At 42.9% G+C, this 144,179-nt stretch overlaps 1 protein-coding gene and 1 pseudogene across 2 annotated transcripts; both read right to left on the reverse strand.

The window, feature by feature from the left end:
• Window positions 1-7,618: 7,618 nt before the first annotated feature.
• Window positions 7,619-31,396, reverse strand: LOC136118529 (uncharacterized; annotated as a pseudogene).
• Window positions 31,397-36,230: 4,834 nt separating this feature from the next.
• Window positions 36,231-100,238, reverse strand: BLM (BLM RecQ like helicase). Of its 2 annotated transcripts, XM_065871474.1 has the most exons (21): window positions 100,141-100,238; window positions 98,252-98,952; window positions 96,211-96,373; window positions 93,044-93,165; window positions 89,557-89,689; window positions 88,212-88,915; window positions 86,244-86,435; window positions 84,716-84,834; window positions 83,654-83,767; window positions 80,917-81,015; window positions 80,559-80,707; window positions 69,459-69,565; window positions 67,640-67,800; window positions 61,066-61,261; window positions 58,728-58,918; window positions 54,327-54,474; window positions 47,409-47,608; window positions 46,780-46,972; window positions 43,518-43,640; window positions 41,183-41,384; window positions 36,231-36,441 (listed from the first exon to the last, which is right to left on the reverse strand). In XM_065871474.1, exons 1-21 carry the CDS (start codon window positions 100,236-100,238, stop codon window positions 36,264-36,266), a joined length of 4,293 nt encoding a protein of 1,430 aa, XP_065727546.1. In that variant the 3' UTR covers window positions 36,231-36,263. The 2 variants fall into 2 exon arrangements, with proteins under 2 accessions (XP_065727546.1, XP_065727547.1); XM_065871475.1 differs by lacking the exons at window positions 46,780-46,972; window positions 47,409-47,608 and having other exon boundaries at window positions 36,264-36,441.
• Window positions 100,239-144,179: the final 43,941 nt, after the last annotated feature.

A 144,179-nucleotide genomic window follows, 5' to 3' on the forward strand; every position in this document is an offset into this window, starting at 1 on the left:
TGCATCCGGAGCCTGTGCTCCGCAACGGGAGAGGCCACAACAGTGAGAGCCCCGCGTACTGCAAAAAAACCCCCAAAAAACAAACAAACAAAAAACTATACAGAAAAATACACATAAAGCAATCTTGGTCATACCTCTGCCCCTTCTGTGCAGCCCCCTTCCACACTTGAGTACCAATTTTTAAAAAATAATTAATTTATTAATTTATTTTGGCTGTGCCGGGTCTTAGTCTCAGCATGTGGGATCTTTTAGTTGTAGCATGCGGGATTTTTAGTTGCTGCATGCGGACTTCTTTGTTGCGGCATTCATGTGGGGTCTACTTACCCAACCAGGGAGGAACCCAGGCCCCCTGCACTGGGAGCGTGGAGTCTTGCCCACTGGACCACCAAGGAGGTCCCTTGAATACCAATTTTTATTAGATCTGATTTATCCTTCCAGTATTTCTTTCTGCAAACAAACAAACAAACAAAACCCCCCCAAATTATATGTACACACACATTTATCTCTCTCTATTCTTGTACTTCCCTTTTTTTAATCAAAAGGTAGCATATTACAATTTGTTTTTTTACTTAGCAGTACATTCTGGAGAAGTTTACATAATAAAAATAAACAAGGGATTAAAAGATACACGCTATTATATATAAAATAGATAACAAACAAGGACCTAATGAATAGCACAGGGAACTATACTCAATATCTTTTAATAATGTATAATGGAAAAGAATCTAAAAAAGAATATATAGGGACTTCCCTGGTAGTCCAGTGATTAAGACTCTGTGCTTCCAATGCAGGGGATGTGGGTTAGATCCCTGGTTGGGGAACTAATATCCCACATGCTGTGTGGTGCAGCCAAAAAATTTAAAAATAAATAAAAAAAATAAAAATAAAAAAGAATATATATATATGTATATATATATTGTATATATATAATTGAATCACTTTGCTATACACCTGAAACTAATACAACACTGTAAATCAACTATATTTCAATAAAAAATTTTTAAAAAGGGACAGAGAATGCAAAAATAAATAAACAAAACTACAAACCCAATACAATTCAAAGTGACAATATTAGTTTAATGGGAAGGATGATGTTGTTTGGCTGAAACCAAACTGCCACTTACAGTGATATCGGACTGACCAGTAAGAGTAGATTTCCTTTTGAGTTTGACATGCCTGTGGATGCTGCCCTGTGCTGGGGAATGACTTAGTTCTCCCACTACTTTTCTCTATTTGAATTACTGCAATACTTCTGTTTGCACAGTGGGCTGTTACATCATTCGGGCTGCACTTGGCTTCAATGCATCATTTATGCATTAAATCCACCTCTGTTCTTTTCTTGTTAGCCAGCAGCAATTAAAAAGGACTGCTTGATGCCAATGCCATCATACACACAAATGCAGACTTGGGCAGTGAAATCCTGTGTGAACAGTAGATTGTAAGGTGGTCATGCCGACAGTAATGATGATGAAAATAATCATGATGGCTAACATTTACCAAGTACTTGCTATGAGCTGGCACCGTGCTATGCTTATATATATATATATATATATATATATATATATATATATATATATATATATGTATATTTGTTTGTTTGTTTTGGCTCTGCTGGGTCTTAGTTGCAGCATGTGGACTTCTTACTTGTGGCACGCGGGCTTCTTAGTTGCGGCATGCATATGGGATCTAGTTCCCTGACCAGGGATCGAACCTGGGCTCCCTGCCTTGGGAGCTCAGAGTCTTACCCACTGGACCACCACAGAAGTCCCTGTACTAAGTGCTTTACATGCAGGATTTTATGTAATCTTCCAAACAACCCTATAAAGTAAGCACTACCCATTTTACAGACGAGAACATTTAGTCTTAGAGGGATTAAATATTAACTTGCTCAAGATCACATGTATGGGAAATGGGACAGTCAGAATTTGAACCTGTGTCAGGCTGACCCCAGTGATCACTGGAAGGGCTGGTAGCTGGGGCAGGGACCTTACTATACTCTTTGCCATCAGGTGCTGGCCATAACTGCTCACCTGGCTAGGCACTGCTGGACCGGGCCAGGCCGGATATATGGGGTCTGGGGCAGAGGGAGGAAGGGGAGTGTGTGGGTGACAGTCCCTGTGGGGGCGTGGACCCCCTGGGACCCTCTCCCTGAGTCCTGGGTGAAAGTGTGCTGAGCCTGTTATGTGACCCTGCCTCCTCTCTCTCAATATCAAAGTGAATAAACACACATACACACACACCCCAAAAATACCATTTAGACAATAATGCTCTATGTCCATGACGGGTGACTGTAACAGTGACACTTTGTCAGCTTCTGGTGAAGGACTGACAGTTCTGAATGTTCTTCTACGGTCCCTGGGCAGCTGTGCTGGGCTGGGGTTGGGCCAGGCTCAGGGTGAAAGTGTGGACTCTGTAGCCATCACCTCCCCGTGGCCTTCCACCTCCCTCAACTCCTGCCCTGCCTCACTTTCTCTCCTGGCCCCTCTCCTGGTGATGCCTGTTTGCTCATTCCCTGCCCTGGGCCTGTCCGTGTTCCCTGTTGTAGCCTCAGCCTGTAGCTCCAAGTCCAGGAGAAACAGGGCGATCAGGTAGGCCTGAAGCTGAGGCCTCAGCCCAAGCTTAGTTTGCAAGTCACAGAGCATGTCTGAGCTTACCATGCTTCCTGGGCAACAGAAGTTGCATATTAGTTCAATGACAAAGACAATGACCCAATTGAGTTCTATTGGGAGCTGGCTGCCATCCTTTTGAATGGCCCTCAAGGATCAGGACACACAGGGCCTACCGGACTGCTGGGGCTGACTCACGCTAAGGCTTGTATAACAAATGCCTTGGCCCTCAATGCCTGGGTACTCCCACTGCCTGCCAGAGACCCTCTCCTTGTGAGGGCCCCGGGAGGCATACACAGGCCCAAGGGAGCAGAGGAGGGCACACTCCATGCCCACCTTGGAGCCAGGCCTGAGAATGCAAACACCCTTCCCTTTCACACCCTACTAGGCCCCAGGAAGCCCAGCCCTTTCTGTTATGCCTCTCACCCCGCATGGTAATTTGGTTTCTCTTTTCCTAGATTAATATGGTTATAAAAACTAAGTTAGGGCTTCCTTGGTGGCGCAGTGGTTAAGAATCCGCCCGCCAAGGCAGGGGACATGGGTTCAAGCCCTGGTCCAGGAAGATCCCACATGCTGCAGAGCAAGTAAGCCCATGCGCCACAACTACTGAGCCTGCGTGCCACAGCTACTGAAGCCTGCGAGCCACAACTACTGAGCCCGCATGCCACAACTACTAAAGTCCACGCACCTAGACCCCGAGCTCTGCAACAAGAGAAGCCACCACAATGAGAAGTCCGTGCACTGAGCAAAGAGTAGCCCCCGCTCGCCGCAACTAGAGAAAGCCCACATGCAGCAACGAAGACCCAATGCAGCCAAAAATAAAATAATAAATAAATAAAAACTAAGTTAGCCTGTCCCTATGGCTCCAGGTGACATGCCAGACACTGTTAGAGCTCCAGAAATGTTGGTCCCATCATGAAGTTCCCTGTGTGGTTTTTGCTTGGCTCACCATGATTGGATTTGGGTACTCTTTTCTTTTGGGTTTGTGCTTCTACTAGAATCCTTTCCTGTTTAAACAATTTGTCTTCTTGCATTACAAAAGCTATATGTATGTAAGAACCATCCATCCCACCCTGTGCCATCCTGACCTGATCTCATCTCATCAGTTCTCCCCTGGCCCACTTGGCTGCAGCACATGGCCTCCCTGCTGTTTCTCTATCCCTCCAATTGCATTCCTACCTCAGGGCCTTTTACACTGGCGGTTCCCTGTCTGGACCTCTCTTCCTTGACACCCATGTGACCACTCATCTCTCAGGACTTTGCTCAGATGTCACCTTCACTGCCTCCAGTATGTTAAAATACAAACAGCACTCCCCACTCCCCTTCCCTTGCCTCACAGCACTTTTTGTCATTGGACACACTATATTCTCCTCATTTGTGTTTGTTGCCTTTCTTCTCCCACTAGAATGTCAGCTCTACATGAGCAGGAATTTATATCCGTTTTGCTCATTGCTGTTCCTCAATGGCTATAACAGTGCCTGGCACATAGTAGGTGCTCCATAAATATTTGTGGTGTTTTTTTTTGTTTTTATACAGCAAGTTCTTATTAGTTATCCATTTTATACATATTAGTGTATACATGTCAATCCCAATCTCCCAATTCATCACCCCACCATAAATATTTGTTGAATGAATGATTTCATTGTAGAAAATTTGAATCTACCTAAAAGCACAAAGAAGAAGTAAAAGATGCCTAGAATTTCCAAACCTTCCAACTGAGTTCCCTGTCTCTGGAGGCATTTAAGTGGAAACTGAGCATCCATTTGGTGAGGGGTTGTGGAAAGGCCGCATATAGTGGGTGGAAGTGGGATTCCTTCTCTCAGGGAAATTCTGGGGTCCCGTAGAAGGCTCCCCACTGTGTTACCCCCTAACTGGGATCGCCTCTTGGTGGGTGTAGAGCCAAAAGACCCAACCAAGTCAAAGAGGGAAGGATTTATTACTTGCAGCAAGTGGGATCTTTCCCAAAGCAGTATCTCTTCAAATAGCAAAACTGGGAAACTTCTAAGCTAAGGGGACATGCATATTCATGAAGGGGCCTGAGCAGAGGAGAATTTAGCATAGAATTGGGGCAAAGGTGGACAGAGTCCAAGCTTTAGTTGACTGAAGTCACGAGGGTCAGAAAAAGTCATCATTGTTTCTTAGGTTCTGACCAATCTGGGGGTCTCAGCATGTAGTTACCATCCTCCACCTGGGTGGGGGCCTTAGTTCCAGCAGAACTCAAAGATGTGTATCAGGTTGTGATGTATATCCCTTGAGGAGGGACTAGGACTCTGTTTTATCGCTGAACTATTGTTTCTTGACTGCTTTTCCTTTGTTCCTGCATTCCCTCACTTCCCTTAAGATCATTAATTACTGAGACCTGTTCAAGGGCAAGCACTGTGGCCAGGCTTAGATCACTAAACGGCTTAGGCCAAAAATGGCTTCTCTTATGTCAAGAAAGTCATGCCTGGTTCTTTTTCTCCAGGGAACCCGTACCCTATCTGCTTACAACTGCCCAAGTCATTCTCCGCGATTTAGAGCCACTGACCAGCATAGGGCTCTTCCTTTGGCCCTCAGCACTGGGTGAGGAGTCCTACAACCCAGGAGGCTTGGGAAACAGGGTGGAGTGGAATCATCTATCAGAGCCAAACAAGACTGTCCCAGGAGGAAATACAGCAGAGACCTGCTCAGGGTTGGGCAAACAGTGACAAAGGTGGGGTGAAGCCACTCACTGGCCAGGCTGATTCAATGAATGTCAAACCATCCCCACATCCTCAGATGTGTCCCCATCTACCTGCCACAATGTCTGGAATTCCACCACTAGATTTAAGTTTCTGCTTTTAGCATGCACTCCTAGGAGGGTCAGGTGTTCTGCCATCTCAGCCACATAAACCAGGTCTGAATTTGCATGTCAACCAAGAATGGGTCACGAGGAGGTGTAAGTTTTGGTAATGGGGGCATTTAGAAGCAGGGGCACTGCCAGGAAAGTACGCAGCCTACAAACACTGTTCTCTGTGACAGGAGTCCTCGGAATCGAAGACCTCAAAGTAGCGGTGACCTCACAGATAAACCCCAGTGCAGGCACTGGAGCTGGTTATCTGGGACAGGAAGTGGCTAAGGAAAGCATGAACCAATGCAAAATCCCCTCTCAACAGTTGCATAATTTCTCCAAGGACTCGGTCTTCCCAGAAATGAGGTTATTGGGGCAACTCACCTGTGGGGAACATTTCCCCAAATGAACTCCTTGAAGGTTCACTTGGGACAGACACTTGGGGGATGATATTATGGCAGACACATCACACATGCCGCCACTTCTTTGTCCTAGCCTGTGGCAGACATTGCTAATCCATCACCACACAGCTGTGGACTCCTTTCCACAGTGTTCCAGACAGTCACTACTAATCTATCAGAATTCACTCATGAGGTGAGACGTAAATGGCTATTGCTGGTGGAAGAGCCATTCCTGAGTGTGGGGCAAAATAAATGTGTCTACACCATCCCTACCCCTCAGGAATCATAGGGTTAGGATTCCTCAGATGAGGAGGCCGAAGCTCAGGAAGGGAGTGAGAACCGGCCAAGGTCACGCGGGGCATTCTTCGGGGAAGGAGGGTCTGGAGCTCTGGTCTTCCTACTCCTGGCCCAGAAGCCTTGGCCTGTGACTGGACAGTTGGTCTGGGAGACAGAGCACACATGTGCGTGTCCCTGTGCCCACACACCCAGAAGGAGAAGCCTTTATAGCCCCTCACGTCAACAAGCACAGGGGGTGAAGTCCCAGGGTGGTTGGGTTGACCTTACAAAATTTGGACTTTCTGGGCTCCATGAGTCAGTGGGGCAGCAGTGGGCAGATGTCGGGGAGGCCTGGTGCCTGGAACATGGTTGTGGGCCTGACATGTTTGTTTGAGCCTTAGTATCTGGCCTGTGTCCAAGGCAAAGTCCCCAGTCCTCTCAGACAGGAGCAGCCAGGCTCAGTCCAAGGGACAAGACTTGCTTTAGGCCGGTCCCCACTCTGGGCAGGTTATCTCTGCTCTCTTGGCCTCAGATGCCTGATGCATCCATAAGGAAGCTGACCTGTGGCTTAACTTGGTTGAGCCTCAGTTTCTTCATCCATTAAATGGGGATAATAATACCTCTCCTGCTGAGAGGTCACATGCATGGGATGAACTAATTCTATAAAATGTTTGGCATGAGGCCCTGCACACAACAGGTCCTCAGGGAGGGCAGCTAGGATTACCTGAAGACTTTTCCAGCTCTAAGAGCCCAGCCTGTGACCCACCCATACCTTCCTGCAGGAAACTGTCCATCTCACACTGGCTCTGTAGTCACCAGAACTCAAATACCTTGGCCAACCTTGGAGGGTGAGAAAATTGGTTTCTCCTGAATTTGGGGAAGGGCAAGAGGGATGAGGAACAGCCCAGAAGTTCCGAAACAGTAGCCCCCAGCGCCCACGTCCTGTGGCCTCCTTTGTGTGTTAGTGGGGGGAGCTATGGACAGAGGCCCCTCCCACTCATGGAGGGAATTCCCTGTGTGGCCGGGGACTTGGTGGGTAAATCAGCAAATCTCCTGCTTGGAAACACGTTCTGGAAAGGAGTGCCCACCTCTGGCTTCCTAAGGACCATTCCTGGGGACCACCGCTCTCTGTGCTCACCACATCACACGGGTGATGCTGGGGAAGGGGACATTGGTGGAACTGGGTGGGAGGAGGAAGAGTTGGCATTGACTGATCTATAGTGTTTTAAAACAAAAATCATATAGTTTTAAAATTTTAAATGGAGCTGGTAATAAGATAGTATGTAAAACGAAGCTTGTATACACACACACACACACACACACACACACACACACACACACACGGAAAAAAAAGAAGGAAATATGCCAACAGGCTGAGAATGGTTGTCCTAGGTGACCGGCTGGAGGCTGGATTTTTACTTCTTTGTGCCTTTCAAACTTTCGACAGTGAGCACGATTTGGATTTGCTTTTATCATCAGAATAGCGACAACAAAACCCACTATCTTTAAACAAAGGTACACAAAGCCTAGGGTTTGGGCTCCAGCTGTGAGCAGAGGGCCGACTTCCTGACCTGCTCCCCGAGGTGGTGACCCTCAGGCTGGGGGGGGGGGCGGGTCAACCCCCGGGAATGGTGAGGTCTGGTTCTCTGTCCCTCAGGCCTGGAGGGGGGAGGGGACACACACGTCCTCCCCAGACTGCTCCATCCCCCAGTCCTGAAGGCAGCACGTGTCCTGCCAGCCATGTTGCTGGCCCGCTGGCAGGGCTGGGCTGTGGCTTTGGCCACAGGGGGCTGCTGACTCCCTGCCTGCTGGGAACTGGGCCAGCGGACGGACGTGGTGACTGGCAGCAGTGACGTTTCCCCCACTTCCTTTCACCTGTCCTGCTGCGTCTGCTGCTGAATCAGGATCCCTTTGGGGACAGACGGTGGGATGTGGCATGACACAGCAGGATGTGGCGGGACGCTCTGGGCGGCCCTCCCGAGGGCAAGGCAGGCTTCAAAGAGAAACAAGATGCTGCGAGGAAAACCAGTGCACAAGAAGAGAAACTCTGTGTCCCCACTTGCGTGCACCTCCTGGTCCTGTGGTTGGTTTTTTGCAGTCTCTTCTTGGCCATGAGGCCTGGCAGGGTCCCAGGGGCTCTGGTCTCAGAGGGCCTCATCTGCAGTCTCTGGGCCCTCGGGGGACCCCAACATTTGCTTGTGCCTTCTTTTTTTAAAAAAATTTATTTATTTTTGGCTGCGTTGGGTCTTCTTTGCTGCACGCGGGCTTTCTCTAGTTGCAGAGCGCTTTGTTGCGATGCACAGGATTCTCATTGTGGTGGCTTTTCTTGTCGCAGAGCACAGGCTCTAGGTGCATGGGCTGCAGTAGCTGCATGTGGCTCGCGGGCTCTAGAGTGCAGGCTCGGTAGTTGTGGTGCACGGGCTTAGTTGCTCCACAGCATGTGGGATCTTCCCGGACCAGGACTACGAACCCATGTTCCCTGCGTTGGCAGGAGGATTCTTAACCACTGCACCACCAGGGAAGTCCCTTGCTTGTGCATTGACCTGAGCACTTACCCATGCGCCTTGCAGCAGCCTCTGTCTGTGCCGTGGGCTGGCCGACCTGCCCGCATTCCCCACCCTTCCTTCTTCATTGCCCCTGCGATAGAGACCAGAAGAGCCTCAGAGTTTTTCAAAGGGGGATGCTTTTGGCATTGGGGGGAACAATGCTTCTTGTAAAACTCTCCCCTGCCTTGCAGATGTCCAATCACTGTGGCAACCTGAAATGTCCCCACACATTTCCATAGGTCCCGTCGGGGTGAGAACCACTGAGCTGATGCTCCAGCCCTCACCCTCACTCAGGTGGGTGGTTCACGTGCCTCCACTCCGGACAATGAGTTCAAGGGCAGGTCTTCAGGGTGAAGAATTTTTTTGTTTGTTTGTTTTTTTAATTGAGGTAGAGTTGATTTACAATATTGTGTTAGTTTCAGGTGTACAGCAAAGTGATTCAATTATATATATATATATATTTTTCAGATTCTTTTCCACTGTAGGTTATTACAAGATACTGAATACAGTTCCCTGTGTTATATAGTAAATCCTGTTGTTTATCTATTTTATATATAGTGCTATGTATATGTTAATCCCTTACACCTAATTTATCCCTCCCCTCCCCTGAGCTTTTCTAAGAGAAGGGACAAAAATCCTCTGTCTGAGCTCCCCAACCAACACCAGCAACCATATACATCTGGGCTTTTCCAGATGAGAGGAACAGAGTCGCCATTTTGCCAAAACCACTGAACATTGGGGTCCTCAGTTACCTACAGCCAAACGCATTGCTAACTGCTACAAGTGGAGAAACAGAGGCACAGAGAGGTCAAGTCATTCACCCAGGTTCTCTTTCCTGGTGAGCAGTGGAGGCGGGATTCATACCCAGACATTCTGGGTCCAGTGGCCCCACCCTAACTACTGAGCTAGGCTGACTCTGAGCCCTGCAGAAGGCTTAGCCTAATTCCACGTGTAGATGCCTGAGTGCATCTTTCTTCCCCTGAGGAGAGGGTTCATTCCTGTCATCAGATTCTCAAAGGGTCCATAATATGAATAAGAAACCTCCTTCTTTTGTTTGTTTATTTTTGTGCCACTCATTTTCCAGGTAACAAAGGTAAACTCCAAGAAGGGAAATGACTTGCCATGTTGGGGACCAAGCTGAGATGGTAAGTGGGCCTCACCTGCAATTCTGTGCCTTTTCTATTGCCCCCCACCGCATCCATCCCTTCCTCCCAGCCCTTATGGCCCCACCTCACAAAGGCCTGGACTGGGTGCAGTAGCCTCCTCATTGGCCTCCCTGCCTCTTGTTCTCCACTTTGCACATGGCCTGAGAGGCTCCTATTCAAGGCCTGCTGTAAATCTGCCCCAACTCAGCTCTAAATACTAGCGTTTTCCTATATCTACTGTCTAAAAATGGCCACAGAAATAATTCTGGTCCCACATGGTCTTCTAAAAGCTTGCTGCTCCCTCTCCATTTCTCCTCTCCTTGAGATTGAGCAGGATTTAGTAGCTGCTTTTTTTTTTTTTTTTAAGTAAATTTATTTATTTATTTTTGGCTGTGTTGGGTCTTCGTTGCTGCGCGCGGACTTTCTCTAGTTGCGGTAAGTGGGGGCTACTCTTTGTTGCAGTGCGCTGGCTTCTCACCACGGTGGCTTTTGTTGCGGAGCACAGGCTCTAGGCACGCGGGCTTCAGTAGTTGCAGCACGTGGGCTCAGTAGTTGTGGCGCACGGGCTTAGTTGCTCCGCGGCATGTGGGATCTTCCCAGACCAGGGCTCGAACCCGTGTTCCCTGCATTGGCAGGCGGATTCTTAACCACTGCACCACCAGGGAAGTCCTAGTAGCTGCTTTGATGAAGAAAATGCAGTGGAAGTGATGCAGTGTGGCCTTCAAGGCTAGGTCACAAAAAGTGGTAAGTCTTCTGCCCCCCTCTCTCTATTTCTCCCTCTTGAACTTTGACCCCATCAGCCACGTTGTGAGGAAGCCCAGGACACACAGCAGGGCCTCATGTAGAAGTTCCAGCCAGTGCCCAGCTAAGATCTCTGCTGATCCGTCTCCAGCATCAATCACCCCATGGGAACGAAGGTGCCTTCAGGGTTGCAGCCCTTTGCTTTCAAGTCCTCCAGCTGAGGCTCCAGATGCTGTGGAGCAGACACAAGCTGGCCCCTCGGAGCCCTGTCCAAATTCTTGGCTCACAGAATCTGTGAGCCTAGTGAAAAATGTATCACTCCCTCGAATAGGAGACCACTAAGGGTTTGGACTTGGAGTTGAGGGGAGCTGTAGATGCTTCTGAACAGGGGAGCTGTGTGACTATGGTGCTGGGCTAAGAAAGCCTCTGAGGCCACGTGCAGAGTGGAGAACAAGATGCAGGGGGGCTACTGCACTGGTCCAGCCCTTTGTGAGGTGGGACCATTGGATGGGGAGGAGGGGACAGGGGGCAGAAGAGAAAGAGCTCAGAATTGCAGGTGAGGCCCACTTACCATCTCAGCTTGGTCCCCAAAGTGGCAGGCAAGTCATTTCCCTTCTTGGAGCTTACCTTTATTACTTGTAAAGTGAGTGAGACAAAAAAAAAAAAAAAAAAAGAAAGGTTTTTTTTCCTCCCATTTCTTCACATGTAAATTCTCCCCAGTGCTCAAGGCCCAGCCTGTGTCTCACCTCCCCACGGTCAGCCCCTTCAGGTGGGCTCTCTCTCCTCCCGAAGGCTCTGGTTTTGCTCCCACCTCTCATGTCTTGCCTTGAACACATGTCCTGTTTGCTGTATCTAATTGATAATTCACTTCTATTTTGCTTACTTTAATTGCCAGGCCATTTCCACTGCATGACTGTCTCTTACTTTGATGATGTTTCCTATTTCCCTCCCGGGGCACTCAGATGAGAGCTTCTGTAGAGTCTGTACTTGGGGGAGGAAAGGCTAGGTCATGGATATGCTTGCCTTCAACCTGGCAAGATACCACATCATGCCCCTGTCAAGTGGCCTTATCTGTTCCTCCACCAGCCGTGGGGGCCACATTGGGTAGCGCCAGTTTTGTTTTGTTTTAATTTTTGCCAATTTGATGGGTGAGACATAATATCTCATTGTTGTTTTAATTTACATTTCTCTGATACCAGCAAGGTAGAGCCTCTTTTCTCATATGATTATTGGCCATACATACGGGTTTCTTTTCCTAGGAGGTATTTGTTCACAACTTCTGCTGAATTTTCTGTTGGGTTGGTTGTCTTCTTGATTTGCAGAAGTCCTTTATATATTCTGGAAACCAATCTCCTGCTGGTCGTATGTATTGCAAGTATCTCCTCCCAGATTGTGGCATATCTTTCAATCTTGTTTATGGTATTTTTTGTTGAACTGAAGATCTGAATGTTAATGTCATCAAACTCATTATATTTTCCTTCACAGCTGATGCTTTTTGCACCTATGATATTCTTCCCTACCAAAAAGCACAGGGAAGCTCTCCGAGTTGCTGGTTGCATCCTATTTCTTGGCGTGGGTGCAGAGTACAAAGCTGGGTTCACTTTGTGAAATTTTATGGAGCTGCACACTTATAATGTGCACTTTTAAAATGCATATTCTAATTAACAAAAAGTTTGTTTAAAAAAGAAATCCTTCCTTACCCTGAGGTCATAAAAATATTCTCCTAGATTTTCTTCTAAATGTGTTAAAAATTTTGTTATTCACAAGTAAGCCTGGAATCCACCTGGAGTTGTGTGTGTGGTGTTAGTTGGGGATCTAATTTTACTTTTTCCATATGGATCACCACTTGTCCCAACACCATTTATAAAAGTCTGTCTTTTCCCCACTGGTTGGTGATGCCTCCCCATCATATAGCAAGTTCTCGTTTATGCACAGTTCCACCCCTGGGCCTTTCTTCTCTTCTTCTGTTCATTTTATCTCTTTATAGCCTGATGCTGAAGGTGGTCTGCTTAATTTCCTTAAAAGGTTTTTTAAAAAAATAAATTTATTTATTTATTTTTGGCTGCGTTGGGTCTTCACTGCTGCGCACAGGGCTTCTCTAATTGCAGCAAGAAGGGGCTACTCTTCTTTGTGGTGCACGGGCTTCTCACTGCAGTGGCTTCTCTTGCTGTGGAGCATGGGCTCTAGGCACGCAGGCTTCAGTAGTTGTGGCTCACAGGCTCTAGAGCGCAGGCTCAGTAGTTGTGGCGCAGGGGCTTAGTTGCTCTGCCACATGTGGGATCTTCCCGGGCCAGGGCTTGAACCCGTGTCCCCTGCATTGGCAGGCGGATTCTTAACCACTGCGCCACCAGGGAAGTCCCAAAAGTTTTAATATTTAGTAGGACACAGTGAAGGACTTGAAGACAGGAAATGGTGGAGTCAGAATGACGCTGTGTCGAGGTCACTTTGATGATTGAAGAAATGGATTTTAGAGGCCAAGGCAAAGGGTCAAGAGTCCAGCTGGTGGCTGCTGCAGTATCCAAGCCAGAGGGGAGCAGCATGGCCGAGGCGTGGGCTGATGTTGGATGTGTAATGGATGTAAAGCAGACAGGATTTGCTGATGGATCAGAAAAATTGGGGATCAAAGATGACTCCTTTTTTTTTTGGCCAAAGTAGCTGGTGGTGCCATTTGCTGAGATGGGAAGGTCTGGGGTGAAGCTGACAGGTGGGCCCTTAGAAAGTGCCTGACGAATGAATGAATGAATGAATGAGTGGGGGTTGGTGGGGGGAGTGAGCCGGCAGGGCCGCCCCACCTCCTGCAGCCCTTCCATCTGATGCCTTAGGGAGGATTAAGCACCATCCTCCTAGTTTAACACCATTAGTTGTTTCAGCATCGCTGATCGGGAGGAACATCTTCCCTGTCCGTGCGATGGCACCTCCCCACCCCCACCCTGGCTCAGAGCAGGGCCCCCAGATTCATGGTCCCAGGACACTGGCCTCCAGACTCACAGGAGGCGTGAGGCACCTGGGGAGGACTGAGCAGGCCGCTGAGGCTGCAGGACCAGCTTTGTTACTCAACTCCCTCCTCAGTAAAGGAAGTGGCCTGGGTGAGTCTCCATGTCATTTGAGGGTGGGGGGGTGGGCGGGGCCTCTGCTATCAGCCAGGGTGAAGGAAGGAGCCCCTGGCACGTGGGCATGAAGGAGGCCCTGCCACCACTGTGGAGAAGCTTATAGCCTCAGAGGCCCTGCCTGTGTGTGGGGCCTCAGACCAGGGCGGGTTTTTTTGCTCTGTTTACAGCCTGCTTCTGGCTCATCATCCCCGGCTATTATGAAAACACCTTTAGTCCATAAAACGTGGAAAATTGCGTCTGAGCACTCAAGCTGAGTCATTTTTCTGAGCAAGCCTTCAGTCGGGGCAGTGTTTTGGGTGGGGTGGGGCTCTGTGTAGGTCTGCGTTTAGCCTGTGGGCAGCCCCACGTGGCCTGGCCAGCCGGCCAGCTCGAGGCCCAGGGTGCAGGCTTCGTTCTTAAAATCAAGAACGATTTTAAGCCTCTTGTGTGTGTTGAGAGTGAAGCCCTGACACCAGGATGGCTGAAGAGCAGGGAGGGACCCCTGGGTTCTCAAGTCGCCAGATAAAAATGGGGGCGTGTTGGGCCGGGGTGGGGGGAAAGATGAGGAAGAGAAAGGGCAGAGAGTGTCTCAGCTGGGGGTGGGGAGGAAGGCCAGGCTCAGCCTGTGTCCTTCGCTGCCCGTGCACCCGGGAGCCCTTGGCTTGAGCACTGTCCATCCCACCACAACCCTGGCCAGGGGTGACCTTCACACTGGGGCCCGGCATGACTCTTGGCTGTAAGGGAAGGAGGGACAAGGGTGGGAGAGGAGAAACCAGTCTTTCTTAAGCAACTACTTCACGCCAAGCCCTTGGCTAAGCTTGTTCTTAGGGCCTCGCGCCTGGTCCAAGAATGCTGGATGCTTGCCGGCTGCAAGGCCTTGGGCCAGTGACTTCACCTCCTAAATGTTCTGTCCTCATCTGCCTCATCTTCCTCATCTGGCCTCAGGCTTGTTGTGAGGATCAAGTGAGATGATGCAAAGGCACAGTCAATAAATGGCCCTTCATGTTTTTATAAACAGTAATGATATGGTTCACATTTATTGAGTACACCCTGTACCAGGCTCTATGCTAAGTGTTTTCCTCACAGTAACTGACTTGATCCCCCCCAGCAACTCTCTGAAGTAAGTTTAGTCCCATTTTATAGCTGAAAACACTGAGGTGCAGAGACATTAACTTGTCCAAGGCCACAGGAACACTAACGCTGGAGCCAGAATTCTGACCCAGGGGATAATAATTTATGTATTATTAAATACATCAAGTCAGTTGGATTAAATTGGTGTTTCTCAATGTGAATTCTCCAGAACCTTTGCCTTTGCTCCATTTAAAAACTTTGCTTCACCATCCGATAAGCATGTACAATGCTGGAACATTGCATTCTCCTTCTGAGAGATTCATAGGTCACTCTGATATATCAAAGGCTCTCAGATGTGCTGTGATGAAAAGGGAAAAAGCAAAGAAGCTGTTTATGTTTAACTCAGCATTTCCAAGCTTGTCTGCTCTCAGAGCCTGATTTCTGAGATGCCCTTAATAAGATGAAGCTGGAGACATACACATTTTCACGAGGCACTGCTGACCTTCAACTGCTGCGTCACAGGTCTTTTACTGTCTTATGGGGGCACCCTGTGGACCACCCTGGTTTAAGGACCCTGTATTGTTCCTTTGTTCTCTCATTCATTCATTCAACAAATGTCTCTTGAGTTCTCACAGGCACAATGACAGGTAGAGAAGATGCAACTTCTATTTATTTATTTATTTTCGGCTGCACTGCGAGGCATGCAGGATCTTAGTTTCCCAACCAGGGACTGAACCCATGTCCCCTTCAGTGGAAGCACAGAGTCTTAACCACTGGACTGCCAGGGAAGTCCCAAGAAGATGCAACTTCTTTTTTAAGAATCTCATAGTCTGACGGAGGAGACAGTGTGATCAGAAGTTGGAGGGACTGGGGGGCTGAGTGGATGGCACCTACCCCGCCTGGAGCCAGGGAGGGCATCCTTGAGGAGGCGTGGCCTCAAGCAGGTCAGGTGAAGGACGTTGGGTGGTCAAGGCTGAAGGCGAGTCTTTGTACAATCTGTGGAAAAGCTCTGCAGTATCTCAACTTGCAGGACATTCCTGGGATTATCGGATTCCAGTCTATGAAGGCTATTTTACAACTCTGCAAATTGCAGGTAACTGATAGTGATTCAAACTAATTCCTGTTTACGCTGTAGATTCTGAACCAACCTGTAGAACAGACTGACTTCCCCTCCTCAGTATTGCCTCTGTGTCCACATTCATTTCAATAGTCCTGATCAATAAATGTGTCTGTTCTTCACATTCTCTTTTGAACTGATTATAATACCTCTCTTATTGATTTAGGAGTATAATACACTCTTTTTTTTTTGTGGTACGTGGGCCTCTCATTGTTGTGGCCTCTCCCGTTGCGGAGCACAGGCTCCGGACGCACAGGCTCAGCAGCCATGGCTCACGGGCCCAGCCGCTCTGCGGCATGTGGGATCTTCCTGGACCAGGGCACGAACCCGTGTCCCCTGCATCGGCAGGTGGACTCTCAACCACTGCGCCATCATGGAAGCCCATAATACACTCTTTAACACCTGTTCATTTTTATATATGTGTGACAGTCACGATTCTACCTCTTTCTAAAAGGACAGTAGCAGGAGGCTCCCCAGGCAGAGGGACACACAAGCAAAGGCCCGGAGGCTTGCCCTCAGCACCCGGCAGTGAGCAGCGGGTGGGATGACCCAGATCCTCACCAGAGCAGACGGTCAGGAGTTGCCGAAATGGGCTGGTTTTTCAGCCTCCACTTACGAAGGGTGGAGGCAGCTGGAGTAAAACGAAAACATGCTAGTTGCCAGGCATCGATGTGTATGGAAACTGGGGATTGCGCAGCTCTGTGTCACCTCCTGATTAGTGTGTCTGCAGGGGAGTTGAATGCACTTCTGCAGTGGGATCCATTGCATCTTCTGACACCGCCATTGAAGCAGTCTTTCCTCATCAGCGGTCAGGGAGCAGACAATCGGCATGGCCACTCTGTTTAATGAGCTCGCCCTGGCGCACAGACGCAGGGAAAACTTACTAAGAACAGAAGTCAGCAGGGACACCTGAAGCCTTGTGTCTGAAACCAGGCTTGTTAGAATCCCCAATCCTAGGCACCAGAGCCCTTAAGTTAATTAGCTACAAAAATTCCTGAAATGCACAAAAGAAGGTGAAAGAAACTGGACTCTCTATCTAGGAATGTCATATAATATATGTACCATTTGAAGGCAGCTGGCTTGGGCTCCTCCAGCCTCGCCCCAAGTGACCTCAGGCTCTGGGGGAAGGATTTCTTCATTTCTCTTCCTCCTCTCTTGTTAATTTGTTGCTGGTAGCTCTGGCTGAAGTGCTGATGGAACCCCCCTTTCCTGTCCTCCCCAGGGTGGGTCCTGTTTGGGGGCCCTCGGCCAGGCACGGCTTTGTCCCCATTCCCTGCCGGTGTGCCGCTGTCAGGGTGTTCAGTGGGGCACAGCACTGGGCATCTGTGATGTGCCAGGCTCTGTGCTGGGTACCCATGACCCAGACCCACTCTGCTGTCACAGGGCTCACTACCATGCTGAAGGGTCAGGGCTGTGGGCACAGGGGAGGCCCCATTGGATGCTCCTGCATCAGTGAGGGACCCCGTGTAGGCAGCTGAGGGGCCAGAGCTGGCAAAGGGGGAGGAAATGGCCATCCAGTCTCAGTACCTGCCCAGACTGGCTTCTGAGCTCACGTAGACACTCTGGACAGACTCCCAGGAATGCAGGGAATGGGGCTGAGGGACTGGGGCGATGGCTGGACCCATTTCCCTGGGACTGGGTGGTCACCGCGCCTTCCCTGAACCCCTCAGGCCTTCTGCATGGGTGGGGCCCCTACATCCCCTTCTTCCCTGGCAGGCAGCCCAGCAGGAACCTCTCTGCTCCCCAAGCTCTGCTTTCTTGTTTGAGTTGCATAACAATCTGCCCAGACCAGCTCTGTACCTTGTGCACCCAAGACTGCAGCCCAGCACTGACCTTTGGCTAAAAAACCCAACTAGCCAACCAAACAGACCTCTGGCATAGGGAAAGGCTATTGGTGGTTCTGGGCAGTCTTTCTGGGCAACTGGCTCTTGGGGACTGGCTGGACCTGGAGTGAGCTTGGGTGAGTCCCAGTGAGGGGTCCTCCTGGAAACTATGTCCTCCTGGTGAGAGGCCCAGCATCCCACCTGTGGGGCCTGCCTGGAGAATTTATCCTACACACACACACACACACACTCATGCAAAGGGATGTCATCACAAGGGTAGTCATCACAGCACTGTTGTCTTAGCAAGACTAGAAATAACCTATGTATCCAACAGTGGGGGAGGGGGATAAGGGATTCTGGGCGTCCCCTCAGTGGAGTGCTGCAAGCCCGGAAAAAGAACGAGAGTCCCTGGAGTGTGCTCACAGGGGAGGGGGCAGCTCCTCTGTGCCCATCCCTCAGAGGCTGCCATAAACCCTGCAGCCGGGGCTCCCATGTCCCTCAGAGGCCCCCTCCCCATGCAGCCTCACTCAGCGCCCTCTGCATCACACTGCTCTGTCCCTGCTGGGTACTGGGGCTGGGGCAGAAAGGTGAGCTGGAAGACCTCAGAGCCAGGTGGGCTGCCAATCCCAGCTGCGTGGCCTACAGCAACCCATTCGCTGCTTTTTTGCCTCAGTCTCCCCATCTGTAAAATGGGGATAATTTACCTACCTCGCAGGTGAGGTGAGCACCTGGTACACAGAGTAGGTGTCCGACAGAGCGGAATGTGACTTTCAAGTTCTGCCCAGTGGGAACTGTGGGCGTGCAGATCAGAGGCCAGGTGGGTTCAGGAAGGTGGGGGAGCCGTGGGCAGGGAGGAGCAGGGGCTCAGGCTGCGGCCTTGCCTGTCACACGCTCTGTGTGCGCCCACGGCAGACGAGGGGAAGAGTTCATGCCACTGTTTCCTGAGGGAGGAGAAGGCACATCAGGGGACACAAGGTGACAGCCCCAGCCCTCACCCCGCCCCCCCCAGCCCCTGCCTGTATGGAGATTCACCTGGCACTGCTGGGGTGGTGGTGACCTCAATTCACCCACGGGTGCTGGGGGCTTGCCGCAGAGCTGCGTTTGCTCAGTGAGCTCGCTACGTGAATAGAGAAAACGATTCGAGGGAACTTCTGGGGGAGCTGGTGGATACTGTGTGGGGTGATGCTTCCCAGGGTTCTAAGGGGCACAGGGTATGCTGAGCTGGAAGGCACGGGGGTCTGAGAAGGAAGTTCCCACTGGGCCTGGAGGCCGGGGACCCAGCCCTGCCCGGGGTCCTCCATGGTGTCTGAGGGTGTCCGACCCCCTGGACCCACAGACCCTCAGTGGGCTCTGTAGGTAATCTCTTTCCCCTCAGGAAAGCTGGACGTTTTTTCTCAATTAAACTCTTCATCACTTTTCTTTTGTTACTGACTTGATGATTTCCCCCTTTCACTTCCCCTCCTCCTTTAAGCTTATATCTCATTGTTATTCTTTTAATAAGCTTTAAAATAAGAAATACATGTTATCTTTTTTATATCTTTCAAGGACCCCATGAAGAAGATTTACAATGTCCTTATTAAAAAGAAACAAAAAGGGCTTCCCTGGTGGCCCAGTGGATAAGAATCTGCCTGCCAACGCAGGGGACATGGATTCAATCCCTGGCCGGGGAAGATCCCACATGCCGCGGAGCAACTAAGCCCGTGCACCACAAGTACTGAGTCTGTGCTCTAGAGCCCGTGAGCCACAACTACTGAGCCCGCATGCCTAGAGCCCGTGCTCTGCAACAAGAGAAGCCACTGCAATGAGAAGCCCATGCACCGCAACAGAGAGTAGCCCCCGCTCGCTGCAACTAGAGAAAGCCTGTGCGCAGCAACAAAGACCCAATGCAGCCAAAAATAAAACAAACAAATAAATAAATTTATAAAACAAACAAACAAAAAGGGACTTCCCTTGTGGTCCAGTGGTTAAGACCTTGCACTTCCACTGCAGGTGGTGCAGGTTCTATCCCTGGTTGGGGAACTAAGATCCCACATGCCTCCACACAGAGCGGCCAAAAAAAAAAAAACCAACCGAAAAAACAAACATACAATGTCTTTATTTTTTGGATGAGGAAATAGTCAGCGAGGACAAGGGACCTGGCTGAGATCACCCTACTGGTAAGAGGCCAAGGCCCAGTCTCACTCACATGCCTTCCTGGCTCCCCGACACCAGGCCCCGGCTGGCACTGGGCCATAGAGCTGAGCAGAGCTGGCTGGCCCACGGGGGCCGGGGCAGTTCACAGCCCACAGAAGCGGGCAGGGGCCTGACCTGTGGGTTTGGGAGGTATGTCAGGGAGGCCTCCAGAGGAGGGGGTCTTGGGATCTAGGGGTGAGGGAAGGAGGGTAGGAAGGGGATTCTGGTGGAGGAAAAAGCATGTGCAAAGGCCAGGTGGTGTGGGGAAGGCAAACTTAGGCCAGGGTGGCTAGAATGAGGGTGCAAATGGAGAAGGATGGGGTCAGGGCTGCACTCAAGAGGTGGGAGTGGGAGGTGAGGGTAGTGGAGTCAGATGGGGCTCGGTGCCCCCAAGGCTACAGGGAGGAGAACCCTGGCTGGGCACGTCCCAGATACTTACCAAGGCTGGGCCGGGCCCTCAGCTGCCTGGGTCCAGGGCCAGCTAGAATGGGCATCTTGTCTCACAGGCTTAGGATCCCAGGACAGGGACAGGAAACTCTGGCCGAGGGGCCAGGAGACAAGCTCAATGGTTCTTCCAGCCGAGACGCGCTGTAGATCCTGGAAACCAACTCCCCTCTTCAGCTCTTCCCAGGATTTAGGTGCCCAGGTCGGGATCTGCAGAGACTCTGGGTCCTCATGCTGCCTCCCTAAAAACCTTATTTACATTAAAGTGTTAATGACTCATACAGCGTAAAATATAGTGGTTCTCAACTCCGGCTATTCAGAAGAATCATCTGAGGTGTGTGTGAAGGTAATGACCATTGTTTATATCAAAATGACACATGCTCATTCTCAGACAAAACAAAACAAGCAATCTAGAAAAGTACAAAGAAGGAAGCCATAAATCCCTCCATTAGAATGCCAACTTCCTGAGCACAGGATTTTTATCTCTTCTGTTCTCTGCTGTATTCTCAGCTCCCAGAACTTTCTGGCACAGAGTAGATGCTTAATACAGCCCATCATTTACTGTTAACATTTGGTGAACGTCATATGTACACAGAGAACTTTGGAGAGACAACAAGGTACAGGTAGAAAGTAAGGTAAATAGGTGGAAATAATTTTTAAAAATGGGATTGTACCACATGTGCTATATTTTAAACTACTTAATTTTAATTGAGTTTAACAGAAAGAAAGTGAAAAAAATTGCTGAATCTTAAATAAATTTTTACTTTCCACAGAGATATTAGTTCATAATGAATGTCTCTAACAGTAAGAAAAAAATTATGAAACTCATTAAGAGATTGGAGTCTTGGGGAAAAAGAATAAACCCTTCACTTTGGGCAGGCTCAGTATTTCTTGGGATGAAAAAGATGATCACTTCCTGTATACATCCTCCCTCCTCACACGCTACAGTTCCTGATTTTGATGCTAATATTTTCACTTTGTCAAGGTTTATAACACATACTCTGTTTGGCAACTATAATTCTCCTAGTATTTCGTCTTAGTCCTGTACTTAAATAGCTTCCATTCCATTTTTTAAGCTCACTGTGCCCCTGAGTTTTGCACTCGGAGTCATTTCTTGGCTGAATCAGGAAAATCTGTGAAGGACTTTGAATGAGACCAACAACAAAAAAGACTGGTGGGTGTCCTGCATTTAGGGACTCATGCCATTCATTGTCTTTGAGCAAATCTAAGTTGTAGAAAACCTAGAGTAGGGCTTGTCCATCAGAAATGCAAATGGATTTTGTCCAGTGGAATACAACTGACTGCTGTCTGTGGCCATTCATCAGTTTTACACGTATATGTAAATTCATTTCAGTATTTCTTATCTGCCTATATATGTGTGTGTTGTTCCAATTTTCCTTTGAATCAATTGGAAAATATTACTTGTTCCCTAATTACTTAATGAGTCTAATAAAGATTTTGACATGTGTTCATTTTATATTGTCTGAGAGTCATGATTTTATCTTTGAAAAATGGACACTTTTTTTTTTTGGCTGTGCTGTGTGGCTTGCGGGATTTTAGTTCCCCAACCAGGGACTGAACCTGGGGCCATGGCAGTGAAAGTGCCGAATCCTAGCCACTGGACCGCCAGGGAACTCCCCAAAACGAACACTTTTAATGGTTACCTAGATTTCACGGCTGAGTATGTTTTTTTTTTTTTTCTTCAAAAAAAGGCTCAAGGGTGCTATTTTTCTCGACCCTTTCCATGTTGTCTACGAATCCAAACAACCTCACTGGGTGTCAAATTCTTAGTTTCCCCCTTTCCATACCACTTCGAACACTCAGCTCCCTTGTCTTCTGGTCCTGAATGTTGCTGTGGAAAAATCTGAGGCTGTCAACCAAAACAAAAAAAAAAAAACAAAAAAACCCCAACCCTCACAAGGCTACAAATAAGGAAAGAGTTTATTTGGGGTCTTAAGGATTTTAAGTCAGGAGACACAGACTTGGGTAAAACCAAAAAAGTGTTCCAGGGGAGAGGAAGAGTCAGGGGCTTGTAAAGGCAAAAGCCACGAGGCTGTACTGACGCAAGAAAGGAAATATTTGTCCTTAAGGGATTGGCTGTCATGAATTATTTGAGGGTAAGGGTCCAATAAGTATCTGGAGTTTCTGGGACATTGGACAGATGTTCTGGATGCCTGTGTTAAGATGAGAAGATTCCATCTGGGAGGAGGCGTGCTTAAGTCACACTCCCTCAGTGGCCTCCGGCTCCATTTTAGAGAGCTCCCTTAGCAATACTGACTCCATTTTTATTTTCTTTTCATGAGGCCAGACTGATTTTTCTCTCCCCTCATTGTTGACTTGGTTTTTCCTCATGGGTGCCTGAAGGGTTGTTTTCTTTATCCTTAAAGTCCAGCAACTCCACTGGATTCAGTGTGCTCCCGGTGTCGATCAGTCTGAATCCCTCTTGTACCCTTTCAATCAAAACAGTGGGTTCTCCCTTTGCTTCAGGGAGAGTTTCTGTAAACATTCTTTTGCTTTAGCTGTTGGATAATCTACTTCAGGGACTCCAAGCCCTCTGAGGTGGGAAGGTCTGTGTTCCATAATGATCATCTTCTCTTTAGTTGTTTGAATTTATGTGTCCTCTTTCTCTGAATTCACTGTGACTAGTTCAAGTTTCTCTCTGTGCCATGAATTTGCTTTTCAGACCTGGGCCCTGTGTTGTAACTCCATTTTTAGATGTGCAGTGGTCCTGCTTGGGTCCTTAGTATGTGTCCTTTCCTCTTCAAGCTCTCTTTGCATCTCCTGATGCTATATATATATATTTTAAATTAATTTATTTTTGGCTGCGTTGGGTCTTCGTTGCTGCGCGCGGGCTTTCTCTAGTTGCAGCGAGCGGGGGTTGCTCTTTGTTGTGGTACGCAGGCTTCTCTTGTTGTGGAGCACAGGTTCTAGGCACACAGGCTTCAGTAGCTGTGGCTCGCGGGCTCTAGAGTGCAGGCTCAGTAGTTGTGGCGCAAGGGCTTATCTGCTCTACGGCATGTGGGATCTTCCCGGACCAGGGCTCGAACCCGTGTCCCCTGCATTGGCAGGTGGATTCTTAACCACTACGTCACCAGGGAAGCCCCTGATGCTATTTTTTAATCATCTCTCCTCTGTGCTCTTTTTATATCCGACTCATCTTCTCATTAACTTTTCTCTCTCCTGAAGCTATTAGTTTCAGGGAAGCTGCCTTTGATCCTCAGCCCCATCCCCTCCCAGCCGTGCCCTCATAAGATTTCCTTCCCCTTCCTGGCAGTTGGCAGGGTGGCCTTGCGAGTTCTTTTCATCTTGTTCAGTTAATTTAGCAACTCCACCACTTCTCACATGGGAACCAGGCTGCCTTCCCCCAGAAGGACGGTTTCGAGAGCTGTGTTGTTTTTAGTCTGCTTTTTGGGAGCCCAAATGTGCAGGGGCTGGGGGAGACTCCCCACACCGAGGCCACCCTTGCTGGGGGCACAGGTCTTCTGTTTCCTGCCATCCCTCACATACCCTGCACCCCAGACCCCCTCTGCCCAGCCAGTCAGGCCTGTGTCCTGCTCCCATGTCCCAGGCAGCCCAGGATTCGTGAGGACGGAGGGCCCTGGAGGCCACTGCTCTGAAGATTGTCGGCTCATTCTCTTCATAACTTGTCGTTGTTGCTCACTTTGTCAGGTACTGGGGTAGGGAGAGTCTGTGTTCTCCCCTCACTCTGCCTTCTAAAGTCTGAAATCCTCTCCTAGGCAGCCTCTTAACAAATGCAAATCTCCAGGTCCTGCCCACCCAGAGGCCTAGAGGCCCAGAGACTCGGATTCTGTGGGTCTGGGTGGGACCTCTCCCTGCCCATCCCAAGTGATGTGGGTGTACAGGTCAGGGTTGAGGACTGCTGAGTCATTTACCAGGGCCATCTACATTTTTGTCAGATTAAAGGAATGTGTCTCTGATTATGTAAAATCACATGGCTAAGAACATTTCATAGTTTTGTAATGTCCTAGTGGGTGGGCATATTGGATCATTCATTCTATTGGTGAGGATTCTGAGGCCCAGAGAGGGAAGTGACTTGCCCAAGGTCACGTAGCAAGTCAGCAACAGGTTTGAAGAACTGAACAGACAGGTTTGAAGAACTGGAAATTCCAACCCCAGATATGGGGCCTCGGGATCAGGGTAGCCAACCTCAGAGAGCAGGAAGGTCTCTGCCTGTGGCATGAGCAGCTCACTTCCCATCTTGGGGCCTTGAAGAGAATATATGGTTGTGGCCCTTCCCCTGGGGAAATTCGGTCCGGAGCGTCACTGGGGACGGGGGCCAGGCCAGGAGGCACACCACCAATCCAAGCCCTCCCAGGAGGAGTGACCCCACTTCCCCTCATGCCTGCCTCACCCCATTCACCCACTGCCCCATAGCCACGCTCTCATCACCAGGCCAGGACCTGGTCAGGACCTTGGGCCAGCTGGCAGGTTGAGTTGTCCTGGTGAGGAAGCAGCATCAGAATAGGTGGGGAATCTGGGATCAAGGCTAAAGAAGGGTCGGTCAGGCCTTTCTGGGAGGGTCCCCCACCTGCCCAGGGAAGGGGCTGCAGGAGCAGTATGGGCCAGGACAGGGCAGTGCAGCTTGACCCTCCATCAAGAGGATGGGCCAGGGACTTCCCTGGAGGTCCAGTGGTTAAGACTCTGTGCTTCCACTGCAGGGGTGTGGGTTCAATCCCTGTCAGGGAAGATCCTGCATGCCGTGGGACTCGGTCAAAAAAAAAAAAAAGGATGGGCCAGGAGCCTCCGGGCAGCTGGGTCGAGCTCTCAGCGTGTCCTGGGTGTTGTCAGCCCCTGGCCTGTTCTCGTCCTGCCCCACCAGCCTGGTGACATCAGGCAGCCTGAGGAGAATCCCGGGCCCAACATCTGCCTGGTTTCAGGGCTCAGCTGCCTCAGGGACTAGCAGGACCCTCTCACAGGTTGCGGTAAGGGTGGATTCCTGTAAAGGCATGGGAAGCGCGGGCTTCCTGTAATGGAGCTGCTGAGCTCGGAATAGATCCATTCCACAGGGAAACAAGAAATACTTGATTGGAGTATTTTTGTGAGGAGATGGGGAAAAGGAATCTCATCCTTCCCCATAATAAAGCTGCAACTACTTTTCTCTCTGGGCCATTTCTGCTCTTTCCTTGCTAAATGCCCCCTCCACCTCCTCTCCCACCCCCACCTGGATTCCTCTCTGTTGTTCAATCCCAGCCCTCTGTTTGCACAGCTCTTACCAAAACAGGGGGGGCTGACAGTAGCCCCCGAGGGTGTCCCGCTGAGCGTGTGAATGAGGACCGTGGCCACGGCTTGCCCAGCGCTTGCCATGCTCTGGGAAGTCCAGGAAGCGAGCCTGTGGCAGGACCACCCTGACCCCATTAGACACAGGAGCGCCCAGGGAGGAAGTGCCAACTTGGGATTCAGACTCAGGCCACCCAGGCCCCAGCTGCTGCTGCAGCTGACCTTGAACCCATCACAACATGCACGGGCTTCTTGGCTCTACAGCAAGCCCAGGAGGAGACAGGCCAGGTATCTACCACCATCCCACCAAATCCCATTTTTCAGATGAGAAAGCGAGGCTAAGGGAAGCTAAGGGCTCACGTGGCTGATATGCCCCAGAGCCTGCACTCACCCTGTTCTGCAGCTCTTTCGACTGTTTTAGTCTGAGCTGCACCATGGGCTCTGCACACCTCTCCATGCCCGATCCTCCAGCTGTCCCGGCCACCCTGCCGAGCACACCATCTGCTTGGTCTGTGATGGGGCAGCTCCCTTCCTCTTCCCCAAGGCTTGTCTCCCCCACCAGATTGCAGGCAGCTGGTCATTATGGCGAACCGTCATCAGGCTTTTTTGCCTGGTGTTCACAATTCCTAATTTGTTCTCCCCATTTTGCAGTGTCGAGTCCTCTCCTCACTTTGGAGAAGGCTTGGCTCTCAGGTAAGGAGGTGCAGAGCTAGCTCAGTCCTGGGTCTTGGTTTCAGGGAGCCCCTGTGTGCTCCTGGGAGGAGCTGTACTGTCCAGGGAGCCTGCTGAGGCCTTCTTCAGTCTCTCTGAGGCAGGGTCTCTTAACTTTTTAGGGGTGCTGGCCTCTTTGACCATCTGAAGAAAGTCGTGGCCCTCCTCCCAGAAATCTGCACAGACATACAAAAAGAGTACATACAATTTAGAGGTTTATACACCCTCTGACATCCATCCCTGGGTCTTCCAGGGGTTCCTAGAGTCTGTATTGAGACCTCCTATGTTAGGAGGTGCTGTCTGCCAATTTCCAGAACCCAGAATCTGGTTGCTTATGATTAGATAGCTGGATGTGTCCATGCCTGAAGAAAGCTTTTTTTTTTTTTTTGCTTTTTGTAGATTCATTTACTGCTTTAAAGTTTTTAATGGTTCGGCAGTTACAGGAATTTTTTTTTAATCAGAAAGAAAAATATTTACATCTCAAATACAAAAGAAAATTTTAAATTATTCTTGGTTGATCTCTAAAACCCAACCACTTACATGCTCATGATTTTTTTTTACCAACCCACTTTATCTATTCAACATGTGCATCCTGTGTACTTACTAAACATTTACTTGCACTTGTATTTTCTGTGTCAGGTTTATTCTCTCACCCTGGAGAGAGATTTCACATGTTGCTTCCTCTTCTCAATTGCACTGTCAGGATTAAGGCTCATGGCATCAAAAGTTCCTTTGTCAATACAAATATGAAATCCAGACAGCTTCGTGAAAGGATTCAAAAAGTCTTCTTTTTTTATAACTTAAAAAAAAATTAATTAATTAATTAATTTTTGGTTGCATTGGGTCTTCATTGCTGCACGTGGGCTTTTCTCTAGTTGCGGTGAGCGGGGGCTACTCTTCACTGTGGTGTATAGGCTTCTCATTGCAGTGGCTTCTCTTGTTGTGGAGCATGGGCTCTAGGCGCACGGGCTTCAGTAGTTCTGGCACGTGGGTTCAGTAGTTGTGGCTCTCGGGCTCTAGAGCGCAGGCTCAGTAGTTGTGGCACACGGGCTTAGTTGCTCAGCAGCATGTGGGATCTTCCTGGATCAGGGCTCGAACCCGTGTCTCCTGCATTGGCAGGTAGATTCTTAACCACTGAGCCACCAGGGAAGCCCCCAAAAGTCTTCTACGTTCAACATAATGTTAGATAAACCTTCTCTCTCTATAACACTTCCAGAAAGCTGTATTGCAGAAGGAGAGTAATCCATTTCAGAAATATTAGAGAAACCAAATTTTGCCTCCTATTCTTTTAGTGATCTCAAGCCATATTCTTCAAGATCTTCATTTTCTCCCAGTTTCCCTCATTTCCTTCTCTATCAGACCAACAAGGTTAGCCAGTAAAACGCCATTCCCGTTCCAGCATCAAGCACTGATGCATCCAATGGAATCTTGTGTTTCTGCCTCCACCTTATTAGTCAAGCCATAACCAGATTTCTCCTGTATCCCCATACTCTTGGAAAGTTTGCAGCTCTCTCTCATAGACAGACAGCATCCCAATGCTCTCAGGTGCCCAGTGCAGACGGGGTGAAGTCATCCTCTCCAGGACTGCCCTCTCGGGTGGTGGCTTCTTTTTTTGAGAGAGCAATTTCAAAAAAAGGATCAGGTTGAGAATGGCTGAGCTGAGTGAGGACTACACCCAGTTTATTCGCCAGTCAATTTCTGCACATATATATGCAACAGACGACACATGGGGGGGGTCTATGCTACAATAACGAAAGTTCATGTTCAGTGAGTGCCAGGCAGTGTGCTACCTGCTGATCACGCATTATCTCATTAAACCCTCATAACAATCAATCCCACGGGGTTATGCTATTATGATCACTCTCAGGCACAGAGGAGTTAAGTAACTTACTTAAGGTCACACAATAAATGGATTCAGTTGGCCTGTGACCTCAAGCACTCTGACTCCAGAGCCATTTGATAGTCTTCCTTGCTATGAACTGGTGAAACACAGCCCGGGGGTGACTGGCCCCATCCTGTTCTGAGGTTTGGCTTTGGATGTTGTAGGGTCAGGGCAAAGGGACCAGGCTCTAAGTGGATGCTGAAATGACGGTTTTCTGGAAAGCCTCTGTAGCACACTGGTGCCCCAAGCCCCCTATCTCAAATCCCCAGTGGACTGTATCATGAAGTGGCATTTGCCTGGCTTGGCAGGGAGACAGAACTCCACTCTCCAGCAAATTTGGGAGGTCATGTGACCCCACTTGACTCCATAGGCTGGCAAGGACGGGGAAATCTCAACTTACACTCTTTCCAACGCTTTTAAGGTTTCCTTTACCTCCAGTGCTCTCTGCAAAGCGCCTGCGGGAAACAGCGTTCCTGCTTCTGCTTCCCTGTTGCCGACTCTGTTGAAGACGTACTTGGATGCTGGAGGAGCTTTTCTGTGACAACAGACCCCTTCCTGCAAATAGCTCTCACCAAGCAAGGCTGTTCCACCTGCACATTCCTAAACACCCTCTGGAGGCTTCCAGCCCACCCTAAAGGCTCGGCTGACATTGCGGGAAACCAAGGATGAAAGAGGTTGCCTTGCCCAAGGCCCAAAGTTAAGTTCCCAGCAGCTAAGGTTTGTATTCACGCTGAGGGCTGACCCCTGGTGCCCTTTCCTCTGCCCTAGGCAGGTCTCAAAATGTGGGCCCTGGGACTTCCCTGGTGGCGCATTGGTTAAGAATCAGCCTGCCAATGCAGGGAACACGGGTTTGATCCCTGGTCCGGGAAAATCCCACATGCCAAGGAGCAACTAAGCCCGTGCGCCACAACTACTGAGCCTGCGCTCTAGAGCCCTCAAGCCACAACTACTGAGCCCACGTGCCACAACTACTGAAGCCCACGTGCTTAGAGCCCGTGCTCCGCAACAAGAGAAGCCACTGCAATGAGAAGCCCGCACACGGCAAGAAGACCAGCCCCCGCTCGCTGCAACTAGAAAAAGCCCACGCGTAGCAACAAAGACCCAAAGCAGTCAAAAAGAAAAAAAAAGTGTGCCCGGGGTGGCTGGTGGCCTCAGCATCACCAGGGAGCATGTTAGAAATGCAGACCCTTAGGCCCCAGCCCAGATCTTCTGATCCAGAAACTGTTTTACCCAGCCCTCCAGAGATGCTGAACCTTTGAGAACCACTGACCTAGGCTTCTGCCTTCTCAGCTGGGATGAAGCTCTGCACAGGTAGCGATGATTAGTTTGAATTCCAAGTCCTCCATGCATTCTGGTCTTCCCCACACGTGAGTGGACTTCAGAAAATCACTAAATGGGGAAATCGGCCAGCTTTCTGAGAATGAGCAAGACACTAATAATCAAAAGCATCAATGCACACATACAAAAGGAAATCTAAGTGAATACTGAGGCCAACTGGAAGGCAACTTTCACTTGTCTTGGTGAAGCCAACAGAAGCAGTAAGGGGGGAGCCTCCCCACAGGCCTGGCAGTACCAAGTGGGCAGCGGGATTTTAAGATCCAGTGGGCCCCAGGCCCCCGTCCCCAGCCTCCTATCTCATCCTCTCATGGGGAGGGCCGTCTAGGCAGGTGCCTTCATAGCGGCCCCTTCACCCATTCATCCAACACGTTATTAGGCGCCTGCTGTGTGCTAGGTCCTTCCAGCCAGAACCCAGGTCTGGGGCAAAGTGCAGACCTCAGCTAAGGACTGTGGAGGGAGTGGCAGGACTTGTAGGGTGGGGGTCCTTGCAGGCCACCTGGGGCCTCCTTCTCCTTTCCCCCGTGCAGCACCCTCTCCTTGAGCTGGAGCTCCTGCTGTGCTCCCCATTGGCACCTAGGCAGGTGACCCATCACAGGGCACTCGTCCCCTGGAAGTGAGAAGGGTGGCCAGGTGGGGAAGTGTTGCCTTCTGCTCAGGAATGGGCAGGGTGGCCCCAGTGGCGATGGCCAGACCCTGGGGTCCCCAGCCTAGAGGCCACAGGGCCACTCCAGCCTCAGCACCCTGTGCAAGTTCAACTCCACTGACGCCTGCTGGCCTCGTTTGGTCCTGGCCCTGGGCTGGCCCTGGGCTGGCCCTGGGAGGGGGTGCTTGCTCCAGGCCCACAGCCTATTCCTAGTCCACTGGGGGCTCTGACCCCACAGCCCTTCTGGAGCAAAGCTAAACCCCAAGGTGGCCGAGTGGCTCTCCCTTGCTTTATTCTGATTATAAAAATGATAAGAGTTTTTTGTAAAAAGTCAAGCAATTCAGAAAAGTAAAAATCATCTCAATTCTACTACTGTTAATATTTTGGTGAGCAACCCTCTCTGTCTAAACACACACACACACACACACACACAGGTAAAGTGACAAAATCTTTACTAGCCATGTTGTTCTGTAGCCTTTTAAAAAAAATGAGCTGAGCTGTCATTTAAGAGACATACAATGCCGAGTGCTGTGCCTTATGGCATGGCCCTTCCTGCAGCCCACAAGGGACCTGGGGTCCCAGGCTGGGCAGCAGGGTGGCATGGATTTACAGCAAAGGGGTAGGACTCTGTTCGGCTTCTCAAAAACATGCTGTGGATGACTTTCTAGGTCAATAAGCAGAGCATTCATCACATGCTCTTAAATATAAAAAATAAATTAGCACAGAATTGGCATTTTTTTGTGGGGTGTTGGTGTGGTCTTTGCAGATTTACTTGCCAAGCTCGGAGGAGGCAACGTGGGCTGGACAGAACCCTCACGCGCACACGCATGCATACCCCACACATCGCAAGAGATCCTGGGCCCCAGGGGGGCTGCACTGGGGCCTGGACCAGGGGCTCCCAAATTGACCCCTCCGGCAACAAAGCGTCCTCCTACCTGGAAAGGGCCAGGACTGTCGGTCTGCCTGATGTGGGATCGCTGTCTCTCGGAGATGTCTTCAAAGCATGTCAACAGCCCCTGTCCCTGCCCCATGTCCCCTCCTTGGCCAGTGGGATCTGTCGACTCCTGTCACCTTGCTACCCTGAGAGCTGCTACTTCTCTTGCTGGATGAGCAAGAGCCTCCTGCCTGTCTGCTGGCATCCGGCCTCACTCACTCACTCCAATCCTTTTCTGACTCTGGGGTCAGAGTAATTTTTCGAAGGCAAATTGGATCACGTCTCTCTGGCTTCAGAGCCTTCCCTGGGGACAGGTCCCACTCCTCAGCCAGGACCATCTGGGATGGCTTTTCCACCTCCCGCAGCCCGTCCTTAACCCTGGGGAGGTCCCCTCTCAGGCCAAGCTCCATCACACCTCCAGCCTTTACCCCTGCGGTTCCCTGGGGTGTCCTTCTCGTGTTCTGAATTCCTACTCATTCTCCAAGGCTCAAACTTCATTTCCTGTGCCCTCTGGACTGGATTAGGTCTCCCCTGGGGGCTCCCGCAGCACCCCCACACCCCAATGCTGCTTCTCCTCTCCTTCCCCCGGGGTGAGCGATCGCTGTTTCCCTCCCTGACTGTGACCTCGCCGAGTGCCAGGGCCATGCCTGGGTCTCTGTGTTTGGCCCAGCAAACATTTGTGGGACATCTGACCAGAGGTGCTGGCAACCAGCTCGGGCGGCAGGGCCAGCGGCTACGTTTACCGTGCAGATGAGAAGTTGAGGCTCAGAAAGGCCACAGAGCTTGCAAAGGTCACCCAGCGAGTGCGAAGGAAGCAGGACCGCTGGGCTGGGAACCGGGACCAGGCGGTGACAAGTGGATGGCGGTCTCCCGTGGTGGGGCACGTGTGGCCTGCACGTGGTAGGCTCGTGGGGCTGGCGTGGGAGGCCTGCTCTCGCAGTAACTGTCAAACCACGGCCACCGCAGAGGTTGATGCTTCCGTCTTGAGGTTAGCAGGGATCCCTGCTCCCCAGGTCACGAGAGGCTTGGGGGCCCCTTGCTGGGGAGGAAGCTCCAGGGTGCTAGCCGTGAGAGGGACTCTGGCCGCAGGTCTCGTTTCTCAAACACGCCTCCTTCCAGGCTGGGGTTTCAGACCTGTCCCGAGAGCAGTGAAGGTCACCGGGTCTGGATGTCCAGTCACCTGCCCTGTGGAGGGGGACGCAAGGACCTGTGTGCTCTGTTCCCACACAGAGCTGGGCAGGGGCCGAGGCCCGACCTCTGTGGGAGCTTAAGGCTCCTGGCAGAGGCTGAATACGTGGGACCAGGACAGGCCGTGTGTGTGGGACCCACAGGGATAGACAGAGGCCCCCTGAGTAGGCTGAGGGGCCATCCAGGCTACTGATGCTCACCAAACTCTCTGTGGGATGCTGGAACCACGCAGTCAAGCTGTGATGACACCAAAACCCCATCCCCCACACCTGCAGGCAGTAGGGACACGGCCTCAGGCCCTCCTCCCTGGTTGGGAAATGCCTCCCTTCCTCAGAACCACTTGGTTGTGTGGACTCAAGTTCAGGCATCCGGCTAGCCTCTTGTCCTGTCCTCTGTCCTCTGCCCCGCAACCAGAACAGGGGCCCAGCAGCCCACTCTAACCTCTATGGGATTCGGTTTCCTTCTTCCTTCTTCTCTTGCCAACATGGAACATGGGTCTGGCTGAGGAAAGCCGGTCTGGGGGTGGGGAGAACAGGAGAGTGAGTGTTTTTTAAAAGGCAGGAGCTTTCTAAAGGCCAAGGGTACTTGTCTTAGTAGCTCTGGTGGTGTCTGGCACAACTGTGGAAATTGAGCCCTTGACTCCTAGCAAATGGGGGCTGGGCCCATGGCCTGGAGCACCTAGCAGGGGCCGGTAGAGGCTTGGGTCCCCCGAGCACGTCCCACCAGCCTGCTTCTCCAAATCCTGTTTGTGATGCCACGTGCGGGACATGATTTCTGCCTTGAGTCAGAAGTGACTGCTGGAGCCTCCTGGGGACTCCACCCTGGCCTCCACTAAAGGCCTTAGGGGCCATTGTCCCTCTGCTCAGGGGCCTCTGTCAGGATGGGGGCACAGGCTTGGGTGAGATTCACCCCTGCCACCAACCCAGGCTGCTGCTCAAAGCAGGAGAGCCAGGGTGGGGACTCTGGGAGCCTCCCAAGCACAGGGTGGGCCTTAGGGGCTCAGAGCAGCTCCAAGCTGTAGGAGGAGAAGCAGTTTCTTAAGAAGAGCAAGAGGGCCTGGACCACAGCCTCCACTTCCTCTTCTGGATAAAAAACCACAGCTGGGGCTTTGGCTGGAAAAATGGGGTTGGGAGAGGAGGTTGGATTGTTCAGGGAAAGAGCATAGACCTGGATTCCTTATAATTTATCTTCTAAACTGGAGCACTTTCAAGAATGAAAGGGAGCTGTCTTAATTATTACACCTGGGCAGCAGATGCAAACTGAGATGTATGTTACCCTAATTACCACCATTTCCTAGCTGTGTGGATTTGGGCAATTACATAACCTTTCTGAACTCTAGTTTCTGCATAAAAAAAGACTGATATGTGCCTGTTTCCCAGGGCTGGTGGAAGGATTAAAGAAGTGAATTACTGTGTGTGAAAATGCCTGAACAGCCCTCAGCATAGACCGGGCTCTCCATGTTTGCTCTCTTCCAGTGAGATAGTGGGTTCCCTGTCCCTGGAGATAAGCAAGGACTTGTCAGTTCTCTGGAGCAAGTTCTCATGGTGGGAGAGGGGCTGGGGAAGGTATGTATATAGCTGGAGAGTCAGATTCTAATCCTTCCTGTGCCCTCCAGAGGGGTGATGGTGAGGGTGGGAGAGCCCGAGCCCCCACCCTCAGGCCTACCTGTACCTGGGGAGGGTGGGCCAGTGAAGGGTCCTAGGCTGGAGCTCCTTCGTGGATTTGTCCCCACCCCTCCTCCCAGGTGGTGGTGATTTCGGCGCTCATGGAGGACCCCTACCAGCGCCCAGCCTGGATTGGCTTCGCCATGACCATCTCTGTCTTCAGCTGCCAGAGGTCCCAGTTTTGGTTCAGGGAAAGTCCGTGTGCTTCTGTCCTCCTAAGATGGCGCTGTATGGATACGGTTGCATTCTCTGGGAGCTGGAGGCTGAACTGAAGGAGGCTGCTTGCATTTTCTGTGGCTGCTCCTGGTTACTGAGAAATTGAACAGACACTGCTCCAACCCAACTTTTTTTTTTTTAATTAATTATTTTTGGCTGCACTGGGTCTTTGTTGCTGTGTGCGGGCTTTCTCTAGTTGCAGCAAGTGGGGGCTACTCTTTTGTTGCGGTGCGTGGGCTTCTCATTGTGGTAGCTTCTCTTGTTGCGGAGCACGGGCTCTAAGCACGTGGGCTCAGTAGCTGTGGCTCGCGGGCTCCAGAGCACAGGCTCAGTAGTTGTGGCGCATGGGCTTAGCTGCTCCACTGCATGTGGGATCTTCCCGGACCAGGGCTCGAACCCGTGTCCCCTGCATTGGCAGGCGGATTCTTAACCACTGTGCCACCAGGGAAGCCCCGCAACCCAACATTTTTAAAGAGGTGGGTGTGGGGCCTGCCTGACCCCGGGCTACCCTAAGGTCTCCAGGCTTCAGGTTCCTGCAGCGAGTTCCTCTTCAGTGCTTGGTGAAAGGCGTAGGTGACAGGGGTGGGGGTGGTGCTGGCCCTGCTCACAGACTCTGCGTTCCATCCTGGGGCTCCCACTGCACTGCCTTTGCCTGTCCTCCCCATTGCTCTGGGAGCCCCTGGAGGCAGAGTGGGCACTGCCGAGGGCACAGCTAGCTCCAGAGTCCGGGCAGAAGAGGGGCTCAGTAAAGGAATGAATAAACGAGTGAGGTCAGAGCCGGGAAGTGACCTGAGGTCTGTGGCATCAGCTCTGTGCAGAGGCTACCCACTCTGTCCCCAAAGCCAGAGCTGCTGAAGGTAGAAGGGTGTGACCTCCTGCCAGACACCCTCGTGCACTGCCAGCTCTCCAAGGCGACCTCAGGCCAGCGACATTATCCCAGCAGCCTCGACTACTGGCTACTTTGCCCTCCATCTCCTCTCCTCACCCCAAGAAGGTTCTTCTGGCCACTTGAGTCAGAGCTTGCCGGAAAGATGGTTCCTGAAAATGTCAGCTCTTGAAGGCATCTGGAGGTTAACAGTGCATGGCCCTCAGCAGACTCCTGTCTGGCCAGTCTCTTGCATTAAACGAGGGACCAAGGGCCCAGGTGGAGGTCGAGGAGGCAAGAGGTAGGCGTGCAGCTACAAGGGCGGCCCCTAGGGGTGGGTGCAGGGTCTGCCTCAGCACCGTCTCCAGGCCAAGGCCACAGACTTCCAGCCAACTCCGTCTTCCAACACCTTTGGCCCAGGCAATGTCTCCTCAGCTCTACCCTCTTGACGGAGGTCAAGGAGAGAAGTGGGACACCAAACAGGTGTCACCAAGGTTGCATGACAGCTAAGAAAAGATGTCTCCAAAAATGAGGGACTGGAAGTCCGAAAAGAGGTGCCAAAACACTATGAGACTTGCTGGCTCATTAGCTGATTCAGGGAGGGGTCTTGAAAAGTAAGGCTTCCCTGATGCTAAAGGACGTCACCAGCATTTAATACATTCTTAACATTTGACCCTGTTCTTGTGGACCCCAGATTCGGAATATCATCTAAGTGCTGACAATCTGCTAGGCAAGAGAATGGCAACTCATTGTTCTAATTGGTACTTTTAATGAGGGAGATGGAGCATTTTTCACATATTTGTGGGCTGTTTGCATTTCCTTTTCTGAGAACAGCCTAGTCACATCCTTTGTTCATTTTTCTACTAGGTTGTCTTTTTTTTCTTAATGATTTATAGATACTCTTTGTATATTATGGATATTAATCCTTTGCCATATATTTTTCCCCTTTTTCCTCTGTCATTTATGTTTTAATTTTGTTTACGTTGTCTTCTACAAAAAATTTTACAGTTTCATGCTGTCCCATGCAAATCTTTTTCTTTGGCTTCTGTGTTTCATGATGTTGTACTTAAAATTTCTCTCACTGAGATGATTCAGCTGCTGCTTCAGATGTTCTGAGAAACGACGGCCACAACACTTGCAGTGGCAGCAAATCATGCATGCGTTTCAAAAGAAAATGTTTATTTTAAAAATAAGAACTGTCACCCCAAGCACTTATTTAAATATTAATAGATATGGATAAAAATTACAAATGGTATTATGAAACTAACAGCTTTATATTCACAGATGGTCAGATGCTGACAAACAACAACTAAGATCTATGTACACTGAGATGAGATTTGGTTGTTATGAAAATGCATATGAAGGCTTAAGAAACGGCCTATTTACAGGCTTTGGTGGAGCCATAATCCCCAATTTTCTACTGACTCCTGATGCCGCTTGAGAGCCATGCAAAGATGAACTGGGTCCAAATATGCTGGAGGGTTTAGTTTTAGAAGGTATCCTTCTGCATGTGCTGGACCCCCTAAAATGCGACAAAGAAAAGAAAATTAAAATGTCAAATAAAACCAAAAGTGAACAGTTTTCTTTCTCTTAACCTGCATGCAGCTATATAATCCATGATTTTCCTTGGTGTTCCATGTCTCTGCATTTTCTGCCTATAATGGCCCTGGATGGGGTCAGTTTCCTTTACAATTCAAGGAGTAAATGACCGTCACCGTTTACACCAATTTGTCCTACGTTTGTCCTCCTAAAACGTCAAGGATTCTGTGACTTGAGCCCAACCCCATGTGCCTTCTCTCTACCCTTTCACAGACCCCTCCCTCTCCCACGCCTCCCTCCAGGCATCTGAGCTGAGATCCATGCTCCCATCTACTCCGACCACAGAAAGGAAGTGAGAATACCTTGTTTTAAGGCCTCAATGCCCAGACAATAGACACTGTGGAATTACTGTGCTCCCACAGTCCAGAGGAAGGGGGCTTTGTGGGTGGGTGGAGACAGAGCAGAGCAGAGCAGAGAAGAGCAGAGCGAGCCTCCTCCTGCAGAGGGGAAGGCTGCAGATGTGGTTCCCCGGGTCCGCAGCAGCGGGGGCCTGGCACATCTCTGTCAGGGCCCTGTTGCCAGGGGCTTGCTCGCTCGTCTACATTCCAAGATCTGCCTGTTCTCACCTCCCACTCACTGCCTTTAAAAAAGGGTGAGGGCTTCCCTGGTGGTGCAGTGGTTGAGTGTCCACCTGCTGATGCAGGGGACACAGGTTCGTGCCCCGGTCTGGGAAGATCCCACATGCCGCGGAGCGGCTAGGCCTGTGAGCCATGGCCGCTGAGCCTGCGCATCCGGAGCCTGTGCTCCACAACAGGAGAGGCCACAACAGTGAGAGGCCCACGTACCGCAAAAACAAAATAAAATAAAAATAAAAAATAAGAAAGGGTGAGAGGCCCCTGCCACAGCCTATTACAAAGTCCTTCCAGCACCTCACTTCCCCCACTGATCTGAAGATAACAGCTTTTTCTCTCCGCTGAAAATAAATGGTAAAAAAAAAAATCACAGGGTCAGCATGTTAGCCTTTCCCTAAACGAGTATTTCCCGCCCCATTGTAACCAGGCTGAATTCATGCCTGGTGTTAATTCCCTACCATCAGGCACACAAGTGGCCTCCGATCTGATCTCTGAATTTAGGGGCCTGGGTATGAGGGCCACCAGTCTGCTAATGACATTTTGGTGGGGCTGAGGGAAGAGTGGTTTTTTAAAAACTCTTGCTCGAGGGCAATTTTACTGCAGAACTGGCAAAGATGTGATAAACCAGCAGAGAAGCAGCCTTAAATTTCCCTATGCTGATTTCCTGCTGAGATATTAAGTCCCCAGCAAAAACCTGCTGTTTATGTTGATTTGCAGAATGAATCTGCCTTCAGCAGCCTCTATTTCACCAGAGTCATCCATTTTACTCCCACTCAGAGCTCAGAACACAACCAGTTCATTGCGTGTTCTTCTGAAGATGTGAAACTCTGAGGGTAGGGTGGGGTGTTAAGGGTTCTGGCAAAGAGCCATGTTTATTTTGTGGCTGTGTGGATCCTCAGCTAGGTGAGCAGCCTGGACACATGGGAAGCCACCTTGCAGAGTGGTTCAGTGGAAACGAGGATAACGGGGCACAGATACCAAGAGGCTGCTACAGGGTAAAGCAAAGTTACACTACTTCCTGGTTTTAGCCAGTAGGGACTAGAAAATAATCCCACCTTAAACACACGGGCTAATTAAAAACTAGCATCAAAAGCGGTACTGGGGCTTCCCTGGTGGCGCAGCGGTTGAGAGTCCACCTGCCGATGCAGGGGACACGGGTTCGTGCCCGGGTCCGGGAAGATCCCACATGCCGTGGAGCGGCTGGGCCCGTGAGCCATGGCTGCTGAGCCTGCGCGTCCGGAGCCTGTGCTCCGCAACGGGAGTAGGCCACGACAGTGAGAGGCCCGCGTACCGCAAGAAACAGAAACAGAAACAAAAACAAAAGTGGTACTGGCTTTTGGACAAATATGAGTTTTACTACTTACTAGCTTAGGTTCTAGGCCATAGGGCAAAGTGCTTCCATCTTATCAACAAAAGTTGTGAAAACAATAAGAGAGCCAATGGTTTACTCTGTTCTAACTAGCAACAATGAGGAGATCATGATGGGTTTTCAGGAATCTCCGTGGACCACGTGCAACAGTGAAAGTGCTCCAGGCAGGCCTGGGTGAGCCAGTGTCCAGTCCTACCTGTGAGACTGGTACCAGGCTGGGGACAGCTTCACGTAAACCTTCCCCAGGGGAAGCTTCAGGAAGCCTCAGCTTTCTCATGATAAATCCCAGGGAGTTGGACAGAGGCCTTTTAAGGTCTTCTACTCTGTGTGAGTGCCTGAGGAAATGAGTATTTCCCAAAATGGGGGAATAAATGAAGAAAATAAGAAAATGTCCCTACTGAAGAGCGTCTGCAGGTCACTTGCACACTAAAAACCACAAAAATTATTATTCGGCCATAAAAATGAATGAAATCTGGCCATTTGTGACAACATTGATGGACCTCGAGGGCACTATGCTAACTGAAATAAGTCAAGGACAAATACTGTATGAACTCTCTTACATGTGGAACCTAAATATATATATATACATATATATAAACCATGTTTGTAGATGCGAGAACATATTGGTGGTTGCAAGAGGTTGGAGTGGGGTGGGTGTAGAATAAATGGGTAAAGTTTTTTTTTTTATTCTTTTAAAAGTTTAAATAGGGGCTTCCCTGGTGGCACAGTGGTTGAGAATCTGCCTGCCAATGCAGGGGACGCGGGTTCGAGCCCTGGTCTGGGAAGATCCCACATGCCGCAGAGCAACTGGGCCCATGAGCCACAATTACTGAGCCTGTGCATCTGAAGCCTGTGTTCCGCAACAAGAGAGGCCGTGATAGTGAGAGGCCCGCGCACCGCAATGAAGAGTGGTCCCTGCTTGCCACAACTAGAGAAAGCCCTCGCACAGAAATGAAGACCCAACACAGCCATAAATAAATAAAATTAAAAAAAAAAAAAAAGTTTAAATGGAATTAAAATAAATAAATAAAACCCACAAAATTAAACTAATATTTACTAATGCCTTTAATTTCTGTACCCCAACAGAAGGATTAGCACATACAAGATGTCTGTTTATGGACTTAACAAGGAAATAACAATTTGGTAACATCTGCCTTCCTTTCTTTTCCCCCACTCAATTTTTGGTCTTTATTACCCAGAAGGAAAAGAGGTAGAAAAACTGAAAAAGAAAAACACAACAGGGCTTCCCAGGTGGCGCAGTGGTTGAGAGTCCGCCTGCCGATGCAGGGGACACGGGTTCGTGCCCCGGTCCGGGAAGATCCCACATGCCGTGGAGCGGCTGGGCCCGTGAGCCATGGCCGCTGAGCCTGCGCGTCCAGTGTGCTCCGCAACGGGAGAGGCCACAACAGTGATAGGTCCGCGTACCGCAAAAAAAAACCAAAAAAAACAAAAAAAACCACAACAGCTTGCACAAGTTTCCTGAGGACTTGTTCCCTTTTCCTGTAAGCATTTCTGTTACAATACATAAATGCTTAGGGCCACATTCTCCAGACTGATGGGGTGGTCACAACCCTACCAGACCTTACCTACAAGGCAAGGGCAGAGCATGTCCTTGCAGAAAACAGGAAAAAAGGGCTGTCAGAAGCAGTGTGATTATGAAGAAATAAGACGCTGCCCGGATTGTCACCAGGACCTTACAGTAGTGCTATCTTTGTTCCGCCTTGGTAAGCAGAGAGCACCCAAAGTGGATGCAACACAGCTTAGGAGCCAGGCAGATGTAGGAAAGGGAAGATGGCGGGGCTGGACTGACCTCTTGGGGTTCCTGCTGTGGCCTCTTCTCTGCTACCCTGCAAAGCTTGGGAGGCTGGCTCTCCCAGGTGTTACTGAATGGCAGGGAGTGTGCGGAGCCTCCGGGTGGAGGCCCTGCAGATTCTGCAGCAATAGAAGCGGTGTGGCAAGTATTGGCGAAAGCATAAGGGTGATGAGAAAACAAAACCCTTTGTTGGGACTTCCCTGGTGGCACAGTGGTTAAGAATCCTCCTGTCAATGCAGGGGACACAGGTTCAATCCCCGGTCCGGGAAGATCCCACATGCCGCGGAGCAACTAAGCCCATGCGCCACAACTACGGAGCCTGCGCCCTAGAGCCTATGAGCTACAACTACTGAGCCCACGTGCCACAACTACTGAAGCCCGTGTGCCTAGAGCCTGTGCTCCACAACAAGAGAAGCCACGGCAATGAGAAGCCCGTGCACTGCAACAAAGAGTAGCTCCCACTCGCCGCCAACTAGAGAAAGCCCGTGCATAGCAACGAAGACCCAACGCAGCCAAAAAAATATATATAAATAAAAAGAAACTTTAAAAAAACAAAACCCCCTCTGTTTATTCAGCTAGTATATGATTTACAGTATTATAGGTGGAAAATTCACTTAAGAGCAACTGGCAGAAAAAAAAAAGTTTTTTTCCTAAGGTAATGTCAAAATTGGAGAAGTTTTTGCAAACTAGAAAACTTTGATCATCAACCTAGGAGTAGATATCTTAAAAATCTGAAACAAATGTTTTTGTTTGGGATCAGACCTTAATCCTCACTCCACAAACGGGAGAGGCAACATTTAACAACGGCAATGGCTTACTTTAATAAATGCTTCAAAGCAAATCAGAGCAGCTGTACTTTTATATTTTTCTCCCTTCTACCCTACATTGCAGAAAAGGTGGCAGAACTTACCCTTTTGTCTTGGAACCACCGAAACCAGTTTTTCTCCTCTTAGACCTTTGGGAGGCTGGCATCCTTTTCCTCTTTCTTTCGTTTTTGGTTTTATTTGCAAAGTAGTGAGAAGATATGGGTGTTTCCTCATCCAGCTCCTCAGGGGCATTTCTTCCAGTGCCTCTGCTGCTGGAGGGGCTTCTCCGTGAGGAATCGTCCTCAGCTACAAATGGACAATGCAGACATTTACCCGTGATGCCATTCTGATCCAAGTGTGGTTACAGTCTACGCGGAGATACACAGCACAGGGGTGCAGTTCAGCCAAAGCCCAGCTGCTTTCCTGTAGCATCTTGCCATTTGGATTCAAACACCCCACAAGAACTGAGCACTTCTTTTATTTCGCAAAGCCCCAAAGTAGTCAATGGCAATTTATTTTTAAAGTAAGGGGTTCAGAGTTCATTAAGAAAACGTGTGATGCTCTTTAACTTAACCAGAGATGTCAGGTTTTATTAGCTCACATTCTGTAGCCCACGTCCCTGTTATTGTTTGGGCAATTAATCCTGTTAAGTTCTTTGAAAAGTATAAAGTGCTAAACAAAAGACAATTTTATTTATAGTTCTACACATGCTGAAAAAATAAGTCCAACATAAGGAAAACATAACTATGTCCTGCACCTCATCTTTGGGCGATAGTTACTTAGTAAATGGCTGTCAGAAAATTCTAGACCACATTTTACTCTTCTTCGCATAATAGTTGTGAACATTTCACATACTATGCAGGAAATGGGTCTGTATGAAAGCACACATTTGCAAAGAAGATGGTAATTTCCATAGGTATTTGCAACCCAAGGCACACCCAAAGCACGAAATCTCCTTCTAGGTTAACAGTGACCAGGTCTTCATTTTCTGAAGATATTTCCTGGCTGGTCTGGTTCACCCTCAGGCTACCCTACCTTACTGCATGGTAGGAAGGGCACACAGGCAGACAGTGCAGCTCGGGTGAAGTGTGCTGTCATCCCAGCTGGGGGACTTTGAGGAAATGAAAAGGCCTCACCACTTTTCCCCTCTAAAATGGGTGTTGGGGAATATCCAGCGAGGTCCAGTGGTTAGGACTGGGCTCTCTCACTGCAGTGGGCCTGGGTTCAATCCCTGGTCAGGGAACTAAGCTCCCGCAAGCCATGTGGCGTGGCCAAAAATAAATAAATTAATTAAAAAAAATAAAAATAAATAAAAAAACAAAATAAAATCAGTGTTATAAGGATTGAATGACACAGAATAGGCAAAGCTCTTGGCTCTGTCCTCCCTCAATAAGTGGGAGTGATCATGATCACACTGTGGGCTGTTTTTGCAGAGCAGCCCTACCTTACGTGGGCAAAAATCCCTATCCAAACAAGTTACTATACTAAACAAACATTAAGTTCCCACTAAGAGGTGAATGTATTTGAAGTAAGGATTTATGGAATAATTACCATACAGAGGAATTAACGAAAACCTGACTCTTCGGCGTTTTGTCAATGGATAAAACACTACCGTGGAGAGACAGAATGTGAAATGCATGCTCACTCATGTCTCATCCTGCTACTCTGAGAAGGACCCCTCCCGTGGTCCATTACAGAAACAGGGAAACATTTCACTTGGCTAGTCTGCATATGGCAATACGCTGGAGGAGGGCACCCGACTCCTGCATCTGTATCTCCCACAACGAAATTTTTCTTTGTTCTCGATTTTTCCCTGCGTCCATGCTTTCTATAGCTCAGTGTTGAGCTTCATAATTAGAGGTGCTACATGACAGGCTACCAGCAACCTTTGGGAACGTCCACTAATGATGTACTCACTCGGGCATATTCTTTCAGTGGCTAATAACAATAAGATTCTCCAGTAGTCCAATTACATGTTCATTTTCCCAAAACATTTAAACTCCACTCTTAAACTTTAGACATGATTGTCAGAAAACACTTCCCGTCCTCAGACATAGAAACTGAAAAACAAAGAGGCTATGTGTGGCTTGCCGAGGATTACAGAGTGAGATGGTGGCAGATATGTGATCTGCACCCAGGGTTCCAGATTCCTCAGGCACTTGCCTTAACAGAACAAGCAACTCCTGGGCCCAAAGGTCGTCCTCTGGGTCCTGTTAGCAAGTTCAGTAACGGGTCTCCCCTGGGGGACCTGAGCACTGGTGTCCTCTAAGAGGTGCCTGGCACACCACTGGGGTCTCCTCTGAGAACCTGGATGTTAGTGTGACAAGGTGTAGGGACCATTAACACAAGCCAGAAACCACATGATTCTAATCCAGTGAGATGCATCGTTTAACATTAAAAGAGGCTTTCAGAAAACCCATATTTGGCTGTATACTGAACCTGGTAATGTCCACTCAGAATATTTCTGTAATATTGGAATCACTTCTGCACCATATTTTTCCAGTTTGTCTTCAGTAACACCATCAATTTGAAGCAAAACCTCAGGATCAGACGATAAAGATTCTGTGCATGGGCATAAAATTAGAAATTTAAATTACCACCCAGAGAAAACCCACTGAATTTATGCTCACTCACCCATTCAGCACATGTTTGTTAAGTGCCAACTAACTGCAGAGCACCGGGTACATGGGCTGATTTTCTAAAAGGCAGTTAAATGCCGACAGAGGCAGCGCACAGGCCCAGAGGGCAGGAGCCTGTGGTCCAATCCCAGCAGCAAAGGTGCGTGGAGTCAGGGCCGAGAATGGGAGGGAGCACGGGATATGGGGGTAAGCGGAGTGGGGGTTCCTGGGCAGTGTGCCCGAGAGGTAACTGGACTTTGCTCTTGGCCCACTGTTCTCACAACCAAGACTTGTCTAGCTACAAGTATGGTGATGCTTGTTTGCAGAAAAGGCCCACATCTGTATTTCCAGCTCTGACTTCTCCCCTGCACTCCACATTTGTATACCCTACTCAGTAAGGCCTTAACTGAATTCTTACTTCCCCCCAACCCAAACCTGTTCTTCAGGTCTTTCTGCACGTGGGTGAAGCAAGTACTCTGCCTTTAACAAGTAGGCCATTAAGAGTCTTCTGCGTAGGGCTTCCCTGGTGGTGCAGTGGTTAAGAATCCGCCTGCCAATGCAGGGCACAAGGGTTCAAGCCCTGATCCAGGAAGATCCCACATGCTGCGAAGCAACTAAGCCTGTGCCTCACGACTACTGAGCTTGCGCTCTACAGCCTGTGAACCACAACTACTGAGCCCACATGCTACAACTACTGAAGCCTGTGCACCTAGAGCCCGTGCTCCTCAAGAGAAGCCACTGCAAAGAGAAGCCCACGCACAACTGAGTAGCCCCACCTCGCCACAACTAGAGAAAGCCCGTGCACAGAACAAAGACCCAACGCAGCCAAAAATAAAATAAATTTTTTTAAAAAAGAGTCTTCTGCGTAGAGAAGGCACAACAGTCTTATAGCTAGACAAGCCTGTTATTTTAAAGATCACTCTGGCTGCTGTACATGGGAAATGGATTGTAAGGGAAAGAGGGGAAACCAGAGCCTGGTGGAAGCCACCACAGGTGCGAGAGAGGACGCTGTGAACTAGCGGGTAGTAGTGAAGACAGAGAGAAGAAATAGATTCGGACATGTTTTGGAGGCTGGGTCTGTAGGATTTATTGATGCACTGGCTATGGGCAGTGAGGCAGTAATAATTCCCTTGTATCTGAGTTGAGTAAAGGGTGGATTTCAAATCCGTGATTGTAACATCATTTCTACGTTTAGAGGAAAAGAACAGACCTGTGGGACAGACCAGGAGGTTTATGGAAAGGGTTACTGGAAGATAAAGTGGGGGAGTCCCAGATCCCTGGGACTTCCCTGGTGGTCCAGTAATTAAGACCCCACGCTTCCACTGCAGGGGGTGTGGGTTCAATCCCTGGTCGGGGAACTAAGATCCTGTATGCTGTGAGGGTGCGGCCAAAAAATATAAATAAATAAAATAAAAAGAAATGCAGATTCCTGATAGAATTTGTACCTTATCTGGAGAGCTGTTGGAATTTTAGCCAAGTATTTAGAAGATTAAAATGAATATCATGTTCACATCTGGAGATAAGGAGACCAGTTAGGAAACTTCACTAATAGCCTAGGAACAAAATACTACATTTCATGGTTTCTAAGATATATTCTTTTTTTTTTGCGTTTTGGCATTCCTGAGGTCAAGAGGTGCCTTACAAGTGCTGACGACCAAATGGCAGCTGTGCTGTCACTGCCTCCACATGTGAGATCTCAGTCATAGCTATCAGTGCTGCCGGCATGCCGACAGCGCCACTGCAGTGCTGGTTCCTCACGTGTTGAATTGAACTGCACATGAAATGTGTTAGAAAAGACTAGATTGTGATTAGCACTGAGAAAATGATTGTGCATGCAGAAAAGCTCAGAAACGGAGTAATGGGGGATAAATTTGGCATTAACAAAGCAAATTGTATGTCCTGGAGGAAATGACAATTCCACAGTTTCTTGCAAGAAACAACCAAGTGCTTTACATGACCTGAAGTAGATGAAGCAGTGTTACATTTGTGTTACTGAGAGACGTGCAGCCTCCTGCGGACACTTTGTGGTATCATCAAGAAAGTGTCACCATCAAATCAGAACGGGTGACAAGGATTTTGATTAAAATTTTGGGGAACAGAGTGGAGCATGCTAAAAAGGCTGTGTCACTAACGTTCCTGATGACATGAGGGAAAACAAAGACATGGACAACTGACTCAAAAAATAATTCAGAAGAGTCAGGTTTTGAATGTGAATTTTTATAAGTACTTAAATCAATCTACTTTGATTGTATGCATTTTCCATATATGCACAGTTATATATGATAAAAATCTAAATAAAGTAAAAACAACTCTTTCAATAAAAGCACTGTGTCACAGTTTAATTAGTAGAATTTTTTCTTTCTCAATAATCCATAAAATAACCATGTGGCATTTAGAGTTGATGAAATACTGTAATGTATGTGGCAGGAGTGGGAATGGAAGAGAGAGAAGTGATGATTATAAGCTTTTATGAAGGAAGAGGGTGGAAGGAAATGTACACTAGTCAGTCAACCATGTGGCCAACTTATTTTCCAGGGACTCTACTATTAGAATTCTGGGTTGAGCTGTCTGAAGCCACGGAAATAACTCACGTCAGCAAGGATTTATCAAAAAATACTTAGACACAGCAGTGTGCTAGATCCGGATTCAGAGAAGCATAAAACAAAATCTCTTTTCAAAAGGAACTCAGCTCCGCATTGCAAAGACACGTACACACATAGTTAAACATCATAAGGCAGGCAAATAAGGCACACAAATTCATTAAGTGACATCTGGTGTTAGCGATTAGAATTATCCACATCCTAACATGCAGCATTAGACTGAAGTATAAGATTGAAATGATACCATATGTCTGAATAACAAAGTACTGTGTATATCTTTTTTTTTTTTTTACTTTTTTTTTTACTGTGTATATCTTAAAAAATATATTTTATCTCAAGAATGAGTTTAAACTGTTTTTCTGAGCTTTCAATTCAGAGATCAAAAAGACTGAGATATATTAATGCTCTTGATAAGTTCCTTAGCAAGATTAACTTTTAGCCTATTAACTTATGCCATGCAACAGAAGACTCACACACACCAACCTGCAAGCTTCTTGAGAGTGACAGTATTAAAAATATTAAAGTAATGGACACCAAAAACTTTTCCCAGAGATTTGCAGACTTCCGTAAGCTCTCCAAGACATTTCTTAACCATCTCTTCCCTCTGAGATACCTTTGTCACTAAAGCTTTTTGTTTTTTCACACTGCTGGAATTTTCCGTTTCCATAAAGTCTACCTTTATGAGAGAAAATGAGAGCACAGGAATGAGTGAATGCACATAGAGGCTTTATTTAATGCTTAATTACATTTTTGGGGGGTACTTCTGTTATGCCAAGTAGATAGTAAGTCCCTCGGGAACGGGGCTGTATATTCTCCATCTTTATATTTCCCATGCCAGCACAGACTAGCTTTCTGATAAATGTTTATTTAATGAATATACGATGATTTAATGATCTGACAACCAACCCACTCAATTCATTTTGACAGGTGTTACATTACTTGGGTTCAATTTTAAGATCTCTTTCTAAATTAAGAAGAATAGAATATGTTCATATAGGACAGTATATATAAATTCAGTATCCATAAGCTTTGGAAAAGACACTTGAGTTCACAGTAAAATAGTTCTGTCTACTCATTGTGAGATAATAAAATAAACATTTAAAATACCATACCTTTAAATGCCCATTTAGTACATGTTGGGCTTTATTTCCAGGCATCACATATGCAATTGGTTGATCATTGGCATTGATATATAAGTCTTCATCCAAAATCCTGTCAAGTATCAGCTTTTTAAAAAGTCTTTCAGCATTGTGTCTTGAATAAGTGGATCCCTTTCCAAATATTCCTGACTGAATTTTTGCACTCTTACTCCCTGGTAAGAAGGTAAGAGAAATTAGATTAGTAAATGTAGGTATACCATAACTCTAACAGAAGAGGCTAAAAAAGCCATTTATGGACAGGTCTGGGTAAATGAGATAGCTAAGCTCTTCCGCAGGAAAAACCATGGCACAAATAGACACTTGTTTCCATGAAGTAAGAATATTTGAGTAGAATGCTAAAATAATTGTATGTACTTCTCTTCATCTTTTTATAACGTGCATTGGCCAAAAACAGCAGCAAAATTAAGTTTATCATTTTAGCATGTTGCATGTACAGCTTATAAAATTATATTAGAGCAAACAAATCAAAGACAGTTCATATAAACCCTAATAGCTTCATATCACTGTTGCAGAACACTCTACAAGGCTGTATACTTCCCTCCTCCTCCCACTGACTGAGAGTCCCACCCACAGCTGGATCCTTGGTTTCACAACCACGCTGCACTAATGACTAATGTTTTCATCATAAACACAATTTAAAAAAGTTTATTACTTTTTTGGCTGCATTGGGTCTTCGTTGCTGCGTGTGGGCTTTCTCTAGTTGTAGCAAGTGGGGGCTACTCTTCCTTGTGGTGTGTAGGCTTCTCATTGCAGTGACTTTTCCTGTTGCGGAGCACAGGTTCTAGGTGCATGGGCTTCAGGAGTTGTGTGGCACGTGGGCTCAGCAGTTGTGGCTCGCGGGCTCTAGAGCACAGGCTCAGTACTTGTGGAGCACGAGCTTAGCTGCTCCGCAGCATGTGGGATCCTCCCGGACCAGGGCTCGACAAGTGTATTCTTAACCACTGTGCCACCAGGAAAGCCTCACAATTTTATTATAACAATCTACTTAAGAAGGCTTGTGACACTGATTATAATCAGAATTAACAATTACTTTGTAAAGCTTTAGCTCTATTTTAAGAGTTCCAAATAATTACATTATTGTAAATTTCAGATGGCTTCTGGTCATAGATGCTGAATGATTCAAGTTTTTCCTTCTTCAAGTGATTTGTATCCCTGAAATGTCACAGTCCTGGGGCAGGACTACTGCTCTGATAATGGGCTGGCTGATGTGGACCAACCCTAATGCTGAGAATAACTAAGAAATCTGGACGAAACATAAACAATTTTCTTTAAAAACACCTAAGAGCTAATGAGCAACTGAAGAATGTGTCAGAAAAATGTCTGACTTAGCAATGTACATGAAAGGTACAAACAGAGATGTAGATGAGGGTGTATTTAAAAGGCTATCACATCACTATTTACAATAGAACAATATGTCCTAAAATAAAACTATTTAAATATATTTCATCAATATGATAAAATATAAATTAAAAACTACTTAAGAATAAAAAAATAAGAAAATGCTTATATCTTGTTATATAAAAATGACACAAACTATACATACAATATGATAAATATGTGATTGTGGGCAAACACACATTAAAACATTAGCAGTTTTTTTTGGAGTTATTTGTATTTTTCGGTTTTCTACAATATTATAATGTAGAATGATCATGTATCATTCTTATAACAAATTATTTTATCTGCAGCCCCTTGTACCCCCAAAAGAGTCCAAACTAGGAGAAGGCAAGAATCCAGAATGGGAAGACCAGCATTAAAAGTTGCTTTGTCCTGAGAAATGTACAGATCCAGGAGACACAGCTGAGAAACTGAACAAACCATCTTCCTACTCCAATCTAGGCTACTAATTTTTTAATTGCTTTATAGATTTTTAATTAAAGTAACACATGTACATAGGAAAAAAATACAATATAGCACAGGCGGGTTTATAATTAAAAGGAACATTTCTCTGTTCCACCCTTCCCCTCCCTAGTCTCACTCTTCTCCAAGGGAATCACTTTTTTTAAAATTTTAATTTAATTTTTTTATTTTTAATTTTTTTTGGCTGCGCCTTGCAGCATGTGGGATCTTAGTTCCCTGATCTCTGGTCGAACCCGCACCCCCTGCAGTGGAAGCACAGTCTTAACCACTGGATCGCCAGGGAAGTTCCGTAAATCACTTTTTTTTTTTTTTTTTTTGCGGTACGCGTACGCGGGCCCCTCAGTGTTGTGACCTCTCCCGTTGCGGAGCACAAGCTCCGGACGCGCAGGCTCAGCGGCCATGGCTCACGGGCCCAGCCGCTCCACGGCATGTGGGATCTTCCTGGACCAGAGCACGAACCCGTGTCCTGCATCGGCAGGCGGACCCTCAACCACTGTGCCACCAGGGAGGCCTCCGGCAATCACTTTTTAAATAGCTTCTTTTCAGCTCTTCTGGTGGTTACCTCTGCATGGAACCCATACTCTTGCTGTCATGCCACTGGCCAGAATCACCACCTGACATTTATTTATTGACCCTTCACAATGAAAGATGAGGCTTTATCTCATTTATACCACCCCCTTCACTTTACCCTGCCCTGAATTTTGCTAGTTACATAATACTGGTTCATCTATGGGTTTTTGGGGTAACTTTAGAGTGTCTGACCACTCTCCCTCCCCATTATGTAGGAGGCTACCAGCACCCCAAGCTGTCCATATACTCCCCTTTTATTTTTATTTATTTATTTAAAAAAATTAACTTATTTTTGGCTGCGTTGGGTCTTCATTGCTGTGCACGGGCTTTCTCTAGGTGTGGAGAGCAGGGGCTACTCTTTGGTGCAGTGCGTGGGCTTCTCATTGCGGTGGCTTCTCTTGTTGCGGAGTGCAGGCTCTAGGCACGCAGGCTTCAGTAGCTGTGGCATGTGGGCTCAGTAATTGTGGCTTGGAGGCTCTAGAGCGCAGGCTCAGTAGTTGTGGCGCACGGGCTTAGCTGCTCCGCAGCATGTGGGATCTTCCTGGACCAGGGCTCAAACCCGTGTCCCCTGCACTGGCAGGTGGATTCTTAACCACTGTGCCACCAGGGCAGTCCCCCCTTTTATTTTTATTTATTGCACTTTTATTTTTACATCATCAAGATTAACGTCTATATCCTGCCCTGTTCTCTAACCATGTTTTTAAGTCTATACATTGATTCTATTGCAGCTAATCAGCAACATTTACATTACAACAAGCTTCCTTCCCCACTTAGAACTCATGACTCTTGTGCAACTCTAAGGAGGATGTTCACTGTATTCAGACAAACAGATTATGTTTTTGGCATATTTTATTAATTACTCAAAATCATGCAGCCATTTCCTTTGTTTTCTATTTGACCTTGGTTCTCTTTTACAATCCTTCCTTGGGAGTTTCTTTTTTTTTTTTTAAGATTTTTTTTTGTTGTGGGCCTTTTTTTTTTTTTTTTTTTGGTGGTATGTGGGCCTCTCACTGTTGTGGCCTCTCCCGTTGCAGAGCACAGGCTCTGGACGCGCAGGCTCAGCGGCCATGGCTCACGGGCCCAGCTGCTCCGCGGCATGTGGGATCTTCCCGGACCGGGGCACGACCCCACGTCCCCTGCATCGGCAGGCAGACTCTCAACCACTGCGCCACCAGGGAAGCCCTGCTGTGGGCCATTTTTAAAGTCTTTATTTAATTTGTTACAATATTGCTTCTGTATTGTATGTTTCCGTTTTTTGGCCCTGAGGCATGTGGGATCTTAGGTCCCAGACTAGGGATTGAACCCGCACCCCCTACATTGGAAGGCGAAGTCTTAACCACTGGACTGCCTGGGAAGTCCCTCCCCAGGAGTTTCTAAGTGCCTTTCTCCTTTTGTTGTTGAGAAGTAACATTTGTGTCCTTTACTGTCATCAATAAAAAAATTCATTTCTTGTTCTTTCTCTATATTGCTTGGGACTTATTTTTCCCGACTTTCTGTTACAATTTGTACAGACTGCTTACTGGACCTGCTGCATAGCTGTGACTCTGGGATTTCTTCTCACTGGACCCATGGGTCAGCTTCTCTGTTTATGGTATACATGATATCACCTTCTTTGCCTTCTAGTCTCCAGGGCTACTGACATTAATCTGATGTCAGTTTGGTTTTGGTTTGCTTTTTCTTTCCAAAGCTTTCTGGAGTATTTCTGAAGGGGTCCAGAACATGCCACAGTGGCATAAAAATTATTTTGAGCAGGAGGTACTTGAATTTCTGAAATCCATCTGCCAAAAAGCAGAGACTCCCAAAAGAACTCAGTTGTCTTAAATCCCCTCCCCAGGAGCAACCAGAGAAAACTGACTCTTATCATTGGAGATGAGAAGTCTCCATACAACACCTAAACAGACACTGTCACAAAAACTGCCATGTCTCCCCGCTATCTTTCTCCTAAGGGCCCATTTATCTTTCCCTCAAATCATTTGTTTCCTCCTAACCCTTCTCCCGCCTCTACTTCCCCTATTAAAATGGTACACCAGCCTCAAATTCTAATTGCCCCTTTGAGTCACATTTTCTATGAACTCCCACACATACGTGATTAAATCTGTCTTTTCTCTTGCTAATGTCCCCAACAACTAAATATAACAGAGTGGAGAAAAAGTTTTTCTTCCCTAACATCTCGTTACTCTTGGCATTCTTTTTTTTTTTTTTGCGGTACGTGGGCCTCTCATTGTTGTGGCCTCTCCTGTTGTGGAGCACAGGCTCCGGACGCGCAGGCTCAGCGGCCATGGCTCGCGGGCCCAGCCACTCCACGGCACGTGGGATCCTCCCAGACTGGGGCAGGAACCCGCATTCCCTGCATCGGCAGGCGGACTCTCAACCACTGCGCCACCAGGGAAGCCCCACTCTTGGTATTCTTAAATTTCATCTTATAAATCATCTTATTTAGCATTAAGTGGGCATATTTAAGAAAAATTTTGGCCACGCTGCGTGGCTTGTGGGATCTTAGCTCCCTGACCAGGGACTGAACCCAGGCCACAGCAGTGAAAACACTGAATCCTAGCCACTAGACCACCAGGGAACTCCCCAAGTGGGCATTTTAATTAAGGGTTTTTTTCTTTTCCATTCTGGGAAATTTTCTTTTATCATTGGTTTGATAATTCCCTCTCTCTACTTTCTATTTCAAAATTTTATTTGTCAGATTTTACATCTCCTAAGAATTGATCTATATTTTGTCTCTCACATTTTCCATATAGCCTTTTGCTCAGGTCTTAAGGAAATTTTCTTGACTTTATCTTCCAACCTTTCCACTAAATTTACTTGCATCAATCATTTAAAAATTTTAACAGCTCTTTCTCTATTTTCTGTAACATTCTATTATTATTTAAGTCTTTATGAAGATACTAATCAGGAGTTTCCCCTCCCATATCCCCAAAGCTATTGCTTATTTTCTAAATTATCTCTATCCCCAGGGTCAAATACGCTACTTATTTGGTCTTTCGCTTTTTTCTTTTTGGCTGCACCTCATGGCTCACAGGATCTTAATTCCCAGACCAGGGATCAAACCCTCGCCCCTTGCAGTGGAAGTGGGGAGTCCTAACCACTGGACAGCCAGGGAAGTCCCTTGGTCTTCCTCTTGACTTTTTTTTTTTTAAAGATTATTTATTTATGGCTGCATCAGGTCTTAGTTACAGTGAACGGGCTCTTTGTTCAGTGTATGGGTTTCTCTCTAGTTGTGGCACGTGGGCTCAGTAGCTGTGGTGCGTGGGCTTGGCTGCCCCGCAGCATGTGGGATCTTAGTTCCCTGACCAGGGATTGAACTGGCGTCCCATGCATTGCAATATGGATTCTTAACCACTGGACCACCAGGGAAGTCCCCTTGATTGTCTATTTATATTTAGTCTTTAGGGACCAGGTTAAACTTTTTAGGTGGATTTCTTGTTATTTTATATCTAGGTCTATTTCCCCTCAAATTCCTCCCCTGAATGGGGATATCTAGTTACCAGGTTTGCTTTAGGGTAAGTGGGCTGGGTGGCCCCCAAATGCCACTTAGGGGTGCTGGCTCCCAGCTCAGATGTCTCCCTACTCCTCAAGCAGTTTATCTTTGTTCTAGAATCAACTGCAGGCTGCTATTCCATGCAGTTCTTTTGTGAGCAGACTTTCTTTTAACCGTCCCCTCCTATTTTTGGCTCCTCTGCTTTTACTCCCACTCCCCAGGCCTCTGAGCTTCCAAGTCTGAGTCAGCCTGGTGATAATGGGGTTCTACCTGGTTGACAGCCCCTCTGCTGTAACTTTCTCTACATTTATTATGCATTGTGATTTACTGCATTTCATTCCATTTTTCAATATGCTTCCATCCATTTCGTCAAAGATTTTTAAAACCTCTAATCTGATGATGGTCTCTTTCTGGTTTTCTATGCTGTTATGGATTTAATCCTCATTTTATTTCCTTGCTACTATTTTAATGGGGCCTCAAGTGAAAAAAGAAGACAGATACTTATGCTCACGCTGCCATCCTGAACTGGAAGTCAGTCAATGGGTAATTCTCCAGGGAAGTTATATTCCATTCACTCAGATGAAATTGTATAAACTTTATTATTTTCTTTTTTGTTTGTGGAAACTCAGTGACTTACATAAATTCTATAAAAATAATTGGTAATAATTCATAAAAACTGTTTTTCTTTTATTACTCAAAAAGGTTTTATTCTAAAACTCTTAGCTTCTATAAGAATACAGAAGAGATTTTTTTCTATGTACTTGCAATGAATTCTTTAGAGGTTCAACTTTTTTTTTTTTGGCTGTGCCGTGCAGCTTGTGGGATCTTAGTTCCCTGACCAGGGACTGAACCTGCGCCCCCTGCAGCAGAGTCCTAATCACTGGACCACTAGGAAATTCCCTAAATGTTCCATTTTAATCGATGTAACTCAAACAATAAAGCAGATGACTTACCCAAGAAAATGTCGACCAGCATATTCATAGTAAATCTCCCAGAAGGACCTACATGTTTTATATTTCTTGTTCCTTGTGATGAACTGTGTTCTTGAACAAATCTTACAATATTTTTTACATCATCAGTCACATCTCTTGTCTTATAATTCTATGAATAAAAAGAGATTACCTTTTGCTATAATTAAGATACTGATACCTAGATCGCTAGGATTTAATACTAACTGTAACAGTCCCACAATAAACCATTTCCAGACTAAAACCAAGACCAAAAACCAAGGAAGTTTCAAATGTTCATTCTTTTCTAAGTTCTTATATTAACCTTATGTCTAGAATAATTAGCACTCTATTATATCTATTTCATTTCTGTTTCACAGACAGTTACCTGAGAGCACTCTGTGGGTAGAAATATTCTTTTTCTTTCAAAACCCTTCATACCGCTTTTGGTCACTTACTGGATGGTGACCTTTAGGGATGAAAAACATTGTCCAACCATGCAGATGTATGAGTTCTGATCTCTTTTGGGTCTTTGGTGCCACAGTCAATCCTTTTTATCATCTCCGGTCAGTTCCCTTTCTCATTCCCCTCAGTTGTCTCCAAACTCTGCCTACCATTACTATGTGGTCTTTTGCTATTGTCTATCCTAGTTCTCTAACTCAATACTAAGCACCTGCTGTTCTCAAAAGCTGCATCGTGCTTCTGTGCCTCTGTATATGTAGTTCCTCTACCTTCTAATCCTTGTTCATCCACTACAGTCCTGAAGACAAATAGGTTTCTTGTCCTATACTAACAATTGGTAGTGATTCTGAGGCTCTATCTGGCATCATCATGAAAGAGTGCCCCATCACTCTCTCCAACATCATTCCTGCCTTAATTCTTGGTGACTAGTGTACAGAGATGATCCTCCCACACCTTGGCCTTTGGCAACTTGATCTCCTATACTCCAGTGATCCTGTCCTCCACATATGTCAGCCCCTCACTCCCATGCTCACACCCACTACCTAGCCTTACTAGTATCAGCAACCCTTTTGTTCTCCGACCGCTGCCTCCTGCCTTTCTAACTCACGGCATCTAGTTTCTGACTCCAGCAATCCACTGGGACAGCCTATCCATTGATCCTCGTCCTCAGATGTTCAGCTTCAACTCCAGAGCCGATCATTATAACATAACCTTTCATATACCTTCAACTCCCCTGCCCTTGGGTCACACTGTTTGACAAAACACATGAGATCCAGTTCTCCACCATTCCATGCCTACAGCTGTGTAGCTCAACTTGGCAGGAGAAACACACACAACTATGCTGACTGTTTTCACTTTCAGTACAGGGCCACAAACCTCAAGTGGATCCTTAACGCTGCCAGGTAATCAATGTCTATTTTAGTCTATCTCTCCCCCATTCTCTTAGAATAGGAGTCAGCAAATTACGGCCCATGAGCTGTATACCCGTTTTTGTAAATCAAATTTTATTGGAACACAACTATGGAAGAATCGGTGTATTTATTGTAATTTATGTCTGCTTTTGGGCTAAAATAGCAGAATTGAGTAGTTGTGACAGAGACTGCCCACAAAGCCTGAAATGTTGGGTTGGCCAAAAAGTTCGTTTGGGTTTTTCCAAATAAGATTTTATGGAAACCCGAATGAACTTTTTGGCCAAGCCAATATTTACCACCCTCTGGCCCTTTAAGATAAAGTTTGCTGACCCCGGCTTAGATGACAATTTCACACTTTCTCCTTTCTCTTCAATCCCCATTCTTGTCCTGTCAGATGACTACCTTGCTTCCTACTTTGCTGAGGAAACAAACAATTGGAAGAGAGCTTTCAAAACTTCCTTCACTACATCCATCCCCAGCACCCGCCCCGCATTGTCTCTTCTTTCTTGCTGTTATTATAGACAAACTACCCAAGCTCCTGTCTAAGCCAGTCTTTGTCCTTCTGCACTAGCTCCCAAGCCCCCTTGCTTACTCAGGGACACTGCTTCAGCAATTCTTCCCTCTCCTCACACATCAATTTCCATCCTCCGTAGGTACGTTCCTATCAGCACACAAATATATTATTTCTCCTGTCTCTTCTTGACTCCACTTCCCCTGGCAGCTACGGTTTCATTTCTCTGTTCATCCTTGAAGCAAAACTTGAAAGAATTCCCCATATGCACTGCCTCCAATTTTGCCCCTCTCCACTGAAACTGGTCAAGTCCAGGTCCCATATTTCTGCGGTGCTAAACCCAACGGTGACGTCTCGGTCCTTATAGTACTTGGCTCGGCAGCAGCAGGTGACTAGGGAGCGCTCCCTCCTCCCTGATGCACTCCTACGCTTAGTTGCCTTGGTCTTCCTCCTACCTCACTTGTTCTATTTCCTGGTCTCCTTTCCTAGTTCTTCCTCTTCTCCTCAACCTCTTCAAGTCTCAGGGCTCAGTTTTTGGTTTTCTTCTCTTCTGTCTATAAACTTATACCCGTGAAGATTTCATCTGCTTTCATGACTTCAAATTCAACTATATGTCAACCACTCCCAGAGTTATGGTATCACCAGCCTCTCTTCAGAATTGCTAGATCCAAGACATATCTAACTCACTACACCCCAGACCAAACCCCTGATCTTCCCTGCCAGCCTTCCCCAAACGTCTCAGCTGAGGGCTGCTCCACTCTTCCAGTTTCTCAGCCCTCCAGGCACCGTTCTGACCGGCCTGCCGTCTCCCCCTGGGCAGGCACTACCCCTCAAAGGCACAGGCACGCCCCCCACCTCAGGGCCTCTGGTCTTGGCTTTAGCCAAGAACATCCGTATTTGAGAGCTACTCAGCTAACTCCTTTCTTCAAGTCTTCACTCAGGTCTCATCTTTGCAGTAAGACTTCCCTGGGCCACTGCATCCTGCACCCCATTCATCATTCCTGACTCCTTACACTGCTGTACTTTTCATCAAAGTTCTTTCCTCTTAACATGTACTTATAACGTATAGTCTTTATTCAGCCTCCCTCTGTTAGAATGTAAGCTCCACAAGAGTAGGGATCTTTATATTTTGTTCAGTGATGTATCCCAAACTCCTAGAACATTGCCTATCACAAAGCAGGCATTCAACAAATATTTGTTGAATGAGTGAACTGATTAGCAATGTCTACAGAGTGGGGTGTGGTGGGTTGAGATGGCCATAAATCCACAGATTCCACCCCAAGAGAGAGTAAATCACCCTCTGCTTGGCTAGCGCTGCCTACGGTATCACAGTGATATGAACACATACATGTCTGTCTCCCCTCCTGTCTGTGAATTGGCTATATCATGTTCCTATGTGAATCCCCAGCACCTTGCACAGATATTTCAAATAATATATCAACTGTGAAAATGCTCTGTATGGGGCTTCCCTGGTGGCGCAGTGGTTGAGAGTCCGCCTGCCGATGCAGGGGACACGGGTTCGTGCCCCGGTCTGGGAAGATCCCACGTGCTGCGGAACAGCTAGGCCCATGAGCTATGGCCGCTGAGCCTGCGCGTCCAGAGCCTGTGCTCCAACCACAACGGGAGAGGCCACAACAGTGAGAGGCCCGCGTACCACAAAAAAAAAAAAAAAAAAAAAAAAAAAAGCTCTGTAAACTGTGAAGTACAATAGACATTAAAACAGAATTACCATGATAGGTACAATACAGTACCTAACAATTGAATTTAACAACCTCCCAAAGTTATTTTTAGGACAGATGATAGCAAATGCATCCTGAAGCTATTGCCCTTACTCTTTACAGTTTTTTAAAAACCAGTTTACAGAGTAATCCAATTGATCTGAATTCAAACACATAGTACACTAGTTACAACCCTTTTGAGAATGAAGATGTTTAAATATAGAGTTGAATGTAAAATATTCTACCTGCCCATGTTGGATCTTTTTGGGTATTTACAGATTAATGATATTTCTTAAATATCCTATAACCACCAAAACAGGTCCAGTATATATATATATATATATATATATATATATATATATATTTTTTTTTTTTTTTTTTTGCGGTACGCGGGCCTCTCACCGCTGTGGCCTCCCTCTTTGGCGGAGCACAGGCTCCGGATGCGCAGGCCCAGCGGCCATGGCTCACGGGCCCAGCCGCTCCGCGGCATGTGGGATCCTCCCGGATCAGGGCACAAACCCGCGTCCCCTGCATCGGCAGGCAGACTCTCAACCACTGTGCCACTAGGGAAGCCCCAGTATATATTTTTAACAGGCTTCTAGTTCTACGGATATTCCACAGAAATACTATTAAAATGTTTCTATTCCCAATTAACATGGGGAGGAAGCCACCGTCCCCTTGTTAAAATCCCTAAAGCCCACTTACTGCAATCTAACTTGTATCTAACTTTTCTAAATTAAGAGAAGAAGAAAAAAAATCTTGGCAAGTTCCTCATCACAAAGAATTTAAAACTTTCTTATTTTACCTTTGTTTTACAGCAATTATCACAAGAAACATCTGGGTATTTCTTACAAAAATAAGGATTAAATCCATTTTCGCCAAAGTAAGCCAAAAGCTGTATTCTCCTGCATTCTGTTATATTTTCACAGTAATGTACCATACTATACAAATTATTGAAGTGAGTCTCTTTCGTATGATGGTTTCCGTCTTTTTCCACTAAAAGAGATGAAGAACATAGTAAACATACTTATTAGAGTAGAAAAATAGAAAAGAATATCACAGAAATATTTAGAATAGGTTCATATAACTTTAAATATTAAATGAAATAAAATTATTCATAGCACTATATATCAACATGACATGAATCTATATAATTAACTGAATATTTATGTTCATCTTCAAGATTGTAGTTTTGCAGGAATAAACATAGGTTGTCAGAAGTAGCTGAAAAAATTCTGCAACTCTTCATTATTCCCAACAATAAATATCTGAATTATATTTACTATATTTATCAGACAAGGATGTACTGAACCCAGCATCCAAAGCAAGCAGAGCATGGAGCCACGGCAGTGGGCTGTGCATCTCCCTGAGTATCCGGGATCAAAGTGGTTAAGCCAGCGGTTCTGAAACTATGTACCAAGGACCCCCCAGGGCTGGGGCGGGTGCTGCAATGAACTCACAGGGGTGCTGGCAGGTGTTTTAAATTTAAGGGAAACACAGCAATACCTGGCATCTGTTGAACACCACACAAGCAACTAGTTGGAGGTAGTTTATGATGTGCTACTTTCCTTCTAATGACATTGTGAAGCTGAAATTTTGGCAGTTGCTATGATAAAAATAAGTACCTCCAAAAAATCAATGTGAAACAGGAAATGAGGGTGGCAGTGTCCAATCTGATTCCAAGGTCTGAGAACAACATGTACATACTTTTCATTTGTAAGCAATTGTTGTTAGTTAAAAATGAAATAAAATTTTTTTTTCTGGTTTATGAGTATTACTTTTTTCAAATGGTTGCTAAGTATTTAGCATTTAAATACTTACTAAATTATTTGGACCTAACTTAATATAGGTTCTGCTTAAAAACACAAATGGACACACTAAGTTTAAAAGTTTCATTTTTGCACTGAGAATTATCTTGTTATAGTGCAAGGGACATGGAATTTGCAATCAGATGAACCTGGATTCCATCAGGGCTCTGCCACTTACCTAGCTCTGTATCTCATTTTCCTCTTCTGTAAAACGAGGAGAATAATAGTAGTATCTTTTAGGGTTGTTGTGAAGATTAAATGAAGTGATATACGTAAAGCATTTAAGACAGCAGCATATAGTAAGTGGTAAGGAAACTTCATCATTATCACTACCCTTCCCCTTACCGCTGCTGCTGCTCTTGGGGGCCAAGTTACAAAACCTTTCTGAAGCTCACTTTTCTCATGGGACTATCTCAAAAGCTAGTGGTTACAAGCAAATAAGGTGAACATTACTTGGCACAGAGCTTGGTAAGTGCCATTTCCCGTGCTCAGTATCTCTACGAGAGTTCATTCAAAAGTGGTCTCAAAACAGGCAATTTTACTTATTTATCTATTAGAAGGGGACTGGTTCAATAAACATGGAATACCATACTATGGAACTCTATGTAGTCAAGCTATGTGTACTAGTTGGAGTCATAATTACACCCTAGTGTTGACTGGAAAAAAAATCAGGTCAACATATACATATTAAAAAGGCACATTTATATAATAACTATAAATAGAGTATAACCTTTAAAAATTGTGAATCACTACGTTGTACACCTGAAACTTATATAATACTGTAAATCAACTACATCTTAGGGGAAAAAAAAGCACATATAATGGAATCGCATTTATATTGTAAAAAACCCTGCATTTGGGAAAGGTAAATATCAAATATAAGATATTGCCTAACTCCAATGAAGAGGTAAAGGGATGAGATAGGAGAGGGCTATGTAGGGGTTTTATTTCCTAACCTGGACAGTGGTACGTGACAGTTCATTATTTTTTTCCATTTTACCTTTCTGCATGCTTGAAATATACCAGGATGCATGCAGAAATTGGGCCTGGAAGGATACAAAGGAAATCAGTAACTGGAGTTATTTCTTAGGGCAGGACTGTATATGAGGCATGATTTGGAAAGTTTTCAGTCCTCAACACATCTGTATCATTTGAATTTTACATAACAAGCATGTAATACTTTTATCGTAAACATGAATTAAAATAAAACTTCCATATCTATCTAAGTGCCTCTATTTTAAGGAAAACTGGACCCAAAACACCACAACTGCAGGGGTAGATGACAAAAACGAGACTGAGGAGGACAGCATGTGTCCCCGATGGAGCTCAGCTTACTTAGTATAAGCCTCTTCAGTCTGGTCACATCGTGGTAGGTATAGAAGAGCAGGCAGTGAGAGATTTCCCCATCTCTTCCAGCTCTGCCAGATTCTTGGTAGTAACCCTCCACGGATTTAGGGAGGGATGCATGGATCACAAATCGCACATCAGGTTTGTCAATCCCCATTCCAAATGCAATGGTCGCACAGATAACCTGATGTAAAAGCAAAAGCCTATTAGGCTCATAATGCATTTAAAGGAACATTTTTTAAATCAATCAATTAATTAATTTTTGGCTGCATTAGGTCTTCGTTGCTGCGCACGGGCTTCTTTAGTTGCATTGAGCGGGGGCTACTCTTCGTTGTGGTGCGTGGGCTTCTCATTGTGGTGGCTTCTCTTGTTGCGGAGCACGGGCTCTAGGCGCACGGGCTTCAGTAGTTGTGGCTCACGGGCTCTAGAGCACAGGCTCAGTAGTTGTGGCGCATGGGCTTAGTTGCTCCGCAGCATGTGGGATCTTCCCAGATCAGGGCTCAAACCCATGTCCCCTGCACTGGCAGGCGGATTCTTAACCACTGTGCCACCAGGGAAGCCCTAAAGGAACATTTTAATAATAGATGCTTCTAGAAGCTTTATCTTCTATCTTTCTTTAAAATGTACTCTATATAAGAGTCTAATATCTTAACTTGGTTCCATTATTTAGCATGACGAATATGAGATTTTCATATTGATAATTTGCAGTTCTATTCAGACCCAGGAAAGTAAAGAGAAGCTCGGTGTGGCATGCACTTGCTTGTGTGATTTGGGGCTATCACCAAGGGAGCCAGGATCAGCAGCAGTCGCCTCCTGATGTGTTACCACTGCTTGCTTTCGTATGTTGTTTTTTTTTGCGATATGCGGGCCTCCCACCGCTGCGGTCTTCCCCGCCGCGGAGCACAGGCTCCGGACGTGCAGGCTCAGTGGCCATGGCTCATGGGCCCAGCCGCTCCACAGCATGTGGGATCCTCCCGGACCGGGGCATGAACCTGTGTCCCCTGCACCGGCAGGCAGACTCCCAACCACTGCGCCACCAGGGAAGCCCTCTCCTATGTTTTTGATATGGAGGTGTGGGGGTGTAGCTCACCCAGCCATGATACCCCTGTTGCCTCGGTAACTGTGTTTCTCAGGAGCTCTGGTTGTTCCCAGGGCTTGGGCTTTTAGAGGTCTCTGCTGCTAGATTTTCCAATGACTCAGGAACAGTGGCGTTCTCACCTGCTCCAGGTGAGAACTTACTATCTGTTTCTCCAGTGGTAGCAAGTGATCACACACCAGCTCCTTTTATTCATCAGCTAATTTCAGAGTCAAAACTTGTGAAAACTGTATTGGAACTCGTGGGCAAAAGTCTGAGAGTTGCTTATACTTGGGAAGAAAAAAGGCTGGAGACCATGGATCTTGGTCTATGCAAATTACTCAGTGGAAGCAAGGTGATAGGTAAATTTCAGGAGCTTGATATATCAGTTTTTAGTAAAAAATCTCTTTCAAGCCTATCCATTTCAGTGGCAAATTTAGGACCTATAACCCAGCCAAAAATATTATATCTCCAGGCAAAATTACATTATACAAATAAAGCTGCAATGCTTTTTTTACCACCTAAAAAAATGAATTGCTACTTCAAAAATAGTATTTCAAAAGCAACTGGACGATCTGGCAGCCAGACTGAGGCTAATGACATGATTTCAGTAACTCTAAGTACCACAGCTAGGAACTGCACGCCATGGATGGCAGACGGGGGGTGCTCATCAACGCTGGAGATGCTGGTGGCCTGTACTTTAGGTCAGCCATCCGTCTAAATTTATGGCACTGCTATCAAAGGCAAATCTCCTTGGAAAGAGAAAGTCTACTGTAGTCTCTAGAGGTGGGAGAGCAGGTGGAGAGGCTGTAAAGCAAGGTGTGTCAGCCCACAGGCGCACAGGTTTCCAAGAAGCCTGGGTGCATCTCCCAAGGTCGGGTGAGCACAGGGCTGTGAGGGAGGCTGCAGGCTCATGAGGTGACTATGATACCAATGCCTTCTGAGACTCTTTACTTCTTATAACTGGGAACACTGGCTTTGTGGAGTTGTTAATTCCTTCTTTATTTCTGTGTTGCTTTTAAAACTTCAGGCTAGGGACTTCCCTGGTGGTACAGTGGTTAAGAACGCGCCTGTCTACGCAGCCCTGGTCCGGGAAGATCCCACATGCCGCAGAGCAACTAAGCCCATGCGCCACAACTACTGAGCCCACGTGCCACAACTATTGAAGCCTGCACTCTCAACCACTGTGCCACCAGGGAAGCCCAATCATCAGTGTTATTTTTAATAGTAAATAGCTTAAATGTCCTGAGAGCATGATTGGTTACATTATGGTACATCCCTGCCATTAAAAAATGGTTTATGAAGAAATTTTTAATGATATGAAAATATTCGAATGTTAATGATGGATAAATGTAGGGGAAAATATAATTCAAAAGTGTGTAATCTCGGGATTCCCTGGTGGCGCAGTGGTTAAGAATCCGCCTGCCAATGCAGGTGACACGGGTTTGAGCCCCGGTCCAGGAAGATCCCACATGCCGCGGAGCGGCTGGGCCGGTGAGCCATGGCCGCTGAGCCTGCGTGTCCGGAGCCTGTGCTCCACAACGGGAGAGGCCACAACAGAGAGGCCCACATACCGCAAAAAAACAAAAACAAAAACAAAAACAAAACACTGATGTAAATTCCACACCCATGTTTCAGATTTGAGGCTCTTAAATATGGTCTACCACATTGTTTTCCAGAAAGGCTCTCACGAGTACTACAGGAAATCGTCTCTGACAACACTGTCCCCGACAGTTAATAAAAGTTTGCTAATACAAGAGGTAAACATGATCTCACTGTTTTAAATTTTAATTCCTTTATTAGCAAAATTGCATTTAAAAAATTTGTATTTAGCCCTCTGTAGTTCCTCCTTTCCAACAGTTTCTTGATAGCCTTGAGTAATTTACCGTTTGAGAAATGTTTTTCTTCTCACATTTTTACAAGCTCTTCATTATGTTTTATTTGAGGAAGCTATAGTTCCCATTTTGCTGTTGCCTTTAATTTTTTTCTACAGATATAGAAGTGTTTAGTTGTTTAGGTTTTTAATCATTTCTAGCAATTACTTCCTTTGGGGCTGTTTTTAAGCTTAGGTTCTCTTTCACTCAGCGTGCATACATTTAAAAATATCTGTACCTTTATTTACCTATAATAAACTTTGATATGAGGACTCAGAACAATTCTCCCCATCAGGTAACCAGTACCATTAGTTGAAAAATCTTCCTTTCCTAATTAATTTTGAATGCCTTCCTTATCATATGTTTTTACCTGTTTTCCAGTCTATTTCTGGATTTCTGTTCCATTGATCTTTAATGTATTGCAAAGCCAGTGTTTGTGTGTTATTATTTTCTTGCCAAATTCTTTTGGTTATTTTCACTTGAATATTCTTCCAGGCAAACTTTGGGAAAAGTTTATCAAAGGAAGAAAACACTGCAATTGTGATTAGCTACATATTAATTTGGGAAGAATGCCTTCTAGTTATGTCAGTGAAAATAAACCAGTATTTTACATATCTGAAAAAGCCTTTCTATTGTTTCTGACATAAATGACAATGAGCTGGCATGAAACTCTTAAGTCCCAGCCTTCCCTCTTCTGATTCTGGAGATAGTTCGCTTCTGTTTTTTTAATTTAGTGTAACTGTCTCAGGAATGTCTATTACTCGTTCTTTTTTTTTTTTAATTTTATTTATTGATTGATTGATTTTGGGCTGCATTGGGTCTTCGTTGCCGTGTGCGGGCTTTTTCTAGTTGCAGCGAGTGAGGTCTACACTTCATTGCAGTGCGTGGGTTTCTCATTGCAGTGGCTTCTCTTATTGTGGAGCATGGGCTCTAGCATGCGGGCTTCAGTAGTTGCAGCATGTGGGCTCAGCAGTTGTGGCTCACAGGCTCTAGAGCGCAGGCTCGCTATTTGTGGTGCACGGGCTTAGTTGGTCCGCGGCATGTGGGATATTCCCGGACCAGGGATTGAACCCGTGTCCCCTGCATTGGCAGGCGGACTCTTAAGCACTGCGCCACCAGGGAAGTACCTCTCATTCTTTGTTGAGTAACCTATTTTTTTATCTTCATGAATACAATTTCTTATAACTGTAAATCAAACAAAATGTTCTGAACTATGTCTACATGTAAGTTTTTCCCCAGTGATCTTGAGATAACTCTTAAATTTGTTACATATTTGTTATGTATTTATTTATAATACCTTTGACTACTCTATTGATCTCAACTATCTCTATTTCTTTTTTGGGTATACTTATTATTCTTAGGCTGAACCCCTACTCTCCCAGCTACCAATAATTTTTTTGTTTTTTTCTGTTCAATTTTCATATGTTTTTTTTCCCTTCACATTCTCAAGTTATTCACTACATAACTGATTCAAACGTCTGCATTGAATTGAACCATTTGTGTCCTGATATATAATTCTATTTGTTTTATTTTTCTTGTATTTTCCTATCTGGATAAACTGACTTTTTATTTATCCCTTCATCTCAGCCTCTTCACAACATCTTCTTATGGCAAACTATTTCTAGTTCATATAAGTCAAGTCTTCTTAAATTTTTCTGAGGATATTAAGCTGATATCCTCTAAGATTTCCTTTTGTTTTCCCTCAGGAAATAATTTTGGGAGATACTTTTCCTTCTGAATCTTCACAGTAATGATTTCTTTTTTTGTGAGCTGAAAACTTCATAGGCTACAAAAAAATTATTAGTCATTCTCCTCAAATTCATCCTTGTACGTAGAGAGATCTATCCAAGTTTCATATTTGCCACAGTATGGGATGCCCTAGAATGTTCTTGCTTCCTTCTTGATCTACTTGGGTGATAAATTTATCCTCTCAGAAGTAGATGCTCAACATCATTAGTTATTAGGGAATGCAAACAAAAATCACAACGAGATACCACTTTACATACACTAGGATGGATATAGTAAAAAAAAAAGACAATGATAAGTGTTGGTGAGATGGAGACATGGGAAACTCATACATTGCTGGTAGGAATGCAGAATTTTGTAGCTGCTTTGCAACAGTTTGGCAGTTCCTCAGAAAGTTAAACAGTTTCCATATGACTGAGCAATTCCAATCTTACATCTACCCAAGAGAACTGAAAACATGTTCACACAAAAACCTGTATAGAAATGTTCACAGACGCATTATTCACAATAGTCAAAAAGTGGATACAGGGACTTCCCTGGTGGCGCAGTGGTTAAGAACCTGCCTGCCAATGCAGGGGACACGGGTTCGAGCCCTGGTCTGGGAAGATCCCACATGCTGCAGAGCAACTAAGCCAGCGTGCCACAACTACTGAGCCTGTGCTCTAGAGCCCGCGAACCACAGCTACTGAACCTGCACGCCTAGAGCCTGTGCTCCACGGCAAGAGAAGCCACCGCAATAAGAAGCCCGTGCACCGCAATGAAGAATAGCCCCCGCTCGCTGCAACTAGAGAAAGCCCGCACACAGCAACAAAGACGCAATGCAGCCAAAAAAAAGAAAAAAGGAAAAAAAAGTGGATACAACCCAAATGTCTACCAAGTGATGAATGGATAACAAACTGTGGTACTTCCATACAATGGAATATTATCCAGCCACAAAAAGGAGTGACATACTGATACATGCTACAATATGGATAAATCTTGAAAACATGCTAAGTAAGAGAAATCAGTCACAGAGGAACACATATTGTATGATTCCATTTATATGAAATGTCCAGAATAGGAAACTCTATAGAGACAGATTAGTAGTAGTTAATAGATTAGTGGTTGCCAAGGACCAGGTGTTAGGGGAGTGAGGAGTGACCGCTAGTAGATATGGGGTTTCTTTCTGGGATGATGAAATGTTCTGGCATCAGACAGTGGTGACAGTTGCATGACCTTGTGAATGTTCTAAACTCCACTGACTTGTAAACTTTGGAAGGGGGAATGGTATGGTATGTGAATTACATCTCAATAAAAAGTTTTTTTGATTTAAGAAAGAAAAAGTGGTTTCCCTGGTGGCGCAGTGGTTAAGAATCCACCTGCCAGTGCAGGGGACATGGGTTCGAGCCCTAGTCCAGGAAGATCCCACATGCCGCGGAGCAACTAAGCCCGTGCGCCATAACTACTGAGCCTGCATTCTACAGCCCGCAAGCCACGACTACTGAGCCTGTGTACCACAACTACTGAGCCCACGTGCCACAACTACTGAAGCCCGTGCACCTAGAGCCCATGCTCCACAACAAGAGAAGCCACCCCAGTGAGAAGCCCAAGCACTGCAACGAAGAGTAGCCTCTGCTCACCACAACTAGAGAAAGCCTGCATGCAGCAATGAAGACCCAATGCAGCCAAAAACAAACAAATAAATAAAATAAATTTTAAAAAAAGAAAGAAAAAGCAATTTTAGATGCCTCAAAAAAGATCAGTTTTTAAATCTGCCTTATTTTGATGTTTACTACCTTTAAGGTGAAAACAATTTTCATCCTACACGTACAAGGTGGCTTATGTACTATAAAATATTGTTTCCTTTGTTTATTTTTAAAAATGTTACCTGGCAGCCATCCTGATTAATCCACTTGTGCTGTACTTCATCTCTGGCAGAGTCACTGAGGCCAGCATGATACGCCAGAGCAGCGAGACCATCTTTCTGTAATGTGTCAGCCACTGTGTCACATTCTCGCCTGGAAAGGCAGTAAATTATCCCTGAGTCATCTGCCAAGAAACCAAACAGTATTGTGAAACAAGGACTTTTAACATAAATAACACAACCTACATTATGTTCTCAGAAATATGTGAATTGTAAACAGAGTTATAGTTTTCTCCATAGTTTTCTTACAGCAGAGGAAAACCACATAGGTAGAATAAGTCAAGCAACGTATCACGTGCACTGGAAATGACAAGATTTAACCTTTAATCCTGTCCCTCCAAATAACTCCTTAGGCAGACGTGGAGGAACCCTGGTCTCTGTTTCACACTTGCTATAAAATGGAAAGGCACTCTTCACAAACTGTAGAAAGCATATGGCAATACCTATCAAGAGCCTTAGAAATGCTCTTTTTTTTTTTTTTTTTTTTTTTTTTTTTTTTTTTTTTTGGCGGTACGCGGGCCTTTCAGTGTTGTGGCCTCTCCTGTTGCGGAGCACAGGCTCCCGACGCGTAGGCTCAGCGGCCATGGCTCACAAGCCTAGCCGCTCTGCGGCACGTGGGATCTTCCCGGACCGGGGCACGAACCCGTGTCCCCTGCATCGGCAGGCGGACTCTCAACCACTGCGCCACCAGGGAAGCCCAATGCTCCTAACTTTTGATTCAGTTTCTTTCTAGGAAACAAATCTAGGAAATAAAGTGATCCAAGGACTTATTATATAAGAAGTTTTGTTTGTAATTTTTAAAATTATAAGGGCCAGAAAAATCTTAAGGGCCAGCATTAGAACAATAATTAAGAAAGGAATTTATAAACTAAAACAAATTGCAACTATTAAGTGTTTTCTAAGTTTTTAAAATGACATGAGAAAATGTTTAAAATATAAAACAGGGTAAAGGTAGAAACACTGTAGATACAGTATGTTAATGGAAAGAAAAATGCATACAAAAATTATTGGAAGGAAATAAACCAAAATGGTAACAGTGACTTGTCCTATGGTGAGGCTTGTCTTTTGATTCTTTCTTTTTTTTTGTTGCTTTCTAAATTTTCTTCACTATATTTCTTGCTGTTTGTATGTATGCTATTTTTTAAATCAAAAAATAAAAGGTATTAAAGAAAAAGTCATCTCTCTGTGGCAGAGCCAAAGATACAGATACACACACAAGCTATTATTTATATTAGGTGCCTGGGAGGGGGGGGACTGGAAAAGGAAATTACTGACTTTTTCTTGGTCTATCTCTGCATTGTTTGATTTATTCAAACAAATACGTATACTAATTAAAGAAAATGAAATAGAGATGTTTAACAAAAAAATTCTCCATGGAAAAGTAGAGAAGAGGTTACATGGAAAACTACCATGAATTTCAGAATCTCATTTTAGTTAATATAACTCAAGGGCAGACACACTTGGGAGAAGGCACTAAAACAGAGCTGTGTAATTCATTAACTGATAGAAGCCAGAGGAAAGACAGTGAAACCATGAATTACAATACAGGTGTGTAGGAGGGAGTATTTAATACACTTTTTGTTAGGGTTTATTGTTAACAAACCAAATGAGATTTTATAATTTCCAGAATTGAGAGAGTTGCAATATTCTGCTCTATGAATAGCAAGTTAGTGCTATCATAATGAGAAAAGAAATGTTTAATATGTAATTTTATACATTCAATTGTGGTACTAAAAAGACACTTATTACTTCTAGACATGATTTATCACATGGCTGTACTCACGTGGGTGATGCTTTCTGATCCATTCTAAGCAATCAAATGCCACCTTTTTTGGTTTTTTGGGTAACACGTAGTATTTTAGATTATGTCTGTTGAAGCTCATGCTAAACCTAAAAAAAGTTGCAAACGTAAAATTTTGTTATTATAAGAAAATATAGTTTTAGCCATCTTCAAAAATTAAATGCTGATTTTCCACCATGCAAACCTAATTATCAAGTTGTCTTAAAGTGAATGTAGCTACTGGCAGCTTACATGATAAAACACAGATGGAAGTTAGGTTAAGGATTAAGAATGGTGATAAGGAGGCAATGTCTATGGGACTAGTTATTAACAAAGAATCAGAAGGAATGCAGAAGAGAAAAACCTGTAGAAAAGACAGCAGCCAGCCTCTAAGATGAGGTGGATTAAAAGCAGAGATGGCTAAAACATTATTTAAAAGATTAAGAAAATCATAGAGAAAACATATATAACTTTAGGCCACCAACGCCCCCAAATTTTGACTGTGTACAGAAGAGTGAGGAACTGGTTGCAGGGCTGCAGGAGCTCAAGCCTGCAGACCCTGATCTCTGTACTTTGGCTGTGTGCCCAAGGGGAGTGTGGCTGACTCTGAGACAGATGTGCTCCTCTTTCTCTGGCTTCCTTAGTGAGCTCTTCCTCTCCATTATCTCCTTTCTTGTGCTTCAGTCTCTTCTGTGAACTCTTCCCTTTTATCTCTGCATATGTTCTAGGACCCCCAATCCTAAAACCAACAAAAGCTTCTCTTGACCCTACATACATTCCACTGCAGCTGGCATCCCTCCTCGTTCCTTCCCTCCAAAGGCAAGTTCCTAAGAAGACTCATGCCCCCAACCAACCAACCATACATCCAATTTCAACTCTCATCATTTCCATTCTGGCTTTCGCCATTACCATTCTACCAAAATTGTTTTAGCAAAGCTTTTATTTTATTTACTTATTTTGTGGCCGCACCACGTGGCAGGCGGGATCCTAGTTCCCCGATCAGGGATGGAATCCGCACCCCTTGCGGTGGAAGCACACAGACTTAATCACTGGGCCACCAGGGAAATCCTATCAAAGCTTTTAAAAACTGAAGGGTAAGGGAATTGTTACAGGGCCCTTGGCCCTGACGACACCCTCCAGCTGTGCCAGGTTCCAACATTGCCACAGAAAGGAGAGAGAACACTATCTAATGAGTTAAAGTTAGAGCACAAAGACATCTCAGTGCCTGGGTGGACGGAAGGAAACAAAGAGACCATGAACAGCAATAACCTGTGGTAAGGAGGTTGCCTCTAGACAGGGGGTGGGGATCAGAGGGAGGAAAGATGGGGAATAAAACCACTGCCTTTCTGTCTTTGTATCTAAGTCCAAGCTAGATGGGTCCAGGTTTTGTTGCCATTGATAAGATAAGCATTTAGTTTTAGGACTAAAGAACGCAACACTTCACATGTGGAGGGCAGTAGTTGTGCTCCTGAAGGGGCTGCAATACAAATAAGAAGGCCATGCAGTAGGCAGTGGTTCTTTCAACTGTGCAGGTAATCTTTCAACTGTGTCTGGTGCGCGCACTGGTCTGTAAGTTAGTTAGTTACTTATTTATTTATTTATGTATGGTTGCGTTGGGTCTTTGTTGCTGTGTGTGGGCTTTCTCTAGTTGCGGCGAGCGGGGGCTACTCTTTGTTGCAGTACGCGGGCTTCTCATTGTGATGGCTTCTCTTGTTGCGGAGCACGGGCTCTAGGCATGCGGGCTTCAGTAGTTGTGGCACGTGGGTGCAGTAGTTGTGGCATGTGGGCTCAGTAGTTGTGGCTCACGGGCTTAGTTGCTCCGTGGCATGTGGGATCTTCCTGGACCAGGGCTTGAACCCGTGTCCCCTGCACTGGCAGGCAGATTCTTAACCACTGTGCCACCAGGGAAGCCCCATGCACGCTGGTCTTTTGTTAGACCTCATTCTCTTACCTCTCCATGTGGTTGGCTATCCTTACCGAAAACTCTATTAGTGCTCACACCCATGGGGTTTCTCCCCCTTACCTCTGACTTCTTCCTCTCCTTCTCTCCTTTCCTTGCTTACTCCTTAAGTGAGAATCACCCCCCAAAATGCTTGGCTCTTCTTTCTTCTTCCTCTATATTACCTTCTTCAGGGACCTCACTCTCACTGCTTTAAACAGCACCAAATATCATTCCTGCAAGTCCCAACTTGCACTCCCAGCTTAGACCTCTTTTCAGAGTTCTAAACCACAGTCCAACTTCTTTCAGGTCAGTGGTCTAAAGTTGGGGTGTGCATACCCCTAGGGTTCACAAAGACTTTCCAAAGGTACATGAGCAAAGACAATTTTAAAGGAATCAATTTCCAGATCCCCTGTTTTCACACTTACGAATTTCCCCCTAAAGATGGATCTGAGAATGCCTGTAGTCAGGACTCCCTGCTTGTTACTCCTACCCTGTGTTTTCCTTTTACAATTGTCTCTCACTTTTGGAAAACAAACAAATTTTACTTTTCACCCATTCTCAACTTTACCACTGTGCATTGTTTTGGACATAAAAACCTCCAGTACACCAAATAAAACAAATTGAAATATAGTATGGGTGTAGATGAAACTTTCTCTAATCCAAATACCAGAAACTCTTGGTAGGGCTTCATGTCTCTAAGTGTTTTACATTATTTCTGTTAAGAGTAAAGTATAACATCAGGAATAAAGTATTTTGGCCTTTATTGGGGTGTTCTGATTTCAGATATACTGAGAGTAAGGTGGTGGGAGAGAAGATGATTCTCACTTTATGAAGTTGCTTCTTTCATTCCTATTGTCATAAAACGCATTACTCTGAGGGTCTTGTGAGACTACTGTTAAACAATACTTTGAAACCATCCCTCTTAAGATATCATTTAGGGCTTCCCTGGTGGTGCAGTGGTTAAGAATCCACCTGCCAAGGCAGGGGACACGGGTTCGAGTCCTGGTCCGGGAAGATCCTACATGCCGTGGAGCAACTAAGCCCATGCGCCACAACTACTGAGCCTGCACTCTAGAGCCTGCGAGCCACAACTACTGAGCCCGTGTGCCACAACTACTGAAGCCTGCATGCCTAGAGCCCATGCTCCGCAACAAGAGAAGCTACTGCAGTGAGAACCCCGTGCACCACAACAAAGAGTAGCCCCCGCTCGCTGCAACTACAGAGAGCCCGCGCGCAGCAATGAAGACCCAACGCAGCCAAAAATAAATAAAATGTTTAAAAAATGCTGAAAAATATCCATTAAAAAAAAAGATATCATTTCTATGTACAAAACACTTAGAGATCTTTTAGTGCTTGAAATGGCAGAAGAATGTGTAGCAGATTGTGGCAAAAAAGATGGTAGATAAAGGACTTGATATGCCCATAGACTCTTTTTTTTTTTTTTTGCGGTACACGGGCCTCTCACTGTTGTGGCCTCTCCCTTTGCGGAGCACAGGCTCCGGACGTGCAGGCTCAGCGGCCATGGCTCACGGGCCCAGCCGCTCTGCGGCATGTGGGATCTTCCCGGACCGGGGCACGAACCCGTGTCCCCTGCATCGGCAGGCAGACTCTCAACCACTGTGCCACCAGGGAAGCCCCGTCCATACTCTTTTGATTGTTCTGTCAATCATTTACAATCACTGCCACAGCTAAGGAAACTGCAGTCCTGATAAAATTAAGGCATAAAAAGAATTGCCCAGGAATACAAATGATGTAGATATTCTTGAAACTTATTTGATATGATTTGGGCTTAAGTTGGGAATGGTGCATGTGTCTGTCTCCCTACCAATAGGAATGCTGAAATGATTATACACAAGAATGGCTTTACTGCTCTTCCCTACAAATTACACTTTAATTTCAGAACCATGTTTCATACATTAAAAAAAAAAAAGCTTTGGGTCAAAAAAAGAGAGACAACAGCAAGTGCTGGTAGAATCAGAACCCACTATACCACCGGCGGGAATGTAAAATGGTGCAGCCACTTTGGGAAACAGTCTGGCAAAAGGTTAAAACAGTCCTCAAAAGGTTAAAAAGTTACCATACGACCCAACAATTCCACTCCTGGGTATATACCCAAGAGAAATGAAAATACAGGTACACACAAAACCTTTCGTTTGTGAATGTTCATATGCAGTTCAAACCCATGTTGCTCAAGGGTCCACTGTATTCACACAATTTGTTATAATGAGAAAGTTAACAGTCTCTTACAGTTCATTACATATAACATATCTTACTTGGCCTGTTGGAAAATGGGATCTTTGGAATTAACAGATATTCTAGTTAGGGAGAGTTCACATCAATTGATGAATGGATAAATAAAATGTGGAATGCCTATTCAATGCAAGATTATTCAGCCATAAAAAGGAATGAAGTTCTGATATGTGTTACAACACGGATGACCCTTGAACACAGGTTAAGTGAAAGAAGATGCGCACAAATGAGGAGAGAATGGGGAGGACTGCTGAGTACTAGGTTTCTTTTTGGGGTGATGAAAATGTTCTAAACTTAGATTCGGGGGATGGTTGCACAACTCTGAAAATACAAACAAACGCACTAAATTCTAACCTTTAAATGGGTGAATTTTGTGGTGTGTCAATTATATCTCAATATTTTCTTTTCTAAAAAAGCTTTGGATTCCAAAATATCTTCACGATGGGAGTACTGATGTTGCCATTAAAATGGTAAATATTATTAGTTCCAGGGTGTCAAACTCATGTCATTTTAAGTGATGTGTCAGGAAATGGAATCAATTTGCACTCAGCTCTTGTTGCTCTTGGAACTGAGGCACTGTCATGAGGATATGCACTAAGTAGTTTATGTGAACTGAAAAACAAAGTTAGAATTTTTTTTTATATGTAAGAAAATAAGTTTGGCCAATTGGCTTGGCAATGACAACTGGCTTTGCCAGTTAGGTTATATGGTAGTCATGTGCCACTGTTTGAATAGTTTTGACAAACTATTATTTAAAAGCATATCAGGGACTTCCCTGGTGGTCTCGTGGTTAAGAATCCGCCTTCCAATGCAGGGGATGCGGGTTCGATCCCTGGTTGGGGAACTAAGATCCCACATGCTGCCGGGCAACTAAACCCACGTGCTACAACTACTGAGCACGTGGGTCACAACTAGAGAGCCCATGTGCCACAACTACAGAACCCACAGGCCCTGGAGCCTGTGTGCCACAACTACTGAGCCCATGTGTCACAACTAGAGAGAAGCCCGCACCCTGCAACGATGAGCCCGCTCACTGCAGCGGAGGATCCAGCATGCCGCAATGAAGGTCCGAGTTAACAGAAACTAAGAACCGACGCAGCCAAAAATAAAAGGAATAAGTATTAAAAAAGAAAAAAACGTTGAGGACTAGGAAAGCATATTAAGAGTCCCTGCACACAGCAGAGAAGACAGATAAGCTCTCTGAGGGACGGGTATAAAGAAAATTATTTTAAAAAAAGAAAAGCATATCACCTGATTAAAAATATATGTCAAAAATATACTAGGAAAGGTGTACTGAAACTAATAGTATTTTGATTTCCCCAACTCCTTCAAATATACTGGACACAAGATTCACCTGACTGAAAGAGTAACACAAATACTTAATAGTCATTAGAAAAGTTTTGGTAAAGCATTTTTTTTAGGGTATATTTCCCAGAAAAAGTAAAGTGAGTAACTAATGATCTGACTTATTTTGTCAGTCAGATGGTTTTCAATTCTTCGCTTTTCACAATATTTGCAGGACTCAATTGAGATGTCAGCTGACAGATCATTAAAAATAATTTTTGATGACAGATCATATAATTTTGGCATTTACATCAGAAGGAATTCGAATAATTGAGCGTTAATACTGTAATAAAATGTTTTCCATTCCTATCTACATGTTTATGTGAGCAACACTTCTCAATGCTATAAAATATACCTATAAAAATAAGAAATATGAACAGACTTGATTTATCCATAGATATATGTACTAATAGGGAAAAAGTCCTATCTCATTAAGTTACACATTCCCCATCAAAATTTATACTTAAGAATTATTTTCAAAAATATTTAAGCTATTCTGATCAGTCAGGTACTACTAATGATTATATATAATTAGGACAAAAATTTTGGTATAGGAAATTTTAAAATAATTTATATATTTTTTTTTCTTGCAGGTAAATATGACAGAGTAAGCAACAGGCTTCATGCATAAAAATAGGATAAAATTAGGATAAAATTCTGTAGGGAAACTGAAAGAGATATATGAGTTTGAAAAGAAAAGGGGATATTAAAAAACCTGTTAAAGAGTTAAAATTTTTATTATGTCTTCTATAAGTGGGAGATAGTAGGTACAGAATTGCTATGTTTATAGTCTACTGGATACATTTAAAAGAGCTAAGTAACAATTCTGTTTAAAAATGTTATTTACAACAGACCACTGTTCTCTTTATTTAAACTCATGTTGAGGAATTCCCTGGTGGTTCAGCGGTTAGGACTCCATGCTTTCACTGCCGAGGGGCTGGGTTCAATCCCTGGTTGGGGAACTCCCTCAAAAAACCAAAACAAAACAACAGAATAAAAAAAAGTCATGTTGAAAAATTTTAGGTGTCAGGTTTAGAAATGTACAAGTGGTACAATTCTCCAAAATTCTTTTAAGTCTCGTTGATTCAACTCTGCTTTCTCTCTGGATTCTGTCCCCTCCTTCCACTTCTGGTGTTGCCAATCTCTCTCCTAGATGGCTACAACTGGGTTCCTAAAGGGCCACCCTACCTCTAATCTCTTGTTCCTCCATTCCATCTTCTGTTCCACTGCCAGGGTTATCATTCAACCATACAGTTCAGATCAAGCCACTTCCCAGGTCAAAATGCCTACATAAGAAAGTCCAAACACTTTACCATCATGATATGCAAGACCCTCCAGATCTGGCCTCAAGCCACCTTTCTAGGGTCATGCCTTTATATTTCTCTTCTTATCCAATGGATTATCCACCATTCCTTGGGCCTGACCTGTAATTTCATGACAGAAACTTCAGCCCTGAATTCTCACTCTTCACCTGTTAAAATGCCATTCACCTTCCACTTCATACCCACTAGGATGAGTATAATCAAAAAGATACAGTAACAAGTGTTGGTGTGGATGTGGAGAAATTGCAACCCTCATATACTACAGAAGGTGAAATGGTGCAGCTGCTTTGGAAAATAATCGGGAAGCTCTTTAAAAGATTAAATGAAAAAAAAAAAAAAGATTAAATGTAGAGTTACCCTATGACCCAACAATTCTACTCCTAGGTATATGCCTAAGAGAAATAAAAACATACATCCACATGACAATTTGTATACAAATGCTCACAGAAGCATTATTAATACCAGCCAAAGAATGGAAGCAACTCAAATATCCATTACATGATGAATGGATAAATAAAACAGAATATAATACAATAAAAAAGGATGAAATACCAGTATGTGTTACAACATGGATGGACCTTGAAAATGTTATGTTAAGTGAAAGAGGCCAATCACAAAAGGCCACATAATATATGATTCTATTTACATGAAATGTCCAGAATAGGCAAAAATCTATGGACACAGAAAGTAATTAGTGATTGCCTAGAGTTGGGGCGATAGGGAATAGTGGGAATTGACTGCTAATGGGTATGGAGTTTCTTTTAAGTGAGACAAAAATGTTCTAAAATTCGGAAGTGGTGGGGTTGCACAGCCCTGTGAATAAATGAAAAATAAAGCAAAACATCAACCATAGAACTGCATACTTTAAACAGGCGAATTTTAAGGTACGTAATTTATATCTCAGTACAGCTGTTTAAAACTTTAAAAAGACCATTGTTCCTACAAAGTCCACTTCCTTTATAAAACCCTACCTGACCCTCCTCGTAACCGTTAGTTGTTACTTTGGGTTACAGTCAATCTTGCCTCCCAAGTTCCAGCAGTCAATTTACAACTCTAATCACCACTTACTTCATTCTGCATTTGGTACAGTATTTAAAGGGTTCTGAAAGCAGACTGTTTGGGTTTAAGTCCTCACTCCAATACTTGCTAGGTGTATGGCTTTGTTTAAGCTGTTTAATGTCTCTGTGTTTCAGTTTCCTCATCCATAAAGTGAGGGAAATAGGAGCACTGACCTCATAAGACTTTTGTGTGGATAAATGAGTCAATACACATAAAATGCCAAGAACAGTGCCTGGCACATTGTATAGGCTAGATATGTAAGTGTCAGCTATTATTGTGGTATTATAGTATTATTGTTGTATTTACTGTCTAAATGTCTATCTCTTTTCTCTTACTCAGTTTGTATTTTAAGGCCCTAAGGAAAAGGAATAAAGCCAATCCATTTTACTTATTTCCATCCTCATATTTCCCAAAGATGAAGAATACTATCACAGACTGGCAGTAGGAGAGAAGCATGGGGGCCATGGCTTCAACCCTAGGGACACATGCCTTCACCAGGGCCATGACATAGCAGCAGTTGGGAAATGTAATCCAAACAAGAGGCCTATGGGCAGAAAAGAAGATCAGGAAAAAAATGTAACAGAAAGTGTTTGTTAAAATCTTTTACTTCCACTCAGGGATTTAAATTCTCCCAAATATAGAAGTACCAAATATATTAAGGAGTCAACAGACCTGCCCAAATTTTCATATTTTACCCACATTTACCAAAGTTCCTCCATATGTTTCATTTATTCATTCTTACTGAGTGCCAAATATGCACAGGGCACCACATGCTAGACTCAGGAAATGTACAATCTATTACTTTTCCAAGCAGACCTCCCCCGCACATTACTAGGAAAAGATATTAAACCTGTATGTGCAATGTTTACTCAAACAAAAATGACAAATTCTACACTTTCAAAAGGTTATTCAAAAGGTGAATTGAATTTATATCACTTCTTTTAACTATGGGCATTTGGCAATTAATATTACTAGTCTAAAAGAATAGTAGATTGCATCTGGCATAAAGTGATGGAAAAAAGCTAAAAATACTGCCTATTTTTAAAAAAGCTTTTAGGGCTTCCCTGGTGGCGCAGTGGTTGAGAGTCTGCCTGCCGATGCAGGGTACACAAGTTCGTGCCCTGGTCCGGGAAGATCCCACATGCCGCGGAGCGGCTGGGCCCGTGAACCATGGCCGCTGAGCCTGCGCGTCCAGGGCCTGTGCTCCGCAACGGGAGAGGCCACAACAGTGAGAGGCCAGCGTACCGCAAAAAATAAATAAATAAAAGCTTTTATAGATCAATGGAGTACTTGTAGAAGCAAATTTCTAGCATCTGGGTTCTTCACGAGAACCTGAAGACACCTTAAATATAATGTTGTAATGTAAATCAATTATGGAAGAAAATATCTTTTTCCCCAAAATTTTATACAAACACTCCTCTGCAAGTAAGATTAAATTAAAATTTTGCATTCTGGGGCTTCCCTGGTGGCGCAGTGGTTAAGAATCCGCCTGCCAATGCAGGGGACAGGGGTTCGAGCCCTGATCCAGGAAGATCCCACATGCCACGGAGCAACTAAGCCCATGTGCCACAACTACTGAGCCTGCACTCTAGAGCCCGCAAGCCACAACCACTGAACCCATGTGCCACAGCTACTGAAGCCTGTGCACCTAGAGCCCGTGCTCCACAACAACAGAAGCCACCACAATGAGAAGCCCATGCACCGCAACAAAGAGTGGCCCCCACTCGCCACAACTAGAGAAAGCCTGCGCACAGCAATGAAGACCCAACACAGCCCCCCCCAAAAAAATTTGCATTCCAATTTTTTTGATTACACGCACAAAATACTGAGGACTCTAAAATCCTTGGGCTTAAGAATGTCAGTTTAATCTGCAAAGGTCTCTGAAGCTATCTTAATCTCAAACCCCCTCATGTCCCCTCATATGGCACTTAGAGTTCTTCTCATTACCACTGAGATGCTGTTATTGTTCTTACTGGTTATAATATTTACAGAGCCAGCTTATTCTCTTTGTTTCCAAATGAACAAAGCTTTAAAAATTCACCCCAATACATTAGTCATTATTCCTTCAGACCTTAAAACACCCACTAATTCCATTCTTCAAAGCATTCCATTCCTCAAAGCACCCACTAATAAATCAGAAGGAAAAAATATTTTAACCTTGGTAGACAACAACTGTTAAGTAAATATTCGCTGAGTAAATTAACCCGTCAGAGAATGTACCTGTCTCTACAAAGTCATACAGAGGCACAAAATAATTCAGTGCAACCTATGTTGGGGACATTTTTTATAGTAGTTTTTGCTATTGAATAATTATGGATTTGGTGGCAGTAAGAAGCACTTTGCTGTTGAGATGAAAACAAAGTTAAAAAAGCAGTATACATAGTTTCTGGACTGTTTTCAACATCCTGGATATAGCTGGGATGTCAGAGGAAAATGACAAAGCAGGTTCATCTGTTCATTTCGTCATATACTCTAGGATATAGGCGAGCCAAAACTGGATAAATAAAAGCTAGTTTATTACTGGGACTATCCTAGGATTTAACAGGTATGCCATGCACTTTATCCCTATTTCCAAAACAGGTACTGGGATAGAGTTTTAATTTCAGTGAGGAAAGAAAAGCCCTAGGGTCCTGGCTCCCAAATTTTGCTGCACATTGGAGTCACTTGGGAATTAAAAAAAAATACCGGCTGGGACTTCCTTGGTGGGTAGTGGCTAAGAATCCGCCTGCCAATGCAGGGGACACCGGTTTCAGCCCTGGTCCGGGAAGATCCCACATGCCATGGAGCAAATAAGCCTGTGCGCCACAACTACTGAGCCTGAGCTCTAGAGCCCGCGAGCCACAACTACTGGAGCCCACGCTCCACAACTATTGAAGCTGGCACGCCTAGAGCCCGTGCTCTGCAACAAGAGAAGCCACTGCAATGAGAAGCCCATGCACCACAACAAAGAGTACCCCCGCTTGCCGCAACCAGAGAAAGCCTGCACGCAGCAACGAAGACCCAATGCAGCCGAAAAAACAAAAAACAAAAACCATACTGGCTCCCAGCCCCCCAAATTCTGATATAATTGGCATTGGGTACAACCTAGGCATTGGGATTTTTAAGACTCTATAGATGATTCTAATGTGCAGCAATCTGGGAACCACTGCCCCAGGGTTTCAAAATTAGTAACTTTCGACAACTTACACCTGAGGTCTAAGAATCTTCAGCTGAGTGAGGATGTCCTTCTGTACCCTGGGATTAGCTGTGGCAGTAAGAGCCATCACTGGAACAGAGGGAAACTTCTGGCGAAGCATATTCATTCTTTTGTAATCTGGACGAAAATCATGTCCCCACTAGTTGGAAAAAAAAAAAATACTGCTTTTCAGACTATTTGGATCTTCCCTATATAAAGCAAAGACTGCTCACTATATTAAGAACCACCTTATTCTTCAGTGAAATAGCAGAATAATTCACTCAATACTTTTTCTCTTGGCTCTGAAAATATATATACTGTTGGTAGTACAATCTATTGCTATCTCAAGACATAGAGAACAGTATTTACCTGACTGACACAATGTGCTTCATCAATAACAAAACGTGCCAAGAGCTTCCTCTCATACAGATTCTCCAGAGTAGAAATCAGTCTGTTACTTGCACAGACCTAGACCAGAAATGCATTAATCAGACATTTTAAAACATTTAAACATATCACCTTAAGGATTTGGTTGTCTTTAAGTTCCACTATGACTTAAGTTGTATTAAAACCTCCACATAAAATTGGTTCTGATTTCGATCTACAAATAGAATTAGAAGTAATAGGAAATAGCAAATGAGACATATTAGAATGTTTACCCACATTTAGCAAACAGTTTTGTAATAGGTCAGTGGTTCTAAAAGAATTTTTCTTCCTCAGTGTATTTGGGAGCCACCACATGTTTACACTGGTAGCAGGGTTACAGACGTGTGTTACGTGTGTGTGTTGTCTGGGGGAAATATATACATATATATGTGCATGTATACATATATATATGTACATATATTTATATTTTGTAGCTCTGTCCATAACTGGGCCTGGAAGCAATGACATGCCAGTAGCAATGACCATCTCTGGCACCCACGTCTTGATAGACATGTCAAAAGGTCACAGAAGCCAGTCTGATGGAGCTTTCCCACTGGCCAAACCTAGGACAATTAGAACATCAAAATACATAACAGTAAATGATTATAACCTACTGAATAAATTAAGAATCCATGATTTCATATTGATACAAATAAATATGTGGGTAAAGGGAAAAGCCTGTCCTTACAGCAGAATGCCAACTAAATTGGAAAAAAATCATCATTTGGCACTCACTACAATAATAACTGATGGGGAATCATCAATGGATGATGAAACGCTTGGGTCAAAGTCTGATGAGTAATAGGATATTTACATAGTCTCAAGAGTATTCCACAACAGGATACCTACAATTACAAAAAAAAATTACATTTATTTTTGTAATTAATAATCACAAAAAAAGAGTAATTTTTCAGTGGAAGTCTGGCAGACAAACAACACCTTAACCAAATGATCAAAGTTAACTAACATCACCAGTAATATTATAGAATGAATCAACACCAAATGCCTCCTGATAGGATACACTGAGAACATATCACCACTTCTGTGATATTCCCTTCAAAAATGACGAATACAAATCCAATCAGGAGGAAACATAAACTGAGGGACAGTCCTCAAAACAACTGGCCTTCACTCTTCAAAACTGTCAAAATCATGAAAGACAGAATGCAATGCATAATCTAGGATTTTCTTTTGCTAGAAAGGATATTATTGGGACAACTAGTAAAACTGGAATAAGGTTTACAGATAAAGTAATAGTACTGCATCAATGAATATTTTCTAATTTTGATAACTGTACTGAGGTTATGCAAGAGAATTCCTTGTTTTTAGGAGATGTACAGTGAAGTATTTAGGGTTAAAAGGATATGTCTGCAACTTACTCTCAAATGTTTGAGGGAAAAAGAGAGAAAGAATGATAGAGCAATTACAGTAAAATGCTACCATTTGGGGTTTCCTGTGAAAGTTATACAGGAATTCTTGCACTAAACTGTACATCAGAAATTATGTCAAAAAATTTAAAATATACGTATTCTAATGGGCTTTTATGAGATAATAGAAAAGATAAACTGGTCTCTGCTCCCAGTTCCTGGGCACAGGGTTCCTGGAACTCTTGTAAATTCTTAAGTGATAAAGCAGTACGAGTGGGACTCCCCCGGTGGCGCAGTGGTTAAGAATCCGCCTGCCAATGCAGGGGACATGGGTTCGAGCCCTGGTCTGGGAAGATCCCACGTGCCACGGAGCAACTGAGCCCGTGAGCCACAACTACTGAGCCTGCGCTCTAGAGCCCATGCTCTGTAACAAGAGAAGCCAGTGCACGGCAACGAAGAGTAGCCCCCACTCGCCGAAACTAGAGAAACCCCACACGCAACAACAAAGACCCAACGCAGCGAAAAAAAAAAAGAGCACTAGGAGCATCTTTTGTTCTCTTGAGGCAACTGTGGGTGGGCTCCTGGGTGGGGGATGGTCACCAGAAAGACCAAGCCATGATTAAAAACTTGGAATTTTCGGTCCTACCCCCATCCACCAGAGAAGGGAGTCAGTCTGGAAGTGGAGTCAGTAATTGTTCATGCCTACGTGAGGAAGCCTCCATTAAATCCCAAAAGTATGGGGTTCAGAGAGGTTCTAGGTTGCCAAACACATCCACGTACTGGAGGCTGATGCACCCCAACCCCACAGGGACAGAAGCTCCTGTGCTCAGGACCTTCCCAGACCTTGCCCTGTGTATCTTTTCATCTGACTGTTTATCTGTGTCCTTTACCATAGCCTTTAATAAACTGGTAAATGTAAGTAAGTGTCTCCCTGAGTTCTGTGAGCTGCTCTTGCAAGTCACTGAATTCAAGCAGGAGGAGGTCATGGGAACCTCTGATTTGTAGCCAAGTCAGACAGAAGTTGCAATACCCTGTGGATTGGCCCCTGAAGCAGAGTGGTAAGAATCTTGTGGGACTGAGCCCTTAACCTGTGGGACCTGACACTATCTCTGGATAGTTGATAGAGAACCACTTGATATAAGGAAAAACCTCCATACATTTGGTGACTAGAAGTGAAATATTCTACGTGAGTAGTAAAGGAGAGAAACACAGAAGGGAAAGACTGGGTTTTTCCTTACTCAGTAGGGAGAAATGGGTTGTTTTTCTAAAAGAGCTTTAATATAGTATTTTAAAATAATGATATAAATACAAACCTTCTCTGGAGTAACATAAAGAAGTTTTATAATCGGGTCTTTTTTTGATAACTGGAGGTAAATATTTGTAGCTTCTGAGTCAGTCTTATCACCTGTCAGATATGTAGCCGGAATCTAAGCATAAAAGTAGTAAACAATTTAAATTTTACCCATTAATCTGACTCAAGATTACATTTATCCGTAGGTTTCATAAATATTTTACAAGTCACATATCACACCTGTCAAAGGAAAGAGAATCTCAACATAATAAAAAGTAATCAGTACATATTTTTTAAAAACCCTTGTTAACCATAAGTCAAATATTCTTCCCATTGTTTACTTCCTTTTCTTTTCTTTTTTCCCATTTCTTTACTTCCTTAGCTTTTCATATCTGTAAGTAAGATAAATATGAATTCAGCATCCAGAAGGTTCCAGTCCTAATGTATGACCACCTTTTTTTTTTTAAGGTAAATGCATCTTTTGGGTTTTAATGCATAACAACACTGAAAGGACCATAACATCATGAATGGCTGAACAATGGCTACCATCACTGTACTAAAACATGCCTGGGAAGAAAAATCAAACCAGTGGTCTTGTTGAGGGGTGGTGGTTCATAAAGCTGAACACAGTTCTGTTTGATCACAGTATGTAGGATTTAATAGACTGTATTCACATACTTTCTTAACCTCAGCCAGGAGGAAAAAGGACAAACGTGTGTGGGCATGCACCTGTGTATGCATTTTAACATATTAAGGGAGTGAGAACTAAGCTGATCTGACAGGAGTAAAAAAAGAAATCCTTCCATATTAGAAAAAAAATTTTACATCAGTAAAATACAGGTTAAAAGTTCTTACCAAAATACATTCTTCTAGAGTAAAATCAGACTGAACTCCAGAATGTTACCTGTACCAGAATTCTCAAAGACTTGTTCTTAAATGTACAACTTAATATAACTGCCGTGCTTTATTCTTATAATCCATGAACTATTTAATGAAAAAGGTTACCCAGAGTACTGAAATATAATTGTTTTTAAATTATGTTTTTATTAGCATTTTTATTATAATTGGTAGTGTTTTAACTTACATCAAAGGAAGTCAGCTTTTGGACTTGATCTATTATAAGTGATCTCAAGGGAGAAATGACAATAGTGACCCCGGGAGAAACACAGGCAGGGAGCTGGTAACACAAGCTTTTACCACCTCCTAAAAGAAATCACAACAACAAAAAAATCTGTCAGATTCTATTTTGAGAGTATGAAGGCAAAAGTTACAATATAAATTACATATAATATTTAAAGTAATTAATAGGACACCAAGCGATATTCTCCAAGGTGCCAAAATATGCCATATTTGAATGAGCCAAAATACTTGGTCAATTTAAATGTGTAAAAACGATCTCTTGGGACATCTTATGTATGTGCATATCATAGCAAAAGCAAGAATCAGGGCAGGAAACTTAAATGCAACAGAATTACTTTAAAAGTCTACTTGAGAAAGACCCTGAAAAATGCCCCCTTGAAACCCTAGAGGATAATGGAAAGCCATGAAAACCACTGGACGAGGGAGGCGAGAATTCTACCATTGAACCAACGCCTCAAACCTCTGGACGAGATCAATGCCAGGGTCCTCTCCAGCTTTAGTTTTGGAGTACCAAATTGGAGTCAAATCAGAAGACACAGACTGAACAAGTTAATGAAGTATGAAATGCTGCTGATTAAACAAACCAACACTGTCTAAAATTTAAAATCAGCTTGAAAAAATTCGGATACCCAGGCAACATTATTTAATGACGATGGCAACAACTGATTGAAGGTCACAACAAAGGTGAGTAAAAGGCAGAGGGAAGACATGTGAATAATGAAACTCCAAACTCCCTATACTGCTGCTGCTTTTTTTTTTAAATTGAAGTATAGTTGATTTACAGTGTCCCCATGCCTCTTATCCTAATGGCTTATTTAATATTCTTATTTGGATGACTATAAATCATTGAACAGCTGTTATAAACTTTAATAGCATGATGAAAAGTCCTGGATCTCTTCAAAACTGAGGACAAGAAAGAACTACACTCAATGCTTTTCACTTAATCCTCAAGACATTCTGTGAAGTGGGCACGTTGGTATTATCCCCACTGTGCACACGAGGAGACTGGGGTTCAGGGAGTGACGTGCCTTGCTCAAGTCCACACTGTTAATAAGTGGCAGAGCTGTGCTTTAAGCCTAGGGCATCGCTCCAAAGCTGATGATTTTTAACCACCATACAACACTAGGTTGTACCAAATAAACTGCCAGAAATGGTCGTGGTCTCTAACAGTAATTTTTTGGCTCATGTTCCAGGCGAATTTTGACTAGAAAAAAGAAAAATTCCCAAAGGAAAATCCTAGATCAATTCAACACAACGAGCTTTGAGTTGAAAATCTTAAAGGGCAATAAATGCTATCATATCAACAACTAGAATAGAGGATTGAGGTGATACACTTTCCTAACTATGGCATGGGAGGTTTAGAGGTCCCTAAATGATAGAAATACTGTGTAGGTTCTTTTTATTTTTATTAAAGGGCTTTCATTTAACATCTGCCAATGGATTCCTGCCAATTCATATCTAAAAATACATACCAGTGGGCATTAAGATAAAACAGTCTTCACCAAGGAGTGCAGCATTGATCGCCTCTAGCTGATTAGTTCTAAAATTATGCAGGCCAAATTTTTTATGAAAAATCTTCATCATTTCTTTTGTATGAGGAAAATTGAGACTTTGGAAACGCTCGTGTTTCAGATCTCTGGATGCTAAACTTTGCTCCGACTTGTCTAAGAAAATAATCAATGTTAAGAGAAATCAGGGCATTACTGTAACAAATCAGTTTTAGCATTTTAACCCTTTGCCCTGCATAATCATTGGTGTACGTTTCCCTGCAGCACATCCTTCTTTACCTGTTTATCAGGGTTTCCTTGCTGTCCAGTGTCAAAGCCACCAGAGACTTCCTAAGGGCCAAATTCAAGTCTTTCCTTGACTTTTCTGTAGCATCTACCACTACTACTTATTCTCTCGTTCTTCTCTCTTGACCTTCAAGATAATCATGGGTTTTCTACTCGCTTTAAATTCCCTTTCCTGGCTCCATTTCCTCCACTTGCCCCTTAAATTTGGGAATCTTTCGGACACTTGGGACTGTGCTTTTTAGACTGGTTTTTTTTTTTTGGAATTTTCCTAGTCCTATGACCTTAAACGTCACTGATGTGCGCACAACGCCTAGATCTCTTTCTTAAGACTTGACGGATGCCCTCCTAAGTTCCAGTCCTGCACGCACCTCGAACTGTCTGCCAGACATTTCTACCTGAATGATTTCCCAACACTTCATGCTCAGCAAGCCTTAAAACAGCCCTCCTCAGCTTTGCTCCAAATCTGCCTGCCTCCTGACTTCCCTGTTTCTGTTAACAGTGTCACGGTTTTCCCAGTCACTGGGTCTGAAACCGCAGAATCACCCCAACTTCCTCTGGTTCTTCTTCCATGGCGTCTCTCGCACCCGCCCCCATGCTGCCTCCTCGCTGTTGCAACTCTGGCTCCGCACAGAGAACAAGAGGTGCTCACGCCAGCGCTGGCGGTTACATCAACCCCGGCACTCAACCACCGCAAAGATAACTGCGAACACCAAGTATGACATGCCCAAACATGACACAAAAATAAATCCATTAATGGTTATTTTAAAGGTCAACAGAAGAACTGTAAGAACAACCTCCGTGGCATTAAGTCATAAATGGCAAAAACAGGGAGGACTGTACTTTACAAAAACTTACACGTATAAACTTGTTTCAGTTAAAAAAACCCCACTTTTTGATAACTTTATAAGGTCGATGTAAGGTTTTAAAATTAATTTTGGGTTTTCTCTGCAGCCTTTACAACGGCTAATTTCACTCTTCCAAAAACTTCTCTCAGTAAACTGTGAGCTCCAAGAGGGCAGGAACTCTTCATTACTCATCTATTACCAGGACCTGTGCACAGAACATGGCACACAGTGGGCACTCCATAAATATTTGCTGAATGAATTAAAATGATTCTAGACCAAAAGAAATAACTTGACTGATTTAAGAAATTTCTGACTTCTTATCTTTCTTAGCCTGCCCTAAATTTTAATATTTGAAGACATAAAACATGTTTCTACTTTATAAACTGATCAGTTCTCATCAATCCAGAATTCTAAAAATACACACAATTACAATTTTAACATAAATTCAGCTTTGCTTTTTATCCATCCCCCATAATCATTAAAAACTTGGCCCTCATGAGCTTTATTGTTTTAGGGACTGAAAAATGTTAATTTAAAGGCAAAGCACATTTGTAATGACTTTAGAGTTTTACTACAATAGGTTATAATTACACATTTTATAAAACTACAGCTGCTACAGAGACAAAAGAGCAACTTGCTTTTGAAATTGTGATTTGTAATTCATATTATCAGCAGAAATTTGCATAGAAACAATGTTGTTTTCAGGCCATGATGATTTGCTATGGTTTTTCTTATACGATTCCTATTTTGGACAGTTTTGTTTTCATATAAAATATAAGCATTCAATTTATTTTAAACTTACCAGTGTAATTCTGAATTGACTCTGAGAAGTTTTTATTCTGAGCAGTAGATGCCAGAAGACAGTCTGTCTTGGCTGAAGAAGAAATTCTTTCTGATACTGATTTAACGGGCCGACCTTCCTTAATAGGTTGATAGGCAGCTGTGGAAGACTTGCTGGCTGCTAAATTATGCATCACATTTTCCCAGTCATCATCATCATCACCAAAGTCATCTATGTCAAAATTGTCAATATCATAGGAAGCCTGGATTTCTCTTTCCAAGTCATTCATAGAGGCAGTGTGTTTATTCTGATCTTTCACAGCAGTGCTTGTGAGAACATTTCCTGGGAAATAAGAGCTTTCATTTCTTTTTTCTACCCTTGGTGTTTCAGCCCAGTTGCTACTTACAAAGGACGCCTGTAAATGGGAATTGAATAACGGTCGTTCAAAGAGATTCTTGGTGGTGGCTGAGAATCCTGTCTTTCCTGGGGTAGGAGTCAGTAAACACTCCCCAGTAGAAATGGAATTTGAGGGAAGGTTTGGAAAAGTGAACTCCTTAACAGAATTCCCTGTAGGACAGGAATCACCCTTTGGAAATGCACAAGGTGGGGAAACAGATGGCATATCCTTCACAGAGCTACCAAGTAAATCAGGCCTGCATCTCCACAATGAGCCAAGAACACTGGCATCACTCGTATTAAAATCTGCTTCAGCTAGGAGTTTCCTTCTGAAGAGAGAGCACAGAACATCAAATTAATTATAAGCAGTCAGCTATGGTAGGCACACAAGTTTATCTTTAGTTTTCATGCCAGATTGTGGCAAAATATATCCTCTTTTTTCCAACCTTAAAAATTTGAATACAAATGCTAAAGGAACAGTTGTTGTTGCTGTTGTTGTTTGCAGCAACTCTAAAGAGACTTTTAATGACTGGGGTGTGGCTGGACCTAAATGTTGAATGGTTTAGGGCACTGGGGACTGAAGTCAAGCAATCAGTAGGCCATCTGAGACTGCTGCTGGCGGTAGCTACCCCGGCGCAGGCAGCCCTCATTTGAAAAAGTAATAAATTTAAGACACAGTGTATAGCACAGGAAACTCTACTCAATACTCTGTAATAACCAATATGGGAAAAGAATCTGAAAAAGAATAGATATACGTACATGTATAGCTGAATCACTTTTTTTGTATACCTGAAACTAACACAACATTGTAAATCAACTACATTCCAATTAAAAAAAAAAAAGACAAAGTGATCATTATCTTATTCAATTTCTTGGCCAGAATGCCTGGAAATCTTGCCCCATACATTTGTGACTTACAGTGGTGTTGGAAAGGCAATCAGATATATTCCAGAAGGAGAAAACTCGATACCTTATGTCCCGCTGCTGGAGCAGTTTGTTCCCACAATCCAAAGTTTTCAGCTTGTCATCAGGAATAGTGTCAACTAATTCACAGATATGGTCCATCACACGAATAAGTTGCTGCTGTAAACTTATCTGTCTAGCTATAAAGTATTTATGTTGTTAATATTTTTGGTCAACAACAAAAAAGACAACAGTTTGAAAGCCATGCATGTAAAACTTGAAGTAGTTTACAAACGAGATTAGAAACAACCATATATTCTCCCATTATCTGCCTATGAAATAATGTGAAGTCATACTGTCTCTATTCTAGGTCATAAGAGCTCATAACTATGTTATCCTTTCATTTCATGTTAATTCTTATTATTTCTCTTAAGGTAACCAAAGTTGTTGTAAGATACAAAAGTTTATGACTTTTTACTAACTTCAGGTGTAAATCTCACCATGCCCATACAAAGTACATCATAAAGTATGGACAGGTAAGAACCTCACCTGTTGCTCTGGTTTGCCTGCCAACCACTGTTTCCTAACAGTACAGCACTTGGACTTTCTTTTTGGAGACTACTCCCATCCCCACTCACACGTCTTCAGTGGGCATCTGATGTAAGGCAGCTCAATGAGAATGAGATCTAAGAGTTTTTTTACTGACTGGAAAAGAGGACCTCTCTCTTTAACAAGTTGGACAGGCTGCTGGTGGCCATCTCTGCCACCACGGAGAAAAACACAAGCTTGAAAATAAGACCAACACAAGGAAAAGCAGAAAACAGAGATGGAAGGAAATGGGAGATTGAGATGGAGAGATGGGATGAAAGAGAAGAGAGAGAAGGCAGGTGTGAAAGAGAGAAATTCCTGATAACAATGTCTGGACATCTGAATCTGGCCAGCCCACTTCACACTTTTAAATTTCAGCTATGTAACTAAGAAATAATGTCAAAGGAGGGGTGGCTTTATATGACGGAAAGAAAAAAAAAATGGGTTAGGGTAGCAATGGGAAGCAAGGAAGATGCCTACCTACCTCTGGGGCCTAAGGTATGCAGGAGAAATAAACACTTTAGGTGGGCTGCAGAGGCAACAGTATTCTCAGAAGACAATCAGAGAAGAGAATGACGCTACTGGGAAATTGTTGACCGAGGGCAGCTGGTTGAAGGGTCTAAGGGGCTGGAAGGAGAGGAAGAGAGGACAGACGGGCGTGGTGGTGGGGACATAACACAGACGATGGGACGCATGCGTCTGTGTGAAAATGACCTGGGGGTGTGGACTTTTACTAGTTTTGGCTGATGTAAATAGGGTCATGAAGTATGAAATGGTAAAAGTGAACTTGCTGGGTTCCTGTTTCACATCTGTTTTCTCTGCAAGGAGAATGGGCATTGGATTGGAGAGAGGAGCGTAAACAACAATCCAAAGGAAATGAAAACCAAGACAGGCTCAGAGAGATACAGCTATTGGAAAGGAGCTCAAGCCTTCGTCTAGACAGATTACACCTCAAGTACAAAGGAAACCCACAAAGAAAATGTCACTGATGCATGCGGCATCTAGTGAATAGGAGAGGTGATGGAAGAGTGAAGACAGGCAAATATTGTTTTAATTTTCAAGAAAATTCTAAAGGGATGCCAAAAGCTTCAGGCTGGTGATCTTAAAGTTAATTCAAGGCAAAATTCCAGAACATGTTATCAAATGGCTGCTTTGTGAGCTCTAAGGAAAAGAGGAAACAATTATAGTTAGCAAGAGTTCATAAAAATAAACCAGCCATCTCAACGTATTTCCTTCTTTGAAAGGATTACTAGACTAGCAGATAATGATAGCTACCATTTATTGAAGGCCTACAGTGTGCTGGGCACTTTACCTTGAATCCTGACAACTACTGGGCAAGGCAGGCACTATTTTCCTCATTTAACAGAAGAAGAAACTGAGGTCCAAGGAAGGTTAATTAATTAGGCATAGTCACCCAGCCAGGAGTGGGAAGAGGCAGGCTTGTATACTAGATCTGCATCACTCTAGAGCCAATGTCCCACCTGTTCCCTCTTGCTGCCTCAGACCTTGAACTTCTAGAGTCATATGACTGAGTCTTTTGCATCCCCGTGGACAAGGGAGAGAAACAGTCTGAAGGCAGATGTGTAACAAGATGAACAAGAAGTGGTGATGAAGGGACTGATGTCAGCTGAGAGGGAGGCCGCTAATGACATTCTGTGGGACTCTGTCCTTGCTCTCGTCCTCACTAACCATTTTACCAGTGAAACTTAATGAGGCAGAAACAGTATACTGCAGTGGCTATCAATGTAAACTCAAGAGCCTTAAGACTGGTGGGTTCAAATCCTAGCTCTGCTGCTGTCTAACTCTATGACCATGAGTAATTATTTAACTCTCCTGTACCTGGGTTTCCTTATTTGTAAAACAGGATAACAGAAACCACCTTAAAGGATCACTGTGAGGATTAAATTAGTTAATATTAAGGCACTTAGAAGAGTGCCTACAACATCAGGTTTTTCAGAAACATCTCTAACAATAAACTCAGAGACCAAAATAAACAAAAAGAAATTCAGAGGAAACAGGAACAACACAGAGATCACTACACATGTGCGTGTGCCTGCACACACACACACACCATAAGTATAGCACCCATCAAACAAGGATAGAAAACGTTACAGAAATACTCAGAGAATACAACACAGCTCTTGGAAATTAATTTGATGAAAATGAAAAATTCCATCAAAGAGTTAATTTAAAAATTGAGGAAATCTCCCAGAAAGCAAAAAGGCAAGAGATGAAATATAGAAAAGTTAATTAATGGACGTCTAATAGCCCAATAATTAAAGTTCCAAGAAGAGTGAAAGAGAAAAGAAAAAACAAAAAAGAAAATAAAAAGGAATGATACCAGAAAAAACTTCAGAATAGAAGGACACAAACCTCTAGCCTAAAAAAAAGCCTCTGGGAAGTAGGAATCAGGAGTGGGAAAGGAGACAGCTGTTTTTCAAAGCCTTGTAGTGCTACTGGATTATTTATACTAGATATTTAATAGAAAAGTTAAAAATGAATTAGAGACAAATCAAACAAACAAAAAGTATTAAACTTCAAGCGGACACCAAGAATCAAACCCAGAGAACGAGAAGGATGAAAGGTCTAGAAACCAGTACCTATAAAGAAGAGGTAAAAGATCTAACATTATTTAGCGCTAGGCGCTTCAGACTTATCTCACAAAGATTAAAGTTACAGGAAGGCAAAATTTTGGTTCAGTAGGAGAAATAATTCATTGTCTATTTTGAAAACGTTACTTATTAGAAAGTCACCTTGTGAGAAAACAAGTTTCTCGGTTTCTGAGCTGTTTGAGCAACAATGGTTAACCCATGGTGGTTGGTTATTATGGATGATTCACTGTTACAGGAAAAGGAACTATGAGCTCACCATCGTGTACTATACCGTCACAGGTTAAGAATACAATCTTACTTTGTTTTCATAGGTAAGCAGTTACAATACATGTTATGTCCCAAACACTTTTGTACCATCATAGCTTGTGCTGGTTTCTTGATTAGGCTGCTTCGTAGTCATTCTCTCAGATTTTGACAAGTCTTCTGATGTGCTAAGACCATCCTTGCTGTCAGAGGTGTCAAGGTCCTTCAACACACTACAAATTAAAAAATATTAAACCGATCACAGTATAGACTAGACCAAATGCACACTTTTGCCTCTAATATTTTCCACAACTGGTCAGATGCTATGTGACAGAAAAGAGGAACATGTCTGTCTCCTCTATTCTAAAACCTCTTTAGCTGGCCCTCAAAGTCTTCCATCTTTTGGCCCCAATATTATTTTTAATTAATTAATTAATTAATAATTTATTTCTGGCTGCATTGGGTCTTCATTGCTGTGCGCGGGCCCTCTCTAGTTGTGGCTAGCGGGGGCTGCTCTTTGTTGCGGTGCACGGGCTTCTCATTGTGGTGGCTTCTTTTGTTGCAGAGCACGGGCTCTAGGTGCGCGGGTTTCAGTAGTTGTGGTACGTGGACTCAATAACTGTAGCTCACGGGCTCTAGAGCACAGGCTCAGTAGTTGTGGTGCACGGGCTCAGTTGCTCCGTGGCAGGTGGGATCTTCCCGGACCAGGGATTAAACCCGTGTGCCCTGCATTGGCAGGTAGATTCTTTTTTTTTTTTCTTTTTTTTGCGGTACATGGGCCTCTCACTGTTGTGGCCTCTCCCGTTGCGAAGCACAGGCACCGGACGTGCAGGCTCAGCGGCCATGGCTCACGGGCCCAGCCGCTCCGCGGCACGTGGGATCCTCCCGGACCGGGGTACGAACCTGTGTCCCCTGCATCGGCAGGTGGACTCTCAACCACTGCGCCGCCAGGGAAGCCCTTGGCAGGTAGATTCTTAACCACTGTGCCACCAGGGAAGACCCTGGCCCCAATATTAACACATATAAACATGGTCAGTCTGATTGGATATAAAAAATACTTTAAAAAAGTAACAAAATAAATTAGTACTAAAGGAGTATTAAAGAGAGGGTACTATGGCAATCCAAAGAAAGATAACACTTTCTGGAACTTGAGAAGACTTTGCCAAGAAGGTAGGATTTGAGGAAACCTTGAATGATGGGTATGGAAAAGTGACAGCTTACAAAGGAGAGATAAAAAAGACAATTCTATTTACTCGATATTCAGGAATCAACTGTAATTTTCTAAAGCAGGATTTTGGAATGCAATCTTCTAACTAAATCAAAGAATGATGAATAACTATGTTATAAGTCTCATTAGGCTATTAAGCTTAGGGTTACTGTAAGAGCATAACTGGAGATAAAGCTGTAAAGGTAATTTGGGGTCTGAAGATGAAGGATTTTGAGGCCCAGCTAAAGAGGTTTAGGAATACAGGAGTTACAAAAACATGTTCTCTTTTCTGTCATATATTACCTGACCATTACACCTCTGAAATTAATTCAGAAGTCACAACCAGCACTTTAAAATGAAATAAAATATAACAGAAAATTTGTGTGCACTGCACATACAGTATCATTTGTGAAAATTCTATTTTAGTTTTATAATGTATACAAATATGTATACTAGGTTGCAATGGAAAAATATAGAGAGAATTTACCTTGGAAACAACCATTTTCCAACTGCTGAAGATCTAGGTAAAATAAATTATGGTATGAAAATTCATTAAATTATGTAGCCATTAAAAGGACTAAAAATAATGACTGTAGCAATATGTAAAATGTTTTAAAAATAATGTTAAAAGAAAAGCAGATTGAAAAATTATAGCTACATGTTGATTATGGCAACGTAAAAATCATCTACACATGTAGAGAAGAAACAAAACAATGTGGCTAGGGAATGGGGGAGGAACAAATTAGGAGTACAGACACAAAATAGATAAGGAATAAGGATTTACTGTATAGCACAGAGCGTTATACTCAATGTCTTGTAACAACCTATAATGGAATATAATTGAAAACAAAACAAAACAAAACTGAATCACTATGCTGTATACCTGAAACTAACACAATATTGTAAATCAACTATACTTCAATTAAAAAAAATAAAAAAACTTAATGTGGATACAGAAAATGTTCGGTTTGTGGGACTGTAAGACTACCAGTAAGTATCCTGTTAATGTGGTTACAATGTTATCTGTGCAATACACACTTTTTTAATAAACAAAGAAAAAAGCCAGGCAGTCAACAGGGAATGGTATGGCCCAGGAAATAACCCTACACTGGATCTTAGTCCATTTGCCGTTAATTATCACCCCAGACAATCCCCTGCTCCTCCTTAGGCCTCAACTGCTGCTCCTGTTAAAAGAGAATGCTGATGAATGCTATATGAACTCTTGCTCAGTTTTTTTCCTACAATTCTGTCTCAATTTCTACTGGGAGATGAAAGAGGGGAGCTCTTACAGTTTTTCTGTTTTGTTGTCTAACAGCAATCATGCTTCAACCTTTCCCACCTCCTTTAACTTCTCAACCCACCTGTTAAAACAAAAACCTAGAGAAAACTAGGTTATGCAGGCAAACACCTCCTTCCTGCCTTCAGGTGATATACTAGAGGGATTTGTTTCTCATCAAAATATGGTTAACAGCAGAGTATATACCAGACCACTCAACTGAACTGTGATTTAGACTGGGGTGAGGATGGAGGTAACAAAGACTATTAGTATTTTCAGCTATTAATGAACTATAATGAATTATGTGGACTCTATTTTTCCCATAATACTACCACTTAACCACAATCATAATCACTAATTTACCAAAATTCAGTGAATGACAAATACAATGGTCAATTCTATTTGGATTTTTTAAAAAATAAAAAAAAAAAAAAGAAGACGAAGAAGAACACATTACATACTAAGTCACTTCACAAATAAGGTGTTAGTTTTGGGTCATTTCAGGTACATGAGATTGGAAATACAGTATCTTTAGGACTATATTCCACATGCCAAGATCAATTACATAAAACTGTTTAGAGGTCCCATGTAATGAATCATAATGGAACTTTACAGCTTTAGAATACCAACAATTAAATAAAATGTAAATAAATAGGGGCTTTTTGATGCTTTCATTTGGATACAAAATAAATTGTGCAGAAGCATGAAATAAATCAATTTTGAGATGATACTACATAACTAAAATTATTTCAGCTACCCAAGAATCAATGTTTATTAATTAATAAACTATTTTACCTAGAGCATTTTAAAGAGGATGAAGAGGTTGAAGTCATTCCTTCTTCTGGAGAAGGTGGAACAAAATCTATGTCATAATCATCTTCATCAAGCTCAACACATGAAGATTTCTCAACTGAATGTAATTCCACTTCTTCCAAGTTTTTCTTCTTTTCACAATTATCTAAAGTACAAAAAAACAGCTGATAAACATAGGTTATTTTAATATTAATGAGACAGAAAGAACAGGGTGTGAGCACTTGTGAGTGCTCTGAGCAAGTCATAAGCACTAACACCACTCTGTGCGATACGAGTTCTCTCCTCTCACACGTTAGTGTTGCCTTGTTTTTTCATAAACGATGATTGAGTCAACTGGATTAAGTCCAATGAGTGCTGGATTGAGGCTGACGATTTGCTTAAGGATTTTCATGACTGTCTCCGGTTAAATTATGAAACCATCCTTATTATCAGTACTTTCGTTTCTCTATTTTTCATTCACACTTAAATAAGAGTGAAGTACAAGTAAGCCTGATAATTGTACAAAGACTGTTGTTTATACAGATAAACAATCTCTACTTTACCACAAAGGTGTCTTAGTTATTTAAGTCTCCCAGAGTGTCTCTCTCGACTATGTGGGAAAACACTGCCAAACTGTTGCTCTCTAGTTTACCTTTTACCAAATTTTCTCTTCATAAATAGCAACATGTTTGATTAGACTATAGTTTTGCTTATTATCAATCACTTTTCAGTCCTCTCTCACCCTATAGTAACCTTGATGGGATTCAGGTGTTTAAAAATATTAGTCTCATATTTACAACTGTTTCATAACGTGGGTACCTCCACATATGGCTAATGTCAGCTATTAAGTTCTAGACATCTAATAACTATGAGACCTAAACAGAAAACAATTTGCATGTAATTTAAAATACTTTAATAGCATGATTAGATCATATCATACATCAACATTAGGTGGTACAAACCATAAAAGAATTATAACACAAAGGCTTAGTTTCACATCCCATTTCTACTACCAACCAGCCAGTAGACCATTAAGAAGCCTTTTTAACTTCTATGGACCTTCTTTTCTTTTCTTTTTATTGAAGTATAGTTGATTTACAATATTGTGTTAGTTTCAGGTGTACAGCAAAGTGATTCAGTTTTTTTTGCAGATTATATTCCATTATAGGGTATTACTAGATATTGGGTATAATTCCCTGTGCTATACAATAAATCCTTGTTGCTTATCTATTTTACATACAGTAGTTTGTATCTGTTAATCCCATATTCCTAATTTGTCCCTCCCCCTTCCCTCTCCCCTTTGGTAACCATAAGTTTGTTTTCTATGTCTGCAAGTCTGTTTCTGTTTTGTATATAGATTCATTATTATTATTTTTTAGATTCCACATGTGATATCATATAGTAGTTTTCTTTCTCTGACTTATTTCACTAAGCATTATATTCTCTACATATTTCTTTTTTTAAAAATTAATTAATTAATTAAATTTATTTATTTGGCTGCATTGGGTCTTTGTTGTTGCACATGGGCTTTCTCTGGTTGTGGCGAGAGGGGGCTACTCTTCATTGCAGTGCGTGGGCTTCTCACTGTGGTGGCTTCTCTTGTTACGGAGCATGGGCTCTAGGTGCGCAGGCTTCAGTAGTTGTGGCTCATGGGCTCTAGAGTGCAGGCTCAGTAATTGGGGCTCATGGGCTTAGTTGCTCCGTGGCATGTGAGATCTTCCTGGACGAGGGCTCGAACCTGTGTCCCCTGCACTGGCAGGCAGATTCTTAACCACTGCGCCACCAGAGAAGTCCCTCTACATATTTCTTCATATATAAAATCACGGAGCTATCCTTGTTGTTTATATAAATAGCAGAATAAAATCTTTCATTTCCTTAGTATGCCCTGCCTCAAGAACGTGGCCAACAGATGGTGCTTAGGATGTATAAGCACCTCTGTACATCCTAAGGACAAAAGCTAAATCATATTTGCTGCTGTTCCCAATGCCTAGCTTTGAATAAACTAATACAACCTTTTGAAATGAAATAAAACAATAATTTTTACCTCTTTCCTCTCCCAAATGAGTTTTTAAAGGATGATTTTCCTGAGTATCTTCATTTATAAGCTCTTCGGAATTGGGGTCATCATCAATGCAAATCACATCACTATTTAACCATTCTGAGTCATCCTTCTGTTTCTTAGTCAAAAATGCCTGCTTGCTCTCAGAGGAGGAAGGAGTCAAATCAGTCTTTACTGTATTTGTTTTATCAAGGTGTGCTTTTAGAAAGTTCCTCTTACACTTTTTTGATTTCTGAGCAGTGCTTACTCTTATGAAGTGGTTTTGGCGTGGTGTCACAAATGCTTTTGAATCTCCAGAAGTATCAAAGTCATCCGTATCATCCCAATCATTGAAGGTAATAAGAGAATCTGATGAAGAACTAAATTCTAATCTCTTGAAAGTAGCATCACGGGATTCCTTTACAAGCAGTGTGTTCTGGGTAGTGCATAAAACTTCCTGAGGAACCTGTGACAAATTTGGCAATAACGGTTTTGAACCAACTCTCTTAGTTTGCTGTCCAGCTGGAGTATTTTTAAAGTCATTGATCTTTGTCTGCTGATTTGTGGTGTGGGGAAAAGGTTCACTGAAGGAAAAGGCTTCAGTAATATTAACATCTTTATCATTCAACACAGGAGCTTTTGCTACTGACACACTAGTTACAGACACATCGTTGGCTGAAGATACTTTCTTTTTAAAAGTGAAACCTCTGAAAAATAATCGAAAAACTGAATTAGATGGATTAATTTCAACAAACCCAGCAAGTACACAAAACCCAGCAAGTATACAAACCCAGCAAGTATACATAACAAAACCCTAATTTATATAACAACTTACTTCCTTGCATCACAAATGAGCGAGCGAAGAATCTATCTCCCTCTCTGATTTTAAAATGTGTAAGGTAACTTAAATTATGCTTTGTATGCTCTGATTCTTCCTATTCAGAGGCTAATTATTCAGCTTTGAGAGTATCTGGACCATTCCTACTACTTTGTTTCTCAGGCTCATAGTCCTTAATTAATAGCCTCTCCAGGGCTTCCCTGGTGGCGCAGTGGTTGACAGTCTGCCTGCCGATGCAGGGGACGCAGGTTCGTGACCCGGTCCAGGAAGATCCCACGTGCAGCGGAGCGGCGGGGCCCATGAGCCATGGCCGCTGAGCCTGCACGTCCGGAGCCTGTGCTCCACAACGGGAGAGGCCACAACAGTGAGAGGCCCGCGTACCGCAAAAAAAAAAAAAAAAAAAAAAAAAAAAAAAAAAAAAAAACCTCTCCAGAGGGAGGGGACGGAGTAGGCGAAAAAACGTGGCTACTTGTCTCTACTCTGATACAAGTTTTATGGGGAAGAGTCAAAAACTGCCAGCTATGCTGAAATCTGAAAGACAAGTGAAAGAGGCAAGAGTCCTGGACATCGGATGGATTTAGTGACATGAAGGTCAATGGTGACTTTGAAGTCAAGCACACAGAATGGTGTCTAGAATCTGGTAAGGGCACAATAAAGATTATAAAATGTTAGGTACTGTTAGAAGGAGTTTGGAATATAGCTTGGAGGAAAGAACAGAACTGGAGAGCTATAGTTTCCTTAGAAACGGTTTTTGAAAAGGATATAAAATTATATTAAAATATTAAAAACACCGATCTGCCCAAATTTACAAGATTTGTATTCATTCATTCAATGAATATTTACTGAACAAAAACCATGTGCTAGAAACCATGCAAAGGTGCTGAACAATACATTACCTAGCGTTGCTAAAACATGCTCTACCATTAATTTGCAAAGCAGGAAAATCACTGACCCTCTCAGCTTCATTTCCTCATCTCTACAATGAAAGGGTTGAAAGAGATGGTATTTCACTTGTGTGTTAGTGCCTGGATGGAAGCAAACCAACCAAAATACTTACGAAGATTTTGGTTTTGAAGGACTTAATTTATTATTAAGTTTTCTGGCTGAATGACGTTCCAGTTGCTCCTGTAGATTATTTTGAGGAACAGCAGCCATGATCCTAAAAAGTGAGGGAAAAAAATATCAGTGGAGTTATGCACTTTGCATTAACCACACTATTTATTGGGGGGTAGAGCACTGTTCCAACTGTGTCCAGAGTAATGACGTTTTTTCTTTTGTTTTTTGTTTTGGTCAAAAAACTGTTTTGACATTTACAACCGGTAACATTTGAAATATATAATCTTTAACTAACTGAAGTCTCACTTAAATAGCAAATGACCTGGTTTTCCCCCAATGCTAAAATAAGCACAAAAGACATTAGGGAAGGGCTTATTAGGAAAAGGCTTGCAGAAAAATGGGACCTGGCCTAGGCTTGAAGCATAAACGGAAGCCAAATGGGGAGTGAGGTGGGAGAAAATGATCAAAGCACACTGAAAACCCAAAGAACAAAGGAATAACTGAATTCTCTGCCTAAGGGGAAAATCGGGAAAAGAAGGAAGAGCACCACCAATGACAGCCATGGTTTACCAGCAAGATACCGTGCTTCATAATTACCTAGTTTCAACCTGAAAGAACACTTTTACCAAGCATATTTACACCTCTTGTGTAACAAATTGTGATACTGCTGAGCTACTGCCTGGGATAATGTGTAGCTTAAGCCACCTTAAAATTACTGGGGCCAAAGGAAGATGGGATAGCAGAATATACGGCTAGTAAACAATGCTCATTCATTTGAGCTGAGAGTTATAACCCTCTTTCCCATTCTATGTTTACCAGAGATCTCCTTTTATTTTACGCCATATATCTTAGAAGGATTAACAATACTAAATGATATTCATGGAAATATGAAGTTTTACATATATCATACTCCACTCGCTAATAATTAAAATAATCTATGTTTAACAACTGCTTTACTTTAGATAACAGTGAAAAAAGAAAAACTTGGTAGAAAGTTCAACTGGGAAATCTCCATGTGTTGAGCTTCATGAAGATGATTATGATATAGATTTTGTTCCACCTTCTCCAGAAGAAGGAATGATTTCTGCCTCTTCTTCCTCTTTAAAATGCTTTAGGTGAAACAGCTAATTAATAAACACTGAATAATTCACACTGATATGTGAATTATATCTTAATAAAGTTGTTACCAACCCACCACCCACTTTCAACGTTTATCAACTCATCAACTATTATCAGCTCATCCAATACTGTTTCATCTGTACACACATCTAAGGTCCTCACTTCACCATTCTAGAAGTCAACCTCCCAAAATAGTGATATTTTAATTCTGTCATTCCTTCTTCATTCATTAGCTGGAATAGTTCTATCAAGAGAAATGTTCTCTGATCTATTATTTTGTTACCCAGTGGTACAGCTGACATAGAAAAGACAGGATAAATGTTGGATTCTTTTCCTTTATTTATTAGTTTTCAAAATAATGAGTTAATTCTCTAACAGCCTCTAATGGTTGTGAATCTTTTTCTCAGCATCATTATAAACTCATGAATTAACCATTAGGTATGTTTTAATCCAATATAATTATCATCCTTATCGATTCTGAAACTGTTTCACGTTTGTCCAGTGGGAGCCTTTCCAGGTTGACTCTTCAGTACTTTTGACATAAACTTAGTAGGTTTTGAGAGCTTCCTTACTAACTGGAATGAAAAGACATCCCAGATTTATCTTGTGCATTTTTTTGCCCCAGACTTAGAATCAGCCATTTCCCCAAGGAGCCCTGATTTTTATTTTTAGTGGTGAATATTTTAAGACCACAGTCCCTGCACATCCAAAGGCACCTCTCCATTTTACATCCAGTTTAAAAGCACTGGCCTTTCACTGAAGTATGCTCTCTCCAAGGTCCTGTCCAATATGGAAGTTTTTCACAGAATAAATAAAAGAATAAAAAAAAGAGTGAAGTCACACTACTGCCCTCTCAAAATTTCAACCTCAAACGACTGGATGGCTGACACAGAGGCAGAGGCACACAGTCCTTCAGGCTTAAGACAAAGCAGGACAAAATGGTCCATGGCATCATTACTTAACCTTTCCCCACATTCCTTCTAAGTTTGTATTGTTCCTGTCTCAACTTTCTACAATTTTTCATACCTTATTTATTTTTATATCAAAACTGGCCATGGTATTCTTTTTCTTTTTTAGAAAGAGGGTTTATTTATTTATTGGCTGTGCCATGTGGCATGCAGGTTCTTGGTTCCCTGACCAGGGATCGAACCCGTGCCCCCCTGAAGTGAAAGGACTGCGTGCTAACCACTGGACCACCAGGGGATTCCCCCTAGCCATGGTATTCTAATAGAGTTTTCCAATATTATTCCACAGTACGACTTGATATACATATTTAGTCATCTCAATAGTACATGTGTTTGATTCGTAACTGTAGGGACATATTATGGATTCATAGTTGGCATGTAGTCAACCTTAACCCTGGGGCACCCTTCCCTATTTTCAAGCTACACTGCTCTTTGGTTATTCCCACAGGGTAGCATCCTCTAGTCAGTCATATTCTGAAGCATGATAGCAAGTACACAATTTTCCTTCTCAACAGCCTTCAGCAGTAATGCTTTTAAGGAGTTAGTGAGTACTGAGAAGCAAAAAATATCAATAAAATTGTTTGACACGCAAAAAAATTGTTCCTCAACAGCAAAGATCAGTGATACAAAATTAAAAGAAGAAAATAAATGGAAAATAAATAGAGACTAGTGCAAAGTTTCACAATACTAAAGGGGATGAACAATGAGAGCCAAGAAACGGATAAGGCTTCTGAATTAGACTCACCACAAAAGGCACAAGTATAATTTGGAAAATGATTAAAAATTTCTCTCATGTACATGAAGGAAGTTATCATGGCATTGTAAAACAATATAAATAAGTAAAAAGCTGATTGAACAGTGCAAAAAAAATTATTGAATGAAACAAGTAAACTAGAAAACCATATCCATACATAGAAAGAATAAATAAATCAATGAAAAAAAAGGTATGAGAGAATGACAACAAACCAGGGCTGGAATATAAAAAATATATCCAGCGAATGAGACTTCTTGAAGTAGTAAAAGAAACCACTCACAAATAATAAATGATTAAAGGAGTCCTATCTCAACAGTATCTTGAACAAATAAAAATAATTCAGGCCAGAAATTGAGAGGACCTTTATTGAACTAGATAAGACTAAGACATAGTCTCCTGAAATTAAACTAAAGGGCAACATTCTTTTAAAACCCTACAAGTGGCTAAGCAAGAAACATATCACATTTACAGTAACAAACAGAATTACTTCTAACTACTTCTCTGATCTTAAGTGTATGTCTCAATATAGTTTTACTTATGTATATAACTGCATGAACAACATTCAAATAGAGATACAGAACATTTTTAGCATATCAGTATGCTTTCTTGTGCCTTTTCCCAGTTAATACACCCCAGATATAACCATTAACTGACTTATTCACCATAGGTTAGTTTTGCCTATTCCTGAACTTATATGGATATATGGAATCACATAGTATGTATTATCAATGCATATTTGAAATGGCATCTATTGAACTCAAAACATTTCTAACAGATATATTTAAACATAAAATTAGAAGTACTTAAAATCAAGACCCAATACAATATCTTATATTTTACAACAGGGATGAATCCATTAAAAATAGGGGCTAAAATGAGACTGTTCTCTTATTTTCACTCTCATGTTAGACATTCTTACCAATGCAAAGATATTCAAAAAGGGAAATACTAGAAAAGAAGAGATGAGGATATCATACATGTAGACAATTCGATTATATACCAACACAATTCAAAGAAAATCAGTCGTAACAATAGATAATTAAAACTTCAGTAAAGTGGGTAAATAAAAGGTAAATATAAACCCACAAAAGTCAAATGCATTCTCATGTAGTAGTAATAACGAGCTAGAAAATATAATTTTTAAAAAGCATTCAATTAACAATAGCAACGAAAAACATTAAACTACCAATTAACCTAACAAAAGACATACATCTTCATGATATAAAGAAAATGACCAAATATTACTAGGATAAATAAAGATTTGGATAGAGAAATATTTCATGTTCTTAAATGAAAGGTTTAAATATCACAAAGGTAACAGTTTTTCACAAATTAATTTGTGAGTTCAACAAAATTCCAATTAAAACACCACAAGAATATTGCACAAAACTCAACAAAAACACTTCTAAAATTCATGTGACAAAAGCATGAAACAAGAATACTAAATAACAATGGGTGGGAACTAGCATTAGAAATATTATAATCATATTAAATGTAACTAATTTAAATGGCATGGTACTCAGCTATTTTCTTTTTAAACATTTATTTATTTATTTGGTTGCACTGGGTCTCAGCTGCAGCAGGCAGGCTCCTTAGTTGTGGCTCACGGGCTCCTTAGTTGTGGCATGCAGGTTCCTTAGTTGTGGCATGCAAACTCTTAGTTGCAGCATGCATGTGGGATCTAGTTTCCGGACCAGGGATCAAACCCAGCCCCCTGCATTGGCAGCATGGAGTCTTAACTGCTGCGCCACCAGGGAAGTCCCCAAATGGCATGGTACTCATCTTTGAAAAAGATAATCCTAGGGCTTCCCTGGTGGCACAGTGGTTAGAAATCCGCCTGTCAATGCAGGGGACACGGGTTTGACCCCTGGTCCAGGAAGATCCCACATGCCGCGGAGCAACTAAGCCCGTGCGCCACAACTATTGAGACTGTGCTCTAAAGCCTGCAAGCCACAACTACTGAGCCCACGTGCCACAACTACTGAAGCCTGTGCAACTAGAGCCCGTGCTCCACAACAAGAAAAGCCACTGCAATGAAAAGCCTGCGCACCGCAATTAAGAGTAGCACCCGCTCGCCGCAACCAGAGAAAGCCCGTGCTCAGCAACGAAGACCCAACGTAGAAAGAGAGAGTGAGAGAGAGACAGAGAAAATCCTAGTCTCCAAAATACAGTGTTTAATGAGAGAAACATAACAAAATAGGGTAATCAATATTTAACAAATGTTATTGGCATAATCAGTATGCAATATATTCTACATCAGGAGTTGGCAAAACTATGATTCACAGGCCTGTTTGTTCACATACTGCCTAAGGCTACTTTAGCACCGTAGTTGGGTAGTTACGACAGAGAATGGTCTACAAAGCCTAAAATATTTACTATCTGGTCCTTTACTGAAAAGGCTTATTGACAATTATTCTAGATTATTGCTGGATAAAATAAGAAATTATTAAATACAGGGTGAGGGTGAGGGATAGATTGGGAGTTTGAGCTGTGTACACACAGTTATATTTAAAATAGATAACCAGGGACTTCCCTGGTGGTACAGTGGTTAAGAATCCGCCTGCCAATGCAGGTGACATGGGTTTGATCCCTGGTCTGGGAAGATCCCACATGCCACGGAGCAACTAAGCCCATGTGCCACAACTACTGAAGCCCACGCGCCTAGAGCCTGTGCTCCACAACAAGCGAAGCCACCACAATGAGAAGCCCATGCACCGCAACAAAGAGTAGCCCCCGCTCACCACAACCAGAGAAAGCCCACGTGCAGCAACGAAGATCCAATGCAGTCATAAATAAATAAATAGATAGACAGATAGATAACCAACAAGGGCCTACACTACAGCACAGGGAACTCTGCTCAACACTCTGTAATAACCTAAATGGGAAAAGAAGTTGAAAAAGAATAGACACATGTTTATATAGAACTGAATCACTTTGCTGTACACCTGAAACTAACACAACATCGTTAATCTACTATACTCCAATACAAAATAAGAATTAGGGCTTCCCTGGTGGCGCAGTGGTTGAGAGTCCACCTGTCCATGCAGGGGACACGGGTTTGTGCCCTGGTCCGGGAAGATCCCACATGCCGCAGAGCCGCTAGGCCTGTGAGCCATGGCCGCTGAGCCTGTGCGTCCGGAGCCTGTGCTCCGCAACGGGAGAGGCCACAACAGTGAGAGGCCCACGTACCGCAAAACAAACAAACAAATAAAATAAGAATTAAAAATAGAAAGCAAAAAAAAAAGGAAATTATTAAATACAGTAAATCTCTAACAAGAAGTTAAAATGATCAGGCCAAAAATGGGAACCCAGAGAGGTAAGGAGAGCATTGACAGTTGTTTTCGTCCTGTCTAGTCCTGAGAATCTGAACATCAGTTTTGCTAGCCTTGGAGGAAAAAGATGGACAGAATCAAAGTTAGGGAACAACCATGGTGGGAAATGTTCCCCTATAAAACCAGCACCCCGAAGGGCTATACCATCTGGGCAAAGGTAAACCAAAATTAAACCTCACTTCTATCCCCAGGTATCTGTAAGTAAAGTTATCAATTGCTGAGGGACTGAATGGGAGAGACTCTGAAACCACAAACCTGAGAATCTTCTGAACCCAATTTTTTTCACCCACATATTTTTAAAAAAATCCAAGTCATGAATTTAGATTAAAGTGATCCTAACTCCAAGGCATCTTCCAAATGCAAATGCAAAAATGTCTCTGGAGGACTATGCCTTTATCTTAGGCCTTAAATAGTTCCCACAACAAGACAATATATAGCAAATACAGACAAAAATTGTCAACCACACAAGTAAACAAGGCACCAGGAATGAGAACTAGTTGTAACAGAAATAGTCAAACAGTATCAGACATAGCAGTATAAAGCAATTAAACTTATGTTTACAAAAATAAAAGACAAGCTTGAAAATATCTACAGTAAACAGAAAACTATAAAGTTGACCTTGCCAGTAGAACTTTTAGGAATGAAAGATACAATAACCAAGATTCAGAATTCAACAGATAGATTTACCAGTAGACTACACACAGCTAAAGAGATCATTAGTAAAGTGGGGGTAAAACCAGAAGAAAGTATCCAGGATCTGGCTCCATGGATTTCTCACATTCTTACATGGTCCAAGCCTTCTGAGCAAAGGACATGTGAAGTAGCAGATGGTCTTGGCTGCTGTATTCCTCTGGTGAGATTTGGAGTCACACTTCCCCCAGAGACATCTCACAGTAGTAAAGATAAAGCCCTTTCTTTTCTCTCCCTGGAGACATTTCCCTACATTCAAGATAATAATCCTCAAGGCTCCTTCCCCTCTCACCCAGGGGAGATTTGCCTACATTCTAAGGTAAAAAGTGATCTCTCTGGAAGGGAGTTTGTGCAGATGTGCCAGAAACCCTCAAGTGCTCAGAGTCTCTGAATTTTGGGGTTTCTTTCCTGTGATGCACTCAACTGTATACACAGGTATCATCTAGCCCTTATCCCATCACCCTGTGGGAATTAGGGTGTAGGGAATGGATGCAAGGTATTGCTGCAATAAACCATCTATATCTCTGACTCAGGGGTCTTGTGTCTCGTCAGTACACGTGTAAACATTTATGTGCATGTCTGTGTGTGTGCACGCGCACACATAAATAACTGTTAGAGGCTGACTTGATAGCTTAAAAGTAGGGTAAATTTTAAGATTCCCACAGTTTCTGACTTAATAGATGCATACACGGAAAACTAAAGAAAGAGATGGAAAATACGAGAAGTTAAAAGACATGGGAGATAGAGTAAGAAAGTCTAACATAAATCTAGCTAGAAATCTAGTTCCAGAAAAAGAGGAGAAACTGGGGCAGAATATTTTAAAAGATAATAGCTGGGATATTTCCAAAATGAAAGACACAAATCCTCAGATTCAAGAAAGCAAAAAGTGATTTCCCTGGTGGTGCAGTGGTTAAGAATCCACCTGCCAATGCAAGGGACATAGGTTTGAGCCCTGGTCCGGGAAGATCCCACATGTCGCGGAGCAACTAAGCCCATGCACCACAACTTCACTCGCTGCAACTAGAGAAAGCCCGCACGCAGCAACGAAGACTCAACACAGCCAAAAATAAATAAATTAATTAATTATTTTTAAAAAAGAAAGAAAGCAGACAAATTCTGAACAGGACAGAGAAAAATAAATCCACACCAAAATACATCATTGTGCAAACCTTGGGGTTCTTTTTGGTTGTAACAAGCAGCTTGTTGGATCTTAGTTCCTCAACCAGGGATTGAACCTGGGCCCTGGCACTGAAAGCACTAAGTCCTGGGACGTCCCTGGTGGTCCAGTGGTTAAAACTTCATGCTTCCAATGCAGGGGGTGCGGGTTCTATCCCTGGTTGAAGAACTAAGACTCCACATGCCATGAAGCACAGCCAAAAAAAAAAAAAAGAAAGTAAGCATCGAGTCCTAACCACTGGACTTCCAGGGAATTCCCCTCATTGTGCAATATATGGACAGATAACCGATTTCTCTTCAGCAAAATTGGAAATCATAAGACAGTGGAATATAACACAACATTGTAAATGACCTATACTTCAATTAAAAAAAAAAAAAAAGACAACGACAACAGTGGAATATCTTCAGTCTGCTGAGAGTAACCTAGAACTTTTCTCCCAGCAAAAATATCCTTCAACAATTGAGACTGAATTGCATAAGGGTGAATTTTATGGTATATAAATTATATCCCAATAAACCTTTTATTTTTAAAACTGGCTATAATAAAAGCAACAGATAAAGTGTTGGTGAGGATGTGGAGAAATTGGAACCCTTATCCATTGCTGCTGGGAATGTAAAATGGTGCAGCTGCTTTGGAAATCAGTCTGGCAGTTCCTCAAAAAGTTAAACACAGAGTTACCATATGATCCAGCAATTCTACTCCTAGATATATACTCAAAAAAACTGAAAACAGGGCTTCCCTGGTGGCGCAGTGGTTGAGAGTCAGCCTGCCGATGCAGGGGACATGGGTTCGTGCCCCGGTCTGGGAAGATCCCACATGCCGCGGAGCGGCTGGGCCCATGAGCCATGGCCACTAAGCATGCGCGTCCGCAGCCTGTGCTCCGCAATTGGAGAGGCCACAACAGTGAGAGGCCCGCGTACCACAAAAAAAAAACTGAAGATAGGTATTCTAACAAATACTTGTATCTGAATGTTCACAGGGGCATTATTCATAATAGCCAAAAACTAGAAACAACCCAAAGTCCATCAACTGATGAATGAATGGATAAAGGAAATGTGTATATCCATATGGAATATTATTTGATCATACAAAGGAATGACCAAAGCATACTGATAAGTGCTACAATAATGATGAACCTTGAAATATTATGGTAAGAGAAAAAAGCCAGAGCTTCCCTGGTGGCGCAGTAGTTGAGAGTCCACTTGCCGATGCAGGGGACATGGGTTCGTGCCCCGGTCTGGGAAGATCCCGCATGCTGCGGAGTGGCTGGGCCCGTGAGCCATGGCCGCTGAGCCTGCGCATCCGGAGCCTGTGCTCCGCAACGGGAGAGGCCACAGCAGCGAGAGGCCCGCGTATCGCAAAAACAAAACAAAACAAAACAAAAAAAACAAATCATAAGGAACCACATATAGTATGATCCCATTTATATGACATGTCCAGAATGAGCAAACCTGTAGAGAGTAATTAGTGACTGCCGGCCGGGGGTGGTTGCTGGTTAGATTGGGGGTTAATGGCTAGGGGTGTGGGGTTTCTCTTCAGGCTGACAAAGCTGTTCTAAAACTGAGTGTGACAACTGCTGCACAAGCTTATGAATATACTAAAAGCCTCTGAATTATACACCTAAAATGGGTGAATTTTATGGTGTGTGAGTTGTATCTCAAAAGAGTTGTTATTTTAAAAAATCAAGGCAAAATAAAGACATTTTCAGATCATCAAAAACCAATAGTTTGTCACCAGCAGACTCTCATTAGATGAAATTCTAAAGGATGTACTTTGAGGTAGTAAAAAAGTGAGCCTGGGTGGAAGTTCTCAGATGATAGCTGGACTGAAGGACAAAGAAAGTGGTAAATATTAGGTTAAATTTATGCAAACCTTGCCTGTGCAGAACAACAACAATGATGTCCTCTGGGGTTAAAAAAATATAGTTAAAATACCCAACAATAATGACCCATAAGTGAGGAGGGAGGTAAAGAGAGTGAATGTGTTCCAAGGCCTTTGTATTGCCTGGGAGTGTAAGGTGTTGATAAGCTTTAGACTCGGAGAGGATAAATATGCATGTTGTACTTTCTAGAGTAACTACTAAAGAACAAAAACAGAGCATGTAACTTAAAATCTACAAGGGGAAATGATTTTTTTAAAAAACACTTCACCTGTAAGAAAACTACATAAAACGGGAAGAAAGGAAAAATATAATACAAAGAAAAAAATAAGGTAGTAGATTTTAATCCAAAAATTTATGAATTATAATAAATGTAAACAGACTAATTGCCTTGATTAAAAGATTACAATCGAAATTTTAAAAATGATATCTAACTATTGTATTTGCTGTTTATTAGAGACACATCTAAAACGCTAGGTGTATAGCAAGGTTAAAAGTAAGAAGATGGAAAAAATATACATGAAGTAAAACTGATAGAATGACAAGAAGAAACAGAAAAAAGATTGTAATTATAGTATAAAATTAGCTCTCTCAGTAATCGACAGAACAAGTAACTAAACAATCAGTAACAACCCAGAGACTTGAATAACACAAATTTGACAACAGCAAAATGTACACATTCTTTTCAAGAACAGACATTTACAAAAGCTGACCATGTACTGGGTCACAAGGCATGTCTCAACAAACTTCAAAGGACTGACATCATAATGGCATGTTTCCAACCAAACGTAAATTAGCTAGAAATCAATAATAAAAAAGTTAACTAGAAAAAAACTGTTTTCATATCCACTGGAGATTCATACCTGAAGAAATAATATGATTATATAATGATGGTCTTTCTAACCCCAGTCATTCTTTAGTAGCTGGCATCATCATTTAGTAATTGGCATTCTACTATAAAGAACTTCCCCTTCTTCCCTACTTGTTTTCTATCAGTAAAGATTCTTAATTTATTCAGTGGGTTGTAATCCATAGTCATTATTTACGTTGATGCTCAAATTGTTTCATATATGGGCAGTGGGAATAGAATTCCTTCAAGCTGGCTCCTTTGTCCTTTTTTATTTTTAATTGTGCTAAAACATACCTAACATCAAAAATTTACCATCTTAATCGTTTTTAAGTGTACAGTTCAGTGATGTAAAGTATATCCACATTGCTGTGCAACCAATCTCCAGAACTTTTCTGCCTTGCACAACTGAAACTGTGTGCCCATTAAACAACAACTTCCCATTTCCCCTTTCCCCCCAGCCTCTGACAATCACCATTCTACTTTCTGTTTCTATGAATTTGACTACTTGAGTAGAATCATATAGTATTTGTTTTCTTTGTGACTGGCTTATTTCACTTAGCATAATGTCTTCAAGGTTTATTCATGTTGCAGCATGTGTCAGAATTTCCTTCCTTAAAGCGTGAATAATATTCAGTTGTATGTACATACCACATTTTGTTTATCCATTCATCTGTCGATGGGCATTTGAGTTGCTCCCACCCTTTGGCGATTGTGAATAATGCTGAAATAAACACAGGTGTACAAACATCTCTTTGAAACCCTGATTTCAATTCTTTTGGGTATGCACCCAGAACTGGAATTCCTGGATCATACAGTAATTCTATTTTTAATTTTTTGAGGAACTGCCATACTATTTTCCACAGCAGCTGCACCATTTTACATTCCCACCAACAGTGTGCACGAGTTCCAATTTCTCCATAATCCTCATTTCTCTACATCCTTACCAACAGTTGTTATTTTCTGGTTTGTTTTTTAAATATATATATATATATATATATATTTATTTATTTATGGCTGCTTTGGGTCTTCGTTGCTGCGTGTGGGCTTTCTCTAGTTGCGGTGAGTAGGGGCTGCTCTTTGCTGTGGTGCGCGGGCTGCTCATTGCAGTGGCTTCTCTTGTTGCAGAACAAGGAAACTAGGCTTGCAGGCTTCAGCAGTTGTGGCTTGCGGGCTCTAGAGCGCAGGCTCAGTAGTTGTGGCGCACGGGCTTAGCTGCTCCGCAGCACGTGGGATCTTCCCAGACCAGGGCTCGAACCCTAGTCCCCTGCATTGCCAGGTGGATTCTTAACCACTGCATCACCACAGAAGTCGTTTCTGGGGTTTTTGATAGTAGCTATCCTGAGTGTGACGCCATATCTCATTGTGTTTTTGATTTGCATTTCTCTGATGATTAGTGATGCTAAGCATCTTTTCAACTGTTTGTTGGTCATTTGTGTATCTTCTTTGGAGAAACGTCTATTCAAATCCTTTGCCTCCTTTTTCATTGGGTTATTTGTTATTTGTTCGTTTTAAAGAACTGTAGGGGTTCTTTACAGATTCTGGACTGGGGAAAGGGAGCAAGAGTGAGGCGTTACACAGGGGCATGAAGAAACTTTTGGGAGAGATGAATATGTTCATTGATCTGATTGTGGTGATGGTATCTCCTATATATCAAAACTGATCAAATCATAACTTAAATATGTACAGTTTATTGTAGGTCAATAAAGCTGCTTCAGAAAAAGTAAACTCAAAGAGCATCTAGAAGACTGAAAAGTGTTTTGGAAATTTTACTTCCTTTCAGCCCCTTGACAACAACTAGAGATAGATGACTAAATCAGTGACTATAATATGAAGTATCTAATTAAAAAAAAAGAATTTCAAAGTTTTCCTTCATCTGAAACAATTTATTAGCATTGTGATTATCTAGACTCTTGAAGTTTGGTAGAATTTCCCTATGAAACCATTTGGACCTAGTGTTTTTTTTGTTTTCATTGGGATGGTTCTTTCAAAACTTTGTTTATTCTATGGAAATTGAGGTATTTAACTTGTAATCTTTACGGGGATCCATTTTGTTAAATTGTATTTCCCTAAATAATTATCCATTTCATATAAATATTCAAATATGTTTAGAGGTATGCAAATTAATCTCATATTTTAAAAAATTTCTTCTATATTAGTGGGTTTTACCCCACTTGTCATTTGTTATTTTGCATTTGCGATTTCCTCCTATTTTCTTAAGTTAGCTATTAGTTTGCTGGCTTGTTAAATTTTTCAAGATACAAGATTTTGATTAATCACATGTTCTTCCGTTCTCTATCTCATTAATTTCTGTTTCTATCTTTATTATTTTTTAGCCTCTTGTGCTTTCGTTTGGTTTACTTTTTGCTCTTTTTCTAACTTTCCAAGTTTGGAATTTAGTTCATTTATTTTCCATCCTTCATTTATAATGCCTTTAAAGCTATAAATTTCCCCCCTTCACCACTACTTTATATGTCTTATAAAATCTGATTTGTTGTGTTTTCATTTCGTTAATTTTCAGGAATCCTTTATTTCAGTTTGTATTTCCCTTGTATCCAATAGTTCTTTTTTTTTTTTTTTTTCCAATAGTTCTTTAATAGAAGATTTTTAATCTTCCAGATGGAAGGGGCTTTTCCTTTTTTTTAAATTTCATTTTAAATTTCTAGTTTTGTTGTACAATGATAAGGACTGTTCATAATCTTTCTACTTTTGGAAAATACTAATGTTTTCTTTCTGACCTAACGTATTGTAAAAATTAATAAAGGGAAACCTCATTTAAAATGGAGTTGTGAAGTCTTAAAGGGGGAGCTCTCCACACATGTACCTTCCTTCACAGCTTACTTCACGTTCTTGGGAGGGAAGCTTACTTTATTACCCAATTCTCTCCTTGTTGAGCAACAGTCCAGTCAATGAGAACTCCAACAACTCGGCCACTCTGAACGTTCACATTCCTCCAACGGACTGTGGTTTGGAGCAGCCCTTCGCAACTTCTCCTTTTTCTATATAAAGTAAGGTTGCTCTCCTTTGTTCTCCAGACCTACCCGTGGTTTGCTATAGTTTTCATGTCCTAAATGGCAATTCCTCTGCCATTACTGAATAAGCTCATTTTGCTAGTAAAATAACTGGCTATTTTATTTTTAAGGTTGATAATGTGAACTATTTTTAGAATGCAAAATGCACACTTGAGAAGACATATTATTACTGGACTAACCCTGCTACTTTTCCACTGGGTTTTAATTTTTCAAAGAAAAAAAAAAAGAGAGAGAGAAAGAAGGAGAGAGATGGATCCAGAAAATCCTCATGTTTGGAAATAAAGAAATATACCTACTGAAAAAAAACCATGGATCAAATAAGATAACAGAGTGGGCATTAGAATATATTTTTGAACTGGATAATAATGAAAGTCTACATATAAAAAAACTTGTGATGCGCAACTAAAGAAGTAATTACAGGGAAACGTACAGCCTTAATTGTTAGAAAGGAGAAATGAAAATTAATGAGTAGAAGGCATCTATCTCATATCTCTTTCATTTGTGAAAATGAAAAAACAAAATAAGCCCAATGAGAATACAAAGAAGAAAATTATAAAGATAAGAGCTAAAATAATAAACATAAAATAGAGAGAACCAATAAACCAAGTTTGTTCTATGAAAAGACTTATCAAAGGGGCTTCCCTGGTGGCGCAGTGGTTAAGAATCTGCCCACCAATGCAGGGGACATAGGTTCGATCCCTGGTCCGGGTAGATCCCACATGCCACGGCGCAACTAAGCTCATGTGCCACAACTACTGAACCTGTGCTCTAGAGCCCGGCGAGCCACAACTACTGAGTCCATATGCCACAACTACTGACGCCCGCATGCCTAGAGCCTGTGCTCCGCAACAAGAGAAGCCACCACAATGAGAAGCCCACACACTGCAAAGAAGAGTAGGCCCCACTTGCCACAACTAGAGAAAGCCCACACGCAGCAATGAAGACCCAACGCAGCCAAAAATTAATTAATTCATTAATTTAAAAGACATCAAAAAGAGAAAAGGCATAAATAAACCAATATCGGGACTAAAAGAAGAAACTCAACCACATATAATATAGATATTAAAATATAGTAATAGGTTGTTATGAACAACTTTGGGCCAATAAAATTTAAAATTTAGATGAAAGGGACAAATTTCTTCACAAACTTATTTATCAAAACTCACTCAAAAAGAAACAGAAAGCCTAATAGCCTATAGCCATTTTAAAGAAATATCTGTGGCTAAAAATCTACCCATAAAGACAGCATCAACACCTGAGAGCTGGTGAATTCTTCTGAGCATTTATGACAATATTCCAATTTTTAAATGAAAAATTTATTTAAAATTCCAGTTTTATGAACGATTCCAAAGTACAGAAAGACTGAACCTCGCAACTCACTCTATGAAGCTATCATAATTTTGGTACAGAATTCTGCAAGGGCTAATTCTTATGCATAAATGTAGCTGCAAAAAATCCCAAACAATATGTTAGCAAACCAAATCTAGTCATGTATAAAATATACTATGACCAAGTTGTATTGTCTCAGGAATGTATGATTGACAACATTAAAAAAATCAATTAATATAGTTTACCAAATTATTAAAGAAGAAAAATCATATGACTTTTCCCAAGAGCTGCAGAATAAGCATACAATAAAATCAAATATCCATTCACAATGAAATCCATTCATTATGAAAACTCTTATCAAGCAAGGAGTAAAAGGGAACTTCCTTAACCCTACAGAGGGGATATATAATTTAAAAATAAACAAACCTCCAATAAGGTGATATTTAGAAAGCTTTTCCTTTTAGATCAGGAACAGTACAAGGATGCCCACTCTCACCACTTCCATATGATGTGCACTGGAAATTTAAGCCAGAGCAATAAAGCAAGAACAGTAAATAAACTGGAAAGAAGCAAGAACCTTAACGTTCACAAATGATACAACCGTGTATACAGAACAACTAAAAGAATCTTCAGATTAATGGAGGAGGAAAGCCTCAAGAAGCTGTAAAGGGCAAGGAAGCAGATTCTTCCCTAGAGCTTCCAGAAAGGAACACAGCCTTGCCAACACCTTGATTTTTAGCCCAACGAGACTCATTCAACTTCAGAACTACAGAACCGTAAGATAATAAATCTGTGTTGATTTAAGCCACTGAATTTGTAGTAATCTGTTACAGCAGAAAACTAATGCAGTGAGTTTAGGTAGACTGCTGATATGAGGTCAATATACAAAAGTTAATTCTATTTTTATGTACCACCAATAAACCATTAGACAATGAAATTTCAGAAAACTTACCATTCACAATGGCATAAAAATTTAAATATCAAAAAAATAAATCTACCAAACTATGTCTATGATTCCATTCAGAAAATTATAAATAATTATTAAGAGAAATTAAGGAGTAATCAAACAAATATTTGTACCATAATCATGACTGGAAGACAACAATACTGTCAAGATGCCAATTCTCTCCAAATTGATCTATAACTTCATGCAATTCTAATCAAAATTCTATTTTTTCCCCCTGGAGGAACTTAATAGCTGAGTGTAAAATTTATATGGAGATGCAAAATTCCAAAAATAGCCAAGATACTGTTGAATACCTATAGGATGAGAAGACTTGCTCTGGCAGACATATAAAGACTTATTAAAAAACTACTTTAAAAACAGTGAGATATTGATGCTAGGATAGGCAAACACCAGTGGAAGAGAATAAAGAACCCACAAGCAAGCCAATATAAAGACACTTAATTTATGACAAAAGTAGCATTGCAGAACACTATGGAAGGAGTCTTTTCAGTAAATCGTGCTAGAACATCGGATATCTACGTGGGAAGAAATGAAATTTAAATCCTACTTCACTCCATACACATCAATCATTTTCAAGTGAACTGCAGATCTAAATGTAAAGGGCAAAACAATAAAGTTTCTGGAAAATAATACAGAAGAATAATTTTATAACCTCCAATAGATTTCTCAAACAAGATACAAACAGCACTAACAAAAAAGAAAAAGATTAGAAAAACTGAATTGCATTTTAATTGAGAATCTTACGTGTGCCAACTAGCTAAAACAGCACTAAGACTTGAGACACCTGAATATAAAGAAAAGCAATGTACTGATTAGCACAAAAGTCAGGATAATAGTTATCTTTGGGGTAGAGGATAAGACAGGGGCAGACAGGAGGCTTCCTGTTTTTTTCTTTTAGTTTTATTGAAGTATAGTTGCTTTACAATGTTGTATTAGTTTCTACTGTACAGCAAAGTGAATCAGCTATACATATACATTTATCCCCTCTTTTTTGGATTTCCTTCCCATTTAGGTCACCACAGAGCACTGAGTAGAGTTTCCTGTGCTATACAGTAGGTTCTCATTAGTTATCTATTTTATACATAGTATCAATAGTGTATATATGTCAATCCCAATCTCCCAATTCATTCCACCCCCGCTTTTCCCTTGGTATCCATACGTTTGTTTACATCTGTGTCTCTATTTCTACTTTGTAAATAAGATCGTCTATACCAATTTCTTCAGATTCCACATATATGTGTTAACAGACAGGAGGCTTCTGAGGGTGTTAGCAATGTTCTATTTCTTACCTGGGACACAGGTACAGAGGTGTTTGCTTTGATACACGTCATTAAACTGCTGTTTCCAGGGTCCCCAAAGACCACTTCCCCATGTTCAGTGATGAACAACCGCAGGCATACCGTCCTAACTCACAGCTAAGTTTTATTACAGCAACAGACAGTAAGGACACACCAAGAGAGCAACAAGAGGAAAAGACTCATCAGTCTGCAGGAATCCACGTGCTGGCTTCTACATGCTCTCTACCTCCCAGAGAGCACATTCTCTCTCAAGAAAACTGCAGCTACACGTACACAATGTTTTTGCCCTAGGAAACACACCAGAGATGCATTGTCTAGGGTTTTTATCCAGGGCTGGTCACAGAGGAACGCTTTAACACCAAAATTTCAGATTCTCAGAATGAAAGCAAGTGTTAGTGCCACAGGTGGGCAAAAGAACCTTATCAGCTTAGTAAAGGTTTCAAAACCCAAGTTCCCAGGCCTACTATGTTAACCCATTCCTGCACAGCTTATATAGATGTTTTCTGCACTTTTCTCTATGAAATATATAATATTTCACAACAGGGTGGGGGGAAGGGATAGTTAGAGAGTTTGGGATTGACATGTACACACTGCTATATTTAAAATGGATAACCAACAAGGACCTAGTGTATAACACAGGTAACTCTGCTCAGTATTATGTAACAACCTAAATGGGAAAAGAATTTGAAAAAGAACAGATACACGTATATGTATAACTGAATCACTTTGGCATACACCTGAAACCATCATGACATTGTTAATCAACTATATTCCAATATAAAATAAAAAGTTAAAAAATATTTCACAATAAAAGTGTTTAAAAATAGTTGACTAAAATTATATTAAATCCACTTTTAAAAGCCACAGAGCAGAAGATATTTGCAATATATATAACTAACAAATAAATAACCACTATGTGGAATGAAAAAATAACTCCTACAAAATAAAAAGATAGACAACTCCATGGAAAAGACAGAAAACTTGAAGAGACACTTTTAAAAAGAGGAAACAGTCCATAAATACAAGGTGCTCAACTTCATTAATAATCCAGGGAATTAAAACCATAAGAAAATACATACACCTACCTGATAGACAAAAATTAAATACACAATATCAAATATTAGAAAGGATGTGGAGCAACGGAAAGTCTAATAACACTGGTAAGGGACTTCCCTGGTGGCGCAGTGGTTAAGAATCCACCTGCCAATGCAGGGGACACGGGTTCGATCCCTGATCTGGAAAGATCCCACATGTCGCAGAGCAACTAAGCCCGTGTGCCACAACTACTGAGCCTGCACTCTAGAGCCCACGAGCCACAATTACTGAGCCCACGTGCCACAACTACTGAAGCCTGTGCACCCTAGAGCCCGTGTGCCACAATTACTGAGCCCACGCGCTGCAACTACTGAAGCCTGCGTGTTCTGGGTCCCGGATGCAGCAAATACTGAGCCCGTGCTCCGCAACAAGAGAAGCCACCGCAATGAGAAGCCCGTGCACCTCAATGAAGAGGAGCCCCTGCTCACTTCAACTAGAAAGCCCATGCAGCAATGAAGACCCAACGCAGCCAAAAAATAAAAATTAAATAAAATAAATAAATAAACAAACAAACACTGGTAGGAGTGCAACCACTTTTGAAGACAATTTGGCATTAGATCGAAAAGTAAAACCTATACATATCCTTAGACCCAACAGTTCTACTCTTAGTTATATACAAACTTATGAACATGTGCAGCAGGGAATATGAACAAGAACATTCACAGCAACATTAATAGCTCAAAACTGAAACCAACCTAAATGTCATCAAAAGCAGGATGGATAAACTGTGGCACAATCATACAATGGAATATTCTATGGCAACAAAATGAATTTTTATTAACAATTATAAAATTATTTAAAAATTTAAAAAACCTGTATCTACAATATGGAAGAATCTCACAAACGTAATGTTGAACTAAATGAGAAAGACAAAGTAGAATACACAAACTACCATCCCATTTATAGAGTTCAAAACCAAGCAAAACTGCACTACATTACTTACAGGTTGCATATATGGGTAAATTAGGAAGACAAGAGAATTATTATTACATAAAACAGGAAAACAGTTACCTCTAGTGTAGGGAGGAGGTTATGATGAGGGAAGCATACTTCTGGGGTACTAGTAAGTACCCCAGATTTCTTGATTTGGATGACAGTTACATATAATTATAATTTTATAATTATTCTTTACATTTATATAATTTTAATGTAAAATTAAACTTTATAATTTTTCTTTATATTTATATATATATATACACACACACTACATAGTTTGAAAAATGTATCTACTTTCACATATGGAATTTTTTTAAAAGAAAATTAGCAACAAATAACAAAGGATTAATATTAAAAACACATAAAGTTCCTGTGAACAAATGATCAGGGAGTATAAACACATAGTTCACCAGAATATACACAGACAAAATAATCTCATGGAAAAATGTTCAATTCTTCTAATAATTAATAGCATGAAGCAACATTTCACACCTATTAAACCACAAAGGAGAGTGGGATAATGTGATAATTTACAAGATAAATGACTACCATGGAGACTGAGAAGCTACATGGAATAATTTAAAACTGAAAAAAACTCAGTAAATTATAAGTATATTAGGCTTACAGTAATAAATTTGCATAGTTAAAATTTAGAAAATTAAAAATTTAAATTTTATGAAAAAATAAAAATAGCTGAAGTGTTTGGAAGACAGGATTATGACTGCAATATTTTTCTTGACATTGAGAATATGGTTCATTAAGATATAGGACTTGGGCTTCCCTGGTGGCGCAGTGGTTGAGAGTCCGCCTGCCGATGCAGGGGACACGGGTTCGTGCCCCGGTCCAGGAAGATCCCACATGCCGCGGAGCGGCTGGGCCCCTGAGCCATGGCCGCTGGGCCTGTGCGTCTGGAGCCTGTGCTCCGCAACGGGAGAGGCCACAACGGTGAGAGGCCCGCATACCGCAAAAAAAAAAAAAAAAAAAAAAAAAAGATATAGGACTTTTTAGACAAAGTAAACTCAATAGTTCCCTGCCATTCTAGAGAACAAAGTCTATATGTCATAACACCAAGAACTTCCATTAGTTGATTTTGACTTGTATTTTCACTCTGTGCCAGGGATTGTAGGAGGCACTAGAGGACAGAGAAAAGAAATAATTACTTCCTTCAATGAGCTTCTAGACTAGCAGGAAACAGACATGTCAATAAAAAAATTACAACGAAATGGGTAAGTCCTATAATAAAGTCTTTTCTTAAAAGTCTTATGGCTTCCCAGACGAAGGTAAAACTCAGGAAAATCATAGAGCAGTTTTCCAAAGAACACTGAATTGGATCTTGAAGGACAACTGGAACCTTCCAAACAGGGTGGAGGTTGTGAAGGGTAGTCTATACACTATTCATGCAAAGACTGAGGTAGACCAGCAGGTGGTTAGAGGAGACTGCTCAAAGGCCTCATGTATCATGCTACAGGCAATGGAGACCCACAGGGGCTTGTGGCATTTAGCTCCCCCAAATATTCTACAATTACACTGGACCTCTTTTTCTACCCTTCCTTCCCTTAAAAGAAATGTATACAGAATATAACCCAAAGCAATATACAGATGTAATGCAATCCCACAACATTTTTCACAGAATTGAAACAAATACTCCTGAAATTCACATGGAATCATGAAAGACCCCAAAGTGCCAAAGCAATCTTGAGAAAAAAGAACAAAACTGGAGGTACTGCCCTCCCAGATGTCAGACTATACTACAAAGCTACAGTAATCAAAACAGCAAGGTACTGGCACAAGAACAGACACATAGATCAATGCAACAGAACAGTGAGCCCAGAAATAAAACCCACACACCTATGGTCAATTAATCTACAATAAAGAAGACAAGAATATACAATGGAGAAAGGACAGTCTCTTCGACAAGCGGTGCTGGTAAACAAAAAAACCAATCAAAAAATGCGCAGAAGATCTAAATAGACATTTTTCCAAAGAAGACATACAGATGGCTAACAGGTGCATGAGAAGATGCTTAACACTGCTAATTATTAGAGAAATGCAAATCAAAACAAGAATGAGATATCACCTCACATCTGTCAGAATGGCTGTCATCAAAAAGCCTACAAATAACAAATGCTGGGGAATTCCCTGGGGGGCGGGGTCCAGTGGTTAGGACTTCACGCTTCCATTGCAGGGGGCACAGGTTTGATCCCTGGTTGGGGAACTACGATCCCACAAGCTGTGGGGTGCAGCCAAAAAAAAAAAAAAAAAAACCCAAATAACAAATGTTGGAGAGGAAGTGGAAAAAAGGGAACCCTTGTACACTCTTAATGGGAATGGTGCAGCCACTATGGAAAACAATATGGAAGTTCCTCAAAAACTGACAATTGAATTACCATTTGATCCAGAAATTGCACTTCTGGGTATATAACCAGAAAAAATGAAAACACGAATTCAAAAAGATACATGCACCATATTTCTCCTACTAGACTACAAGCTACTTTCTGACAGCAGACTGGCTAACTAAACGTTGGCTCAATTTAATACTATTTACTATTCCTCACACAGAATACTCTATCTCCCGCCTTCTCCAATTTCTGGTCGCTCACCCAGTCTCTCTCATTACTGCCCGTTCATCTTGACAGGGGCACAGGAGTGCTATTTATCCACGCTGGTGGCACCAGGAGCTGTCAGGTACCTGCTCCATCTCAGGCCACTAGGTGTCCAAAGTGCCAAGTAACCTAAGGGCAGGTGAGGGGTAAGGGTGAAATCCCCATGTTGTGCAAGATGTTTTGGAGTCAGGCAGTTCTTAGTTCAAATCCTATTTCTAGCATTTAATCACCAAATGCCCTTTCATCACAGAGACAATTGTTTGTGCTTCAGAATCTCCATGTATAAAATGAGGACAATCTTATCCAGTTCTCTGGGTGGTTATAATAGAACCCTTACTATGTTGTCAAGTACTCTTTGAAGCACTTATTGCATATATTAAGTCGTTCAATAATAACAAAATCTCCAGGAGGTTGAGTAGGTCATTTCCCTCATATGACAAAAGGAAACTGAGGCACTTTAAGTAACAGATGGATAGTCACATAGCTAGTACATGCAGGAGCCGGCTTCCGAACTCAGGCAATCTGATACAGTCTGTGTCCTTAACCATTTCCCTTTGCTGGGGTATTGCGAAGCTACAACTATAAGGTAAAGGGGTGCCGGGCACGTGGCACACAGTAGATACTAAGAATACATGCAGCCTGGCTCATGATTGCAGAAAGCCATAGACAAAGTACAGAGTTTTGGTTATCCCTCGGGAGGGAAATGGGGGTAGTGCCAGAAATCTGGGAAGTGACTGTTCCGTGCCAGGCATCTTGGTAGGCACTGGAGTACACGAACAAGAACATACTGGGTGCTAGGCCGGTTCTGCCACCAAGGTCCTGGGACAGCCTGGCAAAGCTCGCCCCCGCCCCCAGGCCTCTGTTTCCCCATCTGAGGATCTATGTGCGTCTGCGCTCTCCTTCCATGCTGTTCGCCAGACGAGAGGACTCAGCGGGCCTAGCCGAACCGGGGAGGGAAACGGGAGGAACCGGAGAGGCCTTCCTCTCCGGCCCCGGGCCGCGTGGCCAGTAGCGGGGCTGGGACAGGCGGACGGGCCCATAAGTCAGCGTGCGCCGGTACTCACCTCTTCCACAGTCTCGAAGCGGGCGGAACCACGATACAAACTGCCCGCGCCGCAGCCGCGCCCTGACGCCGCGCGCCAGCTCACTTCACGCCGGAAGTCGGCAGATTCCGATTGGCTGCGTCCTGAAGAGGCCGACCAATACCGTCGCCCCGTGGCACCTTTCCCCGCCCCCGTGGGCTGCTGGGACGGGGTCCCCGTAAGGGTCTGAGAAGGAAGGGCACGTATTCCCAAAGCCCAATCAGAGCCTGGAATGCAAGGTCAGATGACTACGGTTGAACCCAGCGCTTCCGGGGCTGGTGGGGTTCTTTGTTTTCAGTACGTTACGTGGCGTCGATAAAGACTTAAGTAAAGCACGCACCTGGAATTGGACCGTGGCGGTATTGAAAACCCCGGAGTTTAAGCGAGCCTGAGATTTACTAGTTCCCACAGACCAGGCCAAGGCTCTATACCCTGATCTCTTTGGTTCTGACCGTCTGTCTCTGAGGCTTTGGCTGTCCTCTCCACCCTCCTGGTAACGCTGGCCTCTGCCCCACCCATTCTCTTCTAAATGAGCAACTGGAAATTGTCATTGACGGAGAAAGGGGTATCAAACTCAGATGCCTCTAGGGACGTTCGCAGTACCTGAGGTTCCAGCTGATTGTTTCCACGAGGGACTGTGGGCCCTGTGATGCCAGATCTTTCTTTTCTTCCTTCATTTCTCTTTTAAGAAAAACTTAAAATCTGCTTCTGCCCTGTTTTGTGTGTGATATCTGCCTTTTTAAAAAAATGTTACAAAAACAAAACCGAACGGTGCAGCCAATCAAAACGCATCGCTGTTAAATTACTCTGTAGGAAAAAGCAAAAGCAGAGTAAGTTAAGCAGACTTTTAATAGCAAAAAAGGCCACATAGGAAGCAGGATAGGGACAAAGCCCAGGTGTGAATAATTTACCAAAAGAATAAAGCCTCTAACATTTAGACTCAAAGGGTACACAAGCTATAAGAATGCTGACCCATGTTATGGAGGCACCTAGGATGGCAGATTTGCACACACACAATGAAAGGTATGGAGCCCAAAAGAATCAGATATTCCAGAAGGATGTGCTAGACAGCACCTTGTTTTTCACTGGATACTCAGTACTATGTTTTTTAGACCATTTCAAAGTTTTTCACAGTTTTCCTCTACATTACACAGTAATAAAAGAGAAAACTACTGGTACACAAACAGATGAAGCTCACAGATACTATGTTCAGGGTAAAAAAAGGCAGACACAAAAGAGTATATACTGTATGATACCAGCTTACTCTGGGGGTAGAGGTAGACTAGATAGACTTAGTAAGGTAAGGCTTTCAGAAGGGGTCCTGATACCTGTGAGATAAATAACAGGTATGATTTGAAGGCAAAGGCCATGAAACTGGAAAGACTAAGTAAGGTACTTTTGAGAAACTGTCAGGAAAAGGGGAAATAGAGAGAAATGGTACACAAGAGGAAACAGATAACAGACCTCAAGTTTGGATTTCACTCTGAAGGTAAATGGCAATTGTTGAATTTGGGGGCAAGTGGGATAGGGAGAGTCTTATGTACTAATCTTAAGTAAAATCAATGATTTTACATATATTATATATATATGCCGTATATATATCTCCACCACCCAAATCAAGTTATATACCATTTCCAGCACCCCATAAGATTCTCTTGTGGAGCTTCCTTTGTGGAGTCTACCTCTGCCCCCAGCGTAAGCTGGTATCATACAGTATATACTCTTTTCTGTCTGCCTTTTTTTTACCCTGAACATAGTATCTGTGTGCTTCATCTGTTTGTGTACCAGTAGTTCATTCTCTTTTATTACTGTGTAATGTAGAGGAAAACTGTGAAAAACTTTGAAATGGTCTAAAAAACATAGTACTGAGTATCCAGTGAAAAACAAGGTGCTGTCTAGCACACCCTTCTGGGATATCTGATTCTATGAGGGCTCCATACCTTTCATTGTCTTTGAGGTAAAGAATAACTCTGTTAGTTTTTTAAAAGACCTATTCTTGTGTATAGAAATGCAAATTGTGTTCAAGGAGATGTATTTTATTATTGCACTGTGGGTCTGATCAGTTCTGCCAGGTTTTGCATCTATTTGTAAAGCATTTCGTTATTCCTCATTTGAATATATATGTGCGTGCGGTACTTTGAATTTTCCTCTGAACTTTGTAATATCTTTCTGGGTCTCTCATTAATTAATGACTTAAATAAAACCTTTGACACATTCATTTTATATCTGTGTAAGTCATGATTATACTAGATTTTTAAAATTATTCTTTAACAAGTGTATGCAATTGTATAAACACACCACAGTTTATTAATCCATTCATCTACTGATGGGCATTTGAGTTTTTTCCCTTTGCCTATTATAAAGCCACTATGGACGTTTTTGTATAGGTCTTTTTGTGAATATATGCATTAATTTTTCTTGGGTAAGTATCTAGGAATGGGATTTCTGGGTCATAGGGTAACTGGTAAAAATGGACTTGTTTTCAAAGTGATTGTACCATTTTACATTCCCACCAACACTGTATGAGTTTCTTATTTTCTGCATCCTTGCCAACACTTGGAATTGTCAGTCTTTTCCATTTTAGCTATCTGTAGATATTCTATGGTATCTCATTGTGGTTTAATTTACCATATGTTTTTATGAGGGAAGGGACTGAACAGAAAGCTCTTTCTGGCTGTTATGTAGAGAATGATATTTGTACACCAAAGCTCATAGCAGCATTATTCGCAATAGTCAAAATGTGGAAAGAAACCAAGTGCAGATGAGTGGATAAACAAGTGTGGTATATACATGCAATGGAATATTATTTGGTCTTAAAAAGGAATGAAATATATGCCACAACATGAATTAACTTTGAAGACATTATGCTAAATGAAATAAGCCATTCACAAAAAGACAAATATTTTATGATTCTACTTATATGAGGTACCTAGAATTCAGAGAGAGAACACAAAATAACGGTTACTAGGATTTGGGGGTGAGGGGGTGTCATAAGGAGTTACTGTTTAATAGGTAGTGTTTCTGTTTGGGGTGATGAAAAAGTTCTTGAGATGGATAGTGATTATGGTTGCATAACAATGCAAATGTAATTAATGCCACTGAACCGTACATTTAGAAATGGTTAAAATGGTAAAATTTATATCACATACACTTTAACGCACACACACACAGATGCACATACGTGCACAAACCTGGTGTTCCAGTTCTGAGAACTCAGCAGTGGCAGCTCCTGTCTCAACTGTAACTGCAGAATTTTAATTTATGGAAGTGATTGGGTGACAGCACGGAGAGAAGTGATGCCATTGAAAGAAGAATTTATTACTTATGTTTCCCAAGAAGAGGAGGCACACCACATGTGGCCACATGGGGAAGCATCAGGTTTGGTCAAGAGGCAGAAAGGAGCAAGGGGAAAGCCAAAGTCAGAGCCTTTACTGGGGTTTCTGCAGGAAAGGCAAGCTATAGCGGGGAAAATAGCTTAGGATCGGCTAAATAGTTCTTTTGAACTGTGGGGGACAGGAACTGTTCCTAGATGTCTGCTACCTGGCCTTAGGTTGATTTAGGGCAGGGGAAATATTGACATGTTGTGTGGGATTAGATAAAGGAGGTAGGTGGCTGTGGATATGAACTCGAGATTGGTTGGAGAGTTTGTAATATGACTTGCATGCTCACAAAAGCAGGATTGTAGGGGAGATGTAAACAACCTTGGTTATTAATTTGGCCCTGTGGTTAATAGATGTCAAAAGGCTAAATACAGAATCTAAGAAAACACAAAACAATTGGCCCTGTGGTTATCTGGCATCACTTTAAGAAACTTTGGGGTGATTATAAGGAGACTTTTAGGGAGTAAGGCATAGGATGTCCTAAACGATACAGGAAACATTTTATTATGAAAGTAGAAAGGCGGAACACAGGTAGAAGTATAAGGAGTGCTTCTAGGTCAGTCCATAACTGACTGGAAAAACTGGTTTTCCATTTATATGGCATTAGGCGAGAAAATAGATCTGAAATTTCAGGAGTCTCTAATAATATTTTGGTGGAGTTGTATAGTATGTTAAAAGTATGAGTGAAAATAATGTCTTGGTGTATTTCTTGGGTCAGGCAGTTATGTTGTGGGAGGGTATGAGCTGATAATTTAGCAAAGTATATGTAAAGATTAGTGGTATTGTGTGTAACCAAGGGGAAGGAGAGGTCATGTTCGAGATGCAGAGCACAAGTAGGACACAGCACTGGGGAGTGAGTGGTCCTTTCCCCAAGGGGTCAACGGGTTGACTGACATGAGGGAGGTGCCTTCTGGGGAAAGTAATAATCTCTATAATTTTTAGAATGGCACAGATAGTAATAATCTCCACCAAATTTCCCTTTAGGCATGGGAGTTTAGGGGTGTATGTTTTGGCAGAGAACAAGGGATATACCAGAGTCACAAGCTAAGCAGACAGCAAGCTCAGAAACAGAATATCTAATATCAAAGGAAGAAAAGCAAAACTGCCCTGTGTCCAGTTTTTACCTTAGGAGAGGCCATCCATGGGCATCACTGGGGTGGAGGTTTCAGTGTCCACGTGAAGTCATCTCTGGCACAGGAAGGCAAATCATTTCCAAAGGTGAGGTCTTGAGTTGGGGTGATGGCATCTCCAGTGGTGAACTCCTGGGCCAGGGCAATGCCGTCTGGGATATGGGACTTGGGATATCCCTTTTAAGTGGGCATCCACTCAGGTTAGTGTGGATCTTAGCATTTGCCACGCTTGGTTGAAACAACGGAGCTTGGAGAATTTGGCCTGTGGATTGTAAACGAATGAAAGTGCCCCAACTTTCTGTAATCAACAGAAAGTGTACAGCTGCACTTGTTTTTTTAGCTTTGTTTATGGTGGAAGTTTAGGTTCAGCTGGGTCCCATATCAGGCAAGCAGCTGCCTGGCCCATGGGACAATCTATAGTTAATGGGTCTCAGCGGAGTATGAGCCTAGATCTGGCCTCCAGCCCTTATGGAATCGAGACAGGATTGAAAATTTGCAGATAGGTTAAAGGCAAGGGGCGACACAGAGACACATTTAGAGGTTTATTTCCTGGGCTGGAATCTTAAAAGGAGTTATTTTAAGAGACCATTAGTTCTCTCAGTTAAACTGGCTATTTAGGTCCTATTAAGGACATGCAGTTCTATTGAATGCCTTGTCCAAGAGCCAAGCATTGTGTATTTTGAAAAGTGAAATGTGTGTCTTGGTTACTACCAGTAACGTCTGTAACCCCAAAGGGAATAAGGAGGGTCCTGACAAGGCCTTGTATTGCGGCCTCAATATATGTAGAGACATGTGTGATTATGATTTATATTTTGGGTATCTATGAGGTAAGAGATTGCCAGTCTTAAGATGACTGCCTAAAGTCTGGCCAAGTGTGTTGATCTTTGGGTCCCGTACTTCATCAGGGACATCCAGGTTAAGGGATGGAAAGCAGCAATATTCCATGGAGCTCCATCACATATGATGGTTAGCAGTGCCATTCGCATCATCTACAAGCAGCATTGCTGTTCACTCAGTTAATGCCAGTGGGCTTCTCAGGAAGCCAAGGGGTCTCAGAGTGGGGAGACTTCCTTCAGCACCATGGCATCTGGCAAGGGACTGAAGACAGGGGAAGCCACCCCCAACCCCCTGGAGGTGGAATATGCCAGAGGGCCCATGTTTGGTTCCATCCTGTCTTAGGGAGGACTCTGTAGCTGTGCTGAGCTTGTGGGATGCAGTGTCCATGACCCAAAGCATACTGGGTAGCTGCGTACAGAGGGTCACGGTCTTGGGGGTCTGTGATAGTCTCTAGTTCCAGGAGAGCCCAGTATGTAGCCTGCTATTTGTTGTTTTAGTAGTGTACAGCATGAGGCTAAGACAGGTAGTTTCTTGCATCACAAACTCTTGGGCAAGACTTACGGCCATCAAAAGTGGTGTAGATACAGATGAACCTATTTGCAAAGCAGAAATAGAGACACAGACATAGAGAACAAATGTATGGACACCAAGGGAGGAAGCAGGGGTGGGATGAATTGGGAGACTGGCATTGACATATATATACAACTACGTATATAATAGATAACTAATGAGAACCTACTGTATAGCACAGGGAACTCTACTCATTGCTCTGTAGTGACCTAAATGGGAAGGATATCCAAAAAAGAGGTGATATATGTATACATAGAGCTGATTCACTTTGCTGTACAGTAGAAACTAACACAGCAAAGTTTATAGCATCGTAAAGCAAATATACTCCAATTAAAAAAAAAACAGTGGTGTAGAGACACCAGGAGACATGAGAAGAGGTTGCCAAAGACTACGGTGAAGGAGTTTCTGAGGGCACTAATGGAAGTGTCTGCTGATTTGGAAGTAAAATTTGTAAATACACTGCCACTGGACGCAAAAAGGACTAAAAAATGTTGGACTTATATGTCCGTAAAGAGTGTGTTAAATGAGTCTCATTGGAGGAGGATGTCATCAATATAATGCCATACCTGTGCTCCTGGAGAAAGGTGAACACAGTGAAGATCGTGTTGCAAAGATTCTATGTGGTGGCAAAACTGTTGAGTTACCCCATGCCTGGAAAAGGTATTTTGTGTCCTTTCAGAAGTGAAGGCAAACTGCAGCTGAAAGGCTGTTGAAACAGGTATGCAAGAGAATGTTTTTAACCAAATTTATAAGAGCAAAATATTTATTAGTTGGATAGAGTCCGTAATTTTAATAGTATCGTATATTGGGTATGGGGGCCCTAATAGCTGGGAACAGAGCATTAATGTTGTAGTAATCCACCATGAGGCACCTGTTATGGACTGAATGTTTGTGTCCTCCCCGGATTTACAATGTTGAAGCCACAACCGTCAATATGACTGTACTTGGAGATAGGGCCTTTATGAAGGTAACCAAGGTTAAATGAGGGCGTAAGGGTGGGTCCCTAATCCAAAAGGACTGGTGACTTTAGAAGAAAAGGAAGAGAGAAATACCTCTTCCTCTGTCTACCATGTGCAGCCATGGCAAGAAGGCTGCTATCTACAAGCCAGAAAGAGAGGCCTCACCAGAAATTAGATCAGCCAGCACCTTAACGCTTGACTTCCCAGCCTCTAGAATTTTTTTTTTTAAGTTATTTATTTTTGGCTGGGTTGGGTCTTTGTTGCTGCGCGTGGGCTTTCTCTAGCTGTGGCGAGCAGGGGCTACTTTTTCTTGTGGTACATGGGCTTCTCATTGTGGCGGCTTCTCTTGTTGCGGAGCAGAGGCTCTAGGCACGCAGGCTTCAGTAGTTGTGGCACATGGGCTCAGTAGTTGTGACTCACGGGCTTAGTTGCTCCACGGCATGTGGTATCTTCCTGGACCAGGGCTCAAACCCGTGTCCCCTGCATTGGCACCAGCCTCTAGAATTTTGAGAAAATAATTTTCTGTTGTTTAAGTCACCCAGTCTGTGGTATTTTGTCTTGACAACCCAAGCTAACTAGTACACCATCCTTTATTTTTCCCCAGCAGAAACAGGCAAAGTTGGGCTATCAAACGGAAAAGGAGTGGGAACAATCACATCTTTATTAATTAGGTTTTATATAATAAGTTTTAATCCTTGAAGGCCCTCTTTTAACTTACAATGGGCCATGTTAACTATTTTAACTAAGGGGTCTGTGGAGTCCCATTGTATCAAGCCAATTTGTAATGGCCAAAGATTTAATTTTAATTCAGTATTCATTGTGTTAGAGTGTGTGTGCCCAACGTGAGATATTTTTAGAGCAATAGGTATTATGACTATGGGAAACTTGGGTAAGGCTGTAGTTAAAGGCTATTTTTTTCTCTATTTTATGTTTAGTTCCTTTTCTAAGATTATAGGGGGTACAATGTTTAAATTTAGTGGGATCCCCAGGTATAACTATAATTTGAGCCCCAGTATTGATTAAGTCTATAAAGTTTTCTCAGTTGATACCTTTTAGCAAATGCTAAAGTTAATTTAGAACCAAGGCTGCAGATGCACAAAAGACAATCAGCACCCTTTTTTATCTTTTTGTGATAAATTCTTTTAATATATACATTTTTACATATAAACTTTCGAATTCCAATTGAGTCAAATTAAAGACCTGTTTTAATTTAGTTAGATATCATATATACATATATATCTATTATGTACTAGTTAAAATATTTTATATATATACAAAAATATTTTAGTAATCTTTAATTTTCTCCTCCTGTTGTCTAGGGTTTTGTTTTCTTTTCTCTATTCCCTGCTCATCCTTTTTTCTTCTGTTTTAGGCTTTTAGCTCCCTGAAGCCAGTGGGTTTTAGTTTCTGCTTTAAGGGGAAAGAGGGAGGGAAAGGGCCTAGCGCCTCTAGACAGCAGCCTCCTCTGTCCCCTTCTCAACATCCCCTACTTTTTTCCCCTCTTAAACAAAATCTTTTAGAACAGCTGAACAGCTGTATCTTTAGGTGGATAAAGTCCCACTCGTCACGTTTTTCTTTGTCTCCTGTCTCTGACCATTTCCCCCACTTTTTTTGAGTGTTTACCTGATAAACTCCTGGTTTGAATAATTCCAGCAGGATTTAGGGTGTAGGGGCTGTCCCTAGATGTCTGGTAACTGGCCCTGGGTTGACTCAAGGAAGGGGAAATATTGACATGGTGTGTGGGATTACATAAAGGAGGTAGTTGTGGGAATGGATCCGGGATTGGTTGGAGGATTTGTTATACAACTTTACCTGTTCATGAAAGCAGGATCCCAGGGCAGATGTAAACAACTTTGGCTGTCAGTTTGGCCCTGTGGTTAATAGACATTAAATAGACAAATACAGAATCTAAGGAAACAGAGCAGCCCCTCTTCACCTTGCGGCATTTTCCAATTGGCCAGTGCTGGGAGCCATGTGCAGCCTCAGCTATACACGTGTTAGGCATAAAATAGCAGCGTCCAGGCATGAAAGAGCCAAAAAACCAAAAACAACAAAAGAGCACCTTTTGCAGTAGACATCTGCTGCTTTCAGCTGCGACGGACCTTCCATTCATAGCACCTTGATATCCCTTTGGAGAACCACCCTGCTTCCCAATTCCTGGTCCAGGTGACTCACGCCATTGTCGGACTGACTTCTCTCAGCCTAGGTATCCAGAGGAGGTCATGTGACTTGGGCCTGGCCAATCAGCATCACCCTCCCAGCCTGGCCTCAGTGACTGGTTCACAGATGGATCTGTGATTCCAGCTAGTCCAATGGCAGCTCTCCCAAGACTTTCGCTAGGGTTCACTGGGAACATGGCCGGTGTGCCTTATTTGGTGGGGTTATCGAACTGTCAGGATGTCATCCTGAAGCTGGGACTGGGAGGGAAGCACCATGTGGAAGAGGGGTGGATGCTAGCCTGAGGGTGAAGCCACCACAGAGGAGAATGCAGACAAGACTGGGAAAGAAGCTGGGTTGTGATATGATTGTCTGAGGCCCTGGATGCTGCCATGCTATCAGCCATGGACTTTTCAGTTACACGAGCCGACAAATTCCCTTTCATGTTTGAAAAAAAAAATTGCACAGTGTAAAATAGTAGGCATAGTATACTACTGTTTATGTAGAAAAGGAGGGGGAAATTGTGTTTATATGTATCTGCTTGTGTATGCATTTGAACTTTTCTGATAAGCAAGAAACTAATAATCATGGATACCTGTTGGGGAATGGAAACTGGTGGATGGGGGAAGAAGTCATGGGAATGACTTCACTATATATCCTTTTATATCTTTTTACATTTGCACATTTGGGATTGTTACTATTCATAGTATTAATTACATAATTTTAAAAATATTTATTTATTTTTGGCTACATTGGGTCTTTGTTTCTGCATGCGGGCTTTCTCTAGTTGCGGCGAGCGGGGGCTACTCTTCGTTACAGTGCACGGACTGGACTTCTTATCGCAGTGGCTTCTCTTGTTGCAGAGCACGGGCTCTAGGCGCATGGGCTTCAGTAGTTGTGGCACGTGGGCTCAGTAGTTGTGGCAAGTGGGCTCAGTAGTTGTGGCCCACGGGCTTAGTTGCTCCCCAGCATGTGGGATCTTCCTGGACCAGGACACGAACCCATGTCTCCTGCATTGGCAGGCAGGTTCTTAACCACTGCGCCACCAGGGAAGTCCCACATAATTTTAAAAATACAAAAAACGAGAGGTTGCAATGGTATTTTATAAGCCTTAGTAAGAACAAATTCTATTAAACCAAATACATTAAATTTTCAAAGTATGTAAGATAAGTATATTTACACTCCTAACCACTCAAGAGCAAAGTAAACAGAACAGAGTCAAGAGACCAGGTAGATGGGAAAAGATCTTAATTAAATTTAAAGTTATGCATAGTCTGTCTTTTGTTATGTTTGCTAAGAAGATGCAAGAAGCTTTCTGAGATATCCAGTGTTAACTACAAAGTTCTTTCTAGAATATTCAATGTTATCCATAAAGAACTTCTGCTTCTGGGTAGGATGTAGTCAGTATCAGTAGGTCTTCATTTGTGCTGCAACAATTGGGGAAAAAGAAGGATAAATTACAAAAACCATATTTTAAAGGACATCAGAGAGCAGTGGGAGCAGAGAAGGAAGAGCTCATTCAAGGTGAGCTGAGATTGTTGGTCAGTTTTTCCTTGGGTCATTTGTGAAGTCTGGGCATAGGCTGAAGATTGAGCTTAGTTTACAGAAACTATTGAGGCCACTCAAGCTGCCATTATAGACTAGAATCTAGATGCGAGGCTCATTTTTCCTATGGGATACTTGCTAAGTGCTGGGGTAGACTGAGGGGTGGTGATGGAGGGGGTTGGGCCTGTCTGGGGGCCTGGGCTGGAAAGGCAGCACAAGATCTACATCTTTTGGTGTTTGGAGGCTGGAGCCTCACTGGGGAGAAGGGCCTGCAAAAACACAAGATAGATCTCACTCTCAAGATAACTAAAAACAGAGGTGTACTGAGTCCAACTAAAGCTGCAACTCACCCCAACTCAGCTCAATTCCTGATTGGATTGAGGCATCATCCCTTTAAGATATATGTCTAACAGAGGATAAGTAAACCCTGTAGGGGAAAATATGATTAATCTCAACATCTGTGATTCTTTTATACACAATATTTGGCATATGATAAAAAATTACAAGTCATAGAAAAAGCAAGTATGGTAGCCTGAACAATGTCCTCCCAAAGATGTGTCTGTCCTAATTCCTGGAACCTGTGAATGTAGTGACTTTGCAGATGTGATTAAGGATTTGAGATGGAGACAGTATCCTGGCTTATCCAGGTGGGCCCAATAAAATCACAAGGGTCCTTATGAGAGGGAGGCAGGAAGGTCAGAGTTAGTAGTAGATGTAAGGATGGAAATGAGAGGTAGGAGTTATGTGAAGAAGGGGTCACAAGCTAAAGAATGCCAGTGGCCTTTAGAGCTGAAAAGGACAAGGAAAAGGATTCTTCCCTACAGCTTTCAGAAGGAACCCACCCTGCTGACACCTTGACTTTAGCCCAGTGAGACTGATTTTGGACTTCTGACCTCCAGAGCTCTAAGATAACAAATCAGTGTTGTCTGAGCCCCCTAAATTTGTGGTAGTTTATTATAGCAGTAGTAGGAAACTAATACAACAGGACAATGTGACTGATAATCAAGAGAAAAAAAAATGAGACAATAAAAGCAGACCCATACCTGATCTGGATGTCAAGGACGTTAACCATTTAAGGGAATGTAAACTGGTGCAGCCACTATGGAAAACAGTATGGAAGTTCCTCCAAAAACTAAAAATAGAGTTGCCATATGATTCTGCAATTACTCTCTTGGGCATATATCCAGAAAAAATATATAATTCAAAAAAATATATGTACCCCAATGTTAATTGCAGCACTATTTACAATAGCCAAGACATGGAAGCAACCTAAATGTCCATCAACAGATGAATGGATAAAGAAGATGTGGTATATATATATACCATGGAATATTACTCAGTCATAAAAAAGAATGAAATAATGCAATTTGCAGAAACATGGATGGACCTGGAGATTATCATACTAAGTGAAGTAAGTCAGAAAGAGAAAGACAAATAGCATATGATATCACTTATATGTGGAACGTCCAATATGACACAAATGAACTTTTATTAAATAGAAACAGGCTCACAGACATAGAGGGCAAACATGTGGTTGTCATGAGTGAGGGGAGGGTAGGAGAGGGATGGATTGGGAGTTTGGGGTTAGCAGATGCAAACTATTATACAGAATGGATAAACATCAAGATCCTACTGTATACCACAGGGAACTATATTCAATATCCTGTGATAAACCATGATGGAAGAGAATATGAAAAAGAATGTATATATATGTATAACAGAATCACTTTGCTGTACAGTGGAAATTAACACGTAAGTCAACTATACTTCAATAAAATAAAATTTAAAAATAAAATAACCATTTAAATATGTTAAAGAGGGCTTCCCTGGTGGCGCAGTGGTTGAGAGTCTGCCTGCCGATGCAGGGGACACGGGTTCGTGCCCCGGTCCAGGAAGATCCCACATGCCACCGAGTGGCTGGGCCCGTGAGCCATGGCCGCTGAGCCTGCACGTCCAGAGCCTGTGCTCCGCAAGGGGAGAGGCCACAACAGTGAGAGGCCCGCATACCGCAAAAAAAAAAAAAGTAATAATAATATTAATAAATAAATAAAATAAATATGTTAAAGACAGTACTAGGAACAATGAACAAATGGTGACAAAATGTGGAATTTCAACAGAGAATTAGAATATATAAAAGCCAAATGAACATTCTAGGATGAACAGATAGAATATCTGAAAGGAAGCATTCAGATGGGCTGAGCAGCAGACTAGACACAGCAGAGGCAAGAGATTAGTAAACTTGAAGATGGGCCAATAGAAAATACCCAAACTAAAGTACAGAAAGATAAAGGAATAGAAAGAACACTGTTAACTACAAAGTTTTTGTTTGATGTCTCCCCAGAATACAATATTTAGCCAAGAAGATTATTCATTTCATCTTAGAATGTTTGTTGTAGCAGATATAAGGAAATTTGTTTATTTAAATTGTACGTAAGCTCACTTTGTAAATCATATTGCTGATTAGACTCTTGGATCTAGTTTTCTCCCACGGATTGCAAGTAATACAAAGTAAAGCTTCTAGTGGGTTTGAATCTAAAAACCACAATCATTGTCTACCTCTAAAATTCAGCTTCCACGTTTGTAAAATGGAGGTAATAATATATATCTCATAGCTCTAGTATGAGGATTAAGTGACATAAGGCCCTTTGCATAATAATCCCTGGCACAGAGTAAATGTACATTTTTATTATCGTTTTTTCCTCAGGCAGGTACATCTGTATGTCAGAAGAATCATCAGAGGGAGTATGAGGTAATGGACTTTCATTCAATAAGATGAGCTTAAATGAAATAATGGATGTAAAGTTCTCCATAAAGAGATATAATGGTGCCCTTTACTATTATAGCAGGAATCTCAGTTTACTAACTCAGGCATACCATAAATAGTATTTTATTTTTATATAATAATTTATTTTTTGAGCTCCCAATCAGCTAGAGTGGCAGCAAGTTAATCTTGGTAATTTGAGGTTTCTTTCCTTTCTGCTAGATGGCATCTAAGTTCTAGGGGTTCACATTGTGCAAGGTATGGGTTGGATCTTCCCTCATCAGTCACAGAGGAGTACCTTGTTCCTGCACCTACTTCAGGTCAGTGGACTCTGTCCTCAACTTCCATTCCCAGTTTGGGGGCCATGGGAATCTTTCTGCTGCTTCATTGCCAAACAAGGGCATGGAAATATTGGAGAGGCTGGGACATGGCTTGCCTGGACACCCTAGACAGTAGTGCCATCTCTACAATCGTGTTCCCAGGGATGCTGCCCAGGAAGCAGGGCCCCAGGCCTTTCTTTCTTGAACCCACTTCATCACTGCTATTAGAAATCAATTTTTCATTTCTCTTTCTCCCTGCTTAAGGGGCTTTTATCCAGTCTCCTTAGAGAACGCTTAGGTTAATAGGCTTAGGGTTTTGGAATTATTTTTTTGGAACTATTGTTTTTCTACTTTCATTACCACTTCATGTCTCCTCTGAACCAATAAACACAGAACTGGCTTAAGTGGATGAAGAGGAGGGGAAAGGAGGATGACAGAAAGAAATAAAAGTATATCGGGTGAGGAAGGGGTCCAGCTATGATATAAACCTTGGGACCAGATTAGCCTTCTTGCCATAAACAACAATAAAACTGGACAAAAATATGTGAGCAATCGTTCTCAGGTATTAGATAATAGGCAGTACATCACAGTGATCCTTGAGAGAAGGGGAACTCATGAGATGTGCCCCAAATCATTTTGGCTTTCTGCTGGGGAACAGTTTTCCAACCACAGCACAACAAGCTGGAGTTCTAGCAGAGTAGGGCTGACTTGCTGTGTGGAAGAGGCAGAGATCAGAGCTCAGGGCTCTGAAGCAGCTGCAATCTACAGGTCATGGCTCTGGAGAGGATGCAGCTGCATGTGTGGGAGGCAAAAATCTATGTGGGAGGTCCCCTGTGAATCTTTGGCTCAGGGCCGGGATGCACATGTATAGGGGAAGACCACCCAAGGCTTTCCACAGAGAGGCTGCTACAGAGTTGAGGGTAAAATAGATAGCAGAAGTCAAGCAGATAACAGAATCTAGAGCCTCTACAATCTATCATCCACAGTGTCCATTAAACAATCTAAAATTCCTACATATGTAAAAACAACAACAAGGAAATGTGACCCATAGTAAAGACAACCACAACAAAGTGTCAAGAGTCAATAGAAACTGACCTCAAGATGGTCCAGATGTTGGATTTAGCAAAGACTTTAAGGAAATTATTATAAATATGTTCAAAAATCTAAAAGAATATGTGTTCAAAGAATTAAAAGAAAATATGGTCATAATGAGTGAAGTAATGGGAAATGAAGCCCAAAAGTATGCAGCGGGTAAGGGGATCTAGGGATATTTCAAACTGCTTTTGCCCAATCCTCATTATTTTATGACGTCACTCCTTTACTCCCAACTCCAGAGGTACCTGGTTCTGTCAGTGGTTGTGCCTTTTAAAGACTCTGTGGTATAAACTGGGATGGTTTTCACTTTTGCCCACTACTGGCTCAGGAAATGTCTCTTCTTGGATCTGCTAAAAGTCAACCTTTCTCTTCTGCTGTCTGGCTTCCAAAATTTTGTTAGTGCTGTCTCCTCTGTTCTCTCATTTTTGTAGATTTATTGTAGTTTAAAAAAAATCACTTTAGTAGGTTTTAGTAGGAGTTTTAGAGGGAATGAATCTAGATGTGCATGTTTAATCCATATTTTCAGCCCAGAACTCCTGTACTAATTCTTAAAAGTGATTTAAATAACATAACATTTCCTGGAAACTGTTCTCATCCAATATATTAACAGACTTCTGTTGGCCTCTTCACTAAAAGGCCCAAATGAGATTTCTTAATCTCCCTTTCTTCGTGTGCCCTCAAGGGCCACAAAGCCTCTAAAATAAATTACAATTATGCCTGTCGTAAGCCCATTAGTTGGACATGACAAATCAGTAAAAAAGAGATACTCATTTTCTTCTACGGAAGTAGCTTTCCTCAAGGGACCTGGGCTCACCACAGTCTCACAAATGCATACCTTCTTGGACATGTCTAGCTTTTGCCGACAGTAAATATTAAATTATACCTCAGATATAAAACCTCTACTGCATCTAATTCAAGCTAACCCCATTAAATGATTACCTAGGTCTTAAAATCTAAAAGGCTTTTTCTTCCCTTAAACAAGTCCTGTCAGCCCCAACATTAGGTACCCTTACTTCTAGTAAGCACGTCACTCTTTTTTGCCATTAAAAAGCAATATTTACCTTTGCTGTACAAAGACTGGTGGAGACAACTCCCCGTTGCCTATTATAATTCTCTTTGCACCAGATGTGCCTCCAGCCTGTGTTCTGTGGCTAGGACATCTATCTCATTAGAGCCTTCTTCTGTTTTTGTCTTGGCTGCCCTCTGAATGGGGAGGGGGCTGCTCCTCTTCGGGTATAGCACTCTTTCTAAAAGCCAAAATACAATTCCTATCTACAGTCCAAGTATATTAGTATTAAATTTTACTCATCTTGGATGGTCATATTACCCTTACACATTGTCCCCAGGTAAACCCAGCATCTTCACTTTCAACTCCAACATACTAAAAACCTCTTATCTGTCTTCCCGTTTTTGCACACACCCTTGTTTGCCTTCATACAACCTTTCTCCAACTCTTTTTGTTAACAGAATCTTGATTTCTTGCAGATGTCTATACACATCTCCCCTCCCCTAGAAGCTGACACTGTCCCTGGTTCAGGGGCAAATCTTGATTAACTGGGTACCATTCCCCTGAGCGGAGACTGGTCCAGTATGGATACAGTTCTGCCAGTGAGTCATGGGGAAAAATCTCCTGGGGAAGCTTCTGAGAAAAGTTTCTTCATTCCCCAAAATAGACCCCCCACAGAGTCTTTCTCTTTTGCTGATCACGTTGGGCCTGAGTGTGGCACCTAGAGCTGCAGCCAACTTCTTGTGACTGTGACAGAATCTAGCCTGAGGAGGGCAGAGGAGAAAGATGGAGGGACTTTGGGTCCTCCATAACATCTCTTAATACACCAACCATGGAGCTGCCCCACCTCAGGAAATCTTGTTAAATACTCTTAATTTTTTAAAGACAAATTGAAGTTGTGTACTAGATTCTTTTTCATTTCGCCCTCCAGATTCACTCTCCACACCTCTCTGTGAACCAGGAGGTTGGATTTGGTCAATGACATGCATCAGCAGTAGATCAAAGGGTGGGAGTAGAGAGCCAGGTCATGGTTCAATAGTGGCTGCATCCTTTACCAAGGCCATATTTCTGAGGTTCTAATAGCCACTCCTTCCCTTTGCCCTCTCAAGCATGGGGGTAGCTTTACTCTGTTGCCAGTTAGTTCCATGAACCCTGCCCATACTTTTGTAAATAATCCCTCCATTAACCTCTGTGAAATGTCCCCCTTTTTTTCCCCTTCCAGTTTCATTGAGATATAATTGACATATGGCACTGTATAAGTTTAAAGTGTACAGCATAGTGATTTGATTTACATACATCATGAATTGATTGTCACAATAAGTTTAGGAAACATCCATCCTCTCATATAGGTACAAAATTAAAGAAATAAAAAAAATTTTTTTCCCTGGGATGAGAACACATAGAATTTACTCCCTTAACAACTTTCATAGATAACATACAGCAGTGTTCATTATATTTCTTGTGTTGTACATTACATCCCTAGTACTTATCTTTTAACTAAAAGTTTGGACCTTTTGACTGCCTTCATTTTCCCCTCCCCCCACACCTTGCCTCTGGTAACCACAAATCTGATCCCTTTTTCTGAGTTTGTTTGTTTTTGAAATATAATTGATCTACAACACTGTGTTCGCTGCTGGTACACAACATAGTGATTCAATATGAAATGTCCTCTTTTGAGTGTGCCATCTCTTTTCTGCCAAAACCCTGACTGATACATTGGGTTTTCAACAGATGTGGTTACTGCCCACTTGACTGAACCTGTACTGGCCTCAGACATCTTACTGTCATCTTTTACACAGATGGATCTGTTCATTGGTTTCAGTGTTTGTAAGGTAAAGTAATGTTCCTCTTTGGTGTCTGACATCTGCATAGGTGATGAATTGATTGCTTTCTTCAAAACACATACCCTTCAAACAGATCTGCCAATATTTTTACTGGTTCCAGATGACTTTTGGGTCATTCATATTTATGGCCAACTGGAAAACAGTGAAGTGAAATAAGTCTCCAGATGTCTTTAGATTAATGACTTTTCATGTCTTATAATTATCTTCTAAAAAAGCCTTATGAGATACTCCAGCTAAAAATGCTTTGGCTACTGCAATCATTTTCTCTCTTCTCAGGCCATGGCTTTACCTCCCTCACCCATCAACTAGGCTCCTCTGACAACTTTACCTTTCTTGAATGTTGCTCTGCTCCGAAACCAGGCCCCAAATTTAGGGGGAAATCTGTAGTGGCCAAATGGTCTTCAGCCAGATCACCTTAGGTATTCCCCAGATGGCCACTTGAGGGCGCCGAAGGATCTTCTTCACTTTACTCACATGATGGGTGGGATGGCTCATGTGAATTAAGCTGGGTATGATAAAGGAAGTCTGATAAAAGCTATCGATGTGTTCCAACATGTTCCACCGTGGGTCATAGTACTGTCATGCCGGACACTTTTTAAGCATATAATGGTAGGGCACAATCCACAACAGGATTATTTTGTTTAATTTCATCCAGATGAAGAAATACTGATCACATAAATAGAAATGTATGTTCACAAGATATATAGAAATATCACCAAATGCAAAATATAATATACTACCATCATCAAAGAGCTGTGAAAAGTTTTCACACTCTGATTTGAAATACTGCTACCCTTTAATATAATGCGACACACACTTTATAGGTCAAACTGGAAGTCTCTCAGAAACAGCAAGAATTTCACTGTTGACTTTCACTGTAGATTCATCAAGCGGGTAAAATGACAAAATAGAATTTTGAAAACGAAGTTGGCCAAGATATATGCAGAAACCTGAATCAAATGGCCTAGATCTTGCCCTTGGTTCTTGCAAGTATAAGTTATCAAAGAGACAAGACTTTCTCATCTTGAAATATTAATGGGTTGGCCCATGAAATTTCCCACTATGCTCCCAGAGGCACCGACTTAAAAGAAATTATGTATTAACTGACATTCTACTAAAGTAGTACAAAGCACTTTTTTAAAGTATGTCAAGGCCTTCCATTCATAACTGTCCTACCATAGCAAATGCTGTTGATGCCTCACCTATATCCCCTTTGATCCCTCTGATTCGGATTCAAATTCTGATGCGTTTTTTTCCTACACACCAAGAAATTCTCCCACACCAGCTGTGTGTCCTATAATTCAACTCAATTTTGATACTACCTACCTGGACATAGATAACCACAGGTTAAGGTTTAATCCTACCAGACTGCTCCCCACCCCAGATGCCAGTCACAATTTCAGGTTGTCACCTGGGTTTCTGCCCAAGCACGATAGATTGGAGGTTCCTATACCCGCTCCTTGGATGTCATTAATTTGCTAGAGCAGCTCACAGAACACAGAGAAACATTTTACTTAGTAGATTACCAGTTTATTATAAAAGGGTATAACTCGGGAACAGCCAGATAGAAGAGATGCACAGGGCAAAATATGTGGGAAGGGTGCAGAGCTTCCATGCCCTCTCTGAGCACCTCTCTCCCCGAATTTCAACCTGGACGCTCTCCAAACCCTGTACTTTGGGGTTTTTATGGAGGCTTCATTACCTAGGCATGATTGATTAAATTATTAACGATTGGTGATTGAACTCAATCTCCAGTCCCTCTACCCTCCTTGGAGGTCAGGGGGTGGGACTGAAAGTTCCAACCCTCTAATGACATTGTTTGTTCCCCTGGCAACCAGCTCATCCTTAGGTGATCCAGCAGCTTCCCAAGTCACCTCATTAACATAACTTTATGTTTTTACTATTATTTTTTATAAATTTATTTATTTTTGGCTGCATTGGGTTTTCATTGCTGTGCGTGGGCTTTCTCTAGTTGGGGAGAGTGGGGGCTACTCTTCTTTGTGGCGCGCGGGCTTCTCATTGTGGTGGCTTCGTGGGCTTCAATAGTTGTGGCATGAGGGCTCAGTAGTTGTGGCTCATGGGCTCTAGAGCACAGGCTCAGTAGCTATGGCACATGGACTTAGTTGCTCTGAGGCATGTGGGATCTTCCTGGACCAGGGCTCAAACCCGTGTCCCTTGCATTGGCAGGTGGATTCTTAACCACTGCGCTACCAGGGAAGTCCCATTAACATAACTTTAAAAGGCACCTTTATTGCTTTCATCACATAGGAAATCCCAAGGATCTTAGGAGCTCTATGCCAGGGTCAGGGACAAAGACCAAATATATATTTCTCATTATAAATCACAATAAAACAATCCCTTTCGCCATTTCCATTTTGTCATCCTCCAGCATCTGTGCCCTGGGTTTCCAGTGGTTTATAACTGTCACTTTGTTCAGAGGCTCTCCCTTGGGCTGCTGGGGCTACTTTGCACACCAGCACGCAAAGGGAACTGGAATTGCCTGGGAGTTTGTGTACCCCTCCTCCCTGGACCTGTGGCTACTGACTGGTTCAGGAGTATGGAAGCCCAGGTCCCTTGTTTAAGGAGAGATGAACTACAAGGTGTAATTTACCCTTCAGAACTCCCCTCTGGATCAGGCTGAGGTTGGGGCTTAGCCAACATCATACTCTTCCTGGCTTCTTACCTTTCTATACTTCTTTTCCCCATTCCTTTCCTTGTTTCTCCCTAGATCACTTCCTTAATAAATCATTTGCACATGATTCCTGTTTCAACATGCGCTTTTAGGAACCCAACTTAAGAAAGCAACCATCCCTGATAAACCATGCTGCCATGTAAGGCTGGGATACACATCAAAGTTTACCAGCAAAAAAAGTCACAGAAACATTGCTAAAAGGCTTTAAATTCATTACTGCAAAAAGAATTCTGCTTCAGTTAGGCAGGGAGGGGAGTGTAGAGGCAGAGTAATTGTTCTTACAGCTTTGCTCCTGACAAAGATACAGGAACTGCCTGGGAAATGTGCTCTCTGCAGCCATTTGTGATTTGGGAGGAGCAGTCACAGGGGCTGTTGGTTGTGACTGTCCTTCCTGATTCCTATGGAATGGTCCAGGTCTCTGTTTTAACTTCCTATTCAGTAAAAGATTTGCAACCCCAAAACAAAGATATTTTGCCCATCCAAACTGGTTTTTAAAAACCCAGTGTCTCCTGAACTATTGGCCATTCATAGTAACTATAATTTTCTCACTCATCATCTCACCAGAAAGAGAAAACAATGCTTTTCTTTGACTGACATACCAACATACTAAGGACTTGTGCATCTCTTCTTGTTGGTTCC

Source organism: Phocoena phocoena, chromosome 2 (assembly GCF_963924675.1).
Source record: "Phocoena phocoena chromosome 2, mPhoPho1.1, whole genome shotgun sequence".
NCBI classification, from domain to species: Eukaryota; Metazoa; Chordata; class Mammalia; order Artiodactyla; family Phocoenidae; genus Phocoena; species Phocoena phocoena.

Coding starts and splice junctions, on each gene's coding strand:
- BLM (XM_065871474.1), bottom strand. CDS start 100,238: ATGGCTGCTGTTCCTCAAAATAATCTACAGGAGCAACTGGAACGTCAT. Junction 84,835..86,243: donor TTTTATCTTAATGCCCACTG/GTATGTATTTTT, acceptor GATTTCTTTTAG/GAGGTGGTAAAAGCTTGTGT. Junction 81,016..83,653: donor TTTATGTTACTCCAGAGAAG/GTTTGTATTTAT, acceptor TTTCTGGTCTAG/GTCTGTGCAAGTAACAGACT.